Below are 126308 nucleotides of genomic sequence, written 5' to 3' on the forward strand. Positions count from 1 at the left end.
ACATCATAGGGTTACTATATTNCATTTAATAGAACTTGTAAGGGCTGAATGTGAAAAGTATATCGATGTACGAATAAATCATGAAGTCAAATTATTTAATTCGGTAAAATCTACGAAAAGGCAAATATTAAATAAATTAATATTATTTAGAGGACAATAAATATATTTAAATTATTTTGTAGTTTTATTTAATATGACACTAAAATATACTATTTTCTGAATTACAAACTTAAAATTGAATATTTGTCATAAGATGCAATATAATGTTTAATATGTAATAAAAATATTACTTAATCCGGATCTGCTTAAAGATGCGCGCGATCAGATTGCCTTCCTCACTCCACTGCCCCGAATTTTGCATTCACTGGTACCCGTGCATTGGAATTAGATACGGCCAGTCTAGGTGGTCTGTGATTACACACAATACCTCACTGCAAATATTTTCTTCCAAAACGTAAGGAAGAACCGGTCAGAAAATTCGAAATTGTTTTATGTCGTCGATACAAAATAAATGAAGTTTGGTAAGAACAAGGTTCTTCATCAAAATGATGACAAATACCATTTCTAATCTAGATTATTCACTGTCGCATTGGTCTAAATATGCAATAGAGAAATATGTATCAACAAATTATTATGTCAATGACTTTCGTATCGTCTTGATCGACTGTAGAAGGTTCACCTGGTGGTAAAGACACCATTTCCATGAATGACCTTGAGAGACCTTTATGGTGACACTGCAAATGACCCCTACGGACTATCGCAAGAATTGATAAACAGCTATCTATCGTGGCGTCCTGTATCACACTGTGTTACTTACTCTTGTGTTATTGTGAATATCATCATCAAGGATCATTTCAAGGTTGAAAATGGTGGAAGGACACTTAGGGCCAGTAAAAAATGCTCTTCTAACGTAAATCGAGAGTTTTTTTTAATAAATTTAATAATAAAGACTGTATTTAATAATGCGCATTATTTTTTCATCAAAAATATCTGTTTCTAATATACATTTGTCCATTTCGTCCTCAAAATTTAGGCGCAGTACCCCCTGCACCAAAAATCCTAGTTACGCCATTGACTGACCTTGTTTAAGGGTATGTTTTTTCGGCCTACATCGCCAAGATAAGTCAGTTTATTTTTGCAGGGAATGAGATATAGTGGTGTTCAGGCGCCACATGATCTAGGAGTCGTGGAAGCTTTTTCTAGATGACGTCAGGCTTTACAATAGTATTTAAAGTAGATTTTTTACAAAACTGCTTTATACAGTTGTTTAATGTGTACTTTTGGGGTATCTATCCAGGTTTGAAAATACGACTTTGAGTTTTAAAATACGGTTTCGGTTAATGGTGTAAAATATATTCATTTTATTATTATTATTATGTTTTATTAATTAGACCCGCGAATATTGCTACATATTTTGAAGGAAGACGAAGAACAACTACTATATTTATTTAAAATATAAACCAAATAAAAAAGTAAAGATAAAAAAGCAACTAGATACATGCGACATACTGATATACCATATACAGGGTATTTTGGAATTAATGGGATACCTACACTTAACATTTCAATTCTGGCGATCAAAATAAAAAGAATCTACACAGACGTCTAAAAATGCTTAATTTTCAAGATACTTGATGTTAAATTGAATATAAACCATTTTTTAAGATATTTCTGAGGACAATTTTAACTAAAGGTACAAATCCACCGCAAATCGCTAACAAATACAGAAATTTTAAGTGCTTTGGAAATTCTATAACTACTTGTAACTATGACATTTCTAAAAAATAATCTATTTCATTGAAGGAACGGGCCATTAAACAATTTGCTTAAATTTATATTACCGTCATCAAGTACTTTATTAAACCAATTACACTGAAAGATATTGCTTCTAAAAATATTTTCCTTTTCAATTTTTTGTAGAAGGTTTTAGTATGTTCCTTTTTATTTCAACAATTCAAATTTGACACTGATTCGAACATACTGTAACGTTGAGGAGAACTTAACGTTCAAAACGACATTGTACATTGTTGTTCCTAGATATGGAATGGCTGATAATAAATTAGTAATTAGAGTTCCTCCTCAAAAAGATATTTGTCTTCAAGGTAAAACATAACCTAAAAATGCTGTTTTTACAACAATAAAAAAATAGTTACTCCAATTATTCATGTTTCAATTAAATTATAAGATCCATAGTATATTCCTCGTTCAATATAAATATAAAGACAAATAAAGAAAAAGGAAGCTCCATTAGCATGAAGTGTTCAAACTAATCATCCATAATTTACATCTCGACAAATATGAGCTACTCTTCTAAATGCTAATTCAATATTGGGACAATAGAACTAAGAGTTTTGATCAAGATACTCCATAATTGGCATGGCGTTCTTTGCTAGAAGTATACAAGTCAAGACGCCAACAGCATTCTTGACATCGAAATGACTTACCAAGTCTCATTTATTTTCAAAATGACACCCAATTCTTGAACCCTTTTTAGGGAAAAGTTTGATAGATCTTTTCGTCGCCATTAGGCCATCCATATTTTTTAACGTTATTATGTACCATCGGACATCCCATAGTCTCCAATAACTTTTAAGAGATGGAGATCTGTAAAAATAACCTGCCATGTGGATCTATCAATGATTTTAGTTCTCCATTTAAAAATAGGATCAAAATCTGCAAGGTCTATCTGTTCTTTAGCAAGAATATTGTTGGTCTATTCAACTAGGTCTTACTTACTAATTCTTCCACAAAGAAATTTATACTGTTCTCTTGATCCATCCAATTCAAATTTTAAAATTTCTGTTGTATTTGTTCCTCTAATACAGATTTTTTTACTTTTTATCTCTTAACCTTTGCAGCAAGTGTTCAAGTTTTTTGACATTTTTTATGTCCTCTTTTTACTTGACTTGAGCTCCATTAAGTTTTAACTTGTTCTGGATTAATTTTATATTTTTGGAGAATTTGGCATTGACAATGTTTATTTTTGTTGTCTCAATAAGTTAGTCTACTTCCTTCTCAATTTCCAAGTCTCGCTCCAATTTTAATAATTAATCCTTCAGTGAACACTAAAATCTAAGTACATGTACTCACCTATTTTGGTCCTGCATGGCTTAATTTATGTGGCACTGTATTTCTAACACTGGATAGTTCTTCATCTGCTGAATACGTTGGAATTAATACGATCCTTTCCTTTCTGAAAGTTGTTCAATAAATCTCACGACCTCTTTAACAATCCACCATTCTTCTTAATATCGTTGGTTCGCCTATCTGAAATATAAGTCGCTTACCCTATCCGCCACCAAATGTTTGTGAGGGAGCTTAGATTTCGGGCGCCTAGGCCAAAACTTTGGAAATGTTCTTATGCCAAGCTAACCTCGATACTTTCTGATTTCAAGATTTTGCAAGCCATCAGTAAAAATACCAACTGCTAATTGGTCTTGGAGCTCTTCCGATGCAGAGGGGTAGGCTAATTTCGCAACATGCGCACTATATCTGCCTCAAGATAAGTTTTCTGCGAACTGTTGTGCCTGCCACCATATCTCATTTGTAGAACAGCCCCCATAGTTTATTTTTAACGATCATTCTTAAAACATCCACTGCCTTGCTTCTTAGAGCTATCATCAAGAATGATCTTCGGACTAGTTGTTTGTTGTGATGGTTGTTTGAAATTGTTTCAGGAAAGTGTTTTATGGCATCTTTTCATCTAAGGTTAGTGACTTAATTTTTGGGCATAGAAGAAAACTACTTTCAGTGTTAACAATTTCTTTTTTGGTCAACTTTGCAAATTTTCTCTCGGTCTGGAACTTAATGACACTTTGTTTCCTCACTTGGGCTTCATTTTGTACCTCATTCTGCAATTGCGTAATTTGTCGTTCACAGCTTCTTGAAAATCTTAGTTATCCTTAACTACACTACTAATCTATTTCCAATTTTATTTCTAAATTTCTCTTGGTTGTTCTATATTTCTTGTAAACTGATCTTCATTATTTTCTTTTGCAAATCTTCCCCTGTTTCGTCTTGGCGGTTCTTTCATTCATCCTGGGTTTTTTCATTTAATTTTTCAAATTTCCCATCACTTTATTTTGACTGTTCCTTCAAATATTTCATCATTTCCAACAATAGTCGTAACTGGATTAACTCTAAACGTATTCTTTTTGTGGAGCATGCCATTTTTGACACTAATGTAACGCAATGAAATCTCCAAAATTTAAATTCGTCTTCTACAGAAGTAAATCATCTCTTATTATCAATAACATTTTGAAAAAACAAACGACAAACGTCAACAATAAAATTATTATCTTTATCTTTCTAGATTATCTCTTCTTTTTTGTAAATGATTTACAAACAAATTTTTTGATATTAAGTGGTAAGAAGCTAAATTGTCACCATGCGTTAATCTTCGTTAGATCATACTGCAATTCCAAATGTTGATGTTTTTGATGTGACTGAAGAACTTTAAATCACTGACATGCATCAATGTAGGTATAGCTAATTTCAGGCTGATGCCATTTGTAAATAAATTGAACAAGAATGGCCCTAAGACCAAACCTTGAGGAACGCCTGACATCGAATACACTTTAACAGAAGGGAAGCCACTACTGAACATATGGTTTTCTATCAGACAGGTTTAGAATATTCTAGAACGTTAAAATAAAGGTATTACAAATAAATATGGATATATTAACAAATAGTATCTAATGAAGTAATTAATAAGGTGGGATTTTCTGTAACAATATATTTTATTTTTTCTGATATACGAATTAAAGCACTTTATAAAACAGATAATGGACACAAGCAAAGATTTAATTAACAAAAACATAATACGACGACTGTATAATGGTAAACAAGTATGTGAAATCGCATGTCCGCTGGATCCTAATATATTTTTTTTGTTTTCCATGGCTGGAATTTGATCCAGTGTTTTTTCGTAGCATCACGGGGTGCGAAAAATAATTGACGGCATCATTTTTGCGTCAGATGGTACACGAAGCCCGTATTGTTTTCCCATGCCGCTTTATTTATGACCTAGTTACACGTATACATCCCAATGCATTGCGCTTAGCTCACGTACATCTGGAACAGCGGTGCCAAACAAAAAAGAACTCGAGTCCGATTTAAAAATAAACACCTCCAGGAACCTAAATACGCTCAGGACTAGTAACTATAATTATAAAATAAATTTCTCGATTTTATTCTTCTCACACGGAGTCCGCCCACGTGAATTTTTACTCTCTTAACGACAACATAAATTGCTAAACCTTTAACGCAACAATAATTCTGTTTCTGAAAATAATTGTAGACTTGAACAAGATCCAACGGGGATTTGCTCATTCATAAGAGATAACAGCTATTCGGATGGATAATGCAGCTTTATATATAATGTATTTTTCGTGGTCCAACTGTACACCAAACCCACGTTAGACAGAAAAAATATCGAATACGTGACAAGCCTAGTACCGGTGCGAACTCTAATAACATTTATTTGTGGAATTTTTGATGAAAGGAATTTGTTATGAATATCAGCAAATTTCGAATGAAACTTTTTATGCATAGAGATTTACAGCAACTGTAAAAAATATATTGAATTCGCTACCAAACAAGCTTTTGACACATGTGACAATCACAAATAAAACATCAAATGAACTTATTTATGTATTTATTACATACCTAAATTACGCAGGGTAGTTTTGTTGCTTTTAAAATAAATCTTATACTTTAAAACTTAGTAAATGATACTAGTGTAAAAAGAGAGATATATGTCAATTTTGCCGAAAAGTAAGTCTCGCCTTATAGCTCAAAAATAATAAAAGATACCCCCTTGTATTATACAGGGTGTCCCAGAATAACGTGTACAGCGGGGGACCACAGATTTGTGGGCTCAAAATAGGCAGAGTTAGACTAATTCACCTATATCCGAAATCGCTTCGTTTGGCCGCTAGATGGCTTCAAAGTTCGTGAAAATTTTTTGAATTTTGTAAATAACTCGAACACGATTTCGATTATTTTTGGGGTGTGGACTTTTGCATTCAATCTACACATTTTGATGTTATAGAAAGTGTTTTTTAAAACCTGGAACTCCTACAAAATTGATGTATGGTGATAATATCCGTTCATATCCTCTTTCGGACAATAATGACAACTATTTTTTATCTGAGAGGTGATACGATTTGAAAGTTTTTGGGCCTGTTGTAAAATGTTGATTAAATGAACGATTTTTTAAATATCTACATTAACGTGCCACCCATATTATAATAGTTAACAAATTGTTAGTAGGCTTGATTTTGTAGGTTGACTGTAATTTAAGTCTGATCTTTAACTCATTGTACCTGACAATTCTTAGTGAGTGTTTACGACGATGAGATATACCCCTGCTACTTCATTTTTCGATATGGATGCACACACATACGACGAATTAGAAAAAACAAACAAATACAACGCATTGATAGTATTATTATTGACGCTGTTATTCTACCCAATAGACTGAATGGCAAATTTTGTTTATAATTTTTGCAAAACACTTACCTTAGTTATTGGAAGGTGTGTCATTATTGCTCAGAACTAACATGTGGTTTATGCATGATGGAGCTCCACCACATTTCACTGTCAATGTCCGGCAGTATCTGAACCAAAGATTCTCTCGTCGATGGATCGGTACAGGGGATAATGCTTCTGTTAACTGGCCTGTTCGTTCACCAGACTTAACACGTTGTGACTATTATCATTTGGGTATTTTGAAAACAGCAGTGTATGCTTCCATACACTGAAGAAGAGTTGTGGGAGGCATATCCAAATTGCCGTAAATGTTTTAAAAAATTGCCCTCAAGAACTGCAAAGGGTGTCCTTTAACTTTCTTCGCCGAATTAACATTTGTTGTAGAAATAACGGTGGTCATTTTGAACAGTTTTTATGATCAGTTGTACTAAATCTAATAACATCAACCTTGTTACTTTTATCACCAGCATTTTTTATTGTATTTGATTGTTTTTACTAATTATTATCTCAATAAAATTAGGCATGTTGTAAATAATTCATCGTATGTGTGTGTGTATCCATATCGAAGTAACATGTGTATATCTTATCGGAGTAAACACTCATTAAGAATTGTCAGGTACAATGACTTAAAGATCAAACTGAAATTACAGGCAACCTACAAAATCAGTGCCTTCTAGCACTGTTAAGTATTGTAATATGCTTGGCAAAATAATGTAGACATTTGAAAAATATTTTTTTGTACCCAAACCGCTCATTTAATCAAAATTCTATAAGAGGCCCAAAAATATCCAAATTGTATCAAATAAAAAATAGTTGTTATTATTGGCCGAAAGAGGAAAAAGTTATGAACGGATATTATCATCTTACATCAATTTTATAGGAGTTGTAAGTTTTAAAAAACACTCTGTTTAACATCAAAATGTGTAGATCGAAAGCAAAAGTCCACACCCCAAAAATAATCGAAATCGAATAATACGTATTCGAGTTATTTACAAAATTCAAAAAATTTTCACGAACTTTGGAACCATCTAGCGGCCAAACAAAGCGATTTTGGATATAGGTGAATTAGTCTAAATCTGCCTACTTGGAGTCCACGAATCTGTGGTCTTCCGTTGTACACGTTATTCTCGAACACCCTATACCTCAGCAAAATAATTAAGTGAGAAAAAATTCCAATTTTTTTAGTGATTTTTTGAAAGGCTGTAACTTCGTGAATAAAATATATAAAAAATATTTCGAAGCTTGAAGATTCTGGTTTTGAAATCTTGAGATGAAAATTTTGTTTGAGGATCACTTTCAGCGCAATCAAAAAATATAATGCGAGACAAAAATTTAACAATTTTTTTTAAATATTATATATTATTATTTGTATTTATATGAAGTTACATCTGATGATAAAGGTCCACACTAGGAATCGCCTTGTAAAATTACAAAAAAAAATCTTAACGTATTTTCATGACAGCTCAAAATTGTTGAATTTTTTCAATTTCTACACCCTCCATCTCCAACACTAAGCATTTTTCCACAAAATTTTATTTGAAATATTCGCTTAACTTTAATCATGGAATATATTGGCGATATTTGGTCGATTAATAACTGAATAGCAGCGTCAAAACGGCAGTGCTTCTTAAATACCTTCAAAATTAGTGGAAGCATCTGTGGTACTAGCATATGTTTTTGCTATTGCTGATATCAAATAATTGTTCAGAGTCATAAAAAATATATGTTGCTTGTTTACTTATTCATTACCTCCTTCTTTTTCCTTACTTTACTTTAATTTAATTTATTTTCTATACTAAATTCAAATTTTTCACGAGAAAGAAAATCCATTCTTTTTATCAAAGTAGCTATTAAAAATGTGTTCCACGCAAATCATTTTTATGGCCTATATAGGTAGGAGCAACTGCAATAGAAGATATTTTCCAAATGATAATTGTCAACAGGTTAACTGCAAAGTGCAATATGTAAATGAGTCAGAATTTACCTTTTTTTTATGTTAGTTTTGACCAAGTAACACCCTATAGAAGTTTTGCAGATGAACTGGGAGCCATCCTGTCCACATATTTCAAAATAAATTTTCCCTGATTTTCTCCTGACAATCCCTATATTTATTTAAATAGTTGCCTGATTATTTCCCATGTGCATCTCCCTAAAAATACTTATGATACACCATTTTTATTTCATAAACCGTTTGTCATGGAATTCTTCTAAATTTAAATGTTTTGTAAGAACCTACGGAAGAAAACATTATTATTTATACATAGTTTCTGATATAATAATTATTTTTTTGCGATATTATTACGTTCATTGCGGATCAGGAAACCACTTGATAAATTTGGAAGAATGTAACAACGTCAAACAACAAATATGATTAGACCGATATACACTTATCGGAGTTTTATTTTTTAAAGTAATAATCACATTGCAGTTCTAACTAATGTATGATGTTTATTACAAACACAAGTGAAGGTAAAATTAAGATACATTTTCTAATATTTACAGAAAAGACAGTAGAGCTCTAAAAGGTATTAATTTCGCCTAAATGGTAACTACGACGTGTATAAGTGCTTGAAAACTGTTTGCAGTTCTTATCCAGATTATTCTTCCTAGGACTGAAATTCCATTACAATTTGATGAATAACATCTCTTTAATTTTGCATAAAGTAAGCAAAAAACGGAAACTGGATATCGAAATTTAAACCGACGATAATACAATTATACTGTCAAGTTACGCCAATACCATCTGCACGATATTGTAGAGTTAGACGCAAACGTTATTGTTATGTCCGTAAGTAGATGCCTTGTTAAGATTCAGTGAATATTTAAGGAGGTCCACTAAGTCCACAACGTCATGACATAAAGTGAATACGTCGACGAATGAAAATAGTGTATATTTAGAGGTTACTCATGTTGTAAAGGTGTGCGGTACAGAAACATAGTGCACGGGCTGAAACATAATGGCCGATATTCTCGCATTCCACATGATAGATATAGCCATTTTCATATAATATTTTCTTAATGATGGTTGACTAGATAGTTACAGAAATATTTATTCACAATTATTGAATTGTTGTTGGAGGTTAGGTCGAGGGAAGATGTTTTTTCGTATAAAGATTTAAAAAACAAATTAAATTTGTATTTATAATTTTAAAATTCATTATTTTACAACAGATGTTTGAAAATAAGCGTATAAAATAAATAATAGCTCATCACAAAGGGATCTATAAGTATAACTGTTGATTTTGAGGCACAAAATAACAAGAATCTGAAGAAAAAGATAAAAAATTAAGACACTTTTTCAAAAAATCTCATTTAAGGAGGAAGTATAGAAAGAAAGACTGCCATATATCTGCCCACAGACTGCCTACTGTCCTCAACTGGAAAATCGTTTTTTTTTTCTTTAACAATTTTTGATAGCTTATTATATGCAGAATATGTTCCCAAAACGGTTTGGCCGAAAACAATTGTATAAAAAAGATATCAGAAGGGGGCCCAAATTTTTAAGCGAAAATTGAGTATTAGCCTATTACTGCAGCTGAAGGAAATATGATGGCGCAAGAGCAGCTGCATCCTCGAGAAGAACCGACCAAGTTTCCCAAATGGAACAGTATGAGGACGAAGACAGACTGATGTACCTATGGCCCTTGTATCTCCGATTAGCCGAAAGGTTTTGCCTCTATCGTTAATCAAATGTTTAAATGCGTCTCCTAAAAATCATGTTTTTCAAATCGGTCTCCACAATAACTCAAAAACTACTTGATCGATCGCCTTTTTTAAAATTTTATTTTAAAGTAGTTTAAATTTATTGGAGCCTGAACCTAAATGCAAGTGATACGAGTATTTGTTGTTGTTTGCCTACTTTTAAGAGTGAAAAAAATGTGAAAAACCGCTACCGACAATTCAAATGTCTGCCATTTTTTTTAATTTTTGACTTTTTATTGATATTATAAGTTCAGACTCCAGCAAATATTTTATAATTAATAAAAATTTTTGTTTTTTTTTTGACACAATTTTTGAAAGTAAGATAAGCCACCTTTGAGACAATCATGTAACAGCACGTATAAACAATTTATATGACTCTATTTTTTACTAAAAAATTTTAAATAAGTGTCAAAAACTTGAGTTCTTTATTTACTTTGGTTTATGGAAAAAATATTCATGAAATTCGCCTTATTTTTTTGGTTACTTAATGAGAATCTCTCCTAAGTTAAAAGATTTCTTTAGAATTTCCCTTCATTGCATTGAAATGATCAGAAAGGTTTGAAAAATTACTGGTACCATGATCATAATACTATGTTGCTATCTCTGTGGTTGTGTATATCTAAAAAGTTGACCTAAAAATGGATTTCAAAACCTCCAGACTCAGCGGAAATCCTCCAAAATGGCAACAATGTTTAAGAACTTGAAGCCACACTGGCTGCTGAGCTCCTCCGTAAATGATCGTGCTATTGACCAGATATTTTAATGGTTCTAAATAATTGTCTTGCTTTTCCTTTTTCCTTTTTGATTTATGAATATATCTTAAATAAATGTTTCTCCTACAACATAAATGATCAAGGATCAACTTCAATTGACTGTCGACCACTTTTAAATCGTGAAAACCATTCGACCCAGAGCATCATCTCCGTAAACCTGTTTCAAAAGTTAAAACCTTTCGGTGAAAATGTTCCCCAGTTTTACGCAAAATATTACGTGGAATCGTTGTTACAGAAAATCTCACATTTCAAAAATTGTCAGTAGCAATTAAACGCACTCAAATAACATGACGAAAACTAAAGGAGATATAAATAATCCAAGAACATATAGTTACAGAGGAAGTATGCGTAACGCAATGCTGCCAACCGCATGTCACTAAATATGTCTATTAGCGAGTAATTATAAAATTTTGGTTATTTTCTGAACAGACCTCCTATATATAAAAAATGTCATGAGTTTGAAGTAGCTTTGGCAACAATGCATAAAATATTTATATAAAATAAAAAGAAATTTGTGTTTTTATATGAATGGAATTAGGATAAGGTTGCTTAAGTCGTACCGCTGCCTAAGTCGTACTCCAGTCATAACTCGTCTGATTTAAGAAAACAAGTGGATGGCTGACCGGCTTAGTTAGGCAAAAATTATTGAAAAGAGTTTTTTTCACAGTTTTTATTAAAACTTTTGGCTCATTTGTAAACTTCTTAAAGAAGGAATATGATCCTTACGTAATTTTTTTATTAACATCTATTTTTGTCGTACTCTGGCAATTATTTAGGCACACTCAAACGGTAGAAAAGTTTTAGGTTATCTCAGTAGTTTCGGTTTGAAACTTCGAAGACCTTGCTGCTTAAGTAGTACTTGTGGAAAATTCCTTAATCGTATCAGTACGACTTAGGCATTGAGAAAAATTGTTTGCTGATGACATAAAAAACTATAAAAACAATAATGACAGATGATACATGTACGAAGAATAAAAAACAAAAGACAAAGAATCCTGGAAGAAATTGTTATAAAAAATTATTACTATAGGTAAAAAAAATGTTTATGTTTTATTAATTATTAGAAAATGTTTTTTTGTTGTCCCATGGAGATGCGATAGAGTGATTTTTATTATTTTTTCTCCAAAACGGAAGCTAGATATGAACAAAATCCAAGAGGCGAGGCAAAAAAAGTTGTATTTTTAGTCGCTTAATGCGAAAAAATATATAAAAGTTAAAAAAGTCAGTGATGTAGGTATTTTTTTTTTGTCAAAATTATTGGTTAAGATGTCTCTTGGGACGCCACGGGAGTTAATAAATTTTAATCTAGTTAGGGCTACCATAAATAACACTGACAAATTTCAATAAAATAGGCTACAGGATTATTAAATTTTAACGAAAAAACAATTTTTTTAAAAAGTTTCACACCCTGTATCGTGAAAACGAAGCATTACTGAACCTACGTTTAGGTATATACATTTTTCATCTTAAACTCACTCAAAGAATCAACCCCTGAAGTTTGGCCACGTACTTAAATAACACCCTGTACCTATAGTTTATGACATCTTCATTTACCAGGCGTCTTAATCGTACCGAAGGTACTTTTTTGAAAAATATTAAAATACCCCTTTTGATAACATATTTTTGGAATTCTATGAATGTTGGTTGAAAGATAAACAAATAAAGATTCAGTAGATGCAGAAGAAATTTTTAAAACTTAAGAGTGGATATTAAATTTAAACGAAAAATTCTGCACATATTTATGTGTATTCTGCCCCTTCAAATTTGCAACTGTAACTGTTTAATGAAAAAACGCACCTGATAAGAAAAGAACAGTTCTGAAAGAACTAACAAATTAATGGAATCTGCTTGAACCGTGGCACTTGCAATATCCGATGACAATCTTTGCGTTGATAAATATCCTTTATTAGATATTTAATAAACCTAATACCTTGCCGAAAATATAACGTTACACCGTAATCTTATACACGGTCAAATGTCAATAATTAACGGTCCGACAAACCCGTATGGATTATGGATAATCGATTGCTTAATAAATAAAATCCCTGATCCTATTATCGCCGGGGCAAAGACCAAATAAATTTCTTTCCCGCTTATCCCTGTAACCTCGAAAACCTACAAAAGCTCTGAGGTGGCTATTTGTCGAACGGGGACGATATTGCGCTTTGCCGTTCACCTTCATAGACAGGCTAATATCTCTAGATATCCGGCAAACAAATATCTAGGCAGTGTGAGAAAAATTGCTAAGCACCTAAGAGCTTTCGAGAAATGAAAAATGTACCAAGAAAGATTTGGGCGTCAGAGCAAACAAAAATTGTATAACAATTCATTCATTTCAAAATTAATTTAATGTAAAGATTGTAGTATTGTATGTCACTTACACATGCTAAGTATTTTTTGAGAAACTGATATTTATATTTTGTACTTTAAAGAGGGTGAGTTTGACAAATATTTGAAAAATTAGGAGCTATACAGGACAACAGTAACGTTCTTTCGATATTAGAAATGCTGCACAAAATGTTAAATAAACATAAAATGGTTTTTATGTTAATTAATAAAATAAAGTTAATAAAGCATAAATATATATTTTTTTGTTTTCCATATTTTATCAGAATTCCTGAAAATGATATACTCGAATTGAATTGAACGTTTCAAATTCGGCTCAAAAACCTCGCGAGCGTTCGAGGGTCTTCACGCGCGTGCGCGGGCCAGGTGCTCTTTCTCCCGCGTGTAGACCATTCGTTAGCGTTAACTTTTACTTCTCCTAGCGTGTTTATTACATGAAGTACATGAACTATCAATGTAAAACTTTTTAGAAATAAAACTTTAAATCTTTCTTTAATTGTCCCTAAGATCCAGGTCCGATACGTCCAATAGTTAATTAACAATTAACATTATAAAAAAAGTTATCTTGGGAACAAAGAGGCGTAGGTGATTTCTCCTTTTTTTTAATTACCGCAAAAATAAGTGATATTTAATGCAAAAAGAGCGAATTCCCGAGTGGCTTTTGCCTGACCCTGGGACTTTATTTATTGCACGTCCTATTAGTTGTAAAGGGCAACTTAATTTAAACTTTTTGAAATTTTTCTTTTTCGGTACGTCTCTTTAGATCAATTAGAACCTATATCGACGATATTAACTTCTAAAATTAACGTTTAATAATTAAACAATCAGTTGCAAAAAACAAAGAAATTAATTAACAAATAGCTGGAGCAACAATTTCACGGTCAATTGAATCGGCGTTTGGCACACAAGTTGGTCATTGGATTGAGCGTCTTGTATTTTGCATAAATTTTATCAACACTTATCGCTTTTCGAAAACTGATATTTCAGGTTTTGACCTTTATTTTGGAGTTAGCAAATTAGAGAAAAATGACTCTAGGTAACTTAAATTGTAGGCAATTTAATTTCCTACAACACAAAATAACTGATATTCCGATAGGTCGTCTAGATTTTCGTGAGCAGTAAAAAAAAGTGAAAAAACACATTTTGCCATTTATTTTCAATTTGCCAACTTAGCATCACTTCTTTCGAGATACTTTTTTGATATTATCATTCTACATACCTTTCCCCGACATTAAGTGCAATAAAATGTCTGATAATAATTTTTTCAAGTTTTCAGGTTTTATGATCTAATTCGACTAGAGTAATATTAAAATGCAGGATGATGACTATTAAAATAATGATTCTGAGATGTGTTATTATGTGGCTTAGTTGGTAGTGCGCACAAGGGCCAATCATAACAGGAAACGTACAATACTTACAAATCAAGACATATAAGTTTGCGTTTTTGACTCCGGCAGAGCTACGCGAGATTGAGAAAGAGCGCAATCGACTAGAAGGAATAAGACATAGGCACGCTGACCTTAGATATAAACGAAATGCCAATCCAAATATCTCACTCTGAGGAAACGTACGTTTAATAGTATATTATTCAGGTGAAGTTTACCTAAATCACCGAGTGGATAATAGCCATTATACGGGAGTAGAATAGATACCTACTATACTTTATCCACGACTACTAAATATTTTTGTTGAAGTTTTTTTTTTGTTGGAAAATTTTGTTATATTACATACACATTTTAAGAAACACTATTATTTTATTCTAATAAATATTTCATACATTACATTATTGTTCATTTATGCACAGTACATAGTTATCAAAAATTATAATAATCGTATAATATCTCATAATAAGTAATACAAAAATCTATATGTTTAGCTTAACAAATATCACGTGTTTAATTTTACAAGATTATTTATAGTTATTAATAATTGTAATATATGAACAATTGGTCAAGTTAATTGGAGGAATAGAATTAACATCAAAACTAAGGTTTTGGTGACTTGAAACATTTGAATTATATGTACATTGTTTGTAGCAGAACAATATAATATTACAGCTAAATCAAGGAAGCATCTGACAGTAGTGATTAATACCCATTAATCACTGCCGTGATTAATGGGTGTTAATAAGGTCGAGCAAACAGACGTATAATGGGTACATTATACAATAGTCGTGGATAAAATTATTTATTTATATAAGAATTATTATATTATTGTTTACGTATTTATCTTAACAGTTGCTAGAAAAATAGTCCAAATTTCCAGAAATGATGTCATTCAAAGTGGTAATCGAAATTGAATACGATGTATCTCTTTTTTGCGAAAATCCTACAATAACAATATTGTTAAAACCATTTTTTAATATTATTATTACGATTTTGAGTTGATAGCGGCAAATTAATCACTATACTACTCTCTTCAAACCGTTATTTTAAATTTCTTTTAATTTCTAGGACCATACTTCAAAATAAAATGTCTAATCTCAAGATTCTAATTTGTTTTTACAACAATAACAAAGGTAGTAATTTTTAAAACAGAACTGACTTAGTAAATGGAACATTAAAAATTGTTACTTGAACAGGACTTCATTAAATCTCTTTCGTTATATAATTATAAAAAATATATTTTTAAGTACAATTAATCCACGTTTTTTTGCATAAACAAATTAATTCACTCATTGTTACTATATTAATTAATTCACGGTTCTCTTTTAGAGGGACAGATATTTATATGAGGTGGAGAGAAAGTTAAAATTTATAGAAAGAAATTTGATATCTACATATGTGTAACCTATGTAGATATAATTAAGATAACATGTTATGAAATATTTATATTATACTTAAGTTAATTTAAACATTTTACTCCCCGAATATATAATAAATAAAAAGAGAGAAACAGTTCTACCGCAGTGCTATTTTTTAATCAAAGGGAACAAATCCTTTGTCATAAATTATAATCAACTCCCATTTTTGTCCACACCCACCATTTGCAAAATCTTTAAATAAACGGACAGCAACATTTTTTATGCGGGTTTATATACAGGGTGATTCACAACTTATCCAAAAAAATTTGGGAATAGATGCGTCGTGAAAAATAGAGTCAATATCGTAAAGAAATGTAAAATCCTTATTGCTCCCAAGAAAAAAATTATTGAAATTGTAGTATTTTCAACCTTTACATTGCTGGACTACTGCAATCTCTAGCGTCATTCGCGTTCTCTCTCCGAATACTGAGATGTTAGAATTTATGTTTTTGCGATAGTGTTTACATTAGTTTTTCAAATGTCAAAAATGGTGTATGTGTACAGCGGAGGATCTTATTTTAATTTATGGTGGAGCAAGACAACATTTGCGTTGTGGTGAAGCATTTGTGTTATGGTGAGGCAAGACAAGATTTATGTTAGTTCGTAGAAAATGGGGAAGACAATTTCAGTCATATTATTTTATTAATTAAAACCACAAATTAATTTCTATTAATTAATAAAATGCAAAAGCAGTTGAATTCGCTGATATAAAATAGGTGTTATTAAATTTTATTTCTTTTACTTATGAAAGAAATTCTTTAAATTTTTTGTTCGTTCAATTTTTTATTACACTTTGCCGCCGTGCCGGTCGTCGATTGCATGTTTTACCTTGCGCATGATCAGGTTTTACAGTGGACCAGTATCCAATGCCGTGCAGAAGTGTATTTTTAAATCATTTTCGAACTACTCTTTTTGATTTTTTTTTTTACAAAATTATATTTGTCCCCTGTCCATTCAAATGTTTTTTTATACGTTCTGAATCACCCTGTATAGTGTTCCTTTAATGATTTTAAAAACAGAAGTTCATATGGACCTATGTTCTAAACAGTTTTTGGATATTTCGACCTTTTACAGTTCCTGAAAGATATATGTTATAATTATGTCTGAAAACTTAACTGAGTAAACGTAAAAGTACATTGAATTTCTCTGAAATTGTAAAAACCAGAGGCGGAGATACTGGAAGATATTAAAGCTACTTGTGACAGAATCTATAGAAATGTTTTTATAAATAACAACTTTGAAAATAGTGTCGTAGTCAACAGCCCAATAAAATCATTTTGAATTTTAATTACCCTTAAAAACAACACATCTACGCTAATGATTTTTTACTTTTAATTATTACATTGTATTTAAAATGGTATTTCTAATAGAATTTTTGTAGTTATAGAATATTCAACTCCGTGTTGAGTTTGTTTTAAAATTTAAAAAGAATAACTTGAAAATAGCACATTTTATGAATAAAATTAATGACAACATTCTTTTTAAAATGCTTCTTCCATTTCGACATGTTGCCATACTACACCCTGTGTAAGGATAATTATACGTTGATCATTTCAATGCAAACTCCTCCTAGATAGACGGACAACAAATAGTTATTAGTAGGAGTGTAAGTTGAATATATTTTGTGCTGCTTCCTATAATTTACTATGTAGATAATTCTATGCCCCGCGAGAAGGTTCAGTGCTTCCAGTGAATCAGTGTTTACTTCTTAGATATATACAATAATACAATGCACAATACAATCGTATTGTGAAGGTACAATTCTATTTATAAGTATTTGGCGCGTTGCTGCGTTGTATTTCATCCGTATTCCTTATTGATTTTGTTATTTATTGCTTCTTGGCCTTTATTCCTGATATACGAAAAGTGGAATCTCTTGTACCTGCCCGATAAATGCACAAAAATTTTATAGAAAAAGTATAAGGATTCTATCCTTGTGGAATACTACGACCAATCCCCACATTTGATAAATGAAGCATATAATGCAAAGTACTTAGTACTGAAGATAGACAAAACATTTTATCCATGTATTAAATATTTGTAACTAATATTACAAACTATAATATTCTCGCTATTAATATGACCGGTATTTTTTTAAATGGTTTTTTCCCTGCAATTTGAAAAAGATTTTTTTCTTTTATTTCTTTAATCTTTTCCTTTTTTCCAATATTAAATATTTTTTTTATCAAAAAAGATATGGATATTTGCAATAAAATATTTTCTATTGAAGAAAATTAATGAAAAATGTAAAATTTATCTTTCAATAGATTTTTAGCAAAAGTAACAACTTCAGTCATTCGGATTACAGTGAAAGAAAAATTACAGCGGTTTGATCTCTTGAGGGTTTATGTTGGAATACTTTAAGGTTAAAAGGTTAAAAAAAAACAGATCGTTAGTCCAGTTATTATTTCTAAATATATCTCAAGTTTATCGAAAATCCTTAAAAACATAATTTTTTCTCAAAAATTTTAAGTGCAGTGCTATAACTTTCTTTAACTTTCTAACTCTCTAACTAACTTTCTATAGTTTCTATTGAACTTTCTAACGAAAGTGTTGTTTAAATGGTATAGCCTATCTAGTTATTTATTGACGCTATTTATCCAAGTTTAGGTTTTCACGTTTTCTTAAAAAAGTGATATAGCAGAGTAAAACTTTTTAAAGGTTATTTTGAAGCCAAAAGGTGTTCTATATCTTTTTGTGTTATCAAGTTATTCGCAAATTAGTGAGCAAAAAATAAATAATTATAATGAATTGAGGAACACGACGCTAATGAAAAGACATTTAATTACCAAAACAAAATGAGTTTATGAAAGATAACAAAAAAAAGATAGCGAACCCTTTTTGACGTCAAAATGTAGCTATTTTCAACGTCAAAACAAACCTATAAAAAGTTTTATCCTGCTATTAACAACCTAAACTTGGATAAATAGCGCCAATAAATAAACAACACTTTCTTTTCTTAAAAATTTCACACTTATACTATGTTCATCAATTTTTTGTGCTGAATTCGTTTATGTAGAGAAAACTATAGCAGTGCATTTAAAATTTTTGAGAAAAATCCATAAAACGGCATTCTTTTGAAATAACGCCATCTATAGGTTTCCATATTGAGGTAAATGACATTACGCATTCACCACGAGATAAAGCATGAAAAGACCTTACCAACTAGATATAACACTGTGGGCTTTTGATGAGCCAATCTCTAAAAAATGCATTTTTCTGATCAGACATTAGGGACTTCCCCCACCCTTTCTGTCGAGAGAGAACAAAATGTCAATAGCAAAAGTTATACGCAATGAATCCAGTTATCCATATTTGTACTATTTAATATACCTGAATAGCAAACATTTCTGAGAAAAATTCAATTCTATGTTTCGGTATGTAGATTGCGAGCGGCCAAACTACGAACTTGAAAACTATTTCCAGCGATTTCTCTTGTTCGATTTATAACATGATTTTTTTTAGGAGTGGTTTTATGAAAGCTTCTAATCGTTTTTTCAGCACGCCAAAATACATGGAAATCAGCAGGTTTGGTCCAAGTGCAAGGCTACTTTTTTGTGTGTCTGTGTTATGTCAAAGCCAAAAATCTTTGCTTTGAACTACGGCGACAAATCGTAGTGCATAGCTCAAATTAAAGATGATAAAACAAAATAAAAGAACTGACAGGTAGGATTCCCAAAAAAAAAAATTATTGAAGCCAGTGGACCTTTTGAAAAAGGATTTCCTAAAGATAGCAAACATTTTTGACTTTCAGATTCTGAAACTAGAAGCCTCAAGCGTCAATTTGCCCTTTATTATTGCTCTACGACCATTTTCGTCAAGCTACAACCTAAATCACCTAAAAATTTAGAATTTTTTTATCCTTTAATTTTTGTGACTAGTTTAGTTTGATACGACTAGTTTAGTTTTAGTTTGAATATGCCATAAACCCAAAGTATTAGACAAAGACTTGATTGCCTGGCAAATAGTAGTAATCTCTTGTACACTGCCTTGACAGATTATAATTGTGGCTCACTCTTTTTTGACCTTATCTCGCTTACTGTTACAGATAGATCCATCAAAGCTTATCATTGTAGTCTTAACAGAACGATTATTTCCAAATACAGGTATGTTCTAATGTCAAAAAAGAAAAATTCCACTAATGTGAAGGAGTGTCAATCTAACAATAATGCAACTGCTGTAATAACAATCAGTATAAAAATAATAAAAGAGAGGCCTTTAAAAACACTTTTTAATGTTAGAATGTATGTTAGAATGTATGTTCTCTATTTTTTTATCCAAATGAAAGTTCTCCCAAATATCCAACGCGTCCTTATGTCATGGTATTTAGAAAACCGCGTACAATTTATATTTTTCCAGAAGTTGGCATTGCACGCCCAGACAACTCAAAATCCTGTTTAAGGACAATTTTTAATGCGAAGTCGATGTGACTGACACTCTCCTAGTTGGAATTACTTTATAAATTCATACCAGGAAATCAAAACTTCTTCCTATCTTACGAGGTATACCAAATTCGTACCATGATGTTATTTATTACGTTCATTTCAGTGATAAATACAAGCTAAGTGCCTCTGAACTATAAGTTTTACATTGTGCTCAAATCAAATAGTCAAAATATACCCTTCATTGTGTCTCTTTAATGACAATATTCGCGCATTAACATTACAATACCATCCAGTTCAACCGATTTTGATGGAGTTAGTAATCTATTTATACGTAATATCGATTGTAACGTGGATGAATGAACCTTACAAAATTCATTCCTTTCAATGGTATTCCAGAATTTCAACGCTTCCCATCATAAGAAATATAAGTAATAAACGAGTACTTTTACGTCAAGTAGTATTTCCAATAAACCACGGTATTCCGTCAATTTTTTTGTAAAAATGTGCAGATTCCCTGTAACCTCCTTGTAACCCTCTCACTTTGTTATTTAATAAGTCTCTTGAAGAAGGAGATTTTCCTGACATATGGAAGCAAAAAGGTAATAAAAAGGAAGTTTCCAACTATCGACCAATTAGTAAATTAAATATTATTAGCAAAATTTTTGAACGTGTATGTTATAAGCATTTACTTAGCACGGTTAAATCGTCTATAATTATGGAGCAACATGAATTTTTTCCAAATAGATCTACGAGTATTTAATCTAATTTAGTAATATACTCTCAATATGTTACAAATGCTATGGATAGCCAAATTCAGGTGGATGCCGTGTACACCGATTTCAGCAAAGCATTCGATAAAATTAATCATAATCTAAATTGTCTGATATTGGTGTACATGGTAACCATCTGAGATGGCTTACCTCTTATGTTTTCAACAGGTCGCAATTGGTAACTGTTAGTGGTTACGAATCTCCCCCCTACGTTGCAATGCCATATATTCCTCAGGGATCACATTTGGACCCATTACTATTTTTAATCTATATCAACGATATCCGCCACTGTTTCAAATTTTGTAAATTTTTACTCTACGCAGACGAAATGAATATTTACTCTCAAATAAATAATTCCAATAATTGTATTGCCTACCAGGAAGATTCTCTTTCTTTGAATACTGTAAATTGAACAAGGTTCAATTAAATTTAGGTAAATGTTTCCATATTTGTTTTACCCGTAACCAAAATATATACTCTAATAATTTTAACTTTAATAAGAATATTTTAAATCAAGTTGAAGAAATAAAAGATCTTGGGGTTGTCTTTGACAGAGAAATGAGTTTTTCTTCACATATTGATTACATAACTTTAAAAAGCAACAAAATGCTTGATTTCATTCTCAGAGTTTGCAAAAATTTTAAGTCGATTTTTGCTATTAAACCTGTATATTTTGCATATGAGAAAATCAATTTTGCATCTATTGTATAGAGTTTTCAACATTCGACATATAAGTCTCGACTTGAGGCCATACATAATTGATTTATAAGAAATTTACACTACAAGGAGGGTGGTGTGTATTCTTTTCATTGTAGCTCGATGTTACGAAATCATTACCATATGTTTCATTGGAGAATCGAGGAATTATTGCCGAAGCAATATTTTTGTATAAACTTCTTAATGATTTTATCGATTCTCCAGATTTATTACCCTTGATCTGTTTACATGTACCACATGACTTTATAGTAAATGCACTGTTTCATGAGACTTTTTATCGAACTAATTTCATTTTCTATTATACTAATTACATTTTTTATTATAATAACTATTTCTGTACTTCTATATTTAATTAGCTTTAAGTAATTTGTGAACATTGTTTTGGGCTATAAAGCATGTGCTTGTAAATAAATAAATAAATAAATAAAACCAAAACAATAAGCTTCGTAACATCACCAATTTTAATCTCCTACTAAAAGAAATATGTTTTTTTAATACAAATGTATGTTGGGTTTATAAAGTATTTTTGGCAGCAAGTACAGATGTAGAGGAGATTGAAGGAGATTGTGAATTGAACCAAACATGCTCATAATGCCATTAGCTAGGTTATTTTAGAAGTTATAGTTTCCTTAGCTGTCTCGTCAGCTGTCACAGGAAATTTAATACAGTAAGTGTTGTGGGTATACCTAGTATATTTTATATTTTCCAGCATTTATATTTAATATATTCATATGCTTATTAACTGACAAATATTAAATTTTTAAACGTATTTGATTCTCATGCTACATAAGTGTAGAATATGCAAATAAGCGGATAAAATTTGCAAAAAAAGTGCTTCAGGCTGATTAACGTAATTTTTATTACGATCGGCTGTGGTCTACCCTGTCGTTCTGTTTTGGTTGGGGAGATTCAAGGAAGCCTCTTGTATAGCCTTCTTACTCACATCCTGTATAGAGGGTCTACTGTTTTTTATAAATCTTATAATTCGGGAAAAATGTAGCGCCATAAAATTTCGCCTAATAAAATTTCCCGTTCGTTAACGCTGGCACACCAAGTGCGGAAATAATAAAATATTCACAATCCAATTTATATCTTAAAGAACATTTTAGAGGGAGTAATTGAATAAAAATCCGAAAGAAAACCTTATAAAAAGCAAGCTCCGGATGAAATACTTTAGCTTATCGATAAAACACACCAATAAATTCTCTTAACTTTGTTGGATTATTTTTTGCTTCATATAATATCTACATAAATCAGGGTAAATTTTGTTTTTCCAATTTTATTACCAATTCAAATCAAGTAACTAGGCGATAACTCATGTAGTTCACTTGGAACTCGGGGCCAGATCCCGCTCCTTCTCCATGTCCCTTTATCGATCTCCTGATAGTTACTTGAATTGCTTCATGAACTGTAATTTTACTATCGTGCACGACCACAAGCGGCGCAAATCTCGAGTTTCACGGCCGATAAAAGCTCACAGTTCAACCACAACGCACTCTGCTGCAGCACCCTCTAAAACACTCGAATAAGTCATCGGCTCTAAAGAGTTTGCAATAAGCTGTTGCAAAAGAAAAATAGGAATGTACCTACCCTTGGTCAAAAAACTGAATTTTATTCGATTATGCCATACGCATGTAAACATAATACCTAATTCCTTCAATAATATTTATTCAAAGTGAATTTATAAAAATAATGTTTTATTAAAAACGAATAGTACTTATGTTTCTTATCCATTTATATTTATGTAATTATTTAGAAATGTATTATAAATAGTTTTAAATCCTTTTTACTTATTCCACAATGATCTAGGTTAACAGATTACTATTAAACAATTTTTCAAATTCCTGGAATAAGTTGAATACCAAATGTTACATTTTATAGACAAGCGGCCAAAGCTTTTAAAATCTGTCTTATATGTTACGCGCAAAAGCTTCAATTTGATATGTAACTCTTGTTAGGACCTACCCCCTTATAGATTACCAATTGTGCCAATATTGTAAGCATGTGAGTATACTTTTTATATTGTTTTCTATTCCTTTGAGTTTGCAAATTTCTGATGTATTTGGTAATTTACATTTGTCGTGTGACTGGATAGTGACTGGATTTATAATAATCTGTTGGGCAATAAACATATTATTATTATTAGATATACGTAAGTTTGTTCAGAAAATAACCGAACTTTATTTTTCTAAACTTTATTATTAATTTGATACATTATTGGTTCTTGTCTTCTTCAAAGTACTCCCCACCTTTTTTCACATACTATTCCCAGCGGTGTTTTCATTTCGCGAGGCAGTCCTGGATATCTTCATTTGAAATAACCTTTAGGGTCTATGACGGATTTGCTTTGATGTCATCAATAGTCTGAAAACGACGTCCCTTCATCACTGATTTTAATTTTGGAAATAAGAAAAGGAGCCAGGTCTAATGAGTAAGGAGGATGAGGGAGGAAAGTACTCTGATTTTTAGCACAAAACTAACAAATAGACGGAGGGTGTGGGCGCATTGTCATGGTGCAAGAACCATGAGTTATATCGCCATAACTCTGGTCCCTTTTTGTAGATTTTTTCACGTAATCGTTGTAAAACGTCTTGATGGTACACACGGTTCACAGTTTTATCTTGAAGTAAAATGCACAATTCCAATAAAGTTGAAAAAAACATCACTTTGACATTGGACCAAAACTGACGTGCTTTCTTGAGTCGTGGAGATCCTTTGCCTATTGTGATGATTGAACTTTTGTCTCAATGTCGTAGCCGTAAATCCAACTATCTCTTCCGTTATGATCCTTTGAATGAATGTTTCATCGTCATTGAATTGTTCAAGGAGTTACCGACAAACATCTACACAATTTTCTTTCTGTGGTTCGGTCATCAAACGAGGAATAAATTTTGCTGCAACTCAATGCATGTACAATTTTTCAGTCAAAATTTCATGGCATGATCTAATTGAGATGCTAACCTCTTCTGCAATTTCTCTAACAGTCAGTCGGCGATTTGTACTCACCAGATCGTTGACTTTTTGAACGTGAGAGTCATCAGTTGAAGTCGAAGGCCTTCCTTTTCGAAAATCATGTTCAGTTGACTGACGATTGCTTTTAACATTCGTAACATTGCGCACTACCCAGATTATTATCTCCGTAAGCTTGTTTCAAAAGTTGAAACGTATCCGTAAAAGTTTTCCTCAGTTTCTCGCAGAATTTTACGTTGCATAGTTGTTCCAGAAAATGGTACATTTCAAAAATCGTCGCAAACACTTAAACACTGCACTCAAATAACAATACCACGAAAACTAAATGAGATATCAACAATTCAAGGACATTTGGTTGCAGAGGTTATGCGCAACGCAATGGCGCCAACTGCAAATCACTAAATATCTCCATTAGCGCGTAATTCAAAAAGTTCGGTTATTTTATGAACAGATCTCGTATTTAGTTATAAAACCAATAACATTGGGTGGTACAAAAACAGATGAACTCATCCCATTTCATTTTCTTAAACTTTAATAAATCAAAATTGCTGGATTTTTAATGTATTCATTAAGTCAAGTTCTGAGAAAATTTACTAATCTTCTAAAAATACTGGGTATTTTAAACGTTTCGGATTCATTGATCTTGCTTGTTATTAAATTTCTTTTTTGGGATATAATTTTGATACATTAAAGTTATCATACTGTGTTGGAGTTGACTTTTGTTTTAATACTTACTTGAAAAACATATAAAGGGTGGCAATGGGGATTTTGCTGACATGATAAGAAGGATAAATGAAAGGCTTTTATATCCTACATACTGTTTCATGCACTGGAATTCACTACATTTAGATCAAACAAAAATCTTAACAGACTTCGACGTTACAGTTAACAAAAATTTAAGTTTATGCATTTTCCACTGCATTTATTTTGAGTTACAATTTTCTCAGTATAGAATACATAATCTGTTTAAAGCAGTGGAAAGGAATTAAGTGACTAATGTACACATTTGCACAGTCGAAAAAGGCGAAATCAGATAAAACTATATTTTCGTAAAACTGGGTTAAACATATTTTTTTTTAATTTAAACCTTCTGGGCACGCAATGAATTTTAATATATTATACCCACTCCGTTCTATTTCTGGTACTCCACAAATAGGTAGCCATAGTACGCCTTGATGAATAAACGTAAAAATAAACAGAAACGAAGAGTATTTGTCAATTGTACTACGGCACGAAGCAGATTTGCCAACTCGAGATATTTTAAGTCACTTGAAATTTGTATCGAAGTAATGTAGGTAATAATAATATCTGCAGCAAAATGTTCTTTGTCTTTAAAAGGTTTCACGACGGTATATTATTTTATAAATATAATGGTTGCGAACGTTATACAGAAAAAATAAATTACTTATGCACTTAATGCGAATGTGTGAAGTGTATAAAGCTAGAATATAAAAAGGTAGGCCTACGTAAAATGCTTGCATTGTTGGTAGCAATTTTTTAATATAGAAATGGAGCTGCGGCTCCTGAAACTTTTATTTTAGCCATATGGCTGCTCCCGCTTTACCCCAAAGTATCTTCAACTTTACTTTCTTATGTTTCATACATATTTTTTCTTTTCTTACAATGATGACGCGGTGTAAATTTGATCAACTTTTTACAAATTACCATTTCTAATCAGATCAAATCACTTTCATTTTATTTTATTATTTAAAGCACTGGTTAAGTCTACTGACAATTTCAAAGCATGTTATTCCTTCTTTGATTTAAAAATTATTTTAAAATGGTAAAGATCTATAATATCTAGGGAGACTGCTTCTGAAAATTTGAAAATTCGTGGTGATACATAAGGACTGTGATCTTCAAAAACTCATGCTGAGTATCCCAATCCAAAGTAAAAGACACTAATAAACAACTATTTCCATTACTGCCCATACATTAATTTTGTCCGCAAGATGGGCAAATCAAGAAGAGTGTTTGCAGTAACAGTAACAAAGACAAGAGATCTTAAATAGTAGGACATGGTAACGTGGAATTTAGTTAAGTTGTTCTTACTGAAAAAATATAAGTAACTTGATATAAGTTTTATCAAGATAAATATCAATAAATAATTTAATAAGCACAATTCTTATTTATGAAATGCTAGAAATTGGTATGATCTGTTTATCGAATTATATTGGATAGTAATTTAAAAAATAGTAGCATATTTAGTATTGTGTGTATACACTGTAAAAAAAAAATCACTCAAATTACACTCAATTTTACTCAATAATATATCAATTTCTGTCCACACCCGATTGAGTGAAATGTTCACTCTATTAGTATGAGTACAACTGAGTGAAACTATTGCATCAGAAATGAGTGAGTTTACTCAAATCCGAGTTACTGCTAACTAGCAGTTGACCGACTTTTGACTCTATTTTGAGTATATGAACCAATTTAGAGTTGACTTTTTCTCTAATATGATTTAAATTTAACTATTATTGAGTCATTTTTTACTCAGACTTCGTTTCTAGTTAACTAAATATTGAGTGCAAAAATAAATCACTCACAAATGATTAATTAGGATATAGTGTTAAAATTAATTCACTTTGCGGGGGCCTCCTCCTGTCTTGGCTGAGACCCGCGATTTACTCTTATTTAGGTACAAGTGCACCAAATATGAGTTTACTTGAAGAATTTATTTAACGAGTACAAATGAGCAAAATGATCAAAATATCCAATATTGAGTCAAAATGTTCTCAGTAATTTCACTCAATAGATTCACACCAACCATAGTCTGTAAAACAGAATGTTGTGCTTTAATATAATCTTGATTTTTGATTTTACCGAGCTTTAATTGCCGACATGAAGGATATAAAATTACTGTTCCAAACAAAATTACTGGTCACGTGGCATGTAATCATTTATGAAGGCTCTGTACAGTAAGCTGAGGGCGTGTGTTTTATGAAAGTTTTCCTCTACACCTTAGGCATTATTTATTATTTCATTTTTTCTGGGAGGTGTTCAAATGAGGGTCACCCATATTTCAAAAAAATGATCAACAGGATCAATCTAATGGAAGGATATTTTTCCTTAAATTTTTGAATGAGAGAGAGATGTCTGTCGCGATTATATAATATTATACCAAAACGTTAACTATCTTCCTCCTCTCACTAGTTACAAATATTTAGTGTATTTTCATGACATAATAATTGATATACTGTTTCTGGTGGATTTTTAAAGGGGGATTTTTTCATTAAATCGACTCTCAGGTAAAGTTAATGATTTTGTGTATGTCTATTTTCTATTTGAGAAGCTTTTAGTTTCAAATATTACATCCACCACAAAGAGTATTCTGACTATCAACCGCATTGTAATATAATTTTGATATTTTTTTAAGTCATTGGAACTAGTTCTCCATCCAGAACAATTTTTCTTTCACAATTTGAAATCTTTTGAAGATTTGAAGCAACTGGTTGTACCCTAAGTATATGTTACATAAAGAATTGATTACCTAAAAATTGAAACGTAAAAATTGAAGTCTTCCTGTAGTTACACCTAATTAGTCAAGTTACTTATTCAAACAAATTACTAGATTGACTGCTGTGGAATTTCTTTAATAACAACTGAAACTAAAATTGAATTAATTCAAAACTTCTTTTCATCATTCGTTTGTTTCAATAGTTTATTAATATCTTTATTTATCACCTTCAATTTTCACTTCACTTATTTCTTTGTAGGTACGACAGTAACGACATAACCTTACTCTTATCATTTAATACATTGCTATTTCCAACTGTCTTTTTAAAACACTATTTACACTAGTTAAGCTATCTCATGCGAGCAAAAAGATGAAAGAATCTTTATTGTACCTGAAACAAACTGGAGAGGATATTTAAAATCACATTTGCAATATCAAGATATTTGAATTTAAGGAACTTGAAGTCAGGTTATTGACTAAAGAAAACTAGACTTAAACATGATCTCCATGCAACACGTTAGATACTTAAAATACTATGTTTTTTTCGGGTAGTCTCTGTACCTGGTTGTCGCCAGTGACTTACAATGCACTTCTATAGTCTTAATTCGGAAACCTTGACCTACCCTTGTAGGTCAAGGTTTCCTAATGACCTGAAAAGTTCTGTGATCTATTTTTTTACTCATAACTGTTGTTTGTCTTGAAATTTCAAGAAAATTTCACATAACTTTGAATTAAATCAGTGGTTCATGTGGTCCTTGGGCACCTTGGTGTCCGCCATCTCTTCCCAAGGGGTCCGCGAAGATTTTAGGAACATTTAATCATTAATAACAACTAATAATAATGCACTCTCTGATATCAAAGTGTAACTTACTGTTTATCTTTCCAAAATTTACATTTGGTGTGCGATTTAGATTAATTATTGAAACCCATTTAAATTGGAACTTACTTACCTACCTAAGTTACTAGGAGTCCGCAATAACAAAAAAAATATTGAAAGGAGGTCCGCGGTAAACAAAAGTTTAAGAACCGCTGATCTAGATCATTTTTTTTAACACAAACGTAAGGTTTATAAGAGTTGCTTGAATAATCTTGTACAGTGCATGTCATTTTGGATGTATTGCTAGGCTGACTGGATTATTATTGCAGTTAAAAATTGCAATTTTCGTAAATGCTGGCCATTTTCCTGAACGAAACTTTTGGTTAAAACAGATCTTCATATGTTATTGGTTTATAGTTCACAAAAAAAAAACAATGATATTTTCGGTGAGTCCTGTAAGGGCTACAACCTTTTAAAATATTGAGACTTTACCTTACAGATCTTTTTGCACAGAATTTACAAAAATTTTTATAGCTCTTTATAAGTCTTTAATAAAATCGTGTATGGTCCATTTAATAAAAAGTATTATATTAATGGAGCTACATGGTGTCAAAGTTGAAAAAATAAATTTTTTTAATGTCTCGATTACTTCGAGCTAATTTCGTGAAATTTCGTATCCGGGGGAGTTTTTTGATTAGAAATTCGAATTTATCGACGATTTCGTTGTATCTTCTAGAGGGCGCCACGGGCGACCATTAGCACGCATTTAAACTACCAAAACGTTTTTGTAACACAGTGTAGGTATTTCACTTTGGTCTGCAAAAATCTTTTTCCCCAACTTTTCTGTTTTAAAAAAGTATACCTTGCTAATATCTCCAAAGTCAAAAAAATTTGAAAATGCATAACAAAATTTGTTTAAAAGTTATTTTTTAGATTTTTAGATCGTTTAGGTTGATTACATTGTTTAGATTGTGTTAGATTAATAGATTGTTTTTAGAAAGTATGTTTTTACTCTGAAAATTCTGTTTGCAGTAAAATTGTTAAATAAATGAAATTTAAAATTGTAATTGCACTGTTTCCTTTAAGGGCATATTTCTTGCTAATAAACGATTGCTCTTAATTTAGTTTATTAGTGAGGTTGAAACTTTTAAACAATTTTTTTATGCATTTACAAATTTAAATGCCTGTTTATTGAAAACGGTTGGCTTTAAAGCTTTTAGGCTAAAGTGAAATACACGGTGGTACAAAAAAGTTTTGGCAGTTTAAATGCGCCCTAATGGTCGCTTGTGGTGCCCCGCCCTCTACAAGATACAACGAAAGCGTTGGTAAATTCGAATTTCTTATCCCAAAAGTCCCCGGATACGGAATTTCACGAAATTAGGTGGAAGCAGTCGAAAGATATTAAAGAAAATGTTATTTATTTTTTCAATTTTGACACACTGTAGCTTCGTTAAAATCAATTTTTGGACTAAGGCAAGTTTAGATAAATCGACTTATTTTGAGCCGTACCGTAATCTGATGAAGCGTTGTACATATCCTATAGAGACACGATGCCCCAGAAATAAGTGCCAAAATTAGACATACAGGGTCGAAAAGTACCGATGGTCCATCTGCCGTTACGTGATAGCGATAAAGTAAGTAATAGAAATCCGTGCGATAGAGAAAGATGGCTATAATGAAGGCGTCTAATAGTCACCGACCATTTCGCCATTCCACAAATAAGAAGTGGATCTTATTTGTGGAAGGGCGAAAAGGGCGGTGACTATGAGACGCCTTTATTATAGCCATCCTTCTCTATCGCATGGATTTCTATGTCTTACTTTATCGCTCTCACGTAACGGCAGATGGACCATCGGTGTTTTCCAAACCTGTATATGGCCGACTAAGGATTCCATTTAAAAAATTACTACTTACTTATATTTGTAATTCGAAAATGTTAGAGATCCTATGCAAAAAGATGTTAATATTTCAGAAAAGAACAGCAACTTTATGTCTTTAATAATAATGGAGATAGTCAAGCGTGACATCGAAAATGGGATGCGCTGTACAATATAGGTAATAACACAATTACGACGTAGTCTTTGACCTAATTATGCTGAGGAGGGAAAAGTGGAAGAATAGGAGAAGAAACTTGAAAACATCCCCGTTTTCATGTATCCCCATTGTTTGGCCCCACATAAAAATTGTACTCGATGCAGGCGTAAAGCCCATTCACGGCACTCGGTGAGTTTTCCAATATAAAAAAAACTGGAGAAAGATTATTTAGGTGAGAGCGCCTCCCGCTGCAAAAGCGGCTTTACGCAGAGACCCGATAAAGCGTGGGAGGTGGGACTCCACGGAGCACTCGCCAACTCCTAATACACTTTTAACCGTGCATTACAATAACACCGCGTATTGATTGCAACTAGATGAGATTTTTATACTTTATGGCCCCATAAAAAGTCATTTCAAAATGGCGTCCATCTTTTTTTTATTGCGCTGTTTCCCTTTTCCTTCACCTTAGAAGAGCAGAGGCAATATGTAAGGGACATACATCAGCAATTCCATTTCCGTGAGTTATCACGGACAAGCCCGCCGCCCTTCCTCTTCGCCCTGCGGTGCAACCGGGCGCCGACGTACGTCTGAGCTGAGCGTAAAAGGACGTATATACCCTAGCAACTATACTGCAAGTATATATTAGGTACTCGCTTCTAAAATCGATATGGTTTGTTTTCAGAGGGGAAAAGGGACGTACGTAAGGGCGGAAGAGAAATACGCGTAACGAGGGGTAGGGGGTGAGGGGCAACTGCGTATGGTACGCCATGTTACGAAATGAACCGCACAAAAAACATTTTACACATGAACATTACTAGAACGGGAGTATTTCAGTTTTGTCAATGCCGCCAAACAATGTTCGTGCGTAAACGGGAGTTGTGCCTCAGTGAACCACCCAGCACGTGAGTAGTAGGTAGTTAGTACTTTTCCTACGTACACAGAACCGAATCATTCGCGATCGGACTGTTTGTTGTGCATCTCGAATTCATATTGCATTTCGAACAATAAAAACAAACCATAAATGAGTAGTAAAAAATGGTGCAGACTGTCGGCAGACAAAAACAGACCATGGAGTTAATTATGGCGTTCGCAGAGCACACTTGACAAATTCTGAGAAATATTTGCATACCCGCGTTGGCGTGATGGTGGGAGGGAGGGGGTGACAGGAAGCGTTAATGGTGGGGATGGGGTGAAGATGCACACGGAAATATGCGAACGGCCGTTCGCACATTTACACGATCAGGAAATAAATTTTTCAATTCGGATGAGGGCCGCGCGGAAGGTAGGGGGGGACCACATTAGATAATTTTTGAATTTTGATGGAATTGAAACTGTGAAATAAAAATGAACGGCCCGTAGATTTGGGGATGGTTTTATGACTATTTTATGGATCTATGAATTTTAAAAAAGGAATTCTGCGGTCGGGCGCCGATGGGCGATGATTTGAGAATAATAAGGGATGTTTTGGAAAAATATGCGTAGATATGTAAACAAATGAAAAACTTAAAAAAAATCAGTACGTTTTGAATCATATCTGTATAATTTACAAAAAAAAAGTGACAGATCTAGAAAATAATGTTTTCATGGCTAGAGAAAGAAATATTCAACAAAAAATATTTGCCAATTTGCGATCACTAATAAAGTGTATAAAAACGCACCTTCGTATTTATACAATTATATAGTAACACTTCAGAAAATACAGAAACAAACCTACACGCCAAATTTTTATATATGCCTAATTTCTAAACAAAATGTTCCTATAAACTAATTAATAAACACGTCTTTTTGTAAATTTTATATTGTTGTTTGAAAAATTTCCAATGAATTTTAACCAAATGTTAAATGTAACTGGGATATAATCTGCAAATCATATTATATCTTAATTATCATTTGATAAATGTCGTGTTGTGTCAATGCTGGACTGGGCTTTAGTCCAGAATAGTTGTTTTCTATGATATCATTAGTTAAGTGTAGAATCATTTCTAATTAATACCAAAATCTGTAATTTTTTCAATATACGCAACTATTTTCACCGCATCAGTAGCATTTCAGTTGTTATTAAATAATAAGGAAAATTCGTTACACTTTGGAAAACATTCACTGAAACCTTCATATTTTTTTTGAGTTAATTCAGTATATAACCAAGTATGCCAACTATAATCGAAAAATTACTAAATCTTTTTTTTCATTAATACTTCTAGTACATACTAGAAAATATTCAATTATCAGGTTATTTTGTTTCCTTTGTCAGAATAAGTCCATGTTAAGTTTTTCTATTTTTCTCTATTTATTTGGTTATTTTGACACAATAAAAAAATTAAAAGAATTAATGAAACGCCAAGAAGGACAGTTAATAAAACAAGTTTTGCTTAACAAAAAAGCTCACACTGAAATAAGCAGACAAAACATTTAAAAACTGTCCATACCACGCACTTCAATAAGTTATTAACTATTCAGAAATTAATCTGTCTTCTTTTCGGGACTGTGAATGATGTTTCATTTTTAATGACATAGTTTTGACAGTTTAAATTTGTTTGTTTATCTGCTTTTATAGCTAGAGAAAGCATGTGCTTTATTCTATTACTAATTACTTTATTTAATACTTGTAGCCAACAAGGATCTAAGTTTATAGAATAATTTGAAACACATTTTCCACCCTTTATTAAAATAATAGTTGCCTCTTTTAGTATTATTATTCTTCTCCAAAATTTTGACCTATCCCCATTGAAGTATATGAACTGTTTTCAGTTTTGGAACAACTAAAATAAATTGATTTTCGAAACTTTACCAATTTATTGAAGTATATGATACAGTCATGAGCATTTTTCATTTATATTTTTTTTGCTGTGTGAAGGTAAAAACTATTTTATGAAAATAATTATCTTTTAGGGTTTAATTAATTGATTTTCAATAAATAACAGAATATCCAAATAAATAGAAAAAGAACTAAAACTATGTCACAAATAAGTAATTTCAGACAATATATTTTTTTATGTTTAATGCTCTACATTAAAAAATATTTTGTAGTAGCTACACATAGTATTAAACTTTTCAATTTATTGGTTATTTTATTTATTTGCCTTTGTCAGATTAAACTCATGCAAGATATATCTAATTACTTTAACAAATATTATGTGTTATTGTAAATGAACGAATTTCAAGTACGGATAACTTAAACAAGATTGACCTGTCTATTCTAAAACATTTTAAACTTAACTTTATAATTATTATTATTTACACTTCCTTAATGATTGTTGTTTTTTTATTTTGATAATAAATAATACTTTCATTCATGAAAAACGTAAACAATTCAACAGTTTAGTGATAATTCAATAATTTTGACGATAAGGAAATTCTGTGCCCGAAATAAGTTATAAAAATTATAAAACTGATATAAAAAGAGTAAAATTAATATTTTTGGCGCATAAACACGGCAAATGTGGGGGCGAGCGGCGAGAGAAGTTTAAAACAATCCGGGAAATAAAAAAATCACGCTAGAGTGCGAGCGTAATAGCGAAAATGTGGGTAAGGATAATAGAGGGGCATAAAGCTCAAAAGCTCCGCATAAACAAGTGCGAGCCGTCCGGTAGATGGTAGGTGCGAATCGGAATAGAGGGAAGAATGCATGCTGCAGTGTAATTTGGGCGGACGTACGGACGACCTGTTTTTTCTGATCGGATTCTAGTGTGTAGCAGCCATGATGGTTAAAGTAAGTGCCACCGAGAGCAAGAGCAAGTACTGAGCTCACTCAAATCGTGGTAGGCGGTAAACGCGGGCAGGTCGACGCGCAAGTGTTTTCTGCACGCTCTAAGTAAGCAGGCGGCTGTGGACGTTCGCCGATTGTTTCAACAATTGCAACCGCTGGCCTGCACTCTATTGTTGGCTGTTGTTGTGCATTGTTGTCGCAATTGTTTCGAGTGCAGTGTTATTGTTTTTTGTTGTTTAATATTTGTTTTGTGGTATGTTGATTTTTATGTGCAGTGATTTTATTATATTTGAATTTTTTGTTCAAAAAATATGAGCAGAACTAGGTCGTGAGTAAAACATTTTTTTAAACAATAAAAATATACCCCCAATAAAGAGCAGGACTAATTTATATTTAGCCTCGTTTTTTGCTTGCAGCCCCGCTTGTACAATTCAACCGTGTTTATGCAAAAAATATCCTTATTCGAAATTTGTTTATTAAAGGACAATGTATTTTTTTATATATAGATTGTGTTGTTCATAAGTTAATTTTAATATGACACGTGATGCTATAAATATGAGGATTGTTTTTACATTTTTTGCTTCTTCTAACAGAGATTATTTATTTTTAACTGCAAATTTAAACAGACACGTTTAAATTCGGAAATTCTTTCAAACGTGCGCAATTACTATAAGTACATCGCGCGCGAATTTTTGTTTATTTTTTTAAAGCCTTGAAAAATCGTAGTACAACTATTTATTGATAGTGCTGAAGCTAGGTTGATGTCAAAGCTCTTGGAATAATTGAAGAATTGTTTAAGGCGGTCTAAAAATTGTGTTGTAAAAGTGACGTGTTTGCTTCCGTTATTAAATATCTCATTGAATCAAAATAAGTGCGTAAAGGTACGAAGAAAGAGAGAGGAGATGTTATTAAAAAAGACAACCCCGTGTTCTGTCAGCGCATTGCGTTCAGTTCCGCTCCAAAAGGAATTCGTCATTCTCAATGTTTGATCAATTAAATTGCATTAAACTGCGTATTGATTTTGCAATTATTGGGAACCAATCAGAAATGGACTTTTTTCTTGTACTTCTGTGTGCGCACAAACGTAGTTTTTAACTGGGTTTTTCTATTTTTGCGCATATCCCGAATTTTTTGCCATTGCGCCATTGCCATTGTCCACTTACTAATTTTTAGTGCTGTATTGATTTTATTTATTTTAGAGCTTTGGCAAACTAGAGGTCCGCTACTTCCGATTCACCCTTATGCACGCCGCTTTTTCCGGGACGATTCCCAGCCCCGATAGACTTAGATATGTTCAGTGCATGAATCACTAAATTTTCCGCTGAATTACCCGCTTCCAATTAATAATTATCAATCCACTAATTGATATTTAATTATTTTCGAAATTTCACTAATTTGGGGAGCGACATTGAAGTAAATCTGAAATTAATTGAGCGTGCTCTCGCTTAATATGTTCGAATGTGTTTTTTGTGTAAATTTTCGGATCCCGCTAAACTGGCCGCCGTAATTGTCCGTTAATTGTGGTACATTGTAAGCTTTCTATTTTTAAATAATGCTTCATAAGTAATTGATTGTGCCGCGTTACTAACAATTGGTATTTGTCCGTGGCGATTTGTTTTCGGAGATGCCTGATTTATTGCTTCTCGCTTAAGAAAAATGAACACTTAGAATGAGGATTTAAATAATACACGCATTGTGTTCGTAGAAATTCTACACGCTAAACAAGTCGCTGATTGATATTAAAAATTAATTTTCTTCGGCGTCTCAAAAGCCTCGGGTACATAATAAATAGCTACTAAGTATTCCCAAATAGCCAAACAAGAACGCTAAAAAATAGACATTAAAGTACTTGTATATTAGAAGCTGCCAAAATCAGTGTTAAACCAGTATACTAGTATGAAGATTTGAACTGAATAATTATTATAAACAAACGAGGCTGTCAAGGTCACAAAGTCATTTACTGCCTGTCTGCATTCTTTAAAAAATTGCAAGTAATTCTACAATTCATTTACCTTAATGATAGTAACACGACAAATAGATTGAAATCAATGGAGTCAATCATGCATTCATTGATTTTAACGTATCCATGTTCATACTCGGTGTACTCAAATCAAAGGCATTACAAAAATTGTATTTTGTAAAGTCAAATCATTTATAAATAGTCTGCAGTTCCGTAAAAATTAGGGCATATTGGTGTAAAAATAATCTCAAAGTGCATATTTACAACAAGCGCCATCTGTTTTGTCGTTTCTTGATAGAGGTTAGGGTAGGGAATACTAACATAGTTTTATATACCTATTGCACATACATTAGATTTTCATTACAAACATTGGGCAACGAAAGAGAATTTCTAATAAAAATTTTTGTTATAAACAATAATTCGACATCTATTTCTTTACATTTCTAAAATTACAAGTATTGTTTACAAAGTTTTGACCAGATATTTATTATTCTACACATATTCGATCAGAATCACTTCAATAATCAATTCGAAAGAACCTATAATATTTATATTTTGCAAGTCTTATCGTTTTTTTTTTCTCAATCTTTGAAATATATCTCTAAAGTCTAGCCAACATCTAGTTCAATGCTAGATTTACAATTTTATTAGTACCTATCTGTTGTGCCATCTGTTAAGTAAAATGAGTACCACAATATTGACATTTATTTTAGTTAGACCAATGGAATGAAGAAACTGTTTAAAAATAACTGTCCGCAATAGAGATAGATTATATTTTCTAAATATTTATTGTGAAAAACTGTTTGAAGTACCTAGGTATTAGATCATAATTATTTAAGAGAATGAAATAAATAATCAATCTGATGAAGTAAACATTACATGCGGAAGTACAGGGAATACCCTGACAATTTACACTTACTCCCATTGCAAATCATACTTAGTTTTTGGAATGTGATAATATTATTCTACTAATCCGATTTCCTAGAACCTTACTGTAAAAGCATCCATGTATACCTATTATTTATTTAAATACAACACTGACCATTTGTTTCTTGGAACTTGCGACAAAATATCAGATTGTCAACATAAACTTTCTTTTGACATTTAAACAGAAAAACAATGAGATAAAAATCGCATGAAATATTAATAGTACTAATAGTTTGAAATTTTGCACCTCAAAGTCTGCATTCTTAAATCAACAACTGTCATGATGCATATCGGACAGAAATAAAAACAAGTGTGAATTATTTCTTCGAGAACCTTACAAGATAGTGCACTAAAATGTCATGCAATTATCGTTTAAGTATTTTGTACGAACACGTTATCACAATAAATTAATTATGCAGCTTTTTTTGTAATAAATCTTTAATCTAATAACAGTGTGTGGACATGGCCAACCACCTACATGCCTAGTTTATTTCGGGGTTATTGAAAGAGAAAGTTATTATTTTGCAAAATGTTACTAGATTAAATCATTTAAAATATTAGTCTATTAGTCCAGAATAATACGTAATATAAAGTCTACTATTACCTTAATAATTTTAAGACCCCCGTATAACTTTTATTTAACAATTATCTTTTGCCCAAAGTAACTGTCAAAGATTTATAATTCAATTAATTTCAAATTTTGGTGACTAAAGTGGTCTATAATAAATGGTTGTACTTTAGTTTGCACCTTTGTCTACAGTGCGTGATTACAGTGTTTAGATATTGATGTAATTATTGAAAATTATTATTGTTCCTGAATATTCCAGTAAAAAATATGTTTCTAGAACACTATGTTGAAATAACAGGAAACATTGTAATAATCGACAGTAATATGTATGACGAATATGATAACATCACTGACAAGTTACGTTTTCCGGTATTGAATCTAAAATATTAGAACATCTCCATAACCACCTGCCTGAAAGGAATAACATTGACTTTGATGTTTTAAGAAACGGATTTTGAAGTTTTAGTATGGCCTGCATTTACTAGAATTTAAATTTTTATTATTGATAAGACAGTATCAAGTTTTTAAAGCACAATTTTTGGAAGGATTCTGGTGCTTTGCTTATGCATGATTTAATCACTATAATTTTCTCATACATTTCTGTACAAATTAATATCAATTTCTGACCTACACTAAACAATATCTAAATTAATGATTTTTGAAAAATACCTTAAAGATTCCAATACTTGTAATCATTACTATCTAAATAACCTACAAAAAATATAAATAATTTTAAAGCTGTAAAGTATTAATATCACTTTATTTAATTCATATCTGGTTTATTGCAAAGTTTTGTTAAAAATAGTTCAAATATAGTGAGCGTATATAACAACACATCTTACAATTTAACATTCAACTGCTCCTTGTTGTGAGAAAATATGTTTTGCTTTATAACTTGAGGCGTTTGCTGCAATTATATTTTGGTAACATGACTTAATAAAAATATGATAATTACTGTTAATTAAAACTGTAAGGTAAACAATTATATACCAAAAATTATTCCTCATTATTTCCAGGTAATAAATTTTTTACTTCAGACTTTTAATGGAAATATTAAACTGCGTATCTACAACAAACACATACTTATGCAGAAGTACTTCTCATTAAATTTTAAGGATTGTTTTCAGTACACTAACATAGTTCTAGAATTATCCCTAATTACCTGTTTCTTCAAAACTAATTATAAGTAGGTAGTAAATAAGTTTTATTTGCTGTAATTAAATGTTAATTATTCAATTTTTATGGAAATTTAATTTTGGCGGCGTTTGGACCGGGATGTTCAAGTAACCAAAGTTTGAATAACAAGTTATTATTTTTAATTCGGAATATTACTCTACGACACGTTTTCTAATTATAGAATTTCCCCCCTCTCTTTCATACATAAATACATTTAGATAATTGCACTATTTTACCAACTTCGAAAATATGGCGAAGGTGCTCGTGTTTACTCCAAGAAAATCCGTTAAATTAGTTTTGCATTGACTAAATAAATATATTTACGGTGTATACACGTTATAAAACAACTGTCTTTTCTTTAATATTAGCGCGAACACAACATACTCAAAATATTTTATCTCTGAGGGTATGCACAAAATTATAGAAATAGGAGGTTAAAAATACTTTGTAACTAGGATCTACCACTTAATTTTGTACCAATTTTGAATACATAATACTCTGAAATTTAAATTTAAAATTATTTTATTCTGCCAAGTGCTCTAATTTATGTCATTGGGCAACCAAAAATGACATAAGTGAGTGGCAATAACTGATGCACAAAAACGAAATATAATTTGTACTATATAATAAATAAATCTGCACAGAAAGGTGGAGGAATATATTCATTAAATAAGTTTTAATTTTAAAAGCCATAGTCACACTTATTGAATGTATTTTTATATTTCGTCTAATACTAATTGGCATGAACGGTTGCCAAAAATTTATGTTGAATCGTAGTGTCATAGGGTCCAGCCAGTCTAACATTTGAAATACTGACATGAAGTAATTTTAAAAGAATATTTCTAATTTCTTCCACATATAATAGCAAATCCATTTTTCATGAAGCATCCTTTATATTTATATAAAACGAGATTATTAGTTGTTGCTTGGTAACCAAGTCAGCCTAATATGATGACTATAGCACGCTCTTTTGAATATACTAATTACTTACTATTAGAAATAGGCTCATGAAATCTTATACCACTATAACCTAACTAACAAGTATTGTATCTCAAAAAATTGCAAACTGGCAACAATAATATTGCTGTCAGATCGACCATATTCTCATACATACCTCATGTCAAATTTGACATCAGTCAGATAAAGTTACAGAGGGTCCACAATTTAAAAGAACCCTTTTTTCTATTTACTTGTATATTTTGCCACCTGTGAAAAAAAAATAATGTAATAAACTTTAGCGTCAAAAGCTGAAAAAATGCAGACAAATATGAAATACACATGACTATATAACGCACTCCAATAAGTTGTTGACTTTTTAAAAATCGATCTGTTTTCGTTTTCAAAACTAAGAATAACGTTTCGTTTAATTAGTTTGGACGGTTTTGTTTATTTGTGAGCTTTCATAGCGTATAATAATTTTAGCCAACACGGATCTAAGTTCACAGAGTAAAATACCCAAAGAAATAGAGAAAAATCTAAAACTATTCCACAAATAAATAACTTTAGGCAATATCTTAAAAACACATTGTATACTTAATGGTTTTAGTTGTGTTTCCTTCACGGATTCTTGACATTATTCATGAAAAACATTTGCTGCTCATTGGACATTTTATTACAGTAAAAATTATTGGTACTTTAGAAACCTCTGCAAGAATATGTAACGTACGACTTCACTAATATTATTATTTAAAACGTTACATTATTGAGGTTATGTACGTTCACATTTAGTTTAAGTTCGATATCTCCATCAATATTATCATCAAGATTTATTTTAATATCATTCATAATATTTCACTATCCTTCTAATTTCTTTCTATCAAACTTCACTGATAAGGTTGGCGCAAGGAAAATAAAAGTATGTCAGATTAGATAAGATTAAGTTGGGTTGAATTAGAGTAGATAAGTTCGTACTTTTTTCAAGTTAAAGTCATTTAGACAAATAAAGTTTGATAATGATAATACTATCGTATATGTGTCCAAGTATCGTCATATATTTGAAACGGTGTTTATAGTTTACCCACAAAATATAACACATACATTACATTGTGTAAAATTATTAAGCATTTAGATATATCATTTTCATATTTCTAAGCATATTTACCTATAAGATTATATTACTTTGCACTTTGAAATGTAATAGTTGTAATCCTTTATGTATTTTTATCATTTCTTAAGTAAATATAGATTAATAAATGTGATTTTACAGTGTACTTATGACTCAGACAATTAGATTATATGTTTTGATGTAAATTTACATTTTAAATGGTCAGCAAAATTACATACTAAAGTACTTCTACTTGTGTAAGCTTTTATTATTATGACATCAAATTAACCAACGGTATAAGGTTTTCCAAAAAGTGTATCGGAACTTTAAAGTGAGACACAGTAATAACTACAAATGATAATGCCATAATATTTATTTACTGAATGAATTCTGAAGATCCAACTTGCTTAAAAATATTCCACTTGGTATATTTTCAATGGTGCATTGAATATTTAATTTAAGGTCGGGAATTGTTTTTGGATTACTTATGTAAACCAAAGATTCTGAAAGCATAACCCCATTGGAAAAACTCCAAAGGGGTAAGATCACGTGATCTTAGCGACCAGTTAACACTAGCACGTCTCGAAGTAACCCGTTTAGTAAAACTGTTGTTGCAATAAATCAATTATTGTCTGATGAAATGAGAGTATGAGAGTAAATGTGAGTAGTCACTTTACGTTGTTAAAAAAAATGTCTGTCAACATCTATCAGCTTAGGCCGAAGATATTCTGTTAGCATATTTCAGCAACGCTCTCCATTACAAGTAACACAATCTCCATCATCTTCTTTAAAAAATATCATCCGCTCACGCTTTGAACCTAAAAAAAAACAACACCAAACCTTCTGAGCATAAGGAGGCACCTCCTGAATCACTTGAGGATTCTCATTAGCCCAAATTCTACAGGCAGTTATGTATATTTACTAATGAACTACTCTAGCGCTCAGTTCACGAAAGTTCGACGCATATGAAGCTCAGCTGGCCTCAGTTCTTGAGTAATCTGGACTCTGTAAACCTCCAGATGAAGATCGTGGTACAAAATTCTTCACATAATCGTCGGATTCGGGTTCTGAATAATTTTTTTTGCCTCCGTGTACGACCGGTTTACTATTGTAAGAGACCTTAGTTATACAATAGCTAGCGTTTTAGTGTTTCTTCGCGTTCCAAACGAGCGTTTCTAATTCAAATTGATTTTTTATGAACTTGCACATTTTTCATATGCCATTTATCATATGTATATAAAACATTTCAAAACACAAAATATAACATTCAAAAAAAAAGACATAACAAGATGTTTATAAGATACACAAAAAGAATATGACACACAAGAAGAAGAACACACACACACAAGAAAAAAAGAAAAAAAAAGAAAAAAAACTATACAAGAAGAATAAGCTTCAATAGTATTTCGAAATTGTTTCATTCCAAATGAGGTATTCATTCCAAATACATGCCTATTATCGCAGATATTTACTTTTCGTACTTTATTTATAACAATTAATTACCTCAAAAACCTTAAATTCTGACCTTATATACGTTTTACGCGACCTCGATACTAGGGACACTCAAAATTTCAATTAGATTCAATGAATTAACGTGATATATCGGTCATTCTGTATCAGCCATCTTGAATTCGAGATTTTTTACTGCAAGTTCGGTTTTAGCATAAAGACTCCACTTTTGGTGATGGTGTAAACCTTTTCGGTCTTTTATCCAGCTTTTTCGGATTTCCGACCACTGTGCAATGTCCTAAGTAGAGTTTGACATTGACATTTCGAGCCATGCTGCCACCATTACATTTTTAAGTTCTGAAAGGCCTATTGAAAAACCCTATATATTAACATATACAGGGTGTTCATAAGTATCATGTACATAAAGGAGGAGTTAATTATTTGGCTTATTTCATGACTAAAAGTTCATATAAACATAGGTCCGCAAACGCTTCGTTACTGATCTACAGGGGGTTGAAATTTAAAGATTTTTTTAGATTTTCTCTATAGCTCCCACAGTTTTTGAGATATTTAGCTCAAATTTGGAATATAGGTTACGCTGTAGAGCTTACATCATTGGACATGCCAAATGGTCGTGATATTCTACAGAGTGATATTTTTTCGGGGTTCATGCCCCCTTTTCGTCCCCTGAACTTTTTGTGCGGTGCGTCGCTGGTAGATTCTAAAATCAAAATTAGATTTTATGTTTTGTTAGGAAACTTTTTTACCACTTATGATTTTTTCGTATCTGCGACCGTTATCGAGAAAAAAGAATAAAAAACGATTTTATGTAATTCGTTGGATGAAAGAGCGACCGAAAAAAAGCCTAATTTTTCGACCCTTTGTGAGACCTCGTAAATTTACTCCAAATATGTGCCAAAAGATAGTCTATGATGAGACTTAAATCGTCTATAAGTTTTAGCTTGAGGCTGCATTTCGTTTTCGAGTTTCGGTTGATTAAAGTTGTCATTTTTACATGGATTGTTGGATCGAGGTTACACCGCTAAAAAAAATCGCTTGCACTTCACATGTGGCATATGTATTCTGAAGTACTTTTTCGCGCTAACTACGAATTTGCTATTAGAATTGCTTCATCACCCTTCGGTCTTCATGAAATGACTGAAAAGCTTTAAAAAAATGAAGAATTTCGAAGATTCCAAGATTAATTCTTTGACTTCCAAATGACCTGTAGTCATAGAGATTAACGAACCTTTGATTTTAAATCAATGATTTCGTCAACATTTCTGGGAAAGGTTTCTGAAGACCTTTCCCAGAATCTGAAGTCATAGAGATTAACGAACCTTTGATTTTAAATCAGCGACTTTGAAAACCCTAGAACAAGCCATGTAAAAATGACAACTTTAATCAACCGTAACTTGAAAACAAAATGCAGCCCCAAGCTAAAACTTATAGACGATTCAGGTGTCATCATAGACTATCTTTTGGCACACATTTGGAGTAAATTTATGAGGTCTCACAAAGGGGCGAAAATTTCGGTCGCTCTTTAAATTCTTAAAATGGTCCAGTAGGCTCTGGCTTTATATAGATCTCTAGAATCTCTTGTTTTTGTTAATTTTAACAATTTATTCACCACTACCTGTTAAAAATTAAAGCTGGATGACCCATTTCAAAATTCGTAAAATTTGGCATTATTATGAGATTATAATGAGTATTTAAAACACTTTTACACCTTACAGTTTGTAACATAAACCTTTAATTTTTAAACATATGCAGACCTACGTTACTATTTCAAATGCGAACTGTCTGAATTAATAGAAACAAGAAATTATCTAAATAAAGCCAAAGCCTACTGGTCCATTTTAAGAATTTAAACATCTAACGAATTACATAAAATCGTTTTTTATTTTTTTTTCTCGATAACGGTCGCAGATACGAAGAAATCATAAGAGGCTAAAAAGTTTCTAACTAAAACATAAAATCCAATTTTGATTTTAGAATCCACCAACGGCGCACCGTACAAAAGTTCAGGGGAAGAAAAAGGAAGCATGTACCCCGAAAAAATATCATTCTGTAGAATATCACGACCATTTGGCATGCCCAATGATGTAGGTAAGCCCTACAGCGTAACCTATATTCCAAATTTGAGCTAAATATATCAAAAACTTTGGGAGCTATAAAGAAAAAACTAAAAAAATCTTAAAATTTCAACACACTGTAGATCGGTAACGAAGGGTTTTCGGACCTATGTTTATATTAACTTTTAGTCATGGAATAAGCCAAAGAATTACCCCCTTCCTTATGTACATGATATTTAGGAACACCCTGTATAACTTTACGTAAAGCTTTTATGCCAACCACTCGACAAATAACTTGCGGAGTATTATCAAACTAAGTACCTGTGCAATTCTAGTAATTATAGTTGCGTTGTTTAGGATGACAAGTAATAGTTAATATTTCTGTTGTAGTTAACCGAAACCACGCAAGCGATGATCCGGAGTATCTGACCCGACAAGACAAAGAAGACAAATCATTCGAACACCACGATCGATCTCAAAACGAAACCAACTCAGGAACCAAACCCCAAATACGTAAATGCGAAAGAGATAGCGCCCAGTGCTAAACGCACAGCCGTAGTGTGCGCGGACCTTAATGTGGTGTAGCTCAACGGCTTAACCATTGGCGTAGAGATTGCCCCTTCACTTTGCCCAATGGGGGGCGACACCTCCCCGGAGCAGCAGTACTCGCTGCGATGGAACGACTTCCATTCGAGCATTTTGTCGTCCTTCCGACACCTGCGTGACGAAGAGGATTTCGTGGATGTGACCTTGGCGTGCGACGGTTGTTCCTTCAAGGCCCACAAGGTGGTGCTGTCCGCTTGCAGTCCCTACTTCAGGAGGTTGCTGAAGGCCAACCCCTGTAAACACCCCATCGTTATACTTAGGGATGTGCGACAGAAGGATATGGAGAACTTATTAAGGTAAGCTTTTAATCGTCATTTTTCATTGAGAAAAAATGCGTACACCACAAAAATATATTAAAGAACAAAAATATGCACAGGCTGTCTCAAACTCTATAGTATGGGCCTACTGTGAGGATTCCTTTTTCCTGTTAAAAAGCTCTCTTTTTTCTAATACACTTTTAATAGAGAAATGTTTCTGTATTATTTACCGTTTAAAAGTTATAACCAATATCGGCCTAAAGAGTCTCAAAAGAAATACCACCACCTAAAAATCACATTAGAGGTGGAAGGATCAAGTAGTCGTTGGAAAATAATCGAATGTTCGTTGTTTAAAGTGCATAAATGTCATAAAATACTTGTCATTACTTAATACGAACGTAAAACGTATAACTTTTGTGCTTACAAAATGTTTTCTCATTCAGAAAAAGTTGATATGTTGCTAATTTACGGAGAGTCACAAAAAAATTCAAGAAGAACTGTAGAGTTATATCGAGAAGGTATCCAGAGCGTCTCATTCCTGATCATAGAACCTTTACAATATTGGAGGCTTTGGAAATATTGGAATATTTGGAGACTTTGCGATGAAATAAAGATGCATTTTCTGTTCGGAAAAATCAAATAATTGACCGAAGGGTAAGAAACAATGTTAATACAGCTAGACTGTTACCAGATTTCGAACAAAATCCACGAAATTCTATACGGCAGGCTAGTCGGGAATTAAATTTGGATAAATCAGCCGTTCAACGAATTTTAAAGACCAATGGGTATCATTACTACAAAATTCACAATTTGGAGTATTTGCCTGAGCGTGACAATGAAAACAGATTTAATTTTATAGCTCCAATTGTAGTAAATGTAGAAACTGTCCATCAGAACCTTTTTCGGCACGTTCTTTGGACGGAGAAAGTCGGTTTGTCAATAATGGTTTGCCAAACAGACACAACAAACACTACTGGACCATTAAAAATCCCCACATTGTAAACCAGTCCAACACCAAGGCCATTTTGGAGTAAATGTATGTTGCAGCATCATCAGTAGGCATTTAATTGGGCCTAATTTTTATGAACATACATTGAACAGCGTGAGTCACCTAAATTTCCTACAAGAAAAACTTCCTGCACTTCTAGAGGATGTGCCTTTGCAGCTAAGGAGAAACCTATGGTTTCAGCATGACGGTGCTCCACCTCACAAGAATTGTGCAGCAATATTTAAATAAACGGCGAAAAATAAATGCAGCCCACATAGAAGTGAGGCGGAGATTGGATATTGTCTTGAAATGAGAGGTCATATAGAGACTAGATTGTAATATGTATGTAGTATGAAAGTGTTTACCTCATTTTTTAAGTTTAGTTATTGTTCTCATCACATTTTTTAACTGTATTAAAGAATTATCGAGTTTAATCCTTTTATTTATTCTTAATGACATTTATGCACTTTAAACAACGAACATTCAATTATTTTCCAACGACTACTTGATCCTTCCACCGCTAAGTGGTATTTATTTTGAGACTCTTTAAGACAATATTGCTTATAACTTTTAAATGGGAAGTAATGCAGAAAAATTTCTGTAATAAAAGTTTATTAGAAAAAAGAGAGCTTTTTAACTGCAAAAAAAATTGGGTATGTTTCTGGAAAACATCAATTGATGACATCATTAGTCGTTTCTATCAAGCCCCAAAGATAATATTTTCGATTGAAAATGGAGCTTACCTCATCCCACTTAATACCACGTGTCCCAAATTTTATTTCAATTTTTTGTATCCTCACAGAAGGCCCTATGTACATGTAAAATTAAAGATATTTTGGTGTAAATAAAATTTTTATTTCAAGTTTTCTGGAGACAGCATTGTTTATTTTTGACCAACTTCATTGTACCGGATAATATTTTAAAATTCGAACCCAACAATATATAAAATTCCTTACTATTCACATTTTATTAGCCAAATAATCAACAAAACAAAAAAATCCATGTTTAGGATAAGATTCCTTCACCAATTTCAAAAGTGTGCTCTCAAAAACTATTATTACCAGAAAATAAAATTCAGTATTTATGTTAAAAATTATATATAAGGTAAACTAGCAGTCATGTTTTTTGTAAACACTAGTTGTTTCAATTTTCCAAAACTTACCAATCAAAATTTCGAAATTTATGAATGCGTTTTGCTTATAAAATGTCGATACCATGACATATTCATCAGATTCGTAATGAAATTCGACGTAACAAAATGTATGATGACGGTCAAAAATAAATATTGATTTCCAATGGAAGCGAAAGTTGAACACATTATTGGCTGTCACAGAACAAGTTTGTAATGACCCTGTATCTTTTTTTTAAGTAATACAAGATATATTCCTATAAAATAAATAGATACAAATATATTTCATTTATTCCCCCATTTTTTTTTATATTGATGTTCAATTGTTTTTCTAAATATACAGGGTGCTACGAAATTCGCGGGCACGGACCGTGGAATCATATTAAGCTAGATAAGGTGATAAGTGTCTTTATGATTTTTCAATCAGACCAGTATTTTTTGAGATATAGCAGTATCAAATATACAAAAATAATAAAAATATATAACTATAAATTTTCAGTCATTACATAAACAATTACGACAAACAAGTTACAACATTGTTCAAAATTTCCACCGTCTGCTGTTAAACATGCTTCAGTACGTCGTGCTACTGCTCGAATGGAGTTGCGTTTCAACTCTGGTGTTATTTGCTGAATTGATTGAAATAGGCGGTTCTGCAATTCATTCAAATTTGCCACTGTTGTTCTATACACCAACGTTTTTAGGAAGCCCTAAATGAAAAAAATCACATGGCGTTAGGTCTGGAGAATGAGGTGGCCAAGCAAATGGACCACCTCTGCCAAGCCAACGTCCAGGGAAAGTAATCACGCACAGTTAATTAATGCGAAATGGGCACCTGCGTCATCGTGAATAAAAATCATATTTTGACTTACATTATAGACACACGCTACAGAGTCGTCTACTTCAGACAATACAACAAATAACGCCAGAGATGGCACGCGACTCCGTTCGAACAGTAGTAGCACAACGTGCTGAAGCATGTTTAGCAGCAGATGGTGGAAATTTTGAACAATTCGTTTGTCATAATTGTTTATCAAATGATTAAAAATTGAAAATTTTTATTATTTTTAGATATTTAGAACGGCCGTATCTCGAAAAATACCAGTCTGATTGAAAAATGATAAGAGACATTTTTTATAACCTTATCTAGCTTAACATGATCCCACAGTCCGTGTCCGCGAATTTCGTAACACCCTGTATAATATGATTCCGAAAGACTTTTTACGTATTACTGCCAAATAAGTAAATTGCAGTAAAAGGGTAATTGTGGATCACCCTATATATACAAAAGGAAATATACATCAATATTTCGGGAAATATAAAAAATAGCAGTCATTCTGAATTTGGAATAAAGTCAGGATATGTTAAAGATGTTGTTCATTAATACAGAGACACTTCATTTGGTGCTACAAAGTAACCCCGCGACTTTTATTAAAATACAAAGTATCTTTTCCATTATTTAAAAGTTTATCAAATATTTTGACTTTATAACCTAAATTTACTAAATTTTTAAATATTGCATTTGTTTATGAAAATACTAAAACATTAATTTGCATTCATTTGATTACTTGAAAGATGCAGCGTTTAAATTTTTTAATGAAACTAGTATTATCTAATCGGGTTTTATCAGAGCCCTTGATAAGGTCCACACATGTCTATAACATTAGACGTAAGCCTATGAATTCTCAATAAATCACAAAACCACAAATAGTGAATTTAAATTTAAATTATTTTAAATAAAAAACTAAATTAGTAATTATGTTACTAGTCGAAAAACAAATGTTAGCAAAAGCTTAAAAATCTCTAAAATTCTTTAATGAAAGTAAATGTTTGGCCCTCATGGTCTCCTCCTCATGTTATGTAACTGCTAGATTTCAGTGGATTTGTAATTAAATGATTTTTTTATATCGTAACTACGTTCATGTGCGTCAAAAATACCATTAACGAATCTTTATTTTAATTTAACTTCGTTTGATATAAGATGTTTTCTGTTTCCACTTTTCAATTACATTATAACTCCCCACTCCAGAAAACACACACAGCCAGAATTTTGTTTTCAACAAATAGGTCACAATCCTAGAAGGTCACTAATAAAAAATGAACTAAATATAAAAAGTGAAAAGATCCGATATCAATCTGGCCTTTCTTCCATTTGATTCCGTTCGCATATCAATAGTTTTTAGGTGCGCCTGTCTTACGATAAACAAGCAAAAATTACCCCAATCAATAGACGTATAATTGTAATGGTTACGGTGATTCAGATACCTAAGAAAGCTTCAGCGAAAAAATTGAGTACATGTCCTTATATGTAGATATTCCCATTGCGTTTGCTCCACTGACTCTAATCTTTTGTGGTTTTGCCTTCTTGTGAAAAATAATTAAGTTTATTACTAAGCATAATCAATATAATCACTAAGCAGACTAAAATTTTTTTCATTTCATTACTCTAAAAGTATTTCAATCAGTTTCAACATTCAAAATCTTGCGGTTAAAGCAAAGAGTTCCAGTTTCAATAGAGTATTATATTGCACCAAATATAACTATTGCAAGTCATGTAGCTATCCATCTCAACAAAAAGTGAATCCATTTAGCTGTAGACAGACTTTTGGATGTTGAAAATGTAAACAACTAAAAAATTATGTACTTTAATATGTGGGGGCGGAAAAATTATTCTTCGCCCTGTATTTAAGGTAGATAATCTTTCAGAAGACGTGGAGCTCGTCTAAACCAATTTTTACGGAACAATGACTGTCATCGAAACTAGATTATTTACATAAATGATACACTCTAAGTGGGCGCAAGCCCCTCTAAATAAACAATGAGTTTTTTTATACTTATATTATAAATGTAGTATTAGGTGTATTCTTGTTAATATTTTGGTGCTGTTATTAACGCCAATCACGTCTTTCAGATACGTCTAGAATAATAAATTATACAAATATTAGCTGGCAATACATAATATCCAGAAAAGAAAGAATTAGAAAGAAGTTTTTTTAGTCCTACTGCTATTTGTTTAAGCCTATATTAAAAAAGCAAGTTGGGAAAAAAAAATGAAGTATTAGGTGTATTGAATTATTTTGTCAGTAAAATAATGAACTAGAAGAATAATTACGTTCTGGCTTTTATTAATATACCTTTTTTATTTTATTCAGCATTTGTTTCTTAACAAGGCGTTGTATATACATTGGAGTCATTCCATGTCGACTGTCCCAACGCTTCCAGTCGACCGTCTCCAATCTTCATGAAATTTTGCACAGAAATAGCCCTTGGTCCTAAACTAATATCCTTTTGCTCACAAGTTATCGATGCTTTGATCTGCGGGGCCATCTTGCAATGATCACGCGCTTGCAATGATCCCTCAACTTTGATTGCTTGTTTTTTTCAGTTTGGATCCACCAAGAAGGATGAAATTTAGCTGACTAGGGCAACTTTTTGTGCCAAATCCCATCGTGCAAATAACAAAGCAATTATAGTCAAACCTAAATTGCAAATTGGTGCCAAAGTTGAGCAAAATAAAACAGTTTCTGAAATAATGACCATATTTTAAGCACAAATAACTTAAGATGCTGCAGTTTAAATTAGGCAATAATTTTCCTCCATGTGTGCTTAATTTCAAAAATTCAGGAGTTATGCTTCTGAAAGCAGACGATGGCAAAAATGACAAAAAAAATTATGCAAATTTTACCCACACACTCACATCACCACACATGAAACCACAGTGAAATCTCAATTTACCGTGCTTAAAGTATGGTTATTATTTCAGAAACTGACTTTTTGCTCAACTTTGGCACCAATTTATAATTTAGGTTTGAGTACAATTGCTTTTTTATTTGCACGACTGGATTAGGCACAAAAAGTTGTCCTAATCAGCTAAATTTCATCCTTCTTCGTTGATCCAAACTGAAAAAAACAAGCAGTCAAAGCTGAGGGATATTTGAGATATTAGAGTCTAACATTTTACTCAGTTTAGTTTAGGACCAACGGCTATTTCTGTGCAAAATTTCATGAAGATGGTCGACTAGGAGCGTTGGGACAGTTGATATAGAATGACCCATTCAGGAAATGATTTAATTTGAATTTGGCGAATTCGAGATTTCTTTTGAGTTAATAAATAAATCGTTCTTCCAACTTTTAATTAGAAGTTATTAAAATTATTTGTTTGGTTTTAAATATTTGGTTTCTTCAATAAATACATTTGTTCAACACTTGGATATTATAATAATTCACAATAAGTATATTTTAATTGTCACCAAGTTTTTCCAAAACAGGTATCAATTATAATGTAACTACAAATGTTTGATATTTTCTTTTAGTTTGAAGAAATATTTTTGTCATTGTAGATACAAATAACTATACACATTGCTTTTATTGTTTCTATATCGTATATAAAGAAGAATAATTTTATTTATAGGCTTGTGTATTCTTTTTCTTATCCTTATTTAAGTTGTGTTATCAACTTGTATGCTTCAATTCTGAACTAGACAGTACAAGGTATTGATATATGTAATAATTGAAATTGATTTTCTGGTTCCACAGTATTTTACAACTGCTAAAGTTCTCCTGTTGACGTAAACTTACGTAAAGAATTCTATAAATAATGTGAGAATCTAAGATTCGTAAATATTTATTAAATTTAAATGAGCCAGCGGCACCATCAGTGGGTCATACATGCATAAAATTTCTTACCAGCTCTCAAGAAGCTAAACATTATAGGCATATATTTCTGCAGACTGGAATTAATCTCAAGTACAATCCCCTTGTTTCAGGTTTATGTATAATGGAGAAGTACACATAGGACAAGAACATTTAACGGATTTTTTAAAGACTGCACAAATGTTACAAGTGAGGGGACTAGCAGACGTACCTGCAGGAGCCGCTGGACAAAGACTGACGACTGCCCCCGAGCAAAAGATCTCACCTGTAAGTTAGTTCTTCATTTAACATGTAATTCGTAACGCAAAAATCACGCAAAACACAAAAATCATGTGCAAGCACAAGTGAACACTTTAAATGGACTGTAGTCCTCACAGTCCTTTAAGCCCCTGGAAGTTTTCTTTTTTCCAGATATCTCCGAAAACCTTCAAGATCAAACAATGAAATTGAAATTAGGTAGCATTGTTGACTATAATTTATAAATAAACTGTGATATTGTGAAAATGTGATACATTACGAAAATAAAGTATGCTGTTATTTAGTTTTTCTACTTACAATGAAGTAGTTTTCTTCAATCGCAAAGAAAATTAATACGTTGATAATTACGATTCTATACATACTATGATTTTGTGTCCTCCGCTAGAGGTCTCTTCCGTAATTGAAGGTAATGAGAAAAAACCATTAATTGCCAGATTGTGCGGTTTGTCACAAATTGGACGATTTTTCGCTTACAAAGCATTCTTGTAGAATTAATTCATACAATTAAAATATCAATAAAATTGTTTCCAAATTTTGATAATGAAACTTAACATTTTATAGGCCTGATGGTATTGTGGTTGGGGAGTGGGATGTTAGGTGCCTGACTTATCTTCTTTTGGAGTTTTACTCAGATTTTTTCTCAATTAAGTATGTACTAAATAGTGGTTATAATGTAACGCATATCAATTAAGATGAGAGGATATTTATTCTTGTATAATCTGTTCACGTTTGCTAACTTTTTTGTTGATTTTTCAGAAAATTTCATTTTTGATACCTAAAAGGTATCGCCTGCAGGTAAAAGGTAATACTGGTGATTCTACTTCTGTTAAGTCTTATGCGTATTAAACGGTTGCCATAAAGTATGAAAATTGGATGGAGTAAAAAAGGCTACAAATTATAATTTCTAAAGTGTTATTAGATTATGTGGGTCGATAGCCGCACGGTTTAAGACGTCAGTACTTAAATCGATGTGTACTATTCTGCCCGGGTTCGATTCCCGCGGCCGGTAGACCGTAGATTAGCTATGCTTGTACGGAGGATTGGCACCCTCTGTGCAGGTATGGTAGGGTGGAAGAATGTTGGCTTGGATCAATGTGAGAGATTGACACAGGTTGGCATTTGACCACCTCCCTAATGAATGGGGTTTTCCAGGTTTCCCTCATTCCTGCACTGAATGGTGGTTAGGGCCTACCAACATAAGTTGTTCCTGAGCGCAAATGCGGCCTACTTAATAATAATATGCCGCCTCCTCTCCTGCACAAGTCTCCGACTTCTGGGCTAATTCTCGTGGTTAGAACGAGGAGTATAGATATTATTATTATTTACGTGAGAAAATTTAAATCAATTGAATGAATGAATTTTCTATTTTTATCATCAATTTCCAAGTTAATTATGGTGACCGGAAAAGTATCCTGATGCGTATATATAGGGTGTCCCAGAATAACGTGTATTGTAATATGGGTGGCAAGAAAATGTATACATTTGAAAAATATTTTTTTGTACCCAAACCGCTCATTTAATTAAAATTCTACAAGGGGCCCAAAAACTTTCAAATGGTATCACCTATCAAATAAAAAATAGTTGTTATTAATACCCGAAAGAGGAAAAAGTTATGAACGGATAATATCACCATACATCAATTTTGTAGAAGTTGAGAGTTTTAAAAACGCTCTGTATGACATCAAAATTTGTAGATTGAAAGCAAAAATCCACACCCCAAAAATGATCAAAATCGATTAATACGTATTCGAGATATTTACAAAATATTGACGAGCTTTGAAGCCATCTAGCGATCAAACGAAGCGATTTCGGATATACGTGAATTAGCCTAAATCTGCCTATTTTGAGTCCACGAATCTGTGGTCATCCATTGTACACGTTATTCTGGGACACCCTATAGATATCCAAAATAAATTTCATTAACAGGAAAGTGTAATTTTCACCTATTAAATGTACTATTTCCTTACAAATTAAAAACAAAGCTAAAATGAAAGTATTTTCCAGCGGCCTATGCACTTTCCTACTAAGCTCTTTGCATCTAGTTGAAAATACATTTTTGATGCCACAAATGAATTATCTGCAAAGAAAAACATATCTCTCCTGAGATAACAAAGTTAAAGACGTATAACAATAATGACATTTTTAAAAAAGCAGTCAAATAAGCTGGAGTAATAAACTGATGAGCTCTTCTACCTTCCCGACCTTGTATTTTGACAATTTTTTTGACTGGGATAAATTAACTGTAGTTTTGAAAATAATTCTCAATGCAGTTTCTATTTTAGTAAAACACGGACAATTAAATAGGAACATATTATAGTAAGTATTGACTAGGAATTGTCGACGTATATAATAATTGTTGCATTAATTAATATTATAAAAACAACACACATTAGCAATAGAAAATAAGGCATTGCTAAAGAAGCGAATGATATTCTAGTGCAGCAAACGGACAAATTTAAAAAACGCTAGTAAAACAAATGTAGCCTCTGATTATACATATCACATGTCACTTAACATTTTGCAGCTAGCAATGTACTGTTTTTCAAAAACATTCAATGCTTATAATTTATTTTATGCAGAAACTTAAAAATAATAATTATTATTTATGCAACAAAACAAATGCATACTGTCAAACGCGATTTGAGACATTTCTCCGTAAATAAGTACATATTTTTTTTATTATTTTCAGCTGAAGAAGACATTACGAAATTTCTCAGGTTTATTTCATTGCACAAGAATAATATAAAATTGACGTCATGACAAATATGATGATATCGTATCGTTTGAAACGGAAAATAAACCAACATTTCTAATGTAGAAGGTTCTCAATGCATTTTGCTGTTATCTCAACCAGAAGGTAGTTGAATCTTGGTTTTACGCAGATTGTTAAAATATTAAGCCAATATCAGCCGTCAAACCGTAAAGTTAAATGTTACTTCCTGTGGTAGATACGAAGACTTTTTTATTTCACTTACCATTATTCACTTTCTTATTTAATATTTTAATTAATTATTGCAGTAAAGATCAAGTTCCTTAATTCAGCAGAAAATCTTTTAATCTCGTTAAATACGTGATCGTACAGAAATCAGGGCAATTAGAATTGGCTTAATCGCGAAATCAATATTTATTTTTTAACTTAATCTTTTTTTTGCAGTTTCCTAACAAAAACTATGTAAAAAATAGCAAATACTTTTGTCACTATATTAAGATGTTTTTGTTTAAAGTTACATGAATAAAACAAAAAATTATAGTGTAGGTAAATAAATAAATTTGTTGTTTAATATTACTGCAAATACAGGGGGTCATCTACAAGACATTAGCAACAATTTAAGGAGGTTCTTCTTTTGGACCTAAAAATTGCAATAACTAATAGCTAAGCGATCACTCTAAAGGATGAACATTTTTTATGTCCTATCCCATTATAAGTCTTAATTTTAACACTGATTAGATATAACATTTCACGAAATTAAAATTACAACTGCGATAAAAAAATAATTGTTACATTAATGTAAGATTTGTAAGATAGCTTAATATTTGATATTAAGAGGATATACTCGAGATATTTCTAAAGCTAACTAATTTATTAATGCTTATACTGGTAGAAATCTTAATACACATCAGTCAAATTTTCTTTATATCTATATCTACAGTGGCCACAAAAATTACGGGATAAAAAATATTCTTTTGTAAAAAGAAAACGATAAGTAATTATTTATCAAACCCAAAAAGGTCTCGGCGACAAATCATCGTACATAGCTCCTGAACAGCTCAAATTAAAGAGGATGAATCAAACTAAAAGAGCTGATAGGTGAGATTTCCAAAAAAAATGGTTTTTGAAAGGGAAGCAGAAATTTAGAATTTTTTCCCATTAGATTTCTTATAATTTGTTAAAGTTGGTCTACGATAACAAAATTGTGACTTTTAGATCTGAAATCAGGAACATCGAGCTTCAATTTGCTTTTTTTATTGCTCTACGACCATTTTTTGCCAAGTTACAGCCTCTTGAAAGTCACCTAAATAATTTAAGATTTTTTTTAATCCATTAAATTTCATGACTAGTTTATACTCAATTTAGATACATAGTTGTGTAAAAACATTGTCCAATTTGAGTCATCCTTTTTATATAATAAAAGATAGATAGAAATAGACTATAAAATTAAATCACAGTTTCCTTACCTTGCTCTTTATTTATGTTTATGGATATTTTACTAGGGCTAATTATAAAATTATTAGAAGAATTCAGCTGCAGTCAAAATTAGGAACTTCTGTCTTTGTTAAAAAAATATGAACGTCATTTCTACTAAAATGTCGACAGTGTTTGTCAACGAGTGATTTAGTGCAACTAGTCGTCAAATTAACTGCAAATATATTCTTGGAAGGAACCAGTTAGTTAATTAACGAAGGCAGCCCTGACCTATACAATGTTGTTGCAAAAAAACGTTGTTACCACCACAATAGAAGTTGAAAAAATAATTGCTATTTAAGTGTTTAAAATTTTATGTAAGTAGTTAAAGTGCGAAACATAAGTATATTTTCATCTCTTAGTCATCTTTCGTCTTTTGCATTTATTGCAGAAACAGCAGTAGATGGCAGCAAAATTAATCTAGAATATAGATGCAAATGAGTCATACCAACAATTGCGCTGGTTGTTGTGATGATTTTCTCCGATTATTTATTTAACTCTTAACAAAACTGGCATCAAAAACAACCGTTCACAGCCAGATATAAGCAAGTATTTAACTGCACTATACTACGAGATGGAAAGGAATTGCGGTAATAACAAATTTTAGCTTGCAGCAGCATTTATCGGTATGATTATGTTTCTTATAAGCTATCGATTATGTAAATATTTCTATTAAAATTGAAATTGTCTCAATTCAATCTGTTTCTAATTAATTGTACAATGATTACGAACAAAAATTACACATTAATATGTATTGTTTAGGAACTTCGAATACAATAAGTGAAATAAAGAATAATAATTTTGTCGACAAAACTCGAATACCCATTAAAAGCAGATTTTAATTTAAAAATAAAGAAAAGTAATTTTTTGACTTGACATATCATCATACAACATCAAGAAGATCTAATCAGCTGAATTGCTACAACAAAAAATGATCTTCAAAGACAACTTCTAAATTTTCTGTGAAATCTTCCCAACAATTAGCAATTAGTACACGATTCTAGTTACCAGACACAGGATATATCATTTTAAGAAGGTAATAAGAAAAATGTATACCTATGACACCGTTGTTGCAAATAAATCTTCCATTGCTAGATAGAAAACAGATGCAATAAGCGTTTAACATTATTTAATGTTGATTTTCTATTTTGGTTATAAACAGTTTCTCCTCTGATCCCTAGTATTCTCCTTCTTCTACAAAAACGGATTCAAGACTCTAAGAGGATGTTAATAAGGTCGTTGCCTTCCTGTCCACTCGCTGCACTTAGGCCGAAAATTTGTCAACGAAGTGAAAGTATTTGATAGCATATAACACCGCATTTACGTTCAGATAATAGTTAATTACTATTTTTGGAAAGTGCTATATATCTTCCTTACCAAGGCTCATAACAGCTATAATCTCAGTTGAAGTCATGTTAATATTAAAAATACTTTAAGCTTGTTTTGGATTTCTTCACGTTGGTTTATTCGAAGGTAATTATTTTCAAAAGCATATTTGAAACATATGAGTGGTGAACTAAGAGAAAGACTTAAAAATAACTGACAGTTGTCATCATGTTTGCCTCAAAAATATGCCAAGTGCAACCAGCAAAATTATTAGGAATGCGTAGGTAGTGAGGAAGGCTAGCAACGGGCAGTTTTTAGAACTACTCTTAGAGCGGTAAAATTATGAATCGGTGAACAACACAATTATTACACATCTAGGTAGATGAATAAGCAAGTAGGAAGAAGTAATGCCGTTTATTAAATTTAATTGTGCGACAGAGTTAAGAATAGTAAATTAATAAATCATATATCAGCAATGTTAAACAAAACGCAGCATAAAATAAAAAATAATAGAGAATAGTTTTTAATCGTTTTAGCCTCCAAGGAAGCACGGAATACTTAATCAAAATTATGATGTGGCGCCGTAACAAAGTCAAAACAATGCAAAGCAAAAGTAACAGATCACCTTGTCAGAATATAAAATTCAAACTAAATTAATTAATCGGTAAAAGTGAAACTTCACAAACATGGTCATTTCAGACAAAGAGTACCTACGAGTTTTCCGCAAGCCTTCTTAAGAAAAACGAGTTGCGTACAATGCAAACATTTTTTGCTATTCTTCAATAATATCTGGGGGCTAATGGGGGTGATGAAATTCGTGAAATGTTATAATTTCTAGATAAAAAAAAGTTCGGACTTTCATAGATTTTATGGCACTACGACAGCTTTTTAAAACTTGGGAAGGATTGGTTCTGATAGAGGAAAATTCTTATCGAATATTTTCCCGTATTTTTTGTCTAGATACGTAGAAAAACGTAAAAAATAAATGTTGTTTCACAAATTCATTTTATATTCCCTAGCATATTGTAGCTATAGTAAAATCTTTAAATAGCGATTACAGGAATTTATTGCCAAATTCGGAGAGGGTCAAAAATATAATTGATTTTCATAATTTTAAAACTGACCGTTTTTAGAAGTGACTGCTTTTAGAAGATGATCAAAAACAAAGGTTTTACTGCAGTTCATCTTGACGAAAACTAGGTTTCGTTTGTAAATTATTTAACTCTGTTCAACCCTCTCATATGTATTTGTTGCTTTGATATCTGGAAAACGATTGTCTGGACCAAAATTGTAGGAAATTTGCTTGTGATATCTGGCAGAACTTTTCATATTTTTACAAATTTGATTAAGGTATGTATTTCCTTGACATTACAGTGATATAAGGTTTATAGATACATCTCTAATAATAAACAAGATATCGTCAAAAAAAGTATGTCAACAGTAAACTCTTTTGACTTTCTTGGGCATATCTCGCTTATTATTAGAGATAGATGTAAAAAAACCTTATACTGCAGCAATTAGTAATATTAAGAAAGCGTTCTATCCAAATATGTAAAAATATACAGGCCGTTTTGTCAAAAATATATCTTGTATCTTCGAAATGCACCATTTAATTGCGTTTCTAAGTACAGTTTTAAAACCACAAGAATAATTTCCTACAACTTTTATTCATACCATTTTCTTCTCGGTATGAACTTAATAAAAGATAAGAGTAGAATGTTAATTTTGTGTATTTTTTTCAATAAGCAGTAAAAACTTATTTATTTTAAACTACTTACACCTTTAATTTTTGTTAATACCAAAATTCATCGTGACTGATTAATATCCCAAAATCTACAGATTTCTACAAATACTGAACGGTAAAGACAAGAATTAGTGAGTGCTAGTAACAAAAGAGTTAAAGATTAAATATTACTAAAACATTAATTTACATTATTTAATAAACAATATTTTATGTTATATGTAATAGTATCTTATAAAATTGGGCCCTATATAATACAGTCATAATGTCAATAATTTTAAGGGAAGGGAAAATGAGTAGAATACGAATACGCCATTAAAGAAATTTTGAAAAACATATTTACGCTGAAAAAAAATATTTTCAAATGATTATATGTTATATTCAAACCTAATGTATTTGGTCACTAACCTAGTTTTTACTGCGTTTTTAATAGTGAACGACAAAAACAGACCTTTTCACCTAGCCTAGACATATGAATGAAAAGGATATTTTTTTAGATCTTAAATATTAGCAAATATTATTTATTTATTAATAAAAACAAATGTATAGGGATAATAATTGTTTCCGAATGTTGTTATTTAGTATTTTTAATATTGTTAACGCTTTCACTATGTTTTTCATAATTGGATATTTTGAATTTGAATTGAATATTTATTCAGTTTGTGGTACGCATATCTAGTAACTTACTGCTTTTCAAAGAGTATTATACCTACCTATTTAAAATGTTCGGCTAAAAAACACACTTATCCATCCGTAGCACTTTATTAATAAAGTTGTCATCCGCTGCACTTGAAACCAATTGCAATATTCTATACGACTGAGGAAATCAGCTGTTTCTCTTCAACGTTCGAATGCTTTGTAGTCAGCCGGCCAGCGCGTTCCCGATTGCGTAGTCGGGATTTCAGGGGTAATTTGCTTATTTTTTTAAAGGTCGAGTAAATTTTTTTTTCGATTTTGTTGTATTTATTAGGCCTTCCGTATACATGGTTAAAATTATTGACATTATGAATGAATTACAATCACAATATGTTACTATACGTCTCAAGTTTTGCTTAGAATACTGTAATTTTTAATGACAAAAACGTTAGTTACTAATTACTAAATAAGATGTCGATATTGGGATTCTGATGTTACACAATTTTTAAACCATTTTTAAAAATCTATGGCGTTAAATTAAAAATTCCGGTTATAAATACCTACCTAAAGAAATACTGAGAATGGATTTTAAATTTTTAAATATAGAATTTTCAGTTTTGCCTGCAGTTTTGTTACACTCGATTATAAATGAATGTTAACGCTACTAAAGAAGTTTATGCAAGTTTAATGTTAATGGAACCACATATTCAGTTCAAGACGTGTTCTTAAGAATGTGCGCAGAATGACTGATGGTATTCGAATAATGGAAGTTATTTTTATACAGTTTGTAAAAGGAGGAAAATTCACATATAAACGTATCCGATTAAAAGCAAAGGTAAACCTTTTTGAGTAGCTTTATTGCTTGTCCATCTTCCGTGGAGTCATGCAACGCACACAAATTTTTATAGCTTTGCTGTAATCCAATACACAAAACCTGTACAGTTCCTTATTCAAAAATTTCAAGTGGGCGGGACATTTATTAAAGGTGAAAGGAATAATAATATTTTCGGTATAATTTTATTACATATTGTAAAATCTGGAAATGTTAATTGTTTGATATTTCACCATTGGGTAATTTTGTGACAGAGTAACTACGCGTCTATTATTACCTTGCCAAACTTGATCACGTAGCCTTGGATTTTCGACTATTTTATGTAAATTTCCTTTAATTATTATCTTCAACTGCGAATGCTTGGTGTAATTAAAATTTTGTGGTATTAACATTTCCACCTGTTTATGTAGTTGAAAATATATTTACCACACAGTGAATACAATGCAATTAATACTCGAGCACGTTATCTAAATGCACTGCGATTAAAAGTGGCATTGTGGATTTCCCTATACGATGTTTGTTGCCTTGAACTATATTTCATTCCTTTGAAATGCATCCTAGAACGCAATCAATGCAGGGTACATCTTGGAAATGCCTTTTAAAAAGAGGTAACCTATATGAAATGTTATTGTAAAACTTTTTTCTTAACGCACCTTAGGACTATAATAACCCAATATACAGATTAAGTAAATTTAGATATATGTGTCCGATGAGCTTGAAATTATTCCTTAAACAAAAACTTATTTTTCGACTCAAAATTCTAAAGTGAATATAAAAATAGGGTTTTGGGTTGAAAATATTTATCGATACATGTTAAAAATGTTCGATTATAAACTATTATGTTTTTCTTGTTTAAACTCTACGAGTTACCTACAAAATTTAATTCCAAAGTTCCATATCACACCCAACTAAGTTAAAGCAAATTAGTGGATTTACTGTTAGCATTTTAATGAAAAACGGCATATTGTCGGATATAATGGAGGGAATTTGAAACACAATTAAAATAAAATATATGTGTGGTTTACTTAAGAGCAATAATTTCAGTCTGACTTAGTTACCAACTTAAAAAACAATTGCAATGGGTATTCCCTTTAGCTCGTTAATTTTATAGCAATGTTTTTGGCACAGGAACATTCGTGTTATAATTTTTAGAAAACAAAATCTGGTATTATTAATTTACTACATTTCAAAAAAATGTAAGGATTCCACAAACATTTGTCTTCACAGAAAACGAAAGACATTGAAAAATTCCGAGTTTTTAATTTTTCTCCAAAATCAAGCCCATTACTTTAAATTATTTTTTATATGTATTAGGAAAATAGAAGAATCCATCTATAATGGTCCAAATTGATCCAACCTGTACAACGAACCTATTGATATACCTAATATACAGCGTGTCCGGAAGTGAATGGGCGATATTATGATAATTTACTTTAAAATATATACAGTGTGTCCACTTTTATTTATGTACAAATCCGTAAAAACTTTATTCTTCAAGATAATTCAACAATATCTTTATAAAAAAATTGTTGAATTATCCTGAAGAATAAAGTTTGTACGCATTTGTACATAAATAAAAGTAGACACACTGTATACTTCTTGCATGCCACTAAAATGTATGGTTCCACAGAAAAATGTATTTTTTAAAGTAGTCATTAGTTATTGACAGCCGAATATTTAGGGATTATAGTCTAATTAAATAGTTTTTTTTGCTACATTTGCAAGTAAATTAAATATTTTTTACGATTAAACGAACTTGCCCATATTCAAAAGTCAACGACTTCTGACCGTTAGGTATTTTATTATATTACAATAGAAGCCTATATCTCACAAAAATCGATTTTTTAACAGAGTTAGGCTAGTGCAAATCGTAAAAATTATTTAATTTGGCTACAGACTTAGTAAGAGTGAAGTTTCATTGTATTAAAATCCTTCCAAATAATGGGCTTTCCGTAACTGATGACTGTAGTAAAAAATACAAAATTATTTTGCTCTGTAACTGTTTTACAGCAAATAAAATGAGACTTCCTCAAATATTTCCGTTTTCTCAAAATATTTACCAACAAAAAAGTATGGCAAAAAACTTTTGAAGTATTTTTAGAGTCGTCTACGTTTTCGATAGAAATCGTAGGTCATATTTAAAACTGTCAGAGAGAGCCGCAATTCAATGGCGTGCCAAGCGGAACAACCGAGACATGCGTACGCCGCTGACTCAGAACGCTTCTCACGTTTACGTCACCTTAGTATACTGTTGATTTGTTACCGTGCGGATGTTGCGTAATTAATTCATATCCGTTGGTGGTGGTGTATTGTAGACAATTTAATTTGTTGCTTTTTAATAAATAAAGCGTACGCCTATGTCCCGCGGCTTAGTTCTGACAGCCTAAATTGTATTTAAATGTCTTTAAATGTGATTAAGTAAAAAATGAAATAAAAAAAATAAGGTAACAATCTAAATCGATTTATTTTTACCAAAGGAAATTACCCTTAGGGTACAAACTTTTCGGTATCGGAGGGAATACATTAGCGCTAAAATTAGTCTCACTCTCCCTTCTTTTTAGATAGGGTGGGAGGTAACTTTGAAATCTTAAATAGAAACTACTATTGTCGTACAAAGAAAGAAATAACTTTAAGAAAAAACTCGTTTTAATTTTGCACCCCGAAAGGAACAAAAAGCTACCACGTCCATGTCGTTGTTCCTGGGTTACGCTAAAAACAGTTTATTCACCAGCCATTTACATTCCTACAAGTAACAATTTTTCAGTTATTCGAAATTTGCAAAGTGAATAAACTTTTTTGACGACGAATTTCGAGTTATTACATAAAATTACATATTGCAGAATTGTATGCGTAGAATCCCAATCTGCAATAAAAATAGGGGTTCCTTTTAAGCACATATAAGGAGGAGGGGAGGAGAACTAATTTTAACAGTAATTATGGACACTTTTTTCGTAAAGTGGTTATTTTTCGAGATATTTGAAAGTTTCCGTTAAAAAAATCACACGATATATTATTTTTCAAATCTAAACATATAGGTTTTATTAGATACATTGATAGCAGTACAAATAATGTTAAATTGATTTTAAAACAAACCCTACCCTTCATCTCAACGTACATATTCTCCCTAAACTAAACAGCACCATTTTATCTCTCCAAATCTCAAAGTATACATATTGTCGCAAATATAAGCGTCGTTAAAGTTTGTTACTACTCTACTAAAGTTAGATCGAACAGAGTGGGAGTTACATTGCATAACNATTTACATTCCTACAAGTAACAATTTTTCAGTTATTCGAAATTTGCAAAGTGAATAAACTTTTTTGACGACGAATTTCGAGTTATTACATAAAATGTGGCATTTTTTATTACAAACATATTGCAGAATTGTATGCGTAGAATCCGAATTTGCAATAAAAATAGGGGTTCCTTTTAAGATTTCCCCGCCCCACATATAAGGAGGAGGGAAGGAGAACTAATTTTAACAGTAATTATGGACACTTTTTCCGTAAAGTGGTTATTTTTCGAGATATTTGAAAGTTTCACGTTAAAAAAATCACACGATATATTATTTTTCAAATCTAAACATATAGGTTTTATTAGATACATTGATAGCAGTACAAATAATGTTAAATTGATTTTAAAACAAACCCTACCCTTCATCTCAACGTACATATTCTCCCTAAACTAAACAGCACCACTTTATCTCTCCAAATCTCAAAGTATACATATTGTCGCAAATATAAGCGTCGTTAAAGTTCGTCACTACTCTACTAAAGTTAGATCGAACAGAGTGGGAGTTACATTGCATAACTCCATATCATTCATATATTTTGGGATGTTACATCCGACAGAATAACTTAAAAATTATTAAAGTCTTCAAAAGACATAATCTTCTTCAGTCTAGGTACTGGTAGACAGTTCAGGAACCTATGGCAGTTAGGAATTTAAAGCAAAATATATCGCCTTTGTAACTGACCAGAAGAGTTTGGTAAATTTGAAACAGAATATGAGAAAAATGTATATAATTAAATATATAGTTTCCAAGTAGAAAGAGAGTTGAAAAATTAAATTCGCAGCTTATTTATTGATTATCTGACGCCGTATTTACAGACTGTCAGACAGTATACAGAACACATCTTTCGTATCATCAGTAATAGCGCATTATGAAATACTTTATTTTTAGAAAACCGCCCATTCAAATAAGTTTATTTGAAAAGCGCTGCATCTTTTTAAATTCCGGGAACAAAATGTTAATTAGGTCACACACCTAATTCTGAGTTCTCATAAATAAAATGAATTATTTTCGCTGATAGTAGAGCTTAGATAAGGTTAAACGAACGAGGTCTTATTTTTAATACTTATTCTATTGTTTCGAGGCTTGCGTTGTTTTGCAATAAGGTACAGGATGATTTTTCTTCAGTTTAGTTTATATATTATCCAAAATGTTTATTGTAATTCCTAAACCTTAAGATAAAATTTAAATTATCGTATATTTTATTTGCACATCGTCATCTCAAATCCGTCCCAATTTTTTTTCAGCGGGCAAGCAAACCAAGAAACGCTATCAATAAATGTAGACAAACGCTGTCCGCAATCATAGTCGAGCAACCCACAACCTTTCGTCATTTGCTTTAAAAAAATTGCTTAATCATAGCGACAAAATGCCGAACTCGCTTTAACGGTAAATATTAGTTTTATTTAGTTATTAGATTTGACGTATTTATTTGTTACTCACAAAAACCGTAGGCTGGACCCATCCTCTACAAACCTTAACTTTAATAAAAAAAGACAGAAACATTAATTTATTTAATTAACGTTTTAATTGATCGGTATCTGTATAATTGCTAAGTGGCAATTAAATATCTATACGTTAAAATATCAACTTCCTTATTTCGTATATATGACATAATTACCGCTATGATACCTACGTGTATATGTGCGATATTTTCAATGATAACTAGGTGCCTAATATTATAATTCAAAAACAGGTATATACGTAACAAATAAAACAAAAAAGGTCAAACACCTAGTTAAGTCAGAATCGCCAAAGTGTTTTAGATAATTTTCTAGCTGTACTTAAAATTGTTACGCTTTGAAGTCCGCGAGAAGATACGCGGTGTCTCAAAAAATCTCATAGCAAACAGAATGTTGTTTTAGAAAACACAGATTTAAAATATAAAAACTGGAAACTCTTAAGTTCTGTGAAAATTATGTCACTTATTTATCTTCGTAGAAAGAACATTAAGAAACAATCGGACACGTATTCAATGTGGTACAATACAATTATTCACATGCAAAAATTTTCATAAAATTTAATCAGTGACATTTGAATTAGGAACGGTTTAAAAATTTTCAGCTGCGAAAATATCACGTTCTTGTACAAATTTAGATACACTATTTCCAATTTTAAAGTTTTGCTCAAATTTGCACAAATGAAGGAACAAATGAACAAAAGATTATCATATTGGACGTTGAATGGAGTTGAAAAATTACTGCAAAAAAATTACTATGGAATGTTTTGAAGCGGAACCCGCAAAGAGAAATGCTTGCTTTTGTTTATTTGAACAGGAAATCACTTTATAAGGTGTTTTTGTGCTCTAGACAAACTGCAAAAAAGAAAATAGCCAAATTTCAGTGAGTACTTAAGTTTATACGTGGACATAGTTCGAAACACCCTGTAGCGACAAACGATCAACATAAATTAAGCAGGTTTTTTTGTCTGGCCTCATTATTATTTTAAAATCTCCTTATCACAGTAGCTGTAAGCAGGTGGGTACATTAATTATTCTCAGAGGTATTGAAGTTAGATTGCGAAATTCAAAGTAAATTGTTTTGCCCATGTGTATATTAATTTTAGTCTACCGCACCTGTTTTTTTGTCACTAGTAAAAAGAGACAATTTGTATTTTGCAGTAATTTTACCAAGACTTAATTAGAGCTCTGTTAAGGTACTACTATACATTTCAGACAAGTTTTTGTGCAGAATTTTTTTGCAGATATTTGTAAGTTTTCTTTGCTTTTACCAGACAGATATTAAAACTGCAATAAAATGAAATTGCTTTTACCCACTAACTAATAGAAGTGGAATTTTATTAACAGGTCACTTTTTATGAGCGACAATAAAAAAATAATATGTTTGTGAAGATAATGGAGAAATTATAATAATAAAAAAACGGTTCCTCACTTTAGCTTAATAATATACATTATTACTCAATGTAACTTGTTTCCGTATTTATTCTATTCAGTCAAATTAAAAATTCGTCCATTTCATGTCATTCAATTACACAGTTTGTCTTCTGGAAACTGCTTCTGAAGCCCTGAAGATACTTCTTCACTGTAAAGTTGTAATTAATTCCTTTTTTATTTTAATCTGCATTACAATCCTTTGTAATACGATCATTAATTATTTTTGAAACTAAAATAATTTAAATTATAGTACAAATATTTTCTTCTTTATGTACCGCAAATAGGAAATACTTCTTCAAGCATTCAACTTCTAGATTAGGGAATTTTTTCAAACGCTATTATGGAAATAATGCAAGAGAATGCCGAATCAAATTTCCAAATATACTGAACCAACATAAACATATCTCCTCAAAAATAAATTCATGCAATGAAGAAAACTTTAGTTCAGTATTAGAAAATAAAGTTAGTACCAAACGGATGGCAAGGAATTTAGAATAATTACAAAGCTTCGTATGGTGAAGAACGTATACAAGGATTGCAACTTGCAAATGCTCCATACAGGCTTAAGTTTTAGCAACAGATATTGCAATACTAAGGGCAAGAAAATGATTTTAATTCTACACTGAAAGAAATGGGCTTATTAAACTGTTTATCTAGAATAATGTGTATAGCGCATATTAAAACTTTTATAACCAATATACAACTTTTATTAAAAAAAAGCAATCATCTCCATACTCATTATTCAATCAGTTTAACTGGAAGGTGCTTAATACACCTTATGCATCTATGAAATAAAGGTTATAATGAATTACTTATACATTATTAGGTGTTATAGACTTTATATTCCAATTGTATAGTAGGGAAGATTTGTTGTATAAAGACCAGTATCCGAATTTGTATATAACAATTGTATTAACAGAATTATTCGTTCTTATACTGAATATGTTTCCGTTTTTAACGTGTAAAACGCATCTTATAATGGTTAAGTGATCGTCACCTCTCGGTGCATAATCGGTTATGATCGTTGTTAAGTTATATTCATAGTCTTGTAATAATAATCATATGTCAGACCCGAGAGCGAAGTGCGCCGACTCAATAAGAAACCTGGCTATTCCAGCCGCTGATTTAGGGTTCGCCGCACGAGCTCATCCCTTCTAAGATTTCAGTAGCATGCTATGCATGAAGCAGAACGGTACTCAACTATCTTATACAGTCCACTTTTATTGTCCATACATGTTCAATCATTGTCAAAATAAACACACAAAACCACAACGTCTTTATTATCTTTACTCAAGAAGAGAAAATACAACAATCGTAAAATTTCCGACAGTCCGCTGTGCATCGACTTACACACGTCTAGTTTGATGAAAATGGACAGTATATGCACATGTTTTGTGGGATACATGATCATATCGCGTTGTGTGAAATGGAAAATTATTATGTAAGTATCTAACTGTTTTATGGCTTGTAATTGTTTTGTTTTTTCAAATGTAAATCTTGTCTAAATCTTAAAAATTATTATTTTGTAGGTCCTATTAGAAATCGCTGATGTTAAGTTTTACATAAGATGGAGGAACAGAAGGTTAACGGTGACAAAGAAGAGCATGGGTATAAAGTCAATCAACCAGAGGAAATAAAATTATATGGAAAGAAGCTCAACCTTTCTGGGGATGCTTCATTCTTAAGGTGGAAGAGTTATAGTGCAAATTCTCATGTAATACAAGAAAATACGGGTGCATCGTTGCTAAGAAAATAAACTGGACAGTTTTGGGAGCGATTTGTCATCATTTTTAATGCTTAAAAGTATGTTTTATGTATGTTTACATTAGAACCTTAGCTTGTAATTACAGTTATCCAATAAAATTTCTGAAAACTTAATGACATATGTTTTTAACTCATACAGAGTATACAACAGTTTAATACATTTATTATTATAAAACTTATAACCAGTACTAGATGTTCTAATAACGATATGGAACACTTTAATAACAGTTATTGCTATTATTTCGTAAAGGGTATAAAAAACGTTGTATACTAGTTATACAATAATTTAATAAAGAATAAGGTTTATAGTCACTCTACAACTGTGCTAGCAATACGCGTTTTATATCCAATATTCATCTGTTTAACAGTCACATATAGTATACAATGGTCTTATAATGGTATATAGAATTCTAATAAAGAATAAAACGCATTTCTTTCAGTGTAATATAGGTCTACGATCTAATAAAGTCACATTTGCTGCCTTCTGCCTTTAAATATATTTAAAGGAACTGATAATCCAGAGATAACCATGATGTTTAAACAAGTATTTGAATTTTTGAAAGTATCCCATTTTACATTAGGCAAAAAATCTGGTATCGGCATAACGGTGCCGCTCCTTACCGAGCAAAACAAATGATACATTCCCTAAATACCCACTTTTCAAATAAATGGATAGGTAGTGAAGTTCCATTCTATTGCCATCGAGATGTCTGGACCTAAGGATGTATGATTTTTGTTTGTAGGATCATTTGAAGAAAGTAATGTAGAAAATACAAGATAATACAGAGCCTTAATAAAAAGACAAGTTACCATGTATCTCTTCCGACCTCTTTCGTGTTTTGTATTGTTAATTGTTTATTAAAACATTATGGTACTACAATGTTATCCATAATTTTTTTAAATCGCTATGGCTTCGAAACAAATGAAAATTGAACCTATGTTTATACCAGTTGTCTTAAAATGGTGGTCATACAGTCACCATATCTTTTTCACAAAAAACAATTTAATTTAAGTCAATTTTCTTTAATCTAATGTTAGTTTAAAAGTTACAGATTGTTTTTTTCTGAAATGATTTTTTCATTAATATCCGAGAATCGACATATTGATACACGTTATAAGGGCATGAAGAGCAATACAAAACAATTTCAAACATTCCTTTTACTGCATCAGTGACGTACAAAGAGATGCGTGAACCATCACTCTGCAAACACCCCTTTGAAATTTTTTTCTCCGTCTATGAATATTTTAAATAAAACCACTGCATGTCTAAAGGCCCTGTTGTCCTACGCAAAAAATGAAACTTGTCAATTTCTCTTGAGGTGACCAGATATGGAGTAGAAAGAAAAGATTTAGTTTATTGCCCCCCCAAAAAATATAGAAGTTGAAGATACTGACTTACAAGTTTCTTCGTCTTTTAAATCGATTTTACAAGTTTGAAAGGATTAGGAATATATTATCTTTTGGAGTCCACCCAGTTTCTGCCTCTGAATGAACTCATGTGCTTACAGCAAAAAAAAATTTTGTAAAAATCAATTATTTTCTTTAAAGGAATAAAAAATCATTTATAGTTGTTAAAATCTTTCATTCCCCAGTTAGAGTCAATTTTGTGGAAAATGGAATTTTCTATTTTTGTTCGAAATTCAGAAGTTTTAAAAGACTGACAAAATGTAATTGTTGTGTGAAATCAAGAGGTAATTTAGAAATTCTGTCATTTTCCAAAAAATATATAGATGGGGAAAACATTTTCAAAAAGAGGGGGTCGCATATCCCCTCGTACGTCACTGATGCGGGAAATCAAACGTTTTTTACCAAAATAATTTTTAAAGTATTTTTGGTAAGGTAAGTTGAGTTAAAATCAATTGGTTTTACCTGAGGTATATGTGGTTGCTGTACTCGTATGTCGACTATTTCTGGAACACAATTTTTAACATTTTCTTCTAAGAATTAATATCATCCTGCAAATCTTTGATTTTATAAAAGATTACTTTGAATCGTTTGTCCTTACTCTCTTGAAAAATTTCACATCAGCCTTGTTTCTATGTTCTTGACGTTTTTTATGTTTCATTCTTGTACATCGACTCTATGTGCAATGAAGTAATATATAACGCAGAGAAAATTTAATTTAAGTTTTAGTTGCTTCAATTTATATCTTGTTATTTACATTTCTGCCTGTATTTCTTTATCTTTACATATTAGGTACTTTTGGAAGGGATTTCCACTGGCGTTAACTATCTGTAAATTATCTAAATCCAAACCGCTTTGATATGACTATTTCTCAGCAATAACTGTAAAATGCGGTTTTCTTTCGCTTATCTAACGAAAAACTCATCTATTCCTGTTGGTATTTCATCGAAATCAGTTTTCAGACGTCTAGCACAAAGCTGCGAGTAGAACAAGTAGCAACACGATTGCTTTTATCAACAAATTCCTGAACATAAACCAGATAGGAGTTTACAAAATAGGTTCCCCTGCAGATCTATTTATACTCGTTTATATCACTCCGAAGTACACGGCATTTAGCATAAAAAAAGTACACGTAATTACGTGCTTGCGCAAGATTAACAGCCGCGATGTGTACGCACGTGCGCGCGCGTCGTTTCTCAGCGGGTGAGCGTTTTATGAATGAAATTTAAATACTAAAATATGCATATACGTAGTAAGAATGTACGTGTACGAGAGGCAGAAGTAATACGGACGAAAAGGGAAAATTATGATGGGAGCATCTTACTTAATTTAAATATCCCGTTCGGCTTGTCTGACGGATTCAACAAAAATATGTTTAATCACGCTCTCGACTTTTCTTTCCTCCGTTCCCGTAGCTCGCGGACGTTCCACCGAACATGGCGTTGTTTTCTTAGGTATTCGTGCAGTCTCGCGTCTAGTGCGCATGGAATTCTTCTTACAAGAAAGATAACATTTAACAATATAATTTTTTTCATCAACACTATAAAAGTTATAAACCATTTTCAAAGGAGTGCGGAAAATAGTGTTACATGTGTCAAATCGGTTCTATAAAAACATATTTATTTTACATAGCGATTTTGATATTTATTTTTCATGGCGAGATTCAGTCTTTCAATGCAGAATATTGAACAAATTATTACGTAAACCTACAACATATTTACATTGTTGGAATCAGGAAGAGGCAAAGATTCTGAAAATCGAATAATATACAGGGTGTTCCGTTTAAAAAAACATAAGTTTGGTTCGTATCTTTTTAACGCCCTGTATAATTTCTATTTTTGTAAACTCATTAAATTCACAGAGACATTCCCTACAACTTTTATATTAACTAGTTTTGTCTGACTCAAAAAATTAAAAAAAAATAATCAGACGACAACTCTGGTACTTAGTCTTATTTTACATATTATGTAAAAATGTACTTTTTTGACGAATCAGTTACAGTTGTGTAATAAATAGTACTATAAAAATGAATTACATGAGTTCATATTTGCTTTTTTAATATAATCATCATTATAGGTTAATTAAAATAATATGTGATGAAATAATAAAAATATAACCAATTTCTTTAACCTAATTATATTTTGCATCACGGAACATGGGCTATTAAAAAAGATGGATAATACAACAGTAAACATAAATACATAAACATATCTCCGATAATAGCGCCGCATATCAATTTCTTTATGAATTAGTTCTAAAAGAAATCCAGAAGGTCGTCAGATGGTGCTGTGTCTTGTACCGTCACGGTGTTTCTCAAGCATGGAAAAATAGTCCGAAAATGGATCCAAAATCAGCCAACGCAGAAAGCTTCTATATTGTTCGCAGATGAAAAAAATGGAAAATTGGAAATCCTAAGTGATTGGTTTTGCAAGTTATGGACGCTTTTGTATTTATGCTATACGCACGTACAATCGGTTTTTTAACTCCAAGTCAAACAAATTGAGCATGTATTTATTAGTTATTGTTGATATTTTTTTTCGGAAATCCATTGATGCTTTAAGCCGACTTAAAATTTTTTCGTTTTTACCAAATATCTCAAAAAAAGATTATGACATGAAAAATTGACTGAAATCATCGTTAAAATCATGATTTTCAGAACAAGCTTACTGAAACCACTTTTAGCGTGACCCAGGATCAACGGCGAGGACGTAGTGGTTAACTGATCCTTTTTTTTTGTTTTTTTCTGTATTTTTTACTTTTTTTTGTTTTTTCTGTATTTTTTAAATTTTTTAATTTTTTTTGTTTATTTTTGCTTTTTCCAGTATTTTTTTACAAACTTGAGCTAATTATAGAGGTTTTGATAATTTTCTTTTCAATTTCAATGAAATAGGTAGTACATTTTTTTAAAAATACTTAGAATTTACAGTTACAGATGTAGCGATGAAAATTCAACTACAGCTTTTAGTAGATTTGGTAAATAAGTATCACGATGAAAACCGTTTACTTTATAACGTTCCCAAAACTTCAAGAAGTCACGATGAATTGATTCACCACTCTGCTCTGACCAAAAACCTAAGCCGTTATTTCTTTCAATAAATTGGAAACCTTCTTTTACGTGTGAAAGAATTACGTGAATTTTCAGTGTTTCTGAAAGTTGTTCAATACTTTCCAAAGCTTTCTTCAATTGTTCAATATAATCATTAAGTGAAAATCCTACTTTGCCAGAGGTGAAACAACAATTCACGACCTTGTCCATAGCTCTAAAAGCTGCAATATAAGGTAAAATTTTAAAAATACCTACATCTCCGCATATGTCTATATCTCTGAGCCTATCTGACTCTTTCAGTAGTTTTCTACACGCATTGCCCTCAAAAGCATCGCCATGATAATTTTTTTTAAATTAGGTTGAATTTACGTGGCCATAATACAGCTTTTTCTAAGCCTATGGCCCACATATTTTTTTATATTATCATGATGAGAACACGGAGGAGTCATTTTGAAAACATAAGTTTCAAAAATGCAACTCGAAGAGGTTTGATGGCTTTTCTTCTGGTGTATATATTACTTCGATATGAATTTTTGTATTGCAGATTTGCATGCGCCACCTAGCGGTATAAAAAGAAGCTTGAAATTCTCATATATTTATAAAACAAGAACTCCATAAAAATTAGCTGAAGCATTCTGAGATAAGTCGTAAAAACGAAACCATTTAAATTTTGGATTATTCATTAAGCCAACTTAATCATTTATCAAAATATCAATCAATTTCCGAAAAAAAATAATATCAACAATAACTAATAAATGCATGCTCAATTTGTTTGGCTTGGAGTTAAAAAACGGATTATACGTGTGTGCTCAAATGCTCTACTTTGCTCTTCATGAATGCGTATAGCATAAATACAAATGCGTCCATAACTTGCAAAACCAATCACTTAATATTTCCAATTTGCCATTTTTTTCATCTACGAACAAAGATACGATAGAAACTTTCTGCGTTAGCTGATTTTGGATCCATTTTCGGACCACTTTTGCATGCTTAAGGGACACCGTGCCGTAGATATATTATGATACCAGGTGCCCGCTATCCCTACGCACCTACGCCTACCTCTTGTTCTTTTTGTACGATTGTCTTCATAAAATTGAAATTTGTCTATTATCGGAATCATAAAACCAATGATACATTTGTATTTACAGCTGACAGAAAAATCGTTCTAATGCGGAAACTCTTACAAATATGTCATATGGTCAATCACCATATATGGGTGTTCAAAATTAAATGGTTTTTATTTTTTTTCTATACAAAATGTTGCACAAAAAAATATCTGTTTACGTGCGTAAAAAGTATAATATTATACATACGCACATAAGTATGCATATATTAGCGCGATAAAATGGGTTGTAGTCTTGACAGGAAATCAATGAATAAATAATGTCACCGGCGACATTTTTTTAAATCTTCGACAACATTCACGCAATAAGAATGGTGGAATCAGGGAAAAAGTAAAGACTGAAATATCAGAAAATGTGCTGCAGGACTGAATTTTATTTGCATTAATGTAGTACAGCTCAAAAAATAATTTTCTGGTTTAATAATAAATAAGTGAACGAAAAACCTTTTTTTCAGGCGGCAAAGAAATATCAAACAATAAACGAATAAATTTTACCATATGAATGTTGGTCTAGTAGTGATATGTTTGTGGAAATAAAATAATAATAATCACTAAAACTGCGACTAAATATGGTATTGTAGAACTTGGAAGTTCTGTTGATTATAATTTATGGAGTAGGTCCATTTTTTTTACATAAATGTTTGTAATTGATTTTCCAGAAAATTATCATTTTTCTGTAATCAGTACGCAAATATCATTACACTAACCACAATTATTGTTGAATGATGACAATCTATAATTCATAAATGTGAATATTTTCTCTTAACAAAATATTTTTTGTTACATATTTATAACTGTTTAACTAGTCAGAAAGATTGCAATTCATGTTGTACATTTTTTTTATTTAAATTAATTTAAAAATACAATAACTCTCAGAAGCAGTTATGAAAATAAAGAAATAGCGCTTAATTGTTGCGTCAATAACTCTAATGATAAATTCTGCATTTTGACTCCCTCCTACAACTGGTCTGCAATTTCATTATTAATCCTAAAATTCGCAATTAAATTTAAATTGTCTTGAATATCTAAATCCTATCGGAATTAATGAAAAATTTTTTGGAATTTGCTTTGTGTTTTCCTCATTAAATAAAACACCTAAACACTGCTAGTGGTCACAAACTTTCATTGGAGCAAAACGGTGTCGAAATAGTTTCAGAAAGTAAGAAAAATTAACTTAAATAATATTAATGTTATATTTACTGATATACAGGGTGTCTCATAATTAGCTGCCAACCCTGAACAGGCCGATTCTATGATCAAAACTAAGTGAAAAAGTTCATATGAACATGGGTCCGGAAATGCTTCCTAAGGGCACAGGGACCCATTGAAGAGGGAGGAATGGAAATCATTTTTTTGCAATATCTCTCAATCGCGTTGTGATAAATGAATGAAATTTGGTATACACAGCTAAATTTTGATGAGCAATTTGATGGACTAATCCATTTATTTCCACAAGGTCCATTGGGGTGGGTACGGGGGGGCCCTTGGTACTTTGCGTGTGTAACTTTTTCATCTTTGACTTTTTAACAAATTGGACAGCAAATTCCGTTTTCCCGAACTGTTTTACGTTAAAAAGGTACTCTTGTTTCAAATCGTTATCTTTAACGGTTTCTGAGAAAATCGCTCTTGAATTAATCCCACTTTGGTCAATTTCATAGTAATTTAAACAAAAAAAAATAATAATAATTTTCCTTTCCTCTCTTTTCCATTTAAAGGATTAATTTTTATTTAATTTAATTTTTTATTATTATTTTTTTATTAAAATTAGATTAAATTTAAACAAAAAAATTTTTTTTGTTTAAATTACTATGAAATTGACCAAAGTGGGATTAATTCAAGAGCGATTTTCTCAGAAACCGTTAAAGATAACGATTTGAAACAAGAGTACCTTTTTAACGTAAAACAGTTCGGGAAAACGGAATTTGCTGTCCAATTTGTTAAAAAGTCAAAGATGAAAAAGTTACACACGCAAAGTACCAAGGGCCCCCCCGTACCCACCCCAATGGACCTTGTGGAAATAAATGGATTAGTCCATCAAATTGCTCATCAAAATTTAGCTGTGTATACCAAATTTCATTCATTTATCACAACGCGATTGAGAGATATTGCAAAAAAATGATTTCCATTCCTCCACCTTCAATGGGTCCCTGTGCCCTTAGGAAGCATTTCCGGACCCATGTTCATATGAACTAACTACTTAGTTTTGATCATAGAATCGGCCTGTTCAGGGTTGGCAGCTAATTATGAGACACCCTGTACATATACCGACTTTTCAAAAGCCTTTGATCGGATAAATCACAGCATATTAGCAGATAAATCAAATTATATTGAGTTCTTTATTAAATTTGTTTACATCGTATCTAAAAAACGGAAGGACTATAAGCGTGTATTAAAGTATTAAATAAAACAAAACCTAGTTACCAATTTCAGGAGTCCCGTAAGGGTCGAATTTAGGTCTGTTGCTATTTATTATATTTATTAACGATACGTAGACTACAGCAATCTTTTATTTGCTGATGACTTCAATAAATCTGTAATACTCATAATTTACAATGTACTGGGTTGTAGATTAGAAATTGTGAGTTTCAGTAATATTAAAACACTGAAGACTTTGTATTTTTCTCTGATACTTTCTAAGATAAAAATGATGTGTTTTCTATACATATTAATTATTTATTTGAATGATGATACTATTTTCTGCTATTTAAAGCTAATTTTAAAATAATTTTGAATCACGTCAAAATGAATCATTTGATGGTGCTAAAAGTCGAATATATGTACTTAAAAAGTATTTTGTTCATTCTATAATGTGCGCTTATAATGTTTTGTGTATTTTAATAATTATGTTAGTAAATTGAAAAGACTGCAAAACGTTAAATAAATTCTTAAATCCTATCTTTTCTTAAATTTTGCGTTATACCTATTTGTTTTGTTTTACTTTAATGGGGCAAATTTTAGCCGACGACCTATTTCGACTTTTAATGAGCCATGGTGTCAAAATTCATAATTATTTTCCTTCAACCCGTTTCGGAAATACTTAAAAAAAAAAAAGAATTTTCTGAGGCCCCATTTAGGGGGCGTAGTTCCCTTAGGAAGCATTTCTCGACCCATGTTTATATAAAAAAAATATTCTTATTTTTGGCAATAGAATCAAATGGTAACTTATTGGACACTAATTATGAGACACCTTGTATATAAGTATTTGCATAATAGTATGAAACAAAAAGGGGCAGTTTCTATTTTTCAACACTAAATGCTTCACATGGAACTTACCATAAAATATCCCTACAATATTTGTTGAGATAGAATTTCAAGAAAAGAGTAAGCCAATAAAGTTGTGTTATCGGAACTACTATAACAATTTACCGCGGCAGGGGAAGCATCAACTACTTCACAGCAATCCCACTATCGGCGTCATTGTACAATAACATGTACATGTCTGTCTCTGATCTAAAGTTTCGCATCGATCAATTTATTCGATACGTATTGCACCCTAATGCCTGCGTTGTCGGCTTGGCGTCAGCGTCTTTTTGCTGTGACATTGGCCGTGCATTTCATTGTCGTTTGTGCGTGTGTAGGTTTGACGCTTTGCCTGGTCGAGTGTCTGGCACGTGTTTTTTTGTGGCACTCATTAGTGAGCATACGGCTTGATCACAGATTTAACCTATTTCTGCCGCGTACTACAGTAGGATAAAATTCGATGCAAAGTAATAAATCATTGCCTGTCGCGCGATCCAGTGCAATACGGTTTTAAGGGGTTTAGAAATTGAATAATTTCTTTATGTATTACGAAGAGATGAAGGGATCAGTTCACGTCTGGCACCCTTGTTCCTACAAAAATTCCTTTATTCTCATAAACTATTTATTTTAAATGTAATTTATTATAAATCCAATTTGTTTTTTAAATTTCATATATGTACTACCTTTTACCTCTGCACGCGCCACTATTGTTTACTTGTTTTTTGGAGGCGGTCTCTGATTTACGACCAAGCTCGCCAGGTTAGTATTTGACGTATAACCGACCACTTCGTACACTCGATGCACCTGGGCGATTACAGCTACTACCATAACACAGTGCCTATGCAGCGGTATTTCAGATTTTACATTCAATTTCATTTTAAATTTGAAATGGTTCATCTTACGCCTCCTAAAAATGATGACACGATTTTCCTTTGATGAAAGACCGACAACTTTTTGCTCTACTTTGCATCGAATACGATCCTACTATAGTTACAAATCGAATGAATCATGATTATTATTGTAAAAATCGGAAAATTCGCCAAAAACGGGGTTAAAAAACAGTACCTTTTAGGGATTTTCGCTACACGAGTCAGATGAAACTTCACGCGATGGGACTAGAAAAGTACAAGGTTATTGGTTATGAATGTCGCCCCACCTAAACTAACTTAACCAATCGTCGCGTGAAGCCTTGATTGACACGTGGAGTATATTGTACTCTAATCGGAAGTTTAAAAATATAATATAAATATGTTTAAGGAAGAAATCCGTAAATTTATCATTCCGAATCATTATGTGGTCGGTAGCGTGTGCAGAAATATTAAGACGTCTAAGTTCAGAAGTAAAAATATCCATCAAGGATTAAAAAAAACTAATATCGAATGTTTTGCCGGCACTCCAACAGTCGTCCCAGAAATCCGGACACCCATTCAAACGTATAAATATTCACCCCAAGAGCGGAATGTAATATACCATTTCTTCCGTCTTATCCCGTGTTGATCTAGAGTATGTAATGTGAACGATATTATTCCAGAATTCATCGTCTCTACCTTGGGCGACGGACCGTCCGGAAACTCGGGAGGACGGCTTATCGTCGCCCCCGGCCAAGAGGGCCAGGAGTTCGGAGCGCGGCAGTTTCACCCCGGACAGGGGGAGGAGCCCCTCCAGGGGGAACGGAGACATGCAGGAGTCGCTCCTAGGACAGGCCCTGGAGGGCGGCCCCACAATACTCACGAAGGAGGTATGTGAATAGCAGGTCGACCCGAATAGGTTCGATTAGTTCGAAGGTACAGGGCGGACGGCGGAATTTATGTACGGCCGCTTTTTATTTATTCACGAAAGAGAGAAATGAACAGTTTCACATTAAAACATTAATGTGAAACTGTTCATTTCTGCCCGAATGGTAAAAGCAGAGGATTCTACATCTCACCAGCTTTTTTATTTTCACTGATGTTCCCATTTACAAAAGTTCATTATTTTTTTGTAAGTATTTTGCCACACTATAAATAATAAATTAAAAGAAAGTAAATATATCTCTGCGGCCCAAAGATCAGTCTAACAAACTTATTTTTGCCTACAATTTTGAAATCACACGATAAAGACTCGCATATCACTATAAAAACAGTTTTAATAATGTATTTTGCTGAAGTGTCGAATGATTTCTATCATTAATTTTCAGGTCTACAGGGTGAGCCATTAGTGTGAGAAAGTAAAATAACCCTTGTTACTCGTAATACAGAAAAAAAGTTTAATTTAAAATATACAGAGCGATGAGTAGAAACGGGATACGCCAAATATTACTTTTTTAACTGGAACAGCCTGTAATATACAGGGTGTTCCAGTTTAAACATATGGATTTCCGAGAAAATTCTATATATGGCAATATAAACAGTTTATCATTTTAGTGCGGGGTTGCCAAGTTATGTAGTTAATTCTTTGAATTTTGGAAAAAACATGACCCTACAATAAGTTGTATTAACTTTCAGCTACTAAAACTTGGAACAAAATAATTATACAGAGTTGTAGGCATATTAGGTAATATCCATATTTTATCTAGGGCATTTTTTATAATACGATCATTTTAGAAAGTTCAAATTTGATTTTCTAAAATTTGGAACTTGGAATTTGGAATTTCTAAAAGGAACACCCTGTATTTTATTGTTCCATTTTATTCACATATCGATCTACTTCAACTTTTATTAAGCATGTTCTATATCTAAAATTGTTAGTTTTTAAAATATAGCAACATTTCTGAAAACACTTAATTTTTATTATTTTGCAGAATACCACAAATAAATATTAATTAATAAAATTAACTCAAAATGGAATGATAAACTATGAACTGACAAGTTGACACAATGTGACAGTTTTTTCCAAAGCCATTTCGTGCGACCAAAAATAACAAAAATTAGGTTTTTCCAGAAATGTTGCCATATCCTAAAAACTAACAACTGTAGTATGTACTTAATAAAAGTTGAACTGTTGAACATGTTTTTTCCAAAATTCAAAGAATTTTCTACATAACCATAACTTGGCAACCCCGCACTAAAATGCTAAACTGTTTATATTGCCATATATAGAATTTTCTCGGAAATCCATATGTTTAAAAATATACAGGATGTTCCATTTAAAAAATGTGTCCCGTTTTTACTCATCGCCCTATAGGTTTTTAATTAATTTAGTCCTCTAGATTTTTTAATTCTGCACAACATTTATATAAACTTTTTTCTGTATTATGAATACCAAGGAACTTATTTTACTTTCTCACACTAATGGCCCACCCTCTATATACCGTGTTTTTATAACGTTTTCAAATTTTATTGACAAATAACGATAAAAACGATTGTTTTGATATAACTAAATGTTATTTTAGTCATAGACATCCGATTCTAAAATTAAAAAGTGATGAACATTTTCATAAAAATATATTAGATAGCGATTTTTTTTCTGAAAGTTAATATTCTCGCAGAAATCTTTCTCTACCAAACTGAAATGAAATGTCTATAAGAGTGCTCAAAATTTGGGTACAACATTTGGGTACTTTTATTTTTTTTACTTGAAATCTATTAAAGTTAGATACGTTTTCCCTTTCACTATTTATTTTTTATAAAGCTCTTTAGCTATTAAACTAGATTTTTTTCTCTAGCCGGCCAAATAGTGTAGAAATTTATATACACTTGGTATTTTCATATTTACTAAAAATATTCACAACACGGCAAAAGAACAAACCAAATAATATAATAACATTAAATAATAACACAACCCCATAAAAAAAAGTTCTATACCAGAGACATAGATCTTGTGTATTTTTTGATGCTGAATCTTAATCCGTAGCCCAAAAACCGATCTACCATGACGTTTTTTAGTAAAACGCTAAAATATCCCCTAAAATAGGTTGAAACAGTGAGAATAAGGTAAAGCTTTATAATGAAAAGCAACAATTTATAAATACTTTCCAGAAAACATTTTAAAATAATATTTTGGCATTGGAAATATATGCAAATTAAATCTACACCCACCCCTGCGAGGGGGTTAATTCTACGCCTCAGATCAAATAACCAATTTTAGCGCAATACAGTGTGAAAAGTCATAGCCTATTTTATATTACCAAATATATAAATATAGGTTAATAGACAACATAGGTATCAACAAAATATAACTTATCCCTCTAATGGTTGGAATCCCCCTACAAATCAGGGTCCCACTTACCTTTAAGTCACACATTTGTCTATTCAATATTTTTGCCTGAATTTTGTTAGTGTGGGTTTTTGGGGTCGCTGATTACGAATCCGAAAATTTTCGAATTAAAACCTTATATTCGTGATTGGTAACTTTGAAAACCACCAAGTAACACGTTTCAGCCATAAATCTTCAAATTATGAATTATTTTCTGACTTTTACATCCGCCATATTGGATAAGCCATCTTTTATTCAGAAATGCGTGCTTAATTTTATTTTTAAATCTTCTTCAATACTAATCTTATCCTTATAAATTGCCTTCTGAACTTGACTTCTATGACCTATCCATTTGGGGGGGGGAGTGTGTGTTATCACATCACTGTTAGTTTTACATTATGAGAAAATATAGAAAAAAAATGTGGGTTAATTATAATGGAGATAACTATTTAGTTATTTAATGTTTTAACTAATGTAAATATTTTTTATAAATATGATAGAGACTGGTAAGTTCCTTTAACTAATGTTTGGTTTATCTAACTAATAGTTTTTAAGTTATAATTACGCTAAAGTAAACAAACAAAGCACTTTTAAAGATATTTCATTCAAATGTGGTAGATAAAGGTTTCTGGGCATGCTAAATTAGAATACAACGTTAATTTTTTTAAAGACCATCTATTTATTAATTTTGAAATTGTATACCTATGACCAAAATCAAATTCAGTTATATCAGAAAAATAAACATCAGATTAGTACTTAAAGGTACACCCTGTATAATGCTACAGTATTTATTAACGAATTTATCATCTGATATAGATTTCTTTTCTAATTCAGTTGCCGATTAAATATGTAAAGCCTGTATCAGACAATGAAATTTTGTTCCGGGGATTTGGTTGCCGTGACGCAATTCTGTCCCGGCAACTGAATTGCATGAATTAGAACATGCTCTATTCCGTGCAACAAAATTGCATGGAGCATGGATTCTAGTTACCTATTCTTATGAAAATTTGTTCATTACCAGCCTAGTTGTTGTTGGTTGTTGGTCATGGTTGTTGTTAGTAACACTGTTAAAGCCACTATTGAAGCTATACAGCAATTTACTTTTGAATTTTCACCCATTGCAATGTTTTACTTGAATACAAAATAATTTTTTACAAGATACATACAAGAAATTTTACATGCTAATCAATGAACAGTAACACTACTGCAAACTAAACAAATTGAAGTAATTCTGTTCCATTGTGTGATGATAAGCATGCAATTTTATCCCCGCAACAAAATCCTCTGATACAGGCTTGAGACACTTACACTTAACTACGAAGATAAATTTCTTAATTTTTATACTTTACCTTAAAAATTATTAAGCTTATTCGAATAAAGTCTAAAAAATGTTCTTAAAACTCCTGTCTGATAAAGTAATGTATATCCCTTGACGTCAATATCAAAAAAATATCAACAATGAACCTTTGGAAATAACATTAAGTACCTGATAAAATTTGTGTGCATTCATTTAATAATATGAATGCACTGCATATTCCTTTGAAGAGTATTTGAGTAGGTTTAAACAATCATAAAAATAGAAAAGTTATTGAGGAGTTCCAGTGAAAGGTGAATTACAATTATATGTAGGTACAAGAATTTTTATAGTTATTTATGAATAAATATGAATATTTATAGGAAATTGTATAGTAAATTATTCTGAAAACGAAAACCATATAAAGATGTGGTTTGAGGTTTTTTCGCAAATTTTATCTAAAATAAATGAACTTAACCTTATTATCGAAGTGTAGTATGAAACTTTTTCACCTCTAAATATTTCTGGATTGAAAACTGTAAATTTTTAAAAATAATATACATTTTTTATGATACGGTTAAGCCAGTTTAATTTAAATTATATGAAGGTGTGCCTCTTGTATTGCAAATATATTGAAATTATCATTATTTAACGTACTAAACTGAATAATAAAATTATTTTATTTTATAAATATCTTCAAACACAAACATAAAAGACATGACATTTGAATGAACATTTCTTGAATGAACTTGAACCATATCGAAATACTTAACACTAAAATGATTCTATTTTCGTTTTTGTTTTTTCATTTCGCATTAAATTTCAATGAAAGGACCCTAACAACACATACCAACCATTATTATTCGACTTTTTTTATATGTAGAAAGGCAATTCAGATTCGTCGATACAAGCCCAATCGACGGGAGAAGATAGCAATAGCAGCGACACAGCCATAAGCGAACACGTCGATGAACCTGTAACCCCAAAGACTGAACCCTCCGACTACCCCATGTTAGACGATCATCACCCGTTTAGCACCAACGGCGGCATCATGGACCCGTCGAGGACGCCCGGGGGCTTCCCAGGGGCGCTATTAGGACTGCAAGGTTGGTGCACTTACTTTTGACAAATTATGCTTTTTTGGCATGCCTCCCCGTGCGGCTTTACAGTGTGTGTTCAAACTTCAATCGCCACAAAAATGATCACGTAAAATGGGTCAAGTTTGTGCAGTAAAGCAAAAACAGCCAATATCCAATGAAGCATTTTTCTTTATTTTTGGTGTTTTACCACCGTGAACAAAATTTAAAAAATTTATGACTAACTGCATCAAAAGCATCAGTCAAGGGTTATTTTTTATTAAAATAGTTTTGCCTAATCACGCTGAAATAAGCAAACAAATAGCAAATACAAAATACACATCACAGAAAGTTGTTGACGTTTCGAAAAATCAATGTGTTTTTATCATCTGAACTTATAATTTTTCGTTTTTAATTTTTTAATTGTTGACAGTTTAAATTTGGTTTTGCTTGTTTCCATAGTTAGAGATATCGTATGATGTTTATTCTATCATCTTCATCTTTTAGCATTTCTGGCAACAAGGATTCAAGTTCACATCAGAGTAGTTTGAAACAGATCATTTATCGTTTATCTTTTAATTTTCTTTTAACGGTATTGAAAAAAACTGTAGAGAATGATTTGTCTTATGTAAAAGATTGGTTCAGTTACAAACTATTAACTATTGACAATTAACCTGGAAAAGACGAGCTACTTGCCTTTTACATGCAATAAGTCAGTTTCCCCATCTTTTCATTATCTGAATTTAGAAAGCCAGGATCATACAATTAGAATCTTACCTGCAACGAAAATAAAATATTTAGGTGTTTTTATAGATTGCCATTTAAGATGGGATATACATAGAAATTATGTTATAAAGAAGCTTCAGTCCATTTTATGTATCTTTAAGTATCTCTGTAGGATGTTATCTAGACAATATCTAAAAATGGTTTATCATGCTTTAATACAGAAGCATATGAATTACGTTGTACTATCTTGGGATTCAGCGATTAGTAGTCACATTGAGCCACTCACAATTCTACGAAAAAGATTTTTAAAGACGATGTTGCAAAAAGAATTAACTTACCCTAGTAGGTAATGAATTCTACCTTGAAGTCAAAGTCTTCAATATAAGACAACTTTATTACTACAACTGTGTTTGTAGATATCATTATACTGATAATAAGCATAAAATATCTCACAACTATGAAACCAGAAGAAAACAAAAGTACTTATCTCCTTTTATGCAAAAAAATTTGAGCCAAACATCACTACTATATTTAGCACCTAAACTATATAACACTGTACCTGATTTCTTGAAAGTGGACAATCTATCAATTCAAGAGGAAAATTAAAATGTACATATTAGAAACTGATACAGGCTTTACATATTTAATCCGAATTGACTCATTCCGTAAACATATACAATTTTTTCTTCTCCGTATATTTATGTAGGTATTTCTTTCCTGTTTTGTTTTATTATACATGTTTGATGTCTTTAAAATTTACAAAATGGAAAATGTTTCTAATATAAAATGTATTTCATTCAAGATATACTATAGGTAAATGTAGCTTTTTAGAGTTTTAAATATCATTATTTGGGCACGACTGACAAAAAAAGTCCTTAAAAGTAGTTGTCTGAAATAGGCAAAAACAAACAAATTTATCTTCTCAGAAATAATTAAAAATGAAATCAAATTTATTTTGGAAAAGTCAAGTTTTTAGAGTGCGCTAATCATAATGATATATATTTTGTACATGTCTCTTTTTTTAACTAGATGTTTAGTTATGCAAAACTATTTTCATAAAAATAACCCTCGGCTAATACCTTTGGGCGCAAGAATTTATTTAATAAATTTTTCATATTTTGTTCACAGATAGCAAAATACCCGATAAATAAATTAAAAAAAAAATAGGCCATAAATAAGTGCCTTCAGACACAGATAACGCCTTGGTTTGCTTCATAAAAAGGACCATTACGTTGACCGACGGTAACTTGTAATAAATTAAAAAATTTCAATATGGAGCTGTTGAAGCCATTTTGTAGTGATGCCTAATTGACTGATCATTTAAAAATCGATTAATTTTGGTCATCGATCCAGTGTCAAAGTGATACTCACTGTTTTTTCGACTTTAATAGAATTGTGCATTTTAAAATTCTTACGTCAAGGTGAAACAGTGAACTGTGTAATATCAAGGCGTTTTACAACGTGAAAAAATCGGCAAAAAGAAACAATAATATATATAAAATTAAAAATGTTTAAAAAAATAAAATTGTTATTTTATGAACAGGCCTCCTATAATACAAAATTATTAAACTACAGAAAAGATAATTTGAACTATCAACATTTGCACAATTTCTATTAAAAACCCAGTTAAAAATGTGTTAGAAATAAGATAAACATAAACACAAAACGAAACGAATTTTCTCGAAAATTAGCAACAAGGTGCATTTAAATTTTATTTTAAATTAAACCTAATTTAAATAAATAAAAAGTATTTTCCTAAAAATCTGATTAAATGAATATCAAAAAATCTCAAAATGAATAACAAATATTATTTTTACTAGATATGCTGGTATAAATCAATGATGATCGGGAAAAGTAACCCGCAGAGTAATTTTTCCATCAATATTATCAGTTAAGACTCTTGTATGTCAGATATCTTTTCCATACTTATTTTTTTGGTATCCTTCAATACAGGACCTGATAATGAAACATATATTTTTAAAAAACAAAATCAATATCAAAAATGGCATACTTATTAAATATTACATAAAAATAAGTACACAATCAAGTAACAGATGATTTTTCGCATGCTGAAAATCCGAGATAACATAACCTTTGCAGCGCCCCTAAATAAGCATTAGAAACTTAGATATTGCTTCAGATCCCCCGAAACGCTTGACTGTGCTGAAAATGTGGTAAAAAATCAACCAAGGTTTCATTGAGCGCATGTAGCTGTCGATCTGAGAGGATCTGCGGAGTGTCCACTGGCATCATTAGCTACGGCTAATGGAAGACCTTTTTCCTTACAAACTATTCGTAGGTCCAGATGACTGAAAGAGAAGTTATTCTGTCTTTGTTACGTAACGAAATGATCGCTAAGTGCAATTTTCTACAAGAAATAGTAAGAGGATAATTTTTAATACAGTTGAATCCTATTAATAATAATTTCACAATCGTAAAAAAGTAATCACAATGTATATGTCCAAATTTCACAAAATTTGTTCCTGTCGCGATTTTAGAAATTGTGTGAATTTTCCGTATCTTAAAAGATTCTGGTTTACAAAATTTTCAAAGTCTGCTTGACTCTGTTGTCAAACGAATTGTACAATTTTTCGTCATTTGAAATACATAATAAAAGGGCTATAAATGTCATCAGAGAAAAAATTTGGGTAAAGTTCTTTTTCCGTACGTATGAACCCCTTTTCTTATCAGAAGTCAGCAAATGGTTGTTTATCTGGCATAATGGGGCGATTTTAATTTTTTTAATCTGCTTCGTGTTAAAATTACTTCGGGGGTAATGCGTTACGCCGAATAAATAAATTTTATCAGTTACTTTACCTGATTTTTCACGTGAACGTGAAATTTCAAGTGCGTAAATATTATTGCTTGACCCCAAGGCATTATCATCCAGATTTTATCAGAACTAAATAAATTGTAGCGAAAGGAAATTTATGTAAATGCGCTAAACGTGGTTAAATTTATGGCCCATAACCCTCTTTGTTTGTATTTAATTATATCACGTTAATAAAACCCGAAGAGTAATACGGAAAAATATTTTTCATTTGAGATTTTACCGTGAAGACAGAAACAAGCTTTTAATAATGTCACTGCCCTCGTGTACAAATTAGGAATTGAGTAAATAAATTAAAAATGCATGGATTTACTTTATTATAAGACAAAAATTGTCATGTAATGAGAATATATGCACCAGTTGAAAATAGCTGATTTTACCTAAGAAGATTCATGAATTACTGTGTTAAGAAAGAGTAAAGATTCAATACATATTTTAATAAGTAATAAATATTTTCAATATCTTACAAAAATAAATCAACCGAGGCAACTGTAAAAGTCTGAAAATAGAACCATAAACATTAAAATATTTAATTAACTTTAGAACCGACTACATTTATATGTGACAATGTGGTGAAGCAGAAACGAATTTGTAAACAAATTTTTGACTCATTTCTTGGCTAAGAAATTTTGTTTAATTTTCCAACTTTTTGTACAGAATTGGTTAGAATTTAATGTCTCCTTCAAGACATATTCCGTATTGCACAAAAGGGAAAAACTAAAACCAAACATAAAAACAGGCGACACAAGTCTTACTTTCATAGTATCTGCGGAATACCAGGTCGCTCATTGCTAGTTTGATCATTTGAAGGAATAGGCATTAAATAGCAGTGACCATCCATAGATGTAGCATAGTTACATCTCACTTATATTCACTCCATATCTTTAGTTAATACAACAAAAATAACTGGACTATTCGTTGACCCTTTCCTATGGCATACTGAATTCGTAACCGGTATGTGTCTGCCGGAATCGACTGATAAATAAAACTAGTTGATTACTTGATATTGCTTGTATAATTCAATGCTGGTCAGCGCATTAGTCCGCAGAGTAGTTATCACTAGTTAATATTAAAATATCTTGATGTCAATAAGCTTGTGTACGTTCTTTACTAACAGCTTTTTGGTTCAGTTTTAAACAAACTTTCCGCCACGACAGTTTGTATCGTTTTCAACTGCAAACTTCTGATTCAGAGAGTTTATTTGGAAGATCCAAACAAATGATGCCTCAATCCTCAATTACCTCATCATCATTAAATTTCAGGCTCTGTAAATGTTTTTTGAAAGTTCCAAAAAACATTATGGCGTCACTTTCAACACCTCAAATTTCATAAGATTTACTGGAAATATAAGATGAACCTTCAAAGCCTTATTGAGTACATTTGTCAAATCTAAGCTTAAGTATGCTTCTTTGGTTTAGGAACCTATTTATACTAGTCAGTCAGCTGTTGTTAAGAATTTTTTAATGAATATCGAGCCATTTTTATCATATTATGTTGTATAAATTCACCTTTTTTCTTGGAAATGCACCTATATAATGGCCATTGACATTTCAAAAGATGATCGACATAGATTTTTCAACAGAGAAGTGAATTTTGCATTTTTCGGTATCATATGATGATCCGTCTTTTTGATATACAGAAAACTCATTACAATACATGAAATAATATTTGCAAATGGAAAAGTTTTCTTATGAAAAACACCGGCTTTTTGGACAAGTGGATTAAGTGTACTCAAATTAGGGAAACTGTGTCAGAAAATTGGACACAAACAGTAACTCCTAAACATGACATTATCTGGGACATTTTTGCTCATACGGCAGTTATATATTTCTCTTATGCATCTGACTTGCGATATATTTTTTGAATTATAGAAACGACAGCCCAAGAAAACCGTTTCACAAACACAAGTAACTTAGTGAATTTTTTCAGATGTATCAACCCGTAAATACGCGTGAGCTGAACTATTATGACAGTAGTAACTAATACAAACAATAGAATGTTTGCAGAACTTTATTTTTATAATATAGAATACTACCAAATACTTACTTGACTATTATTTCCTATATTTAAAGGATTTTTCCTTGGTTACTACACAAAATTATTTTTGAAACCTTTTAACTTCTGTGGAGACCATCTGATTCAAATCTGACTTCCGCGCAATATTGGTAGATAGCTATTTTTTGAGATATAACAGAACATCTAATTTTTTAAATAGAACACCTATATATTTTTATTCATATTTTATATTATATTATTCATGGATAAAGTTATGAGATAATACGTCTACTTCGAATAATAAAGGATTTATAACCAAGAGGGTATACCACAACCAAGTCTATTGTACATTATTTTGGATATATTAGTGAGAGATTAGAGATAGAGATTAGAGAACCATCAATCCTTGACCCGCAGCATCTTGGGGATTATTCTATAATCATCTGATGGACACGTATAGACATGCTTGGTACAGATTTGTTACAGCCACATTCGATGTAATACACGGTACCTCTTTTAAAGCAATTCCTATTATTGTGTTACTATATTCAAGTACACACCTAACAAAACTGTGTTAAGGGCCCCATATTCTTTAAACAGTGTTTTCCGCAAAGACAAATAATTTCAAACATTTAATAACTGAATAATCTAAAGCTTATCAAATAATAGGAATGTTATGTCATGCCACCTGAGTATTTTCAAAGACGCCGCAGTAAAACGGATAAACAGGTGCAAAAAACGATCAAACCCTCAAGGTTTTAGGTACTGAAATAATACTAACTTTTTTAGACATAACTCCACATGTAAATATTCCTATAACATTTACTTGCTTAGACCTACATATAAAATTGTTTACTTTTATTTATAAGTACGTGAAAATAAAATCTTAAAATGTGGGGTTAAGATAACAGAAAACGCATGTTTTACAAACGCTTTTTTTAGTTATTATTTTATTCGGGTAAATTTAAATGGTAAAAATGAATAAACAAAACATCAAGGATTTTATTTTTGTGCTTACTTTTGTTCTACACATTCTACTTTTAAAGATTTCAGTACCTAAAAATGCCAGAAATTTCACCATTTCTCGGCCAGGGATATGGCCACCTTAATAGTAAAGTCATGTTGACTCAATATTATATTAATATAGACAATATGCTGACTTAGATCATTATATTAGTACTATTAATTTTCAAGAGCAAATATATAGCAACTCAATTTTTTTCTTTTCAGGACTGGGTGGACTGATGCCGGGCCCGTCAGGAATGCACAACAGTGACAATTTCGGTAAGTTCCTTCAGTATTCCCATATATCCGAGAAAGTCAAACATTTTAATCTGCAAACTTAAAATTTACCGCCCCTCCCGTCCCGCGTTTCGCAGCACAATGTCCATTTTTACACGTTCGTAGCCAACTAAACAAACAACCCAAAAAGGGGGACGATGAAAAAACAAGATGACATCTGCCAGTCCGGCCAGACAATACCCTAGTTGCGAAAAGTTTTTTTATTAAATATTTCATTTCCATCAGAGGACGTCGGTGCAATTCTGACAATGCCTCGTGCAATATGTCACATGACTGGCCGGCGGGGCTGGGGTCCGCAGGACCGGGCATTATATGAAATATGAAAGTGACAGCACAATTGTGTACGCGATGGTTTTTATAAGCGGGAGCGCTTGAAACGAAAACTTCTATTATTTAAGCGATACTGTCTCCCGTCTTTCTGAAGTATCAAAACATTTCGTTTCGCAGTAACTATTCTCACGTGTGACATTGTCATCTTCCCGGCGTCTATATCTATTAAAAAGGCCCTATGTCTCTATTATGTCACATACTACTTCATGACAGTGGATAATAAATACTGTGCATTTAATATTACACAGGGTGTAACACAACTTCCAAGGTTTCTGAGGAGCGTATGCATATATATTTGGATAGACCGTTTCCAAAGAAACCTTTTACGCTTTACAAGTACTAGTAAAAATCGACATTTGAAAAATTTGCAGCCTGACATATCAGTGATTATAAAATATTGGAATGATGCTTAATTTCGTAGAATTTTTGATTTCCATGACCTTGGACGTCAATTGCTAGACATTTGTTAAAATAATTTTAATGCTATACTTTTGATTAGTTGCAAAAGAAAATAGAGTGTCAAGTAGAAGAAAAGGAGCATTTTCGACATATTCTTTCGCGTTCAATATAGAAGTTAAGTTCAATTAAGCATTTGTGCCGTTTACGGAGAGAATAGTACCGAGGTACAGCAAGAAAATGGCTTTCTCATTATAAAGATTGACATACTAACATGAACGATTCTCCAGGAAAACCATCTGACTTTGATGAAGATCGTTGGAAGGCTTTAATTCATTGTAATCCACGTCATTCACTCCAGAGATTATCAAGGGCAACATTCAAAGACTGGAGAGATGGGTGGTACATGTGTTGACGGAAAAAAATCACGATATCAACATCTTTTTCCCCCCAGATTGCTATTAGTGACGAAAAATTGTGCTTTTACCTCAGCGCCAACACCAAATAGAAATAGCTGAGCTTTAACTGAAAGATATCTCCTCAAGCAAAAGTTGGTATCTATCCACGTCAGCTAACAATTGCTTCTGAGGAATGTAGTCATCACTGCTGAGGTTTATTGCCAACAACGCCGTCATTCTTACGATCTTGCTCCATCAGACATCTTCCACTCTCTATCAAATAACCTTCGTAAATCTCCTTTAAAGATGAGATCGTAATTGGCTTGCAGAAACCACTTTCAATTCATAAAATTCTTCAGGGGTGAAATAGAAAAGCTCCCAGATCGTTGGAAAGCAATAATAAACAATGGAGAAAAATATATCTTGTAGTTGTAGTAGTAGATCCATTTTATTTATTAGTTGATCTATTTTGTTTATTCAATAAACATAAATTTTAAATTCAACAAAAACACTACGAATTTATGCATCAACCCAATCTTTTAAATAGTTTGTACAGGGCTCTTCATGATAAGTGGCCTATTAATCGTTTAGGAGAAACCAAATTTGACTCTGAAATTTTGTTTCCGGGGGTTATCAGATAAAACGTCGATTATCTCCAAAACGGTTAGATTTACGTAGAGGGAAGCTTTAACATTTTTGACTTATTTTTATTCTTGTCGATAATGTAATAATATATAGGATGTTCCATTTAAAATAACGAAATTGACGACTACTTCCGGTATAATCAGAAGTGCTTCATTGAGAGCATTATTTTAATTGAACAGGTCTTATCTGATAACCCCAGTTAACAAAATTTCAGGGTCATATTATCTTTGATTTCTCTGAAACTTTTAATAGGCCACTTACCGTGAAGAACGTATATCATTTAAAATACAAAGCGACGTAATAATTAACCACAGTTTCAAACGAGTCAACTTGTTGTCAAACAATTGTTTATTAATTTAAACGAAACATTATTCGTTGAAATGATTAAGTGGGATTGTGCTCTTGCTATGCTTGCTGAGTTAAATTATGCTTCCTCCAGTCTATTTTCTTCATTTAGATTTTCTTCTGTTTCCAAAATTTAAAAAATTCCTTAGTAGCCGACAATTTTGGACATATGAAGGACTGATAAATACAGTATTTTGAACACCTTGAAGAAATTAATTTCCGAAAGGGCATAAAAAAGCTGAAACATCATTATGTGCACAAAAGTTCAGAGAGCATATTGAAGAGTGAAAGTAAAATAGACACTAATTATGATTTTTTTAAATTGCTGTCGTATTATTACGAGAATGGTTATAAAAAAATACTTAGATGGACGCCAATTTCTTTCTCTTATTATTCAGCAACTCCAGTCATTTGATTTTGCAAGGTTAATCCATTTTGATGATAAGTCCATACTTATGTGAAACATTAAGTTACATTGTTCATAAGGCTGTCGTGATTTTTTTTTAACTACCTATACCTACATGTTCGAAAGACGTCAACAAAGTCATGAATGTCAAATAGCTTTGTTAACAGTTATATCCCTCAAATCCCTTCTATCTTTGACATCCCTGACAGCATTTGGTTCAAATTTTACATTTAGTCAGCTACAGCTGTGCACAAAAAATGTTTCCGACTTAAAACATTTAAAAAATTAATAAGGTCGTGTTTTTTAAAGAACCATATACAGTTTAGTTTGGAAAAATTTGATTATCTACGCTACGAAGGAATTATACTCTAACAAGTTTGAGGTCTACATCTTCAATGAGTCTTAAATAGTAATTATAAAAGTAATTTTCGCTTCATTTGTTTTCATATTTATTTCTTACACTTTGTTGAATTATCATTGGTATGCTATGTCTATATGTATTTTTTATTTATTTATCTATTTCTCAACAGATATATAATTAAAACAAATTCCGCGTATAAGACGCAGATATAAGAAATTAAATATGATGGTATTGGCGGGAAAATATATATATACAAATTCTATTGAACTAGTTTTATTTTAAGAAGTAATTTGGAATGATCTCAAATAGATATTATGTATTTTACAGATAGCTTACAGTATAAATTGCTGAAAAAACATTTTATGTTTACTACTAAACAAGTTTTGTGAAAGGATTTATTAGTTTTTGGTTTATCTCCACTTTCTCTTACAGGATGTATCTAAATTGGGTATCTAACTACAAATTTTGAAAACTTATTTATCTTTTGCCACTATTTTACATTTGTAGATACCCATTATATTTATTAAATAATATATTTTCCTCTAATATTTCTTAACTAATGTTTACCAGTCGTAAAAAATGTTTAAAATAAAATCTTGATACATTTTAAATACATCACAAAGTTAATCCCTAATCATACCTAATATTATGAGATTCTGTTTGAACTTTTAAAATTATGTTAGCTAGTCATAATATATTATGTACATACTAAAATGGGTATTTACTTTTCTTCCACTTTAACTAACTCTATCGCCAAATCTGGCATCGGTATTATATTACTAGAGAGCGAATGAACGCGGACTGTCTCGGCCGAAACGGCCATTATCCGAATTAGAAAAAGCGATGAAACAGTTTTTTATAGAGAGAACAAGGGAATTTTGTGGTAGCATACGCCCTAGAAAAAGGCTCTGCGCTAAGCTGCTTATCGAAGCGTATTTTCTTTTAATCCCTAAACCATTTACCATTTTATCGGAAAAAAGTCTTTTAGGCGCAAATTAAACTAATTAAAAAAGGGAGCTTATTATTTTCTGGGAGTCGATCATCCAAAGGGACAGGGTCTCGCCATTTTTGAACCGGTGTCACAATCAAAAGAGTTCTTGATGTTAGTTATTAAGAATTCTTTATGTATGATAACGGGTAACTTGTGGATCTATTTAGGGAAATACTAGGATTCATATGCATAATGTTTCAAGCCTTCATTGTAAAGAATATTTAGCTCCAGAATTTTCTTGAAACTTCAAATCTAATCTTTAAGTCTGTAAGTTCGTTTGCTTAAATCTATGAAAAAAACTGTTGTGTTAGTGTAATTTATTAGCTGCAATTCATTCCGAAAACCTTGCTCAGAAATATACTATTTTAAATTATTCAGATTATTACTTATATTTATTATTATTATTCACATAAATCAGAAACAATAATGGCCCGTCGACGGAACCTTGTGGCAGCTTTAGAGAAACTTTGAGCAATGTCAATGATATATCATTATCTATTGCATATAAAGGTTGAATGCCATATTGATATACAACTTTTGAATAAGAACATCATGTTACATACAATCGATGGCTTTTAACAGATTGCACTTCCAACAAATCTTCTTCTCAAAGCTTCTGTTATTATCTAAACCACAGCACCAGTTGCATTGGTTTATTTATTTTGATTTATCACAGTCAAAACCATACCAACAACTCGAAAAAGTATTAAATTAGAGCACTGAATTATTTATTGAAATTACTTGCATGTTATTAACTTTTTTTAATCCCTTAGTTTGATGTAAAGTAGCAGAACAACTACAGATCAATTGATAAAAAGTGAATTTAGACAAAACTTGCCATATCTATTCAAATTTGTGTTAGGACATTACCAAAGTATCGAATAACGACATTAAAAATAACTTATAGGTATAATTTTGTTGATAACCAACACCATTTACGAATTTGTTTGATTCAAAATTACTAAAATCATATTAAGTGGGGACATTTTTCAAAAATAGAAATGTATTTCTGAATGTTTCAAACAAATTTAGTTGAAAATTGAATTTATTGACGTGGTACACTGCATTTTAAATGTAATTGCAATAATTGGATTTTAAGTGGATGTATCTGAATCAAAAACAAAATTTGTGTCTCTATTTTTTTATGCAATAAGTCAGTCCGTGTTCAAAATGTATTTAAAAGTTGCAGATCACTGCTAGTATTTTTTTCGGGCATAGAAATGTTTGAAATTCTGGATTATAATTTAACGGTAAAGTGAAGTGCATAAAAATACGCCTACTAAACCCATTATCTGTTATCCTAATTCCCGGAATGGAATTTTTCCTTTTTCCAAAGTACCTGGACCAATTTTTCCGCCATAAAAAATAAATTCTGCTCATTCTTTATGCACTCCTGCTCCCGTTTTCCTGCGTTAAAGAGCGATTGAGTTAGTGAATACTGAAAATAACATTTATATGAACATTTCGATTTCGCGAATATAAAGGGAAATGAACACATTTCAGCGGATATTTCAGTGGGTGTGAGAAAATCCCGAGAAAGCCGAGAAATACAGAAAAGCTGTTTATCACCGAATGTACTCCTTAGAACGCAGCAGTCGTTCGGTGGGCCGGAAAAAAGGAAAAGGAAAATCGTCCTCGAACTTCTGTAAAGAGAAAGAAAAGCGAATTTTCCTATGTCACTGCCTCTACCCCTTTCACTCTCGCCGGATCGGACGTCCAAACCCAAAACGAAAAAATAAATATATATTTAACGGCGCCGATAACGTGGATATTATAGAAATGACTCGGATCTACACGCTAATAAAAACGGCTTAAGAAAAACAGAAGTCATCCGTACAAAAATAGACGTTACAATCTTTCTTGATATGTCACTTTTGTAGAAAAACAAACAACTTGATTATATTACAGCAATACTTTGCAAGCATGTTATTGATAATTTTTGTAAAATTATGATATTATAGCCAAAAATCAATTAGGTTAAGATCGGGAAATCTAAAAGGCCAATCAATGGATCCTCCACGCGCGATCCATCTGTTGGGAAACTTATTGACGTTTTCTTACGACTACACATTTTCTTACGATCTACATGCTAACAAAAACAGCTTAAGAAAAACAGAAGTCATCCGTACAAAAGTACAATCTCCCTTGATATCACATTTGTAGAAGAATAACTTGATTATGTTACAACAATACTTTGGAAACATGTTATTGATAAGTTTTGAAAAATGATGATTTATGGCCGGAAATTAGTTAGGTTAAGATCGGGAAATCTAGAAAGGCAATCTATGGATCCTCCACACGCGGTCGATCTGTTGGGAAACTTATTGACGTTTTCTTACGACTACACGTTTTCTTACGATCTATACGCTAACAAAAACAGCTTAAGAAAAACAGAAGTCATCCGTACAAAAGTACAATCTCTCTTGATATCACATTTGTAGAAGAATAACTTGATTATGTTACAGCAATACTTTGGAAGCAAATTATTGATAATTTTTGTAAAATGATGAAATTATAACCAAAAATCAATTAGGTTAAGATCGGGAAATCTAGAAGGCCAATCAATGGATCCTCCACACGCAATCCATTTGTTGGGAAACCTATTGACGTTTTCTTACAACTAGCATTTAACGTTTTATTTAAAATCAGGGGGTCATGATCGTTATAAATACATTATTTTTTATTCTTACTAAAGCCATAAATTAAAAAAATATATATTGTTTTATATACTGTTAATTTCAGACATTGTTTCCCTTTTTTGTTAACGAAAATAGTATTAATAAGAAATATGTATTATAGTATTTATAGTACATACTTCAATTGATCTTCAAAATATTCTAAAATTATTTTATAATAAAAAAAATGGCCAATACACCGATTTAGATCAAATTATCTTAGTGCAATTTTGTTTCCCAGAGGAGTTAAGGCTCTTAATTGTTTTTTATTTTTTAAGCGAATTTGTCACTTTTCAAGATATTTCAGTGAAATTTGGTATAACTGGGTGTAAAACGGTTGTTTTATGAAACCTCACTTTATTTAGGTACTACTAAAATTCACAGTTTCAAAATAAAGTAGATTTAAATTTTCTGTTGCTGTTGTCAATTACTGACAGATTTTTTTAAGATATTCTCATATGACTAAATAAATATTACTCATATGGGTATTCTAGTCTAATTAACTATATGCTACATCTGTAGAATTATAATTTTTTTTAGGCAAATTTACGTCTATTCAAATATGAGTCTAATATATTCAACTTGCCCTTAAAATGTATTTCCGCAAATGGTAAGTTAATATAAGTCGAGAAATATTTAAAATAGCTACAAATTCAGCAAAAAAATGAAGTAGATTAAAAAATTTCATTGAATTTCTTCAAATATTCCACTCTCCGTAATTGAAAATTGCCGTAGAAAATTGAAACCCGTTTTTCTTTTAAAGAACAAGAACAAGTACCTATACCTTTTCAACAATAAATTAATGAATTATTATTTTCTGGTTCTCACTACAATTCAGATGTGACATAAATCGGATGGTATCTTCAGTGCTAAATACATTTAATATAAGCTTTTATTAAAAAATTATCCAAATTTAAAGAGAAACAATAAATTTATAGTGAAAACACAATTTCGTCTTCTTCAAAGCCTGATAGAACGATCCGGGAAAAAGAATTTATATAAACTGACATTATTTTTACAAGATCTATCGAAATCCGAGAGATTCCCCGCCATTTCCTAGGTACTGTACCCTGTTTCTGGAAATGACCCTATTAAATTATTTTCTTAGATACTAAATATCTAAATAGATATCTAAAGAAAGAAGTTATTACATAATTAATTGTTGTTTTGAATGTAAACTACAGTAAAAGATTTATTTAACAGTGTATGTACAAATGCTAAAAAATTAAATTATTATAAGGACAAATTTTCACTTCCGGAAGAAATTGGGCAACCGGGTTTAGTGAACCAAGATCGAGGCTTGCCCGTATTACATTACCGGACCGTATCAGTCGGTAATGCAGGCCTCCTTATCGACTTTTCGTGCCTGGACCCCATAACGCACGTTTATTACTTTATGTTCGATAAAAACCCCATTGCTTCGGTATATTTTAAGAAATTACTCGCTGCCTTTCCACTTTTTTACTTATACACCGCCGTCGCATTACGTCCTTTTCCGACATTAATTTTATGGCGTCTCCAGAAAGTCCGAGTCACGGACTTTTTTATTTCCCGAAACATTGCCCGCTGCTCCTGCATACCCCGGAAAGGATAATGGAATACTCGAATCGCATTAGGACCGTTGTAGGGGATTCCCTTCACCAGTCCCACGTTGCATTTAAATTGGTGGAATTTTATTCATACTCGGATACAAATTATCGTCGAAATGATTACGCTTGCAGTACAGTCCGTACAGGAATATTAAACACAGATAATATGGGACACCACAACCTCGCCACAAAAATTATATCCGTAAAATATTTTATCAATGACAGGGAAAGATCTTTCACTTCTGTTTTAATTAAAAAGAAATGGTGTTAGGGCAACTTGCATAGTAGTTTGAAAGAATAAAATGCCATCTAAACGTACTCGAAATCTCGAAAACTCGAAAACGAAGGAAATCTCGAAGCTGAAGATACTGGTGACCAAAATAAGTTGATTGAGCCAAATATGTCTTATGCAAATGATGCTGGTTTCAAAGATACAGGACGTTTAATGTTTGAATTTTATTCTGAAATTTCTCAATAATTTTGAAAACTGTCAGACTATAGACAAAAAAAATTTAATTATCCTGTTTTTTGACATGACAAATAAGAATTTTTAACTAATTTTGGCGTTGCTTGTATAGGGGGTCAGTTATGCCCTATTCCAGTGATAAGTAGAGTGATTTTTTGCCTTTAGAATTACGGACATCCAGTGAACTGGATGCATCTGGGAGTTTTAAGTATTCTGCCAACATATACAGGGTGATTCTTTAATATTGCGAAAAATTTCAGGGACAGGTTCTTTAGATAAAAATAAGAAAAAAAGTTCCCATTAGCATGTGTCCGGAAACGCTTCGTTTCCGAGATACAGGGCGTTCATTTTTTTTGTAATCTACTTTTAATAATTGTTATTTCAAAAGTCCTTTAACTATACGATTAGGGTATCTGTCTTGATAGATGTCTGATTAAATTATCTTATCGTGTTCAAACAAAATAGCCCCAGTTGGCTTGGAAATTGGAATGCCCACCAACTGTCAATAATTGTATTTTGTCAATAGTTGATTACTGTTTGTCACATTGTGAGTGTAGAAGTGTTTCGTGTTTTAAAACTGATATTTCTCTTCAAAGAATGAATTACACAAATAATGAATTGTGCGATATGCATTTTGTTTATGGTCTTGCCGACGGTAATTCGTTAAGGGCTAGGCGTATTTATGAGGAAAGATACCCTAATTGTGCAATTCCGCATCATACAACGTTTGTTCGTCTCCATCTCCGTCTCAATGAAACAGGAAGTTTTAAAAAATGACCGCTGAAAACGGGCGACCTCGTACAGTTTCAACTCCACAAATGGAAGAAGAAGTGCTCCACGAAATCGAAGAATGTCCTACAACAAGTACAAGAAAGATTGCCGCAAATCTAAATATTAGTCAGTCAACAGTCTTTAAGATACTGAAAAATCAGCTTTTGTATCCATATCACATCCAAAGTGTACAGGCGCTTTTACCAGACGATTTTCCTCGAAGGTTGGCTTGTTGCCGACGGATTCAAGAAAAAATTAGACAAAATCCTCAATTTTTGGCAGAAATACTTTTCACCGATGAGGCTAATTTCTCCAAAGAAGCCATAATGAACTTTCATAATATGTGATTAACATATGGGCAGATCAGAATCCACATGCAATCATTGAAAGCCGCCATCAACATAAATTTTCAGCAAATGTATGGGTCGGAATTGTTGGAGACCACTTGATTGGCCCATTCTTTTTACCAAGGAGACTAACTGGAGAAGCTTATCGTAATTTTCTTGAAGAGGAGTTGCGGATACTACTGGAAGACGTCCCGTATCACTTAAGTAAGACTCCAAATGTATTTTATGCACGATGGCGCTCCAGCACATTTTAGTTTAATTGTGCGACAATATTTGGATGATGAATAATTCTTGCCTCACTGTGCATTAATACCTGGAATAAATAAGTGCAGAGCAAAAGTTATTAAAATTATTATTTTGTAACATTTTGTATTATGTTATTTTGCATTTTGTATTTTGTATTATGTTATTAATGATACAAAATGACTCCTATTATTAAACATAAACCAGTCAATTTTCAAATAAATCGGTTAAAGGACTTTTGAAATAACAAGTATTAAAAGTAGATTACAAAAAATGAACGCCCTGTATCTCGGAAACGAAGCGTTTCCGGATACATGCTAATTGGAACTTTTTTTCTTATTTTTATCTAAAGAACCTGTCCCTGAAATTTTTCGCAATATTAAAGAATCACCCTGTATAGTAACGTTTTCCATAGTCAAGACTTTTGATTTATTAGCTTCGTGTGTATCATTTTGACACTTAAAAAAAGTAAGCAGCTTTTTATATTGTGATATATCCATATTTACGTTTATTTGTTAATACTTTTCAACATGAAATATGTAGACCATAACTGGATGCCTTAACAGATTTTGTCTAAAATAACGAAAGATATTGTACGAAAATCACTAAAATATATATAAAAAAATAGCTTATCTTCTCAAAAAATACGCTAGCATCACATCCATTCATCGATTCTTAGTGCGTTTTTTGTCATCCACCATTTTAAATGTCTTCAGAATAATTTTCTAAACTATTTTCAGTAGCAAAACTAATTTTTATAATTAATACACTAATGCAAAAAATTAAAGTCAAAAGAATTTCCGAAATTTTTCCGTGATTTTTGATTGAAAAATAGTCCTATTGAGAATTAAAAAAAGCATTTTGAAGCTCTAAGATTCTAGTTTTTAGATTTTTCGGTCTAAATTTTTTAGGAGCTATAGTTGTCATGCAATTCTAATGGCGCGACAAAAAAAATTTGCAATTTTTTTTCTGAGTCCACGGACATGAAAATACTTTTTTCAGTCATTTCCATTACATGGATCAGATAGCTTGTTTATTCAGCTTCAGTTTCCTTTTCTTTAAATTTCGATACGACCATTTTTCATCGAAATATCGGATTTTCAATGGAAAAGGATCATTTTGTCTTCAATCATCGATATCTCTGGTCGTACAGAGAATTGAAGGGCAGTTTCGAAAACTGGAATAAATTTTCTATAACAAGCTGGCGCAACTTTTCGGAAAAATTTTTTTTTATCTTTTATACGAATTTTAAAAAACAGGAAAAAAGAGTAATTTATAATTGAGACAAAAGGATCCTCTTCCATTAAAAGTCCGATATTTCGATGAAAAATGATTGTATCGATATTTAAGAAAAATTAAATTGAAGCTGAATAAACAAACTATATGGTCCATGCAATGGCTTCGCTGAAAAAAAGCTGAAAGTCCGTGGACTCAGGAAAAAAAAACGCAAAATATTTTTTTTTGTCAAAATTGCCCTATTTCTTAGAATTGTACGATAACCGTAGCTCTTAAAATATTTCGCCCGAAAAATCTAAAAACTAGAGCTTCAAAATGGATTTTTAATCCCAGATACGACCATTTTTCACCTAAATATAGTCTGTCAAAAATCACTTTTTTTCATCAGTTTATATAACTTGGAATCAATTCGATTGACAAAAATGAAACTTAACTGTGATTATATAAATAAACAAAGCCATGTCAGATTACTAGGTTACGAAAATCTTACACGTGTACCTACTATGAAATTTGTTAAATTTCTAACTTTGCAAGACTTTTATATCAATCACTATTTGTTTATAATTACCTACTAACCCAAAGTGCGAAAAAATAGTATATATAAACAAATCTCGTGAGAAAAGCAGTTTTTTCTAAACTCGTAGATATTGGTTTTTTATAATTGTTCTTTAAAATACTATTAGAACAGTGTTATGTTATTCAAACTAGATCGAAATCAGAAGAAATAGAAACTTTACAATCTGCCATTCCTTTTTGTATTTGTGATCAAAAATGTATTACAACTTCTCACATTAAGGAAATGCTTCGATGAGACAGATATCGTCCGAATTTTAATATCGTTTCAAAAATATTTTGGTTCTCCAGTTTTTGTATTCTGCGAACAAAGGACGCATCGCCGCAAACCTATATTTTATCAGATACCATTCCAGAACTATAACCGTTACAACATGACTGCAATACAATATCTTAAGATATCGATCCGGATATACGTATCTGTGGAACGCCAATTCAAATTCTACGCACTGTTATTCCCCATTCCCTGAACCCGCGGCTAGCAATCTGTGTGTGTGTGTGTGCTGGGTCGCAATAACAATTACCCGGTATTTGTGAATTATCGCGAAATTAAATTTAAACATTTCCCCGTAGCTCCGATAAATCTGACGGCACGAGCCAGATACGGGCACTTCCTTTGGTATTAACTTCCTTCATACTTTTACTTTTTTACGCCTGATAGTACGCACGAAAAACGCTGAGATTTTCTCTTTATGTAAAAAGTAACGATATAACGTACGATATTTCATACGTTGAAAATATCTATAATTCCTAAAAAACAAACTGCGCAGAGATCTTTCCTTCTACATGACGATACATCTTGTTTCTACTGTCTTCTGAAGACGCTTTTTTAAAAGCATCGAAAAAAATTAAACCCAAAAATTGATTTTATTTACGAATGGATTTTTTACGTAATTCTCTGTGCAATAAAAGTTTTCATTGCGTCTTTTTGTTGCACGACTGCAGATCTGTCAGTAAAAATGTATTTATTATTATTATTTATTATTACAGTAAAAGTCCATTTATGGCGGCCTATATGGAAATTATGAGCCAACTAAATTTTCATTAAAAATTAAAAAGCCACCTTAAATAATAAAAAATCTTTATTTATGCTTCCAAACCAATTTCGTCGCCTTCAAAGTAATCCGGTAATCCGGTGTTCACAGAGTGGTCTTTTGAGTTTAGGGAATAACCTGAAGTTACTAGGTACTAAATCAGGCGAATACGGTGGTTGCGAGACGATATGAGTTGAATTTTTGGCGAAGTTGTCTCGAATTATTAATGCTGTTTGAAAAAACATTATCAATGCAAAAACCAAGAATTATCTGTCCATAATTCCGGCTTTTGCGGCGAATAACAACACGCGAACGACGCGTAACACTTAAATAATATTCCTTGTTAGCAGTTTGGCCGGTTGGAAGAAATTCATGGAGCACTACGCCACAATAATAAAAAAAAACTGTCATCATGACCTTCATTTTTGAATGATTGGTGTGGTTTTTTCGGTCTGGTTAAGCTTTTGCACGATATTCCCTCGATTGATCGGTTGTTTCCGGGTCGTAAGCGTAGATTCAAGTCTCGTCTCCAGTAATGATGCCTTTCAGGACGTTTTGGTAATCAGAAATCATTGTTTCACAGATGTCAACGCGAGCTGTTTTTCCAAAAAGTTGAGCGTTTTTGAAACCAAATTAGATTTGACGCGTCTAAGGCACAACAAATCTTTTAAAATTGTATTTACCAAACCTTTTGAAATGCCAACAGTATCATCAAGGTCTCTTAATGTTAATCCTCAGTTTTCGAGCACAAGATCTTTGATCTGATTAACGTATTCATCAGCTGACGTTGATGGTCGTTTTTGACGCTTTCTCTGCCTTTTTTAAAGTCTTTGTACCACTTATAAACATTTGCGGCATATCCTTATCACTAAAGGCCTTCTGTAACATACTCAACGTTTCCGCGGCAGAATATTCATTCCGCAAATAAAATTGAAAGCAAATTCTTTGCTCAACAAAATCAGACATAATGAAAATCGATAAACTCACTTTCGTATGATTACAGAAACATGAGTAGCTCTGCAGCAATTGAACATATTGACTTGAAACTCTGCATAAATATCAAGGACAATAATACCAATCTACAAAAAAATAATTGTATGCTTTGATAATACCCGTAAATTTTAAATAAGTAATTCACCTTATTTATTGGTCACAGTAAAACATCGTGCATTTTCCATATTTGTTGCAATAGCCAAATATATTAGTTTGGTTTGTCAATATGCATTTGTTGTTTGATAATATGCAGGAACCCGTTAGAATTAAAAAAAAGCGGCTACACTTTGTATGAGACTATTTTTGGTTCAATTGACTTACTTGCTGCCTTACTAATACTCTGTATATTATTAGATGCCTATAAAAATATAGTCTAGATCGTAGTCAGTAATTATGTTTTTCATTTAAAAGAAATAATATAAGATTGCTTCTTAGCTTCGTAACCATAGGAACTAATACTATCTACCAATCAAATTTACCCTAAAATGTTCATAATAGACCAGTATTGCCCTGATTATAAAATATCTAGCAGAACTCTGTAAATCTACAGCAGGTTCAAAATACCACAAAATCTTCAAAAAATCTTTAGTACTTTCTGAAATATGTAATTTGTAATCATATTAATGAATGAATTTTTGTATACATAACATTTAAGGGGGGCATTTTTATGCGTAATTCAGTGAATTTATAGCAGTATTTTGAGGAGGGTTTTAGAAAATCTAAGCAATCTAGCAAGGTGGAAATATCACTCCGCTGTACCAGTTATACAAGTTCTCTCCAGGATCTAAGACAGCTTACAAACTGACAATACATTCAGAATAAGGAAAGAAACCATATTTTTACTTATTTTGTTTATTATTACATTTCCTGAACTTTACTCGGCTGTTGAAGACACAGAAAATCGCGTACGGTACTAAAAACATAATCACACCCCGTAGAATGCTTTTATGAAACTATTAAAGCATGAACTAATCATAATTATTGAGTATTTTTACAAAATATTCGACCAAACGGGAAAGGTACCTACATTCTGATCTTTACATGGGTGCCCATGATTCTCCATGATATTTTCCTGCAAACAATTAAAGAAATCCTTGTATTTCAACATTTTTGTAGTTTAGATGGATTTTCTTGATCTATCATTGTTTTATAAAAGTGTAATTCTTGTCTACAAAACGCCAGCCTTAATCAAACTGTCAATTATAGGTACAATCAAAATAACACAATCACAACACACAATCAATTGATTTGTAATAAATAAGTTGAAACCATCTTTGAATGTTTTGCATAAAAAAATATATGTAGTTTTGATTGTCGGATATGCAAAAATATTATTTTTAAGGGTCGGCATAATGTAAGATACACCGGAAGTTTTCGTATCAGCACCTGTATTAACAATCCCTTCCCGTTCGGCCCTTTGGACAAAAGCAGATATATAGAGAACGGACAAGCAGTATAAATCAATAGACCAATGTCGGCTACGAAGGGGATTTATACAGAGCAATCTCGATGTTTGAGCCTCCTTTACTATCCTATCTTCTATTCGAGGCCCATCCGCCCCCTGCCCTCCCACTCTAAGTTTGTCCCTAACAGTTTTCGATCAATTGCAGAAGCTCCTCGTTAAGATTGTTTACGCACTACAGACATTTCCCAACGAAATGAAATTACTTGCATCGATGTTTTGGAGGAATGGCAATAACTCTCTTTCATGGGTTGATGGATTTTCTGGTGGGATGGCCCCTGACGGTCGATTTTACCGGGAGGGGCTCGCATATTTCATTACGGAGTTATTAGGAGAAGGTGACTTTACCGTCGCGATATTCGTTTGGCAGGGGTTCAGCTATTCTATACTCCGTCGTCGTTATTTAAACGTGATTTAGTGATTTTTTATCCTAATGTTAAGTTTATCTAATTCCTAAGTCCTAATTGCACATATTTTCTGTAGGACCTAATTTATAACATCTAAAGCAAACCGAAAAATATCGGTGGGCACGGCACTCTCCAAACTGATATTGACAATGGCTCAAAGTAAATAATTCTGCTCCAAATTATGTCAAAATTACATCAGGGATCATGTGTGGGCCTTCGTCTTTTTCTTATTTACACATTAATGATACTAGCACTGCTTTTTCTCAGTCACTTGTACTTTATCTTCCCTTAATGGTTATCGAAATTTGCAATCTCTTTTCTGAGTATTGTAATACTTGTAGATTGTTTTTAGATATAAAGAAATGCAACTTTGCGCGTATCTGAAAAATAATTTTCAGAATACATAATATCGTAAAGACGTGCAATACATCGAACATTTGAGAATAACGTTTGATCTTTAATTATCCTTTAAAAATTACATAAATAATATTGTATGAAAAACATTACGTGGTATGGGATTTATTCTTATTACTTCGAAATCATTTCTTGACTGTAGAACAATTATTTTATATGACGTACCTATTTGTCAGATCACATCTTGAATTTGCAAGTTTGGTTTGAAATCAAATACGTTGACCGATATACAGGATGTTTATTAAGCACTTGTACTATTTTGCTATTTTAATTTTTTCTCTAATTTTCATTAATTTGATGATAGTAAGTTGTGACAAAACGGCTACTTTCAGCGACAAATACTAAGAGTACCTTTTCTACGTAAAATTGACTGGAGAATAGGTATGTTTAATAAAAAATGACATACAGTGCGACACAAAAAAGTTATGGTTATTTAAATGCAAGTGCAACACTGTAAAATTAAACAAAAAACTAAGTAAATATTTGAGTTTCTCATCATCAGTACTCCCATTTTCTCGAATTTTATCAAATTGCCATGTTATCGAACAAAAATATAATCAAAATACCAAACAAAAATAATTCTTTTTGGACGCTCTTTATTTCAAGAACCAAGCCGTTGCGGACCCATTTCATCTTTCTATTTTAAAAGTAGTCAAAGATTCACCCTACGAAGTTTGTACAAGTACTTAATAAACACCCTGTATAACTGATTTTTGTGTCTTGTATTATATTTAAACAATCTAAATTTTATCTACACAATTTTCCATGTTCTCTCCTCAGTTTTTTATCTTATCTTTTTATTTTTTGCTTCTTATTTCTGTCCCCTTCAAATACATTTCATACTTATATAATAATTAATCATTTTTAGGAATATTTGCATTATGTAAATAATGGCTCCCAATTTTCTTTATTAGTACATTAAAATATAACCGTTTGTTTCCCATTATATGTATGTACAAAAATATATTTATACAGGGTGTTTTTTAATTTTTTATTATTTTTACTAATTATTTCAGTTTTAAAGATATTGACTAGAAATTTGATGGTTGTATTTTATTTAGAAATATTGACAGCAACCTAGTAGATAATGTATCAATAGAAATTAAAAATACACAACTTGCAATAAAATGTTTTATTTTTGCCTCAAAAACAGTGCATCCTTGGAAAAAAATTGAAAATACCAATTTCATTCAGAATTGATGGCGGATTTCTAAAAAAATATCGAAACAGGAAAAAATCAGTAGCGTGCCATTTTGTTATTAAAAAAAGTTTGTGGCATTCTCGCACGAACGTCACTGGTGCAAGTAGAAATATTCGGATCACCCCAAAAAATGCACATTTATCCCTCCAAAGCGTGTGACAAATTTCTTAAAACTTTTTGAAATAATTAATAAAAATAAATAAAAAATTAAAATTTAACACTATCTCGGAAACGAAACATATTTCGACCTACGTTTATATGAACTTTTTTCAGAAAATAGCTTCTGCAACCATCCCCACGCACACCCTGTATAATAGTATAAGTACACATTGGCTAGCGCCATATATTTGTAATTAATGGGAAATAGTAAACATTGTTATAATTTGATCAATTTCAGTAATGAAATGGTATCTCCAGAAATAGACAATGATTCTGAATAAACTTAACTGAAATTATATGTGAGTAGTAGCATTTGCGGTTTTGCTAAAAAAGTTGACAGTTATTTGTACTTCCACTTCTTCATTTTTAGTACTTATGAAATCAATTAAATTTTGCTTTAATATAAATTTTTTGATCAGGGAGGCGCTAAACGAGATTATTCTTATTACAAAATTATAAAACATAGAAGATAATTCATATTTACAAGACAAAATTTGACAAAACCAGGAAATTGTTGATGCCCTTGGCATACAGAACCATAGACGAGAGAAGAAATAAATTGAAAAAACCTAAACACAAAGCTGAGAACTAGTAACTTCATGATTCAGGAATATCTGCATCAATATGTTTAAACTGCAATTAATTATTGCTTTTTCTCTTGAATGATAATTATGTCATCAAATTCCTTAAAATATTATGGAAATAGTTAGTACCCCAAAAAACCTTTTCAAATGCTCATTTTCCATTTGATAGCTAGAGAATTATCACAAAACAAACTCATTTGGTGTATAATTGTTGTTTCGATGTTGTTGTTGAATTGTTGTTATTGTTGAATGAATTGTTTCGATATTGGTGTTTCGATAAACAAATTTCACTAATTTTGTCCATTTAAGATGTTATGTCAAAATTTGGCAACTTTTCTACTGTTACAGTCTAACTAGTCTGATTTACTCCTGTAAAACTATTTTAAAAAGGTCTTCCTACATACTCACAACTATTTTCTGTAAAATATTTAGCGGATGGATAAAATCGAGTGAGAGTGATGATGATTGTTACTGATCCGCTTCTACAACTGGTATCTTTCTAATAAGATGCAAAATTAATTGAATCCACTTTCGATACAATACGTAGATTCCGTGCTACTAAGTCAGTGTATTCCATTCGTTTTTTGTGCATCCGGATTGATCCCCCGAGCGATTAGTAAATTGATATTCCCCCTGTACATGGTTTTCTTGCATGTTTTTCGGTTATTGCAAATTCTAATTACGAAATTGGGCCATTTATTCCAGCCGTATTTTGTTTCCGTTATTTTTTTGTTCCTCCCCGTTTATTACCCATAAATCCTTTTTAATAACTGCCTATCTGCTTCCTTACATTTTTATTGTTCCCCACGCAAATGTAAAGTAGTTTGTTCTATAGGCCCGAACCCACGATAATGGCAGCCGTTACATTAATGTAATTGCGAGAAGTAATTTTCTTTCTACGAGCATAAATTTTTCTATTGAACTTTGCTTTGTTGTTTGCTTCGGGCGATATATAGCCTGCAGGCTCGCTTCGGTAATTTATAAAGTCAGAAGGAATTACGCTCACCCGGGCTTTTACCTAGTCACTTAAATCAACAAATACTGCCTCTGATCGCGTAAAATAGTTCCTATTTTATTCAAAAGTGGTGCAAAATACTCTCAAATCTAGAAATAAGTCACATATCGTAAATTTATAAAAAGAACTAACCAATTACCTAATGACTTCAAGGTTAATATTGACGACGTCAAGATATAGGTATTTTTCGACACCAGTACCAGCCCTACAATGTTGGTTGCCTATTCTCAACGATCACATGGTTCTGATGTATAGATTGCAATACATTATGAGAACATAACAAATATTTCCTCAAATTTTCCTAAAAATTCTACACTCGGATATTATTACCAATCGCTTGTGTACAATTTCTATATTTATTACAAATACAGAATAGAACTTGATTCAAATGTTGACATTGTTGCTGATTTGTTTCCTTTAACATGTTTTTATTTACCACGAGCCAACCGTCACATACCAAACAACATTCATTTATTAAATAGTCCAAATGACGTGCCGTGTGTATAGCTTTGGAGAATATTTTGTGACGATGTGCTTTCAAATGCATCGATATGCACCATCTACATGATGCAGCATTTGTTTGATACATTATTGAGTAAAATTGAGTGAAATTTGAGTGAAATTTTGAGATTTTACTTTTTAATTTTCAAGCTTGTTTTCCTTTTAGTACTTAAAAGCATCCAATATTGATAAAAAAATATCGGTGTACTTATGCTATAAAATCTATCAATATATAATTTTGCTAATATTTATAAGATATCCTTAATTAATCTAATTAATATTAATAAGCACAATAAAATAGGAAAATGCGTCGACTTCCTCATGTTTTTGTAAAATAGTATTTATAAAAAAGACTACCTACACGATCAGTGATTTACATCTTTTAGAACTGTCTCTAAGTACATTCACATTATTATAAACCGTGATGTCAGTAATTTTCCTAACATGCCATAAAAGAAACCATCTCTGAACATGTTTTTAATGCACAATTATTAAATAATGGCCCATATAATTGATTCGAATTGGGCTCATTAAAGTAATTACTTCGGAACCGTACTGTGTAAATAACAAAAAGTAACTGCGCCGCCATTATTCCAAAACAATTTTATAAGTAGGTAGCGTATTCGCGTAAGAACGATTCTAGATACTAAACGATACAAAAACAGTTCATTAGGCATCCGGTTTATATGAATTTATTGTTCTCGTTCTGTGCAGGATATATCAAAAATCAAGTTTATGATCTACGATAATTATTTTAATTACGGCTAAAGCGCATTCGGCGTGATTTCAGCAAAAAATGGGTTTGAACTCTTCAAGGTCACTTTATTTTGATCTTAATTGCATGAAAAGAACAGTGCAGGCTCCAGATATTTTACACCGATAGATAATAGCTGCGTCTTACCACATTTTTGTAATTTGTATTACTAATTCCCCGCGTAGATGTAGTATATTCGTTTATACTTATACGAATATTTGCCGAAATTGTATGTTCTAATATTTCACCTAAAATTCGTAGAGAAATAATTATTTGCCACACGAAAAGCTAGACGGGCTCCTTGAAATCCTATCCATACTTGCGTGAACAAATTTTTGTCAATTCTACGAATATTTGTTAGTGAATGTTCATATCTATCTAAGCCATGTGCATAAATTGCCTAAAAGTAGGTCGGGTTTTCATATGTTGATTTTATCAACTCAAATCGGAAAGTTGGACAAACACGAGTGTGTCTCCAAAAATACGAGTTTTTCTGTACCGAATATTCATACATGAATGAAAAACGCATGTGTAATGCCGAAATTTGTGTAGATTACCGAACTAAGACTATCAAGTATTCCAAATATTTGCCTTATATTAACTAAGTATTGAATATTGATATAAAAACGGAACATATGATGTTAAAAACTAAAATATGACATAAAATATATTCAATATGTATTACCCAGTAATCACAATTCGTATAATTTATATTATTTCTGAAAAAGATGTAAATATGGTAACATTTCAATGGAATCACCAGCCCTATAAAAACTTTGCGTCACACTCTTGAATAATCAACGTGGATACGAATAGAATCATTCAAAATTATTTATGTTTTTGATTTTGGCAATAACTGAAAAGAAAATGAGTGATCTGACTTTTTTTTAATTATATAACATGAATATAAACGAAAATTAAAACCACTGACGTCAATAAACTGTAATAATTGCATAGAATAACAAACAAAATGATGCAGTAATGCTACTGCCAAAAAACTAATTTAAATTAAGATGCACAAACGAATAAGGTCAAAATCCAGAAAAACTTTTGACTTTTCAATCTTCCAGCAAACGTATCAAAATATGTACATTGTGAAGACCACCAGCCACTTTTGTATGATTTGTACGATAAAAAAAACTAAATTACTACTTAGATGATGCTTCATTACGGTTCTCACGGTTAATGGCGTATAGTCAAGCTTACATTTCATGTTGCAATGAAATAAGGTAGGAGTCAAGTAACCGATATAGAGATGGCGTGCTAAAGAACTAACTTAAAAATTAACAGGAAGGAAAACAGAAGTATGATTTTTGTTTGATTTTATAAATAAGCACATAAAGAAAAACCCATGAAATATTTTTTTTATTCAGCAAGGGTATTGGAATATCCAATAATAAAAATGTTGAAATTGCAGTTTTGATTCATTAAATTTTGAGCTCTGAATATATGCGTTTCCATTGCAAACGTTTCGGTGTTGTTAACTAGTAACTATTCTATTTTATTTAATTTATTATTGATCTTGTTCCCGTCATAAACCGTTGATATTGATCTCAATTGTCATAAAAAGAAATAAATAAACAATTACTAATTTTGTCTACTAATTGATAGAGAAATCGTGTATCATCGCTAGCAGAGATCTTTCGTCTAAAAATACGAGAATAAATGCTTCTATCAACATGGCTTCGTTTTTTAAATAGTTTTTTAACAATGTTTCTGAAATGTCGTTAGTAATTTGATGAAAGATCTTTCTTAAATAGGTAACTAAAAGCTGTAGTTCCGATCGAAATTTTTTATTATATTTTTCTTGAAAATATAAGTATTCAATATTAACCTTCATCAAGCGGATCGCTGTAAAAAGTTAATTGCGTCCTCTAGATTTTTTTTAAATAAAAAAGTTATCTCGGTTCCAGAAGGTCGTAGAAAAACATTTTTTTTAGATTTGTGAAAAATGTCAGCAATTTTGTTCTTTAAAAGTCATTTTCATAAAACAAAACTTGAAATAATTATCGGAAAAACACATGCCCGAAAAAAGTGCACATTTGTCAGTTATTTTTTGATCCTTAAAATTAATAAAATCGTTATTGTACGGCCATCCGCTGAGGAGATCTAACCAATTTTCGAGAGCGCCGTTTTTTTAAAATATATCGAAAAATAATTAATATTTTTAAATTTTTCAAAAATGGACTTTTTTTGGCTTGCCGCGAGCTATACTTACAATAAACAGCTAGTCTGGAAACGTAAATGGAAACGAGTTACCCAAGAAGAGAAAAGATAAAATTTTTAACGGCTTTTTCGATATATTTCGAAAAGTAACAAAGCAACTGATACTAATAAAAAATCAGTAGATTGATTTTTTTAAAACCTTCAATTTTCTCATTTCATATTTTTCGATAGGAGCTATAATTTTTTAGTTATTTAAGAAAAATCGTTTTTACAACTGTTAGCCATTTTGGATCGAGTTTAAAGAAGGACAAACTCAAAATTTAATTTCGTATAGTCATATTTTGTTTCCAAGTAATAATTTCTGTAAGCAGTTCTCTATAAAGCTTGGACCATTATTATTATTATTTCAAAAATAATTTGACACGGTTACACTTTTAGCAATATTTTTTATAACCCTATCATAATAATAAATAATTTCAACAAAATCGTTTCTAACACGATTTTTTAACACCCCGTATATCTTATAATAAAACGTATACTTAAAGATCTTTTATCATAGGCTAATAGAATGCCAAATTCATTTTAAAACTTGAGCGAGGGCAGAAAAGTTGTAAGGGGGTAGATGGGCAAGGGTAACTACAGGTTATACAAACTAATAAAAATTATAAAAATGTGTTGTTTATAGGCAGAAAATTTGCCAAAGGACGCAAGGGTAAATGTAAGCCATGAAAACCTTTAAAATATATTTAAAAAAAAAACATGAAATTTTCTGATTTGGACACACGTGAATGCATTGGGTGAAAATGCTAGAGGGGTGAGGTCGACCTCTTCTCCCTACCCTCCGTCCGGACGTCCATGTTTTAAAGTCACTGTTAAGTCTCCTAGATTTAAGAAAAAAGTACCTACCTTCTCGCGATTACATAAATCACTGTTTGTTGATTTGCATGTTACAACTGCTGAAATTTATGCAAATTAATTTAATTATAACATTGTATGGATATTTAGCCATCTATCTTGAAAACAGTGAAAACAATGACATGCACAAAAACACATTTCTGTAAAACCATTATTGTTCTATTATAATCAAGAGATTGAATTAAATTGGAAATAAACTACGCCCTTTTAAAGAATTGGCATTTACATATGTTTGTAGAAACCTAAATCCGCATATTAAATTTAAATTATACCTATCGTTTAGCTTTTTTCTTGTAGTATAAAAAACACGATTTTATTAAACTTTATCGTCCAGTGTCTCAAAGAGGAAGCCTGTGACTTTTAACCGTAGGTACTAAAAGTATGAGCAGTTTTTTTTCAATTGTAATTCTCCTAGATTTAAGAAAAAAAGTACCTCCTCACGTCTGCATAAGTTGCTTATTGATTTGTATGTCGCAAATGCTGACATTTATGTAAATTATTAATTTAATTATAACAAACCAGTATACCTAATAGTGCAGCGAAGTCTTTGGCATTGCAGATGCCAGTGTCAGCGGGGGAGGCGACCGCCAAAAGTTCCAGAAAACCAACTACCAACAGATGGGCGCTGGCAACGTGAAATACGAATGCCCTTTATGCGATCTTATCCTACCCTCTATCAACGCTTTAAGAAGCCATATTGATCAGCATTACCCAAGAGACAGCCCAGTTTGTCCAGTATATGAATGTGGGAAGAGATTTTCCCACCCCAATTCTGTTAGAAATCACATGAGAACTAAGCACTCTAAGCAGTGGGAAATCATGAAACAAGTCAAATGGAGCTTGTAAAAATGGCAAGGGGTGTTAATTGGACCGTAAAGATTGTGTTAAATATTTCTGGTTAGGCAACCAAGTATTATCCTGTGAATATGTGATAACATAGATCTGTGTGTACAAGTTAAATTTTTGAAATACAGAATTTATAACCAAATTTAAAAATGAACTGTAAATAAGAGTGAGCAGGACTAAGCTATTAAAATGTTTGACTTTTCTATTAATTTAGTGATTTCAGTATTATTATATTATTAGCTAATTTTGGTTTAATAAACGATTTTCGACATAACTGTAGCATTATTAAATTAAAAAAGTAAATAAATTAAATCACGAAACGTACTTTTCAGGCAGAATACCCCTGAATTGAATATATTTGTCTTTCTTTTAGTTTCAAGGAGGTCCTTAGACATGATGAGGGTAAGGGCAACGGATCCGAGGCCATGCCCAAAGTGTGGGAAAATCTATAGATCAGCACATACCCTAAGGACACACTTGGAGGATAAACACACGATATGTCCTGGTTATAGATGTGTCTTGTGTGGAACAGTGGCAAAATCAAGAAATTCGCTGCACTCACACATGTCCAGGCAACACAGAGGAATAAGCACGAAGGACTTGCCCGTACTGCCCATGCCAGCTCCATTTGACCCGGAACTTGCCAGCAGGTACCTTTATTTTTATAAACTAAAAACTTTATGCAGCAAAAATGTGTAAAAATTTCTATGTAGGTGTTTTGAATTTTAATGTACATACAACTAAATTTATTACTTAGAGTTCTAAAAGCCTTGAAAAATTCTTATCAGTTAAATTCAATGATTATTAAAACAAAATCAAGTATTTTTTACTATTTTCATTTGTTTACGAGTTACAGGGTGAAGAAGAGTGATATTCATTTTCTTGACACTTTCAAGTATGTTTTATATGGGCTGCTAAATGAGAAAATTAAAATAAATAGTGGTTGGCATACAGTCGATTGTCGAGGTTAGTTTTTTTTTAGTAAATTTCATCATTACACTATAACTACAAAATAAACTTATTTTTATTCATCAATCTATGCCAAAAATTTCATATGGTACAGTTTTTACTTTAATTTAAACTCATTTACCATAGCAGCAGAGATACAAAGGTGACCAAAAATTTAACTCAAAAATTAATGCTAATAAATAGCTGGTTTGATAGTTGAATTTGTCTCGATAATTAAGCTATATCTAGATCAATTTTCTGTATACTTGGAACATATTTTCCGTACATATAGTATGGCCCACTAGAACAAGAACACTCCTCTAAATGTATGTTTATGGTGGTCTTCTAAATGTACTTGCTGAATCTATTGCTATTACCATGATCCAGTTGGCAGCATGGCCTGTTGCAATCTTTGTCAGTAGTTTTCTGCAAAAATCACTTTGGTGCTTTTTTTTACAAAAAGTCTGGCTGCCTAGCCTTAATCAACTTCAGTTAAAACCTCCTGTCTCTAATTCTAATAATTTATAGTAGAGGAGAGTACTTATATGTATTTAACAGACTAAAAGGTATTATGTTTTAAGTTTTTGTTTCGGATTAAAATGTTACAAAGTATTGGAAATGTCGGAAGATGAAAATTTGGCCAATTGGGATCAAAATTGTGAAAGTAGTAAGTCCTGTCTAAAATTATTATAAAAATAAGTTTTTGGACTCATACTATTACTTTACTTACGATTTACCAGTTATAATCATCAGGGTCAGCAATTGGCTAATTCCTCTTGGATTTTAAACCAAAACTTCATAAATTTAAAACTTAAATTTTGTATTAAGAATACTCTGTGTTAGAAAAGGATGAAATGTGGGTGTTTAAGTGAAGCTGATTAATGTTACTTTGTCAAATTTGTAATAAATAGATTTTCTCAAAAATCCCTTCTGAAAAAAATCTCAGCAAACCATGGATCAGCAAATAAGTACATCTAGAAAGGCACTTATATATAAAAACAAATTTCTTTAATCATGCACCAAACAAAAAAAAATTGAGTGAATCTTGGGAGGTCTCACTATAAATACGGGACACTCGGTGGCAGCAGCTGGTGGAAATTGAAGTGGCCATATTTTGATAGTGAAGCATGGGACTCATATTATCTTTTAAGGGGATGATTTATAAAATAAGGGTTACCCACCCTGAGATCTCGAAAAGGGTTTTATATCAAAATATACATTTTTTGTCTTTTTTATTTCTCACAAACTTAAGTGTACCTATTTAAATTTTGATTTTGTATTGACATCCCATTTTCCAAAATTCATGATGCTGTAACTTTAAGGGAAATGAAAGTTTTGCAAATAAAAGAAATTACCTGATTGTATTTATAATATGATTATAATTTTGCACATATGTATGTACAATTATTTTTCAGATCCCATATTATCCATATCCCATATCTTATTTCGCCAAATTTCATTGGAAAATTTTTTTATTACAAAAGTTTTCTTTGTGGTCCCATGCTTGTTCATAAAAATCTGACCACTTCAATCTCATTAAAAAATTATTTTTACTAATAAAAAGTATAAATATTACCTAATGTAAATTATTTCTTGAAGTAATATAACAGTAATATAACACAAATTTATCAAATATGCCTATGTATATATTGATTATAAATAAAAATTGTTAAATACAATATTTGGAAAAAGCGCAATGTGAATCACATTTTTTCAATAACAAAGTAGTCAAAATTTTAAGCATATGCTATATATTAGCTTAAAAAAAGGGGATAAGGCAGCATATTTCTAATATATCTGCTTTTCTAGGTTACTGGCCAAAGCTGGGGTAAAAATAAGTCCGGCAGAACTCAGAGCGAGAGCTTCGCCAACGGGCCCTCGACGATCCGACGTGAAATTGGACGCAAAGAGTGCTTACTCTGGAGCAGCATCGGAAGCCGGCAGCTCGATATGTGGAGATAATGACCCTGAAGACTTAACGGTCTCTCATCCCAGGTACGGTGGTTTAGATTTTGGTATGTCCCCGCCAATCAATCAACAAAATAATTTTAAAATGAACAGGTTCAATGCGTCAGGCCAGGCGGTGGCTGCAAAAAGCATAGATTCCCTGCAAAACCTGTCAAAAGAACCTTATCCGGCACCGCTGGCACCACCCGTGTCTGGGGCAAACTCCACCGGATCTGCCATATTAGACACTTACTTGCAGTTTATAACTGAAAACAGCCTAGGGATGGGCATGATGACCTCCGAACAAGCTGCTGCGGCCATGCAAGCCGCAAAACTAGCCCAGTTGAATGCGATGGGTCTGGACAAAGCGTCACAACAGCACTTTTTGGAAAAGATGCAGCAGCAAATGCAGAACGCAAACGATTTAATGATGAAGCGAAGCGACGAAATAAGGCGAGGAGAAGCAGAGATGGTTAACCACGAGAGACACAGTCAAGACAAAGACCACGATGAGGCGGAAACCTCTGCCGACGAAGAACAGGACTACAGTGAAGATGAACTTGAGCCAGAGCCTGTCAAGGCAGGTGGTGAACAGTGTACATAGGATGGAAAGTTAGATTAAGTCAGATCGGTCGCCGCGTTACTTGCCATAAATCACCATGTACTCATTTTATTCCATCCAACTACCTCAGTTTGTATCTCATCATAGTATATTTATTGAAACATTTTCTTTCCTTTTCATATATTTAGTTTAGGACTATTTCGCTTTAGTCTGAACTAATAACTAAAATAATTCCATCCGTCTACCTCAAACTTATATAATATATAGTTAAAGAGTGCAAGATAATAAGGGTTTAAAAGTGTATACGGTAATTAGTAATAATTAGAAAAGATATTATATTGGACTTCGTTGCAGTTATAAAATAACTAAAAAAATTGATGTTTCCAGTAAGCTGTTGTGTAGGATTGTACTGCCTCTAGAGATTTAATATTGTGCCAGGATGAGTGTTTTTCAAATGCCAGTGATTTAGATTAGCAAACTTGTATATGTTTCGCAACGGGTCTGATAGAAATGGTCTTGATTTACAACCAGAAATTTTACCACGACTTCAAATCGTTACTCAGAATTAACAATATATACAACATTAGATGAAATCTTAATAAATATTCATATTAATTAACTTACAATCTTTCGTATGTTATTATTATGCATAAAATAAAATCATTACTTTACGTGTTTATAGCAGAACAGCTTGTAAACATTGAAATGGTCATATTTTTATAAAATATGGGACGGTAATCATTACTTTACGTGTTTATAGCAGAATAGCTTGTAAACATTGAAATGGTCATATTTTTATAAAGTATGGGACCCCTACCAATTTTTAAGAGATGATTTCTAGGTCTACAAAGATAGCTTTTATTATGAACAAATTTTGAACAAAATTTGCGAAATAATCAAAAATGATTGCAAATATATGTACAAAATATTTTTTCCCATTATTAACTAATACAATAAAATGTTTTTTAATTATCACAAATGGTTGCTTTTTCTTAAAATTAAAGCATCATGAATTTGGAGAAATGGGATGTTAGTCCCAAATTAATATTTAAATAGACTAGAACTAGGAACAGAATTTAATAAATAAAGAACACCTAATTGTAATTACCAATTCATTATGAAAAAAATATATTTTTGCACATACAACTATAACTTTTCAAGATCTCAGAGTGGGCAAACTCTATTTTAATTAATTTCGCAAATATGCGAGCCTATAAAACATTTCCTAAAAGAAGTATAGGTCGATGCTTCATTATCAGAATATAGCCACTTCAATCTTCACCAGCCGGCTTTGGTTTAAATTTTACACTTTACGAAAAAAGTGGTGATAAAGTTTCTGGCCCCCTGTCCGAGCTCTAAACATATTTAATAAAATCATCATAAGAAAACAATTACAGGTGATGTGTATACAATTTTATTATTAAATATGTTTAATACAATATGTATACAAACAATTCCAATTCAGGTGAAAATGGTACAAAAGCGTTTTTGCCTTTACAACAATATTTTTGTATGTGTCTTTAAAAAAAACTGAAATGTTACAAACTTTTTGAGATTTAAATAATTTTTTTATAGAACGCTTCCAGGTTTTTTCAAAATGCTTCCTGTTATAAGCAATTCTAGGCATATAACAATCAAGTTTATAAAAAAAATACAATAATTAGAAAATTGTGTGTACTGTACATATTATATGTAAACCTCATACTCATCACTCAGGTTATATGAGAATATCATCATTACCGAAGTACAAATTCCCGTATCACTTTATTTAAGATTCATTACACTTCAGGGACTTCCTCAGATTTTGCCAATAAATAATCAGTATAAAATTTTTATTTTTATATTTTTTTGTTAGTCATACAAACAGTGATAATTGATCAGGTAAATGAATAGCAAATAATCCACATCAAGTCATTTAGGAATCATAGAACCATTTGTCAGTCATTAGGTTAGTTAAATAGGGCTTCTTAAGTAGACTTAGACTTCCAGAGAAACTTCCAAACCGTGAGACCCCTATGTACTTAAATGTTTGTATTATACTTTTTTATAATTGTATTCTCGACGTAATGTCACAAACCTCCATTATGAATATTATAGTATGTCTCAAATTGCATAAATCAAGCTTTACGTGATATAGAGCTCCTCGCAGTAATTAAAAAAAAATTCATAAATGTGGCTTGAGAAATTTTTGGTTTCAGGTATATAGTCAATAGTCAAAGTTGAAAACATTTTTTTTAAATGTATTGAAAATGCTTAAAAATATGCAAAGGAAAATTTATATAGGTATTTCTCCACTATGAATTAAAATAAATCAGGGGCAAATGAAACGACTAAGGACTAGTTAAAATTTTGCCCCATTCTTATTCATACATTTTCTAATTTATTTAAGAACAGAACTTTAAAAGTTTTGCTTTTTGCATAAGATTATCTCTTAAAGTTTTTGTTAAAACTTACCCATTCTTGATCTCAAATAATTTAAACTTTATTAATCATTTGGACAAAAAATAAAATAAAATTTGATTGCATTATTGTCTTTTGCTCCAAAATTAAATAATAGAGAGATATTGCAATGCAAAAAACGTAACATATACTACTAAAATTGACACTTTAACAACTGAACACACACATATGTAATGTACAATAACATAGACCATAGATAGATAGAGACTTACTTTATTCATATTATTCAAAGCCTTTCTTCTGTCTTATCTGACAGTTTCATCAAAGTCAGTCGGACCTCAGACACACGTACAATCATTTGTTATATATAAGGTTCTATTTGTGCAATTGGAATGTCTCTGACAGAAACCCAAATGATGTACAGATGGTATATGAATAATGTCAACTTAAATACCGTTAGACAATGGCAATGCACTTCTGCAATGTCTCTAATAATTCATTTTCTGTTTAAAAAAGCCTCCAAACTTTAAAGTTCTGCTCTTAGATAAACTTGCAAAATATCGTACCAAGAAAGAGGGGGCTAAATGTTACACAAGTTCTTTAGCTTCACTTACCTATAAAAAATAATCCTACTTTGTTTGTCTTATAAAGGCTATAAGTCAACACCATGTATATCAAAAACTCAACATTTCCCAACCTACGTCAATTGAGATTTTCTTCTAATTTTGAGGCCCTCTATCACAAGGCAAAGCTTGGCTTATGCAATTCAAGACACCCTGTAGGATTCTACCAACATTTTGGAAATATTCGATCGCTATGTGTAGTTGCTGTTCTACGTATATTGTAGACTCTGGCACGTTTCCTTTGTGTTGGTTCAATTGTGAAATTTTCTAGAAATTTGTTCCCATAGATGTTCTTCCATTTTATTTACATACGTTGCAATAGATGAATAAGTATATACCATTTTTCACAATAACAATGTACTTATTTTTATACCTCAGTGATTCTTTGCTTCTCGCTATAAGTATTGGATGAAGAACTGGTCCAAAGTAGCTCACTGTATTGTTACAAATGCTTTCGTTCAAAGAAATAAAGTTAGGAGTAGACAGAAAGTAGCGTAGCGATAGCACTTGAATAGAGGTAATTGTTAATTATTGAATAAGGATTAGTGTAGACTATTGTTAAATGAATGTATGCCACTAGAAACAAGCACCCGAATCGTTTTGTTCTTAAATTATAAGTATGTTCGATCCAGTGAAATACTTTGCTTTAATTTATTGGTATATACCCGTACTTATATTTCATATGTAATAATTTAAGATCAAAAACAGTAGAGCTTAATGTCCTTTCAGGAAAAGGAGGAACCGTTTAGGTACTTATGGTGCTTTTTGTTTTTATGAGATAACCGATATTGATTTTGAGGTATGTTGTTGTACATAGTCCATATTTCTTGTTAACAAATACATTTTTTGACATTTTTTTAATATTGTAAATATTTCCTTTAAAGAAACAATCAAATGCAAATAATTATAGTATAAGGATTACGCAGAAGAATATTCGTAAGATATTGCAGTTATTTAAAACGTTGCGACATAGAAAAGTTATGTGTATGTTATACTGATTTCACAATCCCACAGCATTTCATAAAATAGCAACTTTTGTATAAGTTAGACATAGGTCATACGACGTACAAATATTTTTCCGTTACCCAAATTAAATGTCACAGTGATTTTATATAGCCTATAACTAACTTTTTTATGTGTGAGGTAGTGTACTTCTAATTTTTTTACTCTGATTGCAACGTTATTAAAAATATTGCGTCTGATGTATGATTGAATATTATGCATATTGTTTGTTCGTATATAGTTTTTCTAATCTTGTTATGTTTTGATGAACGGTGAGCAGTAATATTTGATATAAATCAGATCGATAATTGGTTTATGCCTTGTGATGTAGTATTTTGATATTGTTGTTTTTTTCCCATATAACCTACCTCATTTTGTGAATTTTTATATAGTTAGAGACTCCATGACATATATTTTATTACTAACCACAGGAACAAACAGATCTCCTTCAATAAACTGGTATTTTTTGTATTAAAAGAAAAACAATATATCAAAAAATATAGGCTTAGATTGTACAGTTGTTTTATAGAATTGCAAAAATTCCTGTATAGGGGACTTTAATGGCGAGCTTAAAAGTACGTGTGCAGTGCCATACTAGAGAAAACATTTTACAGTTTTTGTTGTACATAAGAAGAATTGTAAAATGTTACGTTTTATATTATAGGACTCTACAAGTCATAAGAAATGCAAATAAACCAAAAAGTGGTTCCTAACAATGTACGGTTCCTCAACAATATATTTTCTTAATAAAATGGTCAAAATATTCAGGAAAAAATTGTACATAATTAATTTATTTCCAAAATGACAATGTAGAGTCTGATATATGTAAAACTTATATTTATTGTTGAGGGGCTGGGTGCCTTCTTGAATTTATTTAACAGCTTGTTGGTAGTAAACAGCTACTAACAAAAAAAGCTGATCAGAGTTCCTAAAACAAAATTCCCTTCAAAAGAGGCGAAGAAATACATTTAAAAATAATCGTGTAACTTTTATATAGCGTAGTACCGTTGATTACACCGAAATATAGTTTTGCTATTGAACGGCAGAAACGTATATACACTATATTATTATATAAAAATAGGTGTATGTGTAAAAGTATATAATAAACTGATAGGTATACCTAAAAGTAAAAGTACCCCACACTGTATGTTTAGCATTATTTGCATTTCTTTTTGTTTATGTACTTAAAAATTGTGAAGATTTTTATTTTTGAGATTTTTATCGTTATATCTATAAATTTATTATTTTGTATAATGTTCCTAATATTTAACTTAGGATTTATATGTTAAGTTTTTATTGTCCTTGTTTAGTTAGAGGTAGGTGCAATAAGATCTATTCGTTTCAGTAAAGTTATAAACAAAACCTATTTGCCATATTATTATATTTACTTATTCATTATTTGTGTATTGCTTGGGTATCATTTATATGTAATAAATTAATATTAAAAATGACGAGAGTGTTATTCCCTATGTGCCTACATATCCAAAACAAAATCATATGATATAATGTTTAATAGCCCCAGAATTTTTGAATACTTTATATCTTTCTAGTGATGGGAGATCTCGAGGCTTTTTTTTAGCTGCGCTTATAAGTAATATGCAAACATGTATGCGCTGATGGAATGAAAATGACCAACATCTCGTATCTTATTATAAGAAGTAGGCAGGTATTCGAGAACCGATAACTCGATTATCAAAATTGCTTGATTATACCATTGTAGACCAAGTGAAGTATTTACTTATACAATGGTTATACCCGTCAATATATCTTTCTTAACAAAACATGAAGTTGATTGAAAATAATTTATCGAATGAGCAATTTTTCGTTAACTTATACAATATTATATATATTATTATATATTTTATACAACTTATATCAGCATGGTTAATAATAATAAAGATATAAGTATAATACATAGGTACTCACTTAGGTACTTAATAACTATATCCACAATACATATGTAGGCTTTGATATATATACTATTCTTTTTAATTAATGAATTTGGAAATGGGGTTGTTTTATTATCCAGCATGCTAAATAAAACAGAACATAATTGCTTTTGAAAAAGGTTATTTGATCAGAGGGTTTAAAATTTTATGATTTTTTTACTATTGTTAAATATTGTTGGCTGTACTGTGCACAGCATACCTATTTAAATAATAACAAGCATTTGCCTTTTGTTTCAGTGTGGTGATAGTTGTATGAAAAGTTAACATCAATATTAATCAATAAATGCATTAAGTAATATGTAAGTGTGCGTTTAATTTAAGTTTTACAGTAATCTATAATATTCAATAGAATTTAATATTGATGTGTAAATAAAACAAGTGCATGGTGAAATTCTCAAAACAAATTCAAATGGCTAGAATAGCATAGATCCTGCAAACCGCTATTGCCTTATTATATTGTCGAGCTATCTAAATTAACAGAATTAATAAATGAGATATCCTGCAACGGGTAAGTAAAATAAATTTCTGTTTCTACTTTTTAAGCCGAATATGTATTATTGCACTTGTATATTAGTAGGTATCCTCTACCTCGGTTTAAATTAACAATAAATGTAGGTACTCCCTTAAAACTGTGAATATCCAACACTGGTCTATGTCCAACACTAATTCACTTCATCAAGTTTGTTTATTATGTATTTATATATATATATATA

At 31.6% G+C, this 126308-nt stretch overlaps 1 protein-coding gene across 6 annotated transcripts; it reads left to right on the forward strand.

The window, feature by feature from the left end:
- The first annotated feature begins 34897 nt into the window (after positions 1-34897).
- Positions 34898-120560, forward strand: LOC108903389 (protein abrupt-like). 6 transcript variants are annotated; one of them, XM_018705560.2, is made up of 9 exons: positions 35101-35228; positions 45565-46076; positions 52921-53074; positions 80077-80283; positions 84896-85118; positions 91870-91923; positions 116538-116814; positions 118922-119107; positions 119174-120560. In XM_018705560.2, the coding sequence occupies exons 2-9, from the start codon at positions 45808-45810 to the stop codon at positions 119661-119663; spliced, it is 1860 nt and encodes a 619-aa protein (XP_018561076.1). In that variant the 5' UTR covers positions 35101-35228; positions 45565-45807; the 3' UTR covers positions 119664-120560. The 6 variants fall into 6 exon arrangements, with proteins under 6 accessions (XP_018561074.1, XP_018561073.1, XP_018561076.1 ...); XM_018705558.1 differs by lacking the exon at positions 35101-35228 and adding an exon at positions 34898-34978 and having other exon boundaries at positions 118922-120560; XM_018705557.1 differs by lacking the exon at positions 35101-35228 and adding an exon at positions 34995-35080 and having other exon boundaries at positions 118922-120560.
- The last annotated feature ends 5748 nt before the right edge of the window (positions 120561-126308 follow it).

This window comes from Anoplophora glabripennis, unplaced genomic scaffold (assembly GCF_000390285.2).
Source record: "Anoplophora glabripennis isolate ALB-LARVAE unplaced genomic scaffold, Agla_2.0 scaffold52, whole genome shotgun sequence".
Classification (NCBI taxonomy): domain Eukaryota; kingdom Metazoa; phylum Arthropoda; class Insecta; order Coleoptera; family Cerambycidae; genus Anoplophora; species Anoplophora glabripennis.

Coding starts and splice junctions, on each gene's coding strand:
- LOC108903389 (XM_018705558.1), top strand. CDS start 45,808: ATGGGGGGCGACACCTCCCCGGAGCAGCAGTACTCGCTGCGATGGAAC. Junction 53,075..80,076: donor CCGAGCAAAAGATCTCACCT/GTAAGTTAGTTC, acceptor ATATTATTCCAG/AATTCATCGTCTCTACCTTG. Junction 85,119..91,869: donor GGCGCTATTAGGACTGCAAG/GTTGGTGCACTT, acceptor TTTTCTTTTCAG/GACTGGGTGGACTGATGCCG.